Below are 142,215 nucleotides of genomic sequence, written 5' to 3' on the forward strand. Positions count from 1 at the left end.
TCCTATCTGGACATTAAGTATTGCTGTCTCCCTATGGGACGTTGGCATTTTCAGTTCAACCAAGATTTTTTGAGGCCATACCATGTGAAATTTTCTGCTAGGGATACAGAGATTAATAGGGCTTGGCACTTGTCCTCAAGGGCTTATAGTGTGTGTGTGTGTGTGTGTGTGTGTTTGTGTGTGTGACTATGAGTGATCAGGGACAAAAACTTACCAGAAATCTATCATAGACTGGGCATTTTCTATACTCCAGGCACTACTCAAAATTCTTTTTAACCTCATCTAGTTCTTCCTACAACCACGTAAGGTTGGTGTTAGTCTTGTTTCATGCTTGAGTGACTTTCCCGGGGTTACGAAGCTTATAAGAAAAGGATCACAGGAGAATTTCACAACGAAGTGATATGGGGGCTCAAAGGAGGGCATATCATGTTTGAATAAGAAGGTATCGAAAGCTTCATGGTGGAGGGTGTTTTGTACGACCTTGACATCCGGGCAGAATTTTGAAAGGCAAAGATCGTGGGTGTGGGAAGTATTCTCTGGAGTGAGAAGAATATGGGCAGAAGCCCAGGGTGTTCATGGAAGAGCACAGTGTGCTTGGGCTGGAGTGTTGGGATGTACAGATCGATAAGACTGGAAAGATAGGACTTTTGGGGGGAGGCCATTTTTTGAGGGGTTTCTGTAATGTAGAGTTAATGGCTGAGTAGGATTTGTGGTGTGCTCCCAGCTGTGTTTAGGCAGATGACTGTCAGGATTAATACTGGAGAAGGGGAACACAGGAACAGTGAGACCGGTGAGGGCTGCACAAATTTCAGGAAAGGTAATGAGATCTTAACTAGGGCAGCTGCGTTGGGAGCAAAGAGCATTATGTCTTTTAAGATGAGCGTCATGTGGGTTATTTTGTTTCAGGATTCCTAAAGACGAAGTTGCGCCTGTTGTCACCAAGTAAACCCATACTGTAAATACTTGGATTGAAACTATGGTCCCACTCAGCTCTCAAAATTATATCTCTAATACGCTTCAGCCGCTATGTGCTAATGCTTAAGTCAATGCATGCTGATGCTTTTGGGGGCCGGGGGGCAGAACTGATGGATGAGAAGGGGACAAGAGTCAAAGTTGGATCAAACTGCCACCCAAACGTAAGCTGAGCGCAGTGTGGCAGAGAGGTTAGGTGCATAAGCGGGCAGCCAGAGAGACGAGTTCAAGTGCTAGCTCTGGTCCTGGCTGGCTGTGTGACTGTGGAAAGGTGAGTCAGTCTTCGGTTCCCCTCTTGTAATGGGATTAATAATGCCACCACCTCAACATTTATTTAATATAACATTCGATTTCCACCTCTCCCACGAGACCCACTTCTTTAATCCCATAACTACCTGAGAAGGTAGACACATAGAGTGTCTGATACTTGTTTGCTTTTTTCGTTATTATATATTACTATTATTTTAATATTATTAAGATGATAACATCCAAAACTCCAAGAAGGGTAAGGACTATTTATGTAAACTAGCTTCATAAAAGGCTAAATATAGTTCCCATTCATTAAACTGTGGTTTAAAAATAGTATTTGGTGATGACATTTAAAACACAGAGATTGGCAGCTCGGGGCAGGATACAAACTTCCCAGGAGCAAATGTCTACCAGTAAAAGAAGGGGTTGGAACCACTGATCACAGACTGAGTAGAAAGTGCTTGGAGATATGGATTACCAGATGAAGAAAACAGGGGTGGCGGAGGGGAGGTTGTTGGAAGGGAATGGGGGAAGAGGCTGCCACTCACTTCAGTAAGGATGAAGGATGAACACACTCCTGGTACCTAGCACACTCCTGATACCGTCCTTTCTGCTCTCCGCCATGATGCAGCCAAACTCTCCCCGCCATGGTGGAAGGAAGTTTCAGACGTCCCAGTCTGAAAATGAGGAAAATCGGGAAGGATGTGAGTACTTAACTTAGAACAGCACCCAAGTCAAGTCTCTGGGGCCCCTACTTTTCAATCTTGGACAAGATGTTGGGCAGAATTTATCTGAACAAACCTTGTTTTGGGGAGCAGGTAAGGTTTTATTACCCTTATTTTACTGAAGATGTAGCTGGACCCAAGATGAAGGGGTCACGTGATTTGCCCAACAGCTAGTAAAACCTTACACCTTCTGACTTCTAAAGCAAGACTCTTGTCTTGAACTCTCTAAAGCTACTTGAACACTTAAGTGAAAAGATCAGCCCGAGTTTTCTCAGGGGTGTGTGAGTCAACTTCCCAAGTATTTCACATTGACATACGCCTTTTTTCTTTTGGGCTCTGGATTTATCAGAAGTCATTTTAAACACAGACGTAGCAGGTGGTTAGGGTTAAGGGAAGGGGGATATGAGACCCCTCCCTCCCCCAGGGGTAACGCAACTTCCTGCCTCCCCACCCCCTTCTGGAGGAGGGCACTGCATGCAGCAATGCTCTGGACTCCAGCGACATTGTTTTCTGAAAGTTCAATAGCTTGTAACTTTGTTAAATACTCACTAATTCTTGTGTATTTCTTTTTGCTAGATACTCTATGGCAAACTCATTAGGAGCTTATTAACTAGGACTGTTGGAGATGAGCTAAAGCTAGTTAAGAAAAATGAGTTTGTGGAGCTTAAATCAATGCCGGAAGTATCCTCATCCAGGCTAATGGGAACTTGATAAATGCCACAGAGCCATTGGCACGTGTCAGCAATCAGAAGCAGTCAAACCAGTCCTGGTTTTAATAATTCAGTCCAAAAAGGGCACACGTCAGTCAGTCAAGGATGGCATGTGCAGAAGGAGGATGTATGAGTCAAAGAGTAATCTCATCAGGAATCCAATAAATTTGCCGGATTTTGGAGGGGAAGCAAAGTGGTGTTGAAGCCAGGACGACAGGGCGTCTGTGCATATGTTGAAGGAGTCCTTGCTAAATGTTAAAGAAGTAGATTCATTAGTGATAACTTCAATATGACTGTGGCTTCCTTATAGGATAGGAACGGTGAGTTTGGATTCACAGAGAAAGGAGAGAAGAATGCTTTCCACTTGCCGAGCTCTTCAATTGTTCCTTACTTGCCCATCTTATTTGACTCTTGCAATAATCCTAGAAGATAGTCTGACATTTCAGTCTAGGGTGACTTAGTGTGTCCCTTGGGGGCAGGACAATGAATGGGCTAAGTAACTGGGCAATCTTGGAAGATGACTTCCAGGCTTCAGTTTTGATGCTATAACTTTGGATCCAAGAACCAAGGGAATGAGAGGACTTTTCCTCGGGCTCAGACTCCACATGGTTTAATAAGGAGAAGCTCGTAGTCCTAGACCACCCCCTTTATAAAGATCAGCGGCTTCCCTTTTACCTGAAGGGATCATTCCTTCTCTTTAGGCTGATTGGTGGCTTTGCAGAACCTCAAAGGCAAAAGTTGTGAGGCTAACGCATTTTAAGAAACATATATTTAAGTTTACATATAGTATAACTGGGTGTGTGTGTGTGTGTGTGTGTGTGTGATCTCTTTCAGGTTTGCTTGCCAGATTGCAGAGTTTCCATATCATTCTGCAGATCAATAGACTCCCGAAGGCAACCTACCAGATAAAATAACTGCTAGAGGAAAAACGTCACATGTGTGGTGAGGAACGTTACTGAAGCCCAGAGCGACAGGAGGTGCTGGATGATAACAACACACGGTAGATGTCCTGTGTGTGTGCGTTCTCCTAAACAAGAGAAGGAACGGCGTGTTGCAAGGAATCCTGAGACGTATTTACTCTTGGGTATGTACATTCTTGAATGTTTCCTTCCATTTCCTTCCCCTGTTCCCTCAAATGCTGACGATTCCCAAATGTGTAAGTTCCCACCTGCAGCCCGAGTCTGGCTTCTAACTCTACCGTGTATATCCACCAGCTTTGTCTCTCAGTTTACAGTCTTCCAGGCATGTCACATTTCACCATACAAAACCGAGCCTCTGATTTGGAACCCTCCTACCCCGCCAAAAAACATCAAACTTTCTCTGAAGCCTCCCCCTGTTTGGATTAATAGCAATTTTATTTACTCACTTGCTTAGGCCAAAACTTTTAGCTTCATACTTGACTTCTCCTTCTCTCCTGTCTCACATCTGATCCGTCAGCAAATCCTGTAGACCTGATCTTCAAAATATATTTGGAATCTTTAAAAAAAAAATCTATAAACGTACAGAGATGATTTCAATAGCTACAGGAAATGCATTTAATAATACTTACCATAATTTTTGAATAAAAAAAACCTCTGGTTAAATTGAGAATAAAAAAGACTTTCTTGAACGGAATAAAGGGTGTAAAAACCATAAACCTAAACTGAGAAATAACAGAAGCATTCCCTTTAAAATCAGGAACAAAACAAGGGTGACTATGAACACCACTTCTATTCAGCATTATACTGGGGTCCTCCACAATGCCATAAGAAAAAAAAAAAAAGAATACTAGCATACTGTTTTGCCCTTTTTCCTTTTTTAAGGATACACACACACACACACACACACACACACACACACACACACACACATATATTTGGTAGAAAGAGAGAGCACAAGTAGGGGGAGCAGCAGGCAGAGGGAAAAGGAGGCTCCCCGTGGGAACTCAATCCTAGGACTCTGGGGATCATGACCTGAGCCAGAAGACAGAGGTTCAAGGACTGAGCCACCCAGCCTCCCCTTTGGCCCCTTCTTTGAACATGCAAATGTCTTTCCACCTAAGCTGTTTGCTTATGCAATTCTCTTCTCCTGAAGTGTTGTTCTCCTGTAGGATGTGATCAATCAGTATTTGTGAAATGAATGAACAGATGGAGACTGTGAACTCCATGTAAGGCAGGGTTTTTGTCTGTTTCCTTCACTGCTGTCTCCCCAGCTCTCAGAAGAGCATATATAGGAGCAGACCCAGCTACATAATTGCAAAATGAAATCCTGGGGCTCCCTGTTAAAAGAATTCTTAAGATTTTCAAGATAGTGAGTCAAGTGTTAAACTAAGCATGGGGTTCTTGGCATAGTACCATCGGCAGCTATGCCCATGAAGCCAGCCCTACATAGAAATGACCCACCAGGCACTCAAAACTAATGGCTGAAGAAATAAATGATCTCGCTTGATCATCTCAACGTCTCATAAGGCAATGGGGACAAACGAAGCTTAAGGACTAGCTGAAGTATACAGTCTGTGCCCTTCCTTGGCCAAATGCAACTGGAAGGCAGGGCCCAGGAGCCTGTTGATGGAGTCCATCAGGTCAGCCTCTGGGGCCGCAGACCAGGGTGCAGAGGAGCAGAGTGTGGGCGTGGAATGAGGGCAGCCAGGAACAGTGGCATACCCACTCATCATGCTTTCCTCTTGACTTGTGTCTCCGTCAGGCAGTGGAGTTGTATGATAGACCCAGAACCTGGCCCCAGGGCAGATGCATAAACAGTAGGTCTCCAAAAAATAATTGGTTACTATATGAGCAAATGAATTACCAAGGAAAGCAATTAATATAGAGAAGATGTAGTCAAAGTCATTTTAGGTGAAGGGATAGCAGCGTAGTGAATTTGGGGAGTCTGCCTGAGATTCCCTTTCTCTGCCCCTCCCCCTGCTCATATGTACATGCACTCACTCTCTCTCTCTCTCTCTCTCTTTCACACACACGCACACACATAAATAAATCAATAAATCTTAAAAAAATATCAAAGCCTTGTTTAGAGAGAAGTATAGGAATACAGTCTAGTTCGTGGTGTGTTATTTAATATATATTTGTTAGGTGAATTTGTTATTTTTAGCCATTACATTTATGGGTCTGTATTGTAGACCCAAAATTAAAATCCCTTTAACAGCAGGGAGAATCCTAGCGGTCTGAACTGAGGAGCGGTTCTAAATTAAATCCCATAAACAAATAAGAAGGTTGGAACCAGTGCCTCTGAACCCATCACCAGGAATGGCAGCTCAGGGATACAATTCTGGGGTGGCCTGAGCTATAAATGTATCTTAGGGGTGTCTAAGGGAGTCATTAAAGACAACAAGTAATTAAAAGGAAAGCCACAGAGGTGGGAAAGTCAAACACAAGCTCGTAGGATTATGTGCCACTCAAAAATACAAACTCAGAGCTGTCCAGGCCAGTTTGGCCAAAATTTCCCACCTTCATTATGTCACCTCTTCTGGGTAACTCAACTGTTCCAAATTCAAGAAATGGCTCTTACTCACCTCTAGGTTATAGGACGCTTTAGAAGTTTAAATATTTGTCTCAAACTCACATACATCTGTTTCAATTATTTAAATATCCTTTTCGTGTACTCCCCTATGAACACTTGTACTATAATTATAAAGCACATATACTTTGTTTCTATTTACTATCATATCATAAGCACATTGCGGCATCTCTACTCTTCATGTGTCTTTTTTTTTTTTTCTCCTTTTCTTTTTTTCTTTTTTTTTTTTTTCATGTGTCTTTTTAAAGTTGTTGTGGAAGATTCCCTGAGGTTGCTAGACTTTGTCAGTGGTCAGTGGCTGGACATTTTGTATGGAAAGTTTTTCCCCTCCTGTGACTGCCTTAGCACAAAATATCATTATGGAAACAGCTTTTTTCCTCTTTTGAATTATTGGCTTGGGAAGAAGTTCCCAAGATGGGATTTCATGACTCAAAGGCGTAGCACTGTGACCGCCGCTCTTGCTGGCCGCTGGGGGGACAACCAACTCCCTAAGAAGATCTGCCCCCCAAACTCAGTGTCTTTCTTCAGTCTTCACCAATACACACTATGTGTTTAGTGGGACCGTCTCCCCCACTGATCCCAGGCTCTCCCGCCATGTTCAAGGTCCTGAAACTTACACCTGCTTCTATGTTTTGATCTCAGCGTTCCTACCCACCCTTCCCGAACCCCCTTCTTCTTCCTCCTCGCTGCTGAGGAAACAGCTGTCCTCCTTCTTCTACCTCTGTTCTCCTCCTCACGTCGTACAACTAGTCTTTGTCGTGCAAATCAGCACAGCCCTGTGTTCTAATCACTTCACAAGAACTGGTTTTGTTCTCCTCAGTTTCAAGATTTTCAGCTACTTAGGACTGTAGGTTACACGTTTCCATCCCCTGATTGTTCCTATCGGCACTGTCACTCCCACTTATGAAACTCAAATACTTGATCCTCTGTAAGCAGTTTTTATTTCTAAGCTATTTCTTCCAACAGTCCTTTGAGTATTTTTTCAAAACCTTGTGTTAGACTTTTAAAAATTTTTTTATTTTTTTCAACATTTATTTATTGACTTTAGGGACAGCAGGGGCAGGGGTGTAGAGGAAGAGAGAATCCTGAAGCAGACTCCCAGACTCAGGGCTCGATCCCTTGACCCGAGTGGAAATCAAGAGTGTGCTTGACTGGCTGAGCCACCTCAGTCAAAACCCGTTTTTGTTTTTTGAAATGCTGGTGCGTGGTGGGGAAGGAGAGAGATTGGGGGTGGGGCTTCCTTGTTTTGAAGGAGATGGAATACACGGAAGTCAGTCATAAAAACAGAAAAACATCAAGGAGCCTATAAATAGAAGGAAATTTAAATCAAACATGGAACATGATGTTGGGGGAATATTAGCAATTACCGATTGCACAACTACTGTGACATAGCACCCAAAACCCCAGTTGGTTTAAAATCCTAACCATACATTTAGCTCAGTTGTGTGGGTCAGCGATTTAGGCTTGTGGTTTGGGGTCCTGACTAGGCTCGGTTACAGGTCTGGGGGTCCACTGGCTGTTGGCCTGGGTGAGTTCGTCCTCCCCGTGTCCCTGGGCCTCTCCAATATATTCTCGTATTAAAGAAAAGAAGTACGAGTGGGGCGCCTGGCTGGCTCAGCCGGAGGAGCATGTGACTATTGATCTCAGGGTTGTGAGTTCAAGCCCCGCGTTGGGTGTAGAGATTACGAAAAATGAAATGTAAAGAAAACTTAAAAAAAAATTTTTGAAGAAGAGTCAGAGAACAAGCCTATGTATCAGCACTGTCTACATCAGTACCTATCTGAGCTGTGGAGTTTGACCGAAGTGTGAACAGGTGTGGGCGCGAGGAGGTCAAGACCACACCTGAGGAATAAGGAAGCCCACCGAGGCAGGTCAGGACAGGTACCAGTTCAGAATCTCGGGCCAGCTGCTACTCTGGGGGTGGAAGGAATTGAGAAGCAGGAAAAACTGGGGTCCACAGTCAAACTGGAGAGGTATCAACAGAGGGGAGAAGACTGATTCAGGTGGCTATGACCTTGACCAGGGGAGCAAGCCGATGTGCTGGAACTGAGGAGGGCTGGCAGGGAGGGGGCGGGGCACGTAGGGACCTAGGAGTGCTGCTCAGCCCCCTAGTCCCTGGGCAAGGCAGGTGTCCATCTCCTGCCGTGTTTGTGGTTTCAAGTGAAGGCAGAAAGGCAAGTAGGTCATTTTATATCTTGTTCCCCCTTCTGGGATGACTGGACAGACTTAAAGTTTTCTCTGCCCTCCCCACCCCCACCCCCAAGCCCCTCCAGCTTCCCTCCTATCTGAACGTGGGCCAGAAAGAAGGACTTCAATTGTATTAAGCACAGTGTGATGACTGATCTGTGTTCTCTGCTGTCAGAAACCAAATCAGAGTCAAATCAGATCACTGAGGAACAGAAAAACTCATTTAAGTCCTAAAGTTTGCCAGGCGTTTCCATCAGTTTCCATAGGGAGAGGAAGTGGTACTCAGTGAAGCTGGGGGTGGGATAAGGCTTCACAGGAAGGATTCATAACAGAACTTAAAGTGAGGATGGAATCCTGAGATGACTTCTTCCTGCCCCACACGAGGCTCACAGGCAATACTAATGTGTTCGGTCCCCAAGGGGACCTGGGGTGGGTGTCCCCATCATAGGAGACTTGAGAGAAGTCAGCGCACACTGTGGTGTAACTTTGGGAGCATAGCTCAGAGTTGGATGATCCCGTTGTGACAATCCTGGTGTCTGGAATCAAACCATTAGAGATTTTCTGCTCTGAGGCTTGAAGCTTGTCAGTCTTCCAGAAACTCAGACTGAGTAAATGCCCTGGACAGTAAAATCCCTCTCGCCATCACCAGCAAGGGGGCTTGAATAGCCAAACCAGGAGGTAGTGGGACAAAGCCTATCTGGGAGGAGGAGGAGGAGCTAAGGGTCAACTCAAGATGAACCAGATCAGCTTAATCCAGTGCAGGGATGGCTCCAATTCAGATACTGCCAGAATTCTTTCCTTCTAAAGTTTTGGGTGCTTTGGGCAATAAGAAAAGCGATCTAGGTTGTTACAGCCTCTAGGAGATTGAAGTTCATGCTCTAGACTTAGATGTTTTGTGGGAAGACATCCCTTCTTTTCTTTGCTAATTGTGGACTTTATGCATGATTTTCTTTCATCTCTATTTAAAAATATAAGCTCCATGCAGTAAGAATCATGCATATTTTATTGACACTGTAACCCTGGCATGGAGTAGAAAGTAAATATGTGAGCGAGGTAGATGAACCATGGTGATTTTCAATCCCTGACACCTCCAAGGGAAACAAGTTCCACCACCTGGCTACCTGCCGTGTAAAGTAGCACTTCCTTTGCTTTGTTCTTAAAAAAGAAATTCGTACTTTAGGTTCAGAAAGATAGGTGATGAGACCGTAACTGGTTTTCAGTTTCTCCCTTTCCTGTTTGGTTTGTCCAAAGCAGAGAAATTCTTTTATCAGATGCAAGTTTACTTAGAACCATAATATGTGGAGCATATATACACCAGGCTGCCTGCGTTCATAGCGGACCAGACCTCCTCTTCCGTTACTCCATAAGGCGCTCAGAAGGTATCAGAATGCCTGGACCTCCCAACTCCAGCACTGTCTATAGGATGTCTAGTTCACAAACACCTGGGAGTTCCTAAAGCACAGGGTGCACATTCTCCTAGAGCCCACAGGGTGCATCAGGGTCACTCTTGGTGTCACATGTTCTGTGGGTTTGGACAAATGTGTAATGACGTGTATCTGCCATTACAACATCCTCCTTAATCATCTCATTGTTCCAAAAATCCCCTGTGCCCCAACTATTCATCCCTTCCTCTCTCTTCCATGGCACCCTTTGGAATCTTTTCATTGTCTTCCTAGTTCTGCGTTTTCCAGGGTGTCACATGATTGGAGTTACGCAGTATGCAGCCTTTTCAGAGGGACTTCTTCCACTCAGTAATATGCATTTAAGGTTCCTCAATGTCTTTTCAGGCTTGATAGTCCATTTGTTTTTAGTAATGAAGTACATTCCATTTTCTGGATGGGCCATAGCTTGTTATTTATTCATTCGCCCTCTGAAGGACATCACGGGTGCTTCCAAGTTTGGGCAATGATGAATAAAGCTGCTCTAAATATATGTGTGCAGGATTTTGTGTGGACACAAGCTTTCAGTTCATTTAGGTAAATATCAAGGAACATGATTGATAGACTGTATGGTAAGAATGTTTAGTTTTCTAAGAAACTGCCAGGCTATCTTCCAAAGTGGCTGCAGCATTTTGCATTCCCACCAGCAGTGAAGGACAGCTCCTGTGGTTCCGCATGCTTGTCAGCATTTGCTGATGCCGGCATTTTGGGTTTTGCTTGCTCTAGAGATGTGTAGTGGTGTCTCACTGTCATTTTAATTTGTAGTTTCCAAATAACAGAATGTTGAACATCTTTTCACACGCTTATTTGCCATCTGTATTTCTTCTTTGGTGACGTGACTTTTCGGGTCTTTTGCCCATTTTTTAATTGATTTATTTTCTTATTGTTGAGTTTTAAGAGTATATTTTGCTAACAGTCCTTTTATCAGATACGTTTTTTGCAAATATTTTCTCCCAGGCTGTGGCTTGACTTTTCATGCTCTTGACATTATCTTTTGCAGAGCAGAAGTCATATATTTTAACGTTGCCTCTACTCTGTCAAAAGTTGGCTGACTACATTTGTATGGGTCTATTTCTGGACTGTTCATCCACCTATTCTATTCCCTTGGTTTATGTGTCCATTTTTTGACCAATACCACACTACCTTAATTACTGTAGCTTTACGGTGAGTCTTGAAGTCAGGTAGTATGAGTCTTCCCACTCTGTTCTTTTTGGATATCATGTTGGCTCTCCTGGGTCTTTTGCCTCCCTATATAAATTGAGTCAATTTGTAATATTCACAAAATAAGTTGCTTTACTTTGATTGGGGTAGCACTGAATCTGTAGATCAAGTTGGGAATAGGACACCTTGACAATATTATGTCTTCTTATCCATGAACATGGAATACATTTCCACTGATTTAGTTATTCTTTGATTTCATTTGTCCTGAAAATTTTCTTCTCCTAAAATTGTCAGCTGGGAAAATCCACATCTCTAAGTAGATAGGCTGTTGGCTCACTGTGACTTTAATTTATTCCCTGTGCTTTGCTTTCAGCTTGTGGTCCTGTAGGTTATAGTAGTCTCTAAGGAGAGGAATCAGCAGGTAGTAAGAACCAACCAACTTCTCTGCAAGGGAGGGAAGAGCAGTGGACACTATCAGGAAGTTGTCTGTTGTAGACTCTGAAGCTCACTATCTCTCCCAGTTAGCAAGGACTTTGGAAGCAAACGGATCTGAGCTCCAATTCCAGTTCACCTATTTACTAGCTTGCCTGTGGTGGGTTACCTTCTCCAAGCTTCTGGTTTCTCTGTATACTGGAGAAAATGTCTATTTTGCAGGATTTCTGTGAATATTAAATAAGGTTGCATACACAAATGATTCACACATAGTAGGCATCCAGTAAATGGCACCTATTCTTGATGCTCTCTCCCTTCCCTCCTCTGAATGACCAAGAAGCATGTGCCTTTCCCAGTTTTCCTCAGGTGCTCAGTCCTTGACCTTGGCAGGGAAAAGGGGTGTTACCATTCCAGAGTCATCCATCCACAGGGTATGGTGCAAGTTTGCAAAGCCTCCATGCATTGAGGTACAGAGTACACTTTCAAAGCTTCATGTTGGACCTTTAGTTTAAGATTCTCTTAGTCTCTTCCTCCTTCACCTTGTAAGGAGCTAACGAGCTCTTGCAATACTTTAGCTGCTCTTTTCTGCCATCTAGGTTCTGTGAAATCATTTCATGTTATCAGACTGTCTCTTATAATAGGTCTCTTCTGGTACAAAGGTCCTTATTTATACATTCTCAGAGAATCTATCCTTACCCATTAATATGTACATACCACGAGGTTCTTTACACCTGCTGTTTTCCTTTTCCTTCATCCTCCTGCATCCTGAAGTCTTTCCCTTTACTTTGCCTATCATCTGGCTTGTTTTCTCATGCATTTTTCTTAGATGGGGTCCAGAGGTGGAATGCTCTCTTAGTTTGAGTGTCTCACTCAATAGCTTTCTTTTATCCCAATAGAAAACAGTATCTTAGAGGATACTTGGGGGGCAGCCTCTTTCTCAAAAGTCTGTAGATGCTCTTACTGTCTTCTACTTCAACCTACCTACTCATCACTAGAGATCTTGTTAAGATGCAGATTCTAATGCAGAAGGACAGGAGAGCGGGGCCTGAGATTCTGCACTTCTAGGAAGCTCCCAGTTGACGTAACTGCTGCCCGTCAGCAGACTATAATCTCAGTAGCAACGGTCCAGCTTACCGTGGAGCAGATGAGAAGTTGGAGGCAAGTCAGAGTCCCTTCTTCATGGCTAACTTGTTTTTTTTCCAGGAAGTTTGCAAATTTCCTTCCTGATTATAATTTAAGAACTTTATTAGGATATGCTCATAAATGTGTCTTTTGTGTCATCAATCTAAGATTCAACGAGCTCTTTAAATCATAGATTCAAATGTTTCTTCAACTTGAACCTTTTTCTTCTACTATTGCAGTCAGTACTCAGCTATTTATAGATTCTGTATTTGTGAATTTTCTGAAATGCTACAATTTATATCTAACCTCAGAATCCATACTTGTGGAGCTTTTGTGGTCGCTCACAGATGTGTACATTGTGGCCCCCAAATGTCACCTGATGTGCATGTTTCCAGCTGAGGTTAGGCAGGGCTATGCTCTGCCCTCTTACTTCAGCTCTCACACTGTAAACACATGTCCTTTTGGCTTTTTTTTGGGGGGGGGGTGCTTGTGTTGATAATTTCTGTTTAAAATGGTCCCCAAGTGTAACGTCAAAGTTCTGTCTAGAGTTCTTAAATGCAAGAGCACTGTGATCGACCTTAAAGAGAAAATACCTGTGTTAAAGTTTTGTTTGGGAATGACCTGTAGTGCTGTTGGTCATGAATCCAATGATAGGGGCTCAAGAATAGATATAAAATGAAGTTTCCTCAAACAGAAACACACACAACACAGGGTTATCCATGGATCAGTTGAGGAGAATGGTGTGACCAGAAGCTGGCAGGAACCTAACCACATATTTCCCTCGGGAGCAATGGTTCAGTGTTTGTTGATTCAGTGTCCTCAGCAACTTTATCAAACATAAATACTACAAATAATGAGAATCTATGGTGTTTTAAAATTTTTGGTTTTCTTCTCTATCTCTGGAGTATAATACCATTTGATCATTATGTATACTTGTCTTTACCTATTGCTGGATTTGATTAGCTAATATTTTGTTGAGGATTTTGTCTCCATGTTCACGAGGGATATTATTATGAATATTAGCTAATATTTTGTTGAGGATTTTGTCTCCATGTTCACGAGGGATATTATTATGAATATTAGCTAATATTTTGTTGAGGATTTTGTCTCCATGTTCACGAGGGATATTATATATATTATTATTATTATTTATAATATTATAAATAATATTTCATATTATTATGAAAAGTTTTTTTTAAAGATTTTTTTGAGAGAGAGAGAGAGAACGCAGGAGCAGAGGTTGGGGCAGAGGGAGAAGGAGAGAAGCAGACTCTGTACTGAGCCTGGAGCCCAATGCAGGGCTCAATCTCATGACCCTGAGATCATGACACGAGCCAAAATAAAAAGTTGGACACTCAACCCACTGAGCCACCCAGGTGCCCCTGAAAAGTGTTTTTTTTTTTTTCCTTGTGATATCTTTGTCTGGTTTTGTTATCAAGGTAATAATTGTCTCATAAAATGACCATTTTAAGTACAAATTTCATTTCATTGATAAATATAAGACTGGTTACATTATCTGTTTCTTGTTGAGTGAGCTCAGAGTGATTGATACACGTTTTCCCAAAATATAATTTTCTCTTGAAAGCTCCGTTTTTATCCTTGGCAACAAACATTGTTAGTTGTTTTCCCTGCAATGAGAAAACACCTACCATATGCCGATGTTGGAATAACCAACCACAGTTGATCAGAACCATTGTTTGTCAGTTGTTCTTTTGAATAAAAATAGCGCTCAGTGGAAAGGTGACTTGTTCAGCCTGCAATTCGAACAGCTGTACAAGTGCTTTTCCTGGAAATAACCAGCGTGTTATGGTATACAGCAGGGAGTGCTTCCCATTTCATCACACGGACATGTGGGGGGCAGCAGGGAAAAGGAGGGCTGGAGGTGAAAGCGTTGAGACTTCATCTATGATCTTATCAAAGACAGTCTCAGAGGAGACTGTTAGTCTTGTGCTGTCATCCAATGTCTGAAACCCATGTTACATGGTTGTCTGGTCTTCTAGTTGCTTAAGGCAGGAGGGTAGATGTGGTGCCTCATGTTCCTTCATGATAGGTTTCTCCTCTTCTGGAAATCTTCTTCACCAAAAATTAAGCCTCCTGGAGCTATCTTTCTGGCCTCTTCTCTTTCCCTCTGATTTTCTTCTTTTCTTTTCCCTTTGTACTTTGGCACATTTCCCCAGCTCTCCTTGCTCTCTGGAGGCTGGCTGCTGGAGAGGGGCATGACTTCTGCTTTGTCAGCTCATTGGGATTCACACCCTGTTGCTGGAAGTCACATAACGGCAGGAATGCCGATACTATTTCACACTAGATTTGTATCTTTTTTATTGAGGTATAATTGGCAAGTACAATTGGACATAGTTAAAGTGGATGATTTGCTATAAATTGTGAAATAATCATCACAATCAAGCTAATTAATGTATCACCTCAAGTTATTATTATTATTTTTGGTGGTGCTGGTGGGGAGAATGCACAATCTACCCTCTTAGTGAATTTTTTTGGAGAGACAGTGAGCACACATGCACAAAAGCAGGGAGGGGCAGAGGGAGGACACAGTCTTAAGCACGCTCCTGCCCAGCACGTGGAGCCCGATGAGGGGCTTGATCTCACAACGCTGAGATCATGACCTGACCCAAAATCAGGAGTCAGATGCTTAACACACTGAGCTACCCAGGCACTCCTACTCTCTTAGTGAATTTTAAGATGTATTCATCTCGTACAATGGAAATTTGTATTCTTTGACTATGTCTCTCTATCCCATCACCCCTGGCTGCTGGAGCCACCAATATACTCTCTGCTACGAAGAGTTCAACCAGTTCAGATTCCACATCTAAGTGGGATTGTGCAGTATTTGGTTTTGGCTTATTTCACTTAACGTACTGTTCCCTGGATTTATCCGTATTGTCCCAAATGACAGGATCACCTTTTTTAAGGCTGAAGATCAATGATACCTTTTTTCTGGACATGGCCACACAGATCTTAACCCTCTGGGAAAATCAAGACTTACGTAGGATTGGGGTCAGAAGTAATTATTCCTTCTGTGTGGGTGGAGAGAATGAGGCTCTGAGGAAGGAAGCCCCTGCCTAGCATTCCTCAAGAGACCAGAGGCAGAAATCCGGAGGGACATCTATATTGTCAAGGTGATTATCGACCATCTGTTGAACTCTCACCCAGTGCTGGGCATGGAGATAAATATTTTACACATGTTAGTGATTTTCATGCAGCTGGGTTTTCTGGTTACTAACACATTTGCCCTGTGACACAGGTACAATGTTTCTCCCCGCTTCTACATGAAGAAGCGGTGTCTTTCCCTGAGATCACCTAGGCAGGAAGTGGAGGAATTGGGATTTGAATTCAGGTCTGTCTTTGAAATCCTTGACGGCATTTGATTTGGACCAGAATGGGAGTTGTTTCTCTTCTCTGCTGCCCCTGAACGGACTCAATGGGTGGCTTCCTCATTTAGAAAAATCCTTTAGGGACACCTGGGTGGCTCAGTTGGTTAAGCATCTGCCTTCAGTTCAGGTCATAATCCCAGGGGCGTGGGATCAAACCCCATATTGGTCTCCCCGATCAGTGGGGAGCCTGCTTCTCCCTCTTCTTGTGTGAGAATAAATAAATAAATCTTTAAAAGAAAATTCTTCCTATTCTTTCAGTGTATGAGGTCAAGGGCACCAGCTCTTTATCTTCTATACATTCTTTCCAACATAATAGCCCAGCTATTATTATTATTTTTAATTACTTTCCCATTTAATGATTAATTAAAGAGACTGGTGGGTTGCATGGTGTTACCAGGTGATGGATTCTGTGCTTGCTTTTGCTCAACCTTCCCTGCCCCTTGTCCTTTACATTAGCTGATTCACAGGCTGTCTCCTTATTACCATGAAATCTGGGGGCAGAACAATCCTATTTCTGGTTGCCATTAGCATTTCTCTTTTGAAGACCTTTTGAGTGATGGGTGTGGCCTACTCAAAACTTCTCTTAGGGATTCATGGCCCCTGCCAAAGGAGTTTTCGAGCATAGTCTAAGAAAGAGAAGAGATGTGGATTATCTGAACCAGAGCTTAACCCTTAAATCACTTTTGTAAGATTGGAATGGAGCCTGTGGGAAAACGCCTGAAGGAGCAGCTATGTACATCAGGCACCCAGCGAGGGGCTGCTGCACCGGCTTGTGGGCAGGAGTTCTTTCTAGTACAGTGGGATTGGTCAAACCTGGATGCCCTCCAGAGCCCAGATCAGTAGCTCTTAGCCAGGAGTCATCCTTCTGACCATCTGAGGATCTCCTAGGCTCCACCTCCACAATAAAGTCTGAGAGTCCTGATACGTATATTTTGACAAAGCTCCCCTGGTGACTCTGAGGCTTACCTCAGCACCCGCCCCAACTGCCCAGAGGAGCAGGCCTTGCGGTCTACGGTCATTTACTACTGATGTCAAAGATTCAGAGTTTATTAAAGAACTCGTGCAAAATGCATAGCATCGCATGTAGAGCTGTAGCTGAATAACATTACTGGTAGTGGATCAGGACCCAGCTCCTAGGACACAGACGGGAAGTGGGGCAGGAATGCAGGGGATCAGACCATCAAGGCAAAGACAGCAAGAGTCGGAGCCAGGCATCCCAGTGGAGACCCTGGACTTCAGATTTGTAAGGTTGGAACAATCCGGAAAGGTAGAGATAGGTTCACAAGGGATGCAAACGGCCAAGATCCTTGAACACCGGAGTCTACCCAATGCCAACCCCTCTCCCTGTTCTGCGTATGCAGTCTTACTAGTTCCCCACTGGGTTCTGATATTATTTTCCCAGAAACTTCAGGATCCAGACATCACAGGATATCAACTCACTTTGTTAGTAGCATGGCAGATTTTCAATGTCCAGGGTCACCAGCACTTAAATGACTTTCCTGTCTGGGACCCAACGCACCATTTCTGGCAACTCTGCACGGGGAGAGAAGATGAAGGAGGAGTCCAGGAAAGGAGGTCACAAGGAACTCAAGAGTGGGCACATGAGGACCTCGCCATGACTAATAACATGACTCTCTTGCCTGGCAGAGTAAAATCTTTCACTTAGCACTAGGTGACTCCACCACTAAGGAACCTAATTGCTTGGCTTGCCAACCTACACAAGATTCACCACTGATGTTCAGAAAATGAGATTACCTGAAGCCACCTTCCCAGCTTGGGACAGCCCAAGACGTCAACGGCCTTGGACGCTATGAAGAAGGGGGCTGTCGACCCTTGGGTTGGCTTCCCTTCCCTCCCCAGCTCTGGTACTGGCCCCACCTGTGGGCTGAGACAGGAGCTGATGCAAGCATCCTTCCCTCCCAGGACCCGAGGCTGACATTTTTGGTCAAAGTGATCCTCTTTTCTAGAAGAGTGACATGTACTCATTGGCTTAAAAGTGAAAGTGAAAATTTGGAGATTTAGCTTCGGTAGATTTTACCATCTGGCCCCTCAGGGTGACTGTGCCCAGTTTTACTTCTGCCACTTGGGTATAAAAGTGTAAGTTCCACACTCAGTATCAAGAACTGACATTTTTGCCAGGCTGCTGTGTGTGAAACAAAATTTCATTTTGCATTAATCCGCACTTCACCAATACAAACAAAGTTGATCAACTTTTCCTATGTTGATTGGGACATTTTTTTTTTAAAGATTTTATTTATTTATTTGACAGAGTGATCACAAGTAGGCAGAGAGGCAGGCAGAGAGACAGAGAGAGAGGAGGAAGCAGTCTCCCTGCTGAGCAGAGAGCCTGGTGCCCCTGATTGGGACATTTTTGTTTCCACTTCTTCAAATTGCTGACACATATCTTTTGCCCATTTCCCCCTACTTTTTATAGTCTTTTTGTATTGATTTTTTGAATTCTTTATCTTTTATGGCTTTAAGTCCTTTGCCAGACTATTTTTTATGACTTCAAGTCCTTTGCAATGTTTCTCCTGGTTTGTCCCATTTTAAAGTGCAACTAGAAAATGGGAGTTTTAAACTCTGATGCGGTCAAATTTACCAGTCTTTCTCCTTTTGCTTTTTTTGTGCCTTGGTTAGGAGAACCTCCATCCTCCTAAAGGTATTTCCTACATTTTCTTGTCATACTTTAAAAATATTGCCCTTTTTTTTTGAGGTTGTCCTTTTTAGTGATGTTGTGAGGTAGGGATTTGACTTAATTCCTCCCTCAGATGTCTAGCCCCTGGGGTCATGGCAGGCACGGACTAGAGCCCCTCCCCCAGCCCCTGCCACTGACTGAAATGGCATCTTCCCTAGGTACTAAATCCCACATGTACTTTATTCTGTTCCGTTGATCTGTTTGCTGATTACTGTTCTAATAACACGCCGTCTTAATCACTATAGCTCTAGAGCATTTGAAACCCTAGAGCTACTTCCACATGTTGTCTCGGAACTTTCTTGGCTCTTTCTGTATTTCGGAATCCCTCTCTGTTCCAAGGACTGTCCATCCTCTGCCTGTTTCCCATTTCCCAGTTCAATCTGACACCCTTCCCCTAGTCTTATCTTTGTCACCTACTTTTCTCCTTTTCCTCGACTTCCTTTGGGGAGGTGGATAGAAATCCTGAACGGCAGTCAGGAAGGCTCTGTCGGAATGCATGCTCTCATGAGCATGAGCTTGCTGTGTGACCTTGGGCAAGTCATCTTTCCCCTCTGAGTTTTAGTTTTTTCCCCTCATAAAATGAAGGAGTGGAGGAGACGAACGAACCCCGACTTCCCTTCTAACTTCTGCTGTTTCATACAACAGCTCAGTGACCCATGTCAGTCGCTCTGCTAATCAACGTGTGGGTCATAGTAAAACAATCCTTTCTTCCCGCCCCCGCCTTCACCTGCACCCCTCCTCGCCGCCCCACTCAGGGATGTGATGACTGCGTGTGGCGTAATACGCTCGAACCTGGTATTTTCAGACTGGTCTCCTCCGCAGAGCAAAGAAAGGGAACCTGGTGGCTGCCATGGAGAGGTTTAGCTGTTTAAACAGGTTAATCTTCTGGCTCTGCTTTCAGAGTCCTGCTAGACGACACGGAGGGCCTGCCTGTCCACTATGCTCCTTGGGTAGGATTAGCGGACAACCTGCTGCCCGGGTGCCCACACCTGTTGGCCACGAGGGCTCCATCTTCAACCCTGCAAATGGCCAGAGTGTATTTGCCCTGCTCTGCTGTGTATTTGTTTTTCTAACTGTTAATGGTCGAGTCTAATGAGGCAATAGAAGTCCTTCTGGGCAATTACACTCAGTGAAGCAATCAGATCAGGCTGCCTGAGTTCTCATATGCCTGGAGGGACAGGCTGGTGGGCAACCCTGCTCATGTGACCTTTCTAAGGGCCTGAGGGAGATTTCAAAGCAATACAGACACATGTCACCAGGTTTAGAGAGGAAGGGCGTGCGGCGCCTTCGGCTCGGGTCACGGTCCTGGGGTGTGGGATTGAGCCCCCGCATCGGGCACTCTCTCAAATAAATAAAATCTTAAAAAAGAAGGGGGGAAGGGTGTGGACAGTTTAGCTTGATGATTTGCTCTCTAGATCTAGAAACTTTGGGTATGGCAGGATGGTTCACAGGTGTGCTCTTTTGAAATTACCCTGGGAAACAAGAAGCCACCTCACCCAGGTTTGCCCACCCTGCTCGTGGGGGTGGAGGGAGTGACTTGGAGTCAGCGACTGTAGATGCAGGAAGACCAAGGCCCAGCCCCCTTGCCTCCGTGTGGGACAACTCCCAGACCATCCCCCACCTAGAGCTCTCGGTGGGTGAGCTGCCGCCAGCACTAACAACACTCGGCTGGTCTTAAGGGTTAACTTGCTTCAAGGGGACCGTCCTTGATCTGTAACAGAACTAATTTACTTGGAGATTTGCAGACCTTCAGCCTTGGAAAATTCTGGTCCTTCTTCTCTCAGACCACAGAGGCCAGCAAATAAATATGAACCCACCTTGGCTTTCTGATTAGCCCAGAAGTTTTAAGCAAAATTGTTTTTAAGACACTTTACTGACCTCCTTTTGTACAACCTCTGGGTGCCAAGGAAGCAGACCTTCTTGTTTCCGTAATACTGCCCTTCAGGTCACCTTCTGCCTCAGCCCAGCCTGGCCTTCCTCAGTCCCTTACAGGTATGTCTCTTATGACATTTGCCCCAGACCTGCCTGTGGCTCTGGTCTCCAATGTGCCAGGCCCCCAGCCAGATGTGAAAACACACCTTCTCCCTGGGAAGGGGGGCGCTCTGACACAGGGCACTCTTGCAGTGCCCATCAAATGGGTGGATGCAGACGAGGTGTGGCTGGGAAGGCGAAGCTCAGAATTCCGTTCTGCTCTCCAGCTGACCTTCACGTTCTCCCACATCTCAGGCTTATCAAAGCCAGACAGGAAAAACAGGTGAAGACTTCATTTTAAGGCAGTAACTGAGGGAGTGGGAGAGGGCTTGGGGGAGCGTGATGTTAGTATTATACAACTCTTACCATATTGCCTGGCACGGTTGTGGTCTTTTCAGCAAAAGGACTTCAGGCCCGACAGCTGGGTGACGGGCCCTAGTCACCAGTGGATGGGGACCGGAAGTGCTGTCGATGCTCTTAGGTCTTTGCCGATTCTCCCTTAGGGTCCCATCTTAGATCTAGAAGTCGGTAACCAGACCCTGGACCACGCAGTCGTTCAGAGCCGTTCTTAGCTGAGCTGTCTATGATGTCTCCGGCCCCTTCCTGCTCGAGCTCTGCTGACACCAGGCCCTCACCTCCTGGCTCAGGTCCGTGGGCTCTCGCACACCTGCCCTGGGCTTTGTGCCCAGCCTTTCTTCCCTTGACCTTGAAGCCATTGTGAAGGGCTGCTTTTGTCCTTCAGGAACCCACTCTGCAGTGAGCTTCTGACAGCCCCAGGGACAGAACCTAGGCCTGTCCGGTCTTCTGGAGGGACCCCTGAGAGCCACCAGTGCCCTCCAGTAAGGAATAATCATTACCCGGCTGGTCCACAGTCAGGAGCATGTGATTTTCCAAAGATTTTATTTTTCCATTAGCAATTCCCGGCTCTTTGCAAGTAGACTCATTGTAACTCTGGGACTTGAAGGTCTCAGAGAGACAATAAAAGCAAAGTTGACACTGGAGTGCTATTTATATTAGGATGCTCTGAAACTTAAAGACCTACGACATCGTACAACTTAAACTCTTACTGTACTTCTGACTGCGGCCCCATCTCAGGCTTCGTCCCATCCCCGAATCTCATCGATTCTTTACTTTCTTGAGCGAGGGCGAAGCCATGGGCCGTTACCATCGTGAGAATTTAAAGGCCAGAAAATAAAGTAAATGCATAGGATCGCAAAAGAAACAAACGGTAGTGAAATGCAGGGCGTTGGTTTCTTCCTGCGCTGTAAGAAGTCACTACAGACATGGGGCCTTGAAGTAACACAAGTCTGTTACAGTTTTGGAGATCAGAGATCCAAACTGGGTCAGCAGGGCTGCGTTGCTGGAGTTTCAGGGAGAGTCTGTTTCCTCGCCTTTCTCAGTTTCCGGAGGACGCCCACGTTCCTTGGCTCTTGCCTCTTCCTCCAACTGGAAGGAAGGCCAGCAGGTGCTTCACTCCGGCTCCGACCGCCCGCCTCCCTCTCACAGGAAGCTTTGTGATTATTTCGGACTCACCTGAAGAACCCGGGACACTCTTCCCTGCTCCAGATCGTTGACTTGCTCACATCCTCAGACTTCTTTTCCCATGTAAGGAATGTATTCCAGGTTTCTGGAATTAGGATGTGGACATCCTTGGGAGAATATTCTTCGGGCTACCACACAGTTAACCCTGAATTTTATTCTAGAGTAATACCCAAGCCCCTTTAACAATGCAGCAATAAGGGGCACCTGGGTGGCTCAGTGGGTTAAGCCTCTGCTTTTGGCTCGGGCATGGTCTCAGAGTCCTAGGATCAAGCCCCGAATGGGGCTCTCTGCTCAGCAGGGAGCCTGCTTCCTCCTCTCTCTCTGCCTACTTGTGATCTCTGTCTTTCAAATAAATAGATAAAATCTTAAAAACAAAAACAAAAACAATGCACCAATAAATAGCAAGGTCTAGGGGCAGGTTTAGTGAGGACTGGGACTTCAAAGGGGTGGCGAAGGTGGACGACATGGGGAACATATAACAACGGAGAGAGGGTAGGAAAGTGTTGACTCTGTTCGTGAGTCATAGGGCTTGTGAAAGCGACTGTGGTTTGTTTCCTACAGTTATAATGGAAAGAAAGGGGAGCTGCAGGGAAAGCTTAGTGAATGCAACGATGTCGTTGACTCCCTTTTCAGTTCATGGACACTCTGGACTCTGTCCGTACGTGCTCTGCTGGCCCCAGATCAGGAAACTGCTCCAGCAGGCGTCCAGAGGTGAAGTGAGCCTGCTGCATCGGGGCGTGTCAGGGACGGGTGACGCCCATCAGCACAGAGGGAGCGGAGCTGTCCAGAAATCGGGGACGTTTCTAGATCGCACGTGAACTTGGCTGCTTCCAGGAGCCCTTGTCAGAACAGCCTGTTCCACGTGGCACATGGTGTGTTTTCAGTGAGTCCCGCCGGTGGTTATTATCGTGTGGGGGGAGAAGGTCAGGAGAGCAAGGGGAGAGGGAGGAGGGGTGAAGCAGGTCGTCCCCACCAAAGCGAGGCTAAGCCAGGCCCGGCCCTGACGCGGGTCTCGGGTCCGGGGAGAGCACTGTCTGGTTTGGGTGCTCCCGTGTCTCCTCCGCTTCCCGTCCTGTGAGCATCACCCAGAGCCAGAGCCAGAGGTGGGGATTTCGTCCCTGTCACATCATGAAGGCCGTGAAGGAGTGGGGTGAGTCCAGATGACGATGTCCTCTGAGTGTGGACCATCCTGGGGCAGCGGCTCCCACCAAAAACACCAGCCTCGCGTCCAGATCGAGGAAGGTCACGGGAGTGAAAACAAAATGTCGTTCTTGGGGAAAAATGCACTCCGATGGCGCCGGGGCTTCTCTTCTGCCTCTGGAAGCCGGAGACCCCACTGGAGTCAGGCCCCGGTAGATGGTCTCCCGCACGTCCCCGCTCTCTTCCGCGGCTGACACGCGGAGCCTCACGGGGCAGTGTCTGTGCGGGCGTGTCCACCCTTGTGCTGGCCTTAGCGTGCTGCTCTGTGGGGTCGTGAGTGCCACCGTGCTCTCTAACGGCTCGGCTCTTACGGTTCTCCTGATGACCTCGTACGGACACTGAGTGCTAACGGGTGTCCTTGCCCTTTCGGCTCCAGCTCTCCTCGGGGGAGGAAGGGGAGAGGAAAAAGTGTCGCTGTCCAGTGTCGTGGTCGCCGAAGTTGGGAGGTACTTCCCGGTTGACTGAATCTCACCGATAGCTACTTAGAGAAGAGAGGGGACGCTCACGGACAGCCTCACCGAGGAGCGGAGAGGTCCCATGCTTAGGGACGCTCTTACTTCCAAGTTCTAGAGAGACGTTTGTGTGTTCAGGTATTTTTTTAATGTGTTAATAGCCTGTCCCTCATTTCCCCTTGGTGAATCATATTTCCCCTGGTGAGCAATGGAGAAGGGATTTCATTTACTTTATTTCAAAGATCTTCCCCGGAGACTGGGACTGTGGAATGTTTAGTGGCTCAGAAATTAATCTGAGGTGTAAATCAGCACAGTGGGTGGGGGTGGGGGGGTGAAGAGGGGAGCACCTGGGGGGCTAAGTCAGTTAAGCATCTGCCTTAGGCTTAGGTCATGATCCTGGGGTCCTGGGATTGAACCCCATGTCTTCGGGTTCTCTGCTTAGCGGGGATTCTTCTTCTCCCTCTCCCCCTGCCCTTTCTCTGCCTGTGCTCTCTCTCAAATAAATAAAAAATCTTAGGAAAGGAATTAGCACAGTTGGAAGGTAACGGAACAAGCTTCCCGTACAGCCAGCCTGGGTAGGAGAAAAGGAAGCCATCTTTACGATGCACATGGACTGTTCCCCACCCTGGACTTCTCTTCCATCATCCCGTCAATTTTCCTCAGTTCTGTTCCTCCATGCTGAAATGCCAGCGTTCCGATAAGCGACTCCCCGTGGTCTCTGACTTGCAGGAAGTTGGATTGTTCTTCAGTTGAGCCTTGTCATCATCTTGTGTGTTCGGGTTGCGCACTTCGAAGGCTGCCCTTCGTGGCTGGCTGGAGTTGGAAAGCCTTGCGCGAGACAGGCTCCCTGATCCCCACCTTTGTGACTTTGCTGCGTGTGGTGCCTTTTAGCTGGGGGCGGCCAAAGGTGGGAGACTGGGGTCCTGCAAGCTGGTTCCCTCTGCCGGCCCCCGGCTGTGTGACCGGGCGCAACACGCCTGGCATTTCAGTGTCCTTAAGTGTGAAATACGCTAGCTGATGGGAATTTGGGATAAGTCTCTAGGTTTTGTCAAACTCTAGGTAGGTCTCTGTGGTCCCAGCCCCGGGCTGGTGCAATGCCAAAGCCACACACTAGAGGGAAGCATTGACTCAAATGTGCTGAGAAGCGCGCGGGATCCTGTCTCGGAAGTTGAGCTTGCTGGGTTTCCGCAAATACTGGTTTTGAGATCATGGTAGAGTGGACTCAGGACCTACCAGTTCAGAGCAGTCAGGTTGTTAACTGTCGTCATTGGTGTAGGCGGGAATGCTCCGTGAGCGTTCTGCAGACGTGCAGGTGAGCGGGAGGGAACCCATCCAGCCCACCTGGGAGGGCAGCGCCCTTCTCTACCCTCCTTTGGCGGGACCACTTCCCTTCCACCCATCTGAAAGCCTTCTGACTGAAGAAAACTCTTCTTACCCTGTCCTGAGTGGGATCAATAACAGATGGGGAGACTCTACAAGACAAACTTGACTGTTTAAAATGATTACTTGCCAACACTTCAGCGTTGTTTACTTCAGGCTGAAATATTTCAGTTTGCCCAACTCTTTTCTTCCTCATGGGGTTCTCTGTGAATTCTGCCCGGGGCTGGTGAACTAGGACGTGCTAATAGGCGAGGCTTGTTCTGACAATGAATCCGAGATGGGCAAGGCTGGATGAACATTTTACCAAGCAACGCTCAAAGCTGGTTGCATCCCTCCGAGCAGCTGACTCTTAGGGAAAGACTCTTCTCTTTACTTGTGGGATACAAAGAGCCCTGCGTGTGTCCAGATCCATGCTGGAGGCTGGGGATGTCACTGTCGGGAGGCCGTAGCCCCTGCCCTCCTAGATCTCACTGTCTGGGAGAATGCAGGTGCAGACAGGCCAACAATCACAGGGTCGTACGACAAGTACTACAGGTAAGGGTGAGCATAGCTAGCTAAGGACACATGAAGGGGCTCCCTACCTAGTTGGGGATTGTCCTAGTTAGCTTCTGGGAGCAGATAACACTGAAGCATGTGGAGGACGGGTGAAGACTGGCAGGCTGCGCAGAGGAAGCCTTCTGAGGAAGAGGTCGGAGAATGGCATATGCAGGGAACTGTAAGTGGTTCAGGAAGGTAGAATATAGAGCACAAGGGGAGGAAGGGCGAGGCATGGGGCTCATGAGGCCCATCATAAAGAGGCTGCGTCCTAAGGAGGAGGTAGTTCCTCTTGAGGGCCATCGTGCGAGAAGTCGTGAGGGACAAACGGGAATGTCTTCTTTGGGAAGGACAGCTCAGCTGCTCTGTAGGTATAGACTGGGGAGGGTACGCCCCTAGCTGGAAAGCTTCTGCCCTTGGATACAGAGGTGTCCACGTGGTTGGGCACATTTTGTTGAGAAAACCATCCCTTCTCCTGAGTTACCTGGGCCCCTTTGTAGAAAACCAATGGAATGTCCTAGCGCCCATCTCTCCTGGCCTCCATGCTGCTCCTGTAGTCTGTATGTCTATCTTTTCCTTATAGCACACCGTCTCGACTTCCCTTTATAGGAAGTCTTTTTTTTTTTTTAATTATTTTTTAAAGATTTTATTTATTTATTTGACAGAGAGAGAGAGAGAGAGAGAGAGAGATCACAAGCAGGCAGAGAGGCAGGCAGAGAGAGAAATGGAAGCAGGCTCCCTGCTGAGAAGAGAGCCCGATGCGGGGCTCGATCCCAGGACCCTGAGACCAGGACCAGAGCTGAAGGCAGGGGCTTAACCCACCAAGCCACCCAGGCGCCCCTATAGGAAGTCTTGATAGAAGGGAGTGGGAGTCCTCCAAACTGGTCCTTTTTCTACTGTTGCTACTGTAACTCTTTCGCTTATCCACATAAATTTGAGGGTCGGGTTGTGGATTTCTAGAAAAAAAAAAGTGCCGATAATTTTTAGCAGGATTGTGTTGAATCTAGAGAAATATTTTGGGAAGAATTGACCTCTTAGGAATATGAAGTCTTCCAGTCCATGCACACAGTATTTATCCTCATTTACTTAGGTTCATAATTTCCCTTGTCAATATTCTATATATTTTAGCATATAAATCTTACACATATTTCTAAATTTGTCCCTAAATATCGTGTTTCCTACATAACAGTAAATGAGACTGCTTAAAAATATATCAATTTTTGTTTTATTTTTTAGCATATAAAAATACCGTCAACCTTTTGGATAGTAACTTTGTATTCTGTGTCCTTCTGAACTCACATATTAGTTCTACTAGTTTACAGATTGTTTTTGGAATATCCACTATGGATAATCATGCTATCTGCGCATAGAGACGGTGTTATCTGTTTGATGCAGATAGTTTATAAAAAGATTTTGCTTTTTATCCAGTCTGAGTGTCAATGCCTTTTGAATGGAGTGTTTAAACCATGTATATCTAACATAATTGTCCATGGGCTTGGAGTTTAAGTCACCGTCTTGCTATTTGTTTTCTATTTGTTTTATCTGTTCTTTGCTCCTTTTTTTTTCTCCTGTTCTGCTTTCTTTTGTATCAACACTCCATTAGTTATATCGAGCTTCATTATTGTCTGATTAGTTTACACCTTTTTTTTTTTTTTTTTTTGGTGGTTCCTCCAGAATTTAAGATCCTACTCTTCTAGAGTCTGTGCTGAATTCCACGGGTGTTCAACAAAGATTCCCTACTCTGCTGGTTAGAACCCAAACATACCCTTGCTCGGTGCCATCTTGGAATTATTCAGCCCTTTGCTACCCACTGTATTTGAGTGCTTTTGTGGAATTTCACATCTCAGCATTTGGTCAGACAGCCGAGGGGCCTCCTATGAAGTCTTTGTTTAAAAAATTCTGTTGTCTGCTAGTCTCTATGCTTTTTTTCCCCCTAAGTTATTTTCCTCCTTTTTTTTTTCTTCCTGTCTTTCATGCTATAGCATTTCCTCTAAGGACTGGTAATCCACCCTATGGGGTGGTGGGCAGGGCTCTATCCCAGTGTAAATGGGGACCCTCAGGAGTAGTAACAGTGAGACTTCTCTCCAGGTCAGCTCCCTTTGCAGAGAAAGATCTTTCGTCCTCCCCGCGGGGGTCACTCTCGGATGGCCCAAACAATGAAGTCCTCCACGGCGGAGGGAGGCCACCAGTGTCTGAGAAGGCACTTGAGACCGTGCATTTTAAACCCTCGGCTTCCCCTCTGTTTGTTAGTTGGCCCTTGGACTCATTTCCTGTTTCTGGTGTACAGTGACCAGGAAGACGGTTTCACCCACCGGCGGAGAAGTAGACTCTAACAAAGAAGGTTCCCAGGGTGGATTCTGCCCGTTAGAAGCCCTCGCAGGTGATTTGGAAGGCAGAAGCTACTGTCCAATGGCTTTGGCTCGTGTGCTGGGAGGTAAAGTCACAGGTGGCAGGCTGCAGCCTCTGGCTTCCAAGGCGACCACAGGCCGTTGTGACGCGGAGGCTGCATCTGGGGGACCTCCTTGCAGCCGTTCTGCGCTTGAGGACCGACTCACTGGTGGGTGTGGCGGCTCTGGTGTCTGAGGCCCTGCTGCCGGTGGCAGTGGGTTCCCCACCCCTGGGTGGCACAGCTGCGGAGCTGTGTTCCTAGACTCCAGAGTTGCCAAGTCCGCCTCCCGAAGGCCGGCTCTCTGACTGGGGTCCCCCCCGGCGAGCATCCGTTCTTGGAGCCATTTCTGCAGATCATGTCGAGATCCCACTTTCCGGCCCTGCTGGTGCTTTTCTGAGCACCCTATTGTTTGCATCATTTCTGCCCAGAATGCACACAACAGTTTCCATGTCTGGCTCGGAACTTGGCTAGGATGGAATTTGAGCTCACGGGTGAGGCAGGGTTCTGAGGCTGCAGAGACACGGACACACTTGAGAGTGTGTGTGCTGAGCTGTCTGTCCCCTGATTCCCTTCCCTCTGCTGCACAGGAAGAAAATATAAGTTGAGTCTCCTTTCCAGGCTTTAAAATGAACAAAAGTAAGACCCAAATACTTGGGGTTAAAAAAGCCTCCCTAGTTTATACCAGTGTCCACTGCTTACTTACTCTGCTGATGACGCGGTGGGCAGCCTTGCACATCTTATGTGTGTTTACGTAACACGGACACCCTGTGTGCCTGTGTGTACCCAACACGTGCATACGAAGCCCGTATGTCTCTATAGAGCCATGCTGCATAGACACATTACTCCGAGTGTGCCCTTCCCACGTGTGCCTATCGCATTCATTTCACAGCTCCCCTGTATGGTTTGAACTGCGATTTACTTAAACGGCACTTCACTGATACGTTTGTATTCATTTTTTTGTGACTGTTTTTACACACAATGCAGTGAAGCATATCTTTGCTTCTCTTTGGACATGTGTAGGTATTTCTGCAAGACGGATCTTAGAGAAGCGAGATTGCTTGGTCAAAGGAAAGGAGCACTGTGAACTTCAGTTCCTGTCACATTGCCCTTAAAGGCACTGATCACAACTTGGTCCTTCCAACAACGGCCAGAGACGTCTGTGCAATGTGCTCAACTTCCACGTGTTGTCCTAGATATTGTCTCTGTAGATACTCCTGTGTTCCTTAGTCAGGCTTTCTCAGTATGGTGTCTTTCCAAAACTCCAGTCTAAGTTACTGGGACAAATTCTCGCTACCTCTCTTTCCTGTTTCATTTACTCTACTTTAATCCTTGTTCATTCTTCCCTTTTTCTTCTCCTGTCTCTAAATTTGTGTTGTGATCCTTTCTGACCACCCCCCCTTTTGTTGTTTGTTTTTCTTTTTGTGTTCATTGGCTTGCTGGGCAGTTAGCTTTTTTTTTTTTTTTTTTTTTGCCTGTGATTTTGTTTTGTTAGGGAATTTGGCCCTAACGAATTTTGGCCTAGGGCCTAGGGAATTTTGGCCCTTTCTGTTTTAGAAAGTTTCTCCTTTTCCCCTAACACGTGGCCAATCTGATCAGGTGATGCCAGAACATCCAGGCACACAGGCCCCGGGCTTCTCCGGCCCACTCACCCATTTCCAGGATTCCTGGCTACAGCACGGAAGGAGCCCCAGGGACTCCCCCAACCTCCTGAGGGAACCTAGAGTCTGGCCAAGGGCTGAGCGTCCAAAGCCAGCAGGGCAGGGGCTGGGCATCCTGGGCGAGTGGGTCCTTCACGCTGTGGGCCTTGTTCTTTTCCTCCACTGCAGTGAGACGTCCCCCCGTGTGTGTCTGGGGGAGAAATTTAAGGCTCGGTGCAAGTGACCCCAGTCCAGGTTCCCGGGACTAAACAGCTTCTCAAATTCAGTCTTTATCAGGGCTCTGCTTTGGACAGCCCGGTACTCGCCCAGATGGACAGAGTCGTATCTAATGACGAGGGAACAGAAGGCAAGCTGAGGCCAAAGCGCAGCTGACACCCCACAAAGGACCCCCTTAAGGTGCGATACATATGACGTCCCTCGGCTGACCTGACTGCACAAGAACATAGGCCAGGGAAAAACAAATGGTCAGCTGATACAGATCCCAGTCCTGTAGGGCATGAAACTCCACTATGGTTTGTCACTGTCTTCATGACTGACAAGAGAAACACAACCTTACTAATAGTCAGACCTCCCGGAACCTATAGACTCAATTTCCTGGAGCCCTAATGTCACCTTTGCCTTCAAAGGACAGAAAACCCTACATAATCAGTCACCCCACGCAACCCCAGTGCAGCCCTTTCTGCTTATGGGTCCTGTCCCCATGCTTTAATCAATACATCTTTTTGCACGGGAAACGTCTCCAGAATTCTTTCATGACCGTTGTGCTCAACGATCCCACATCATATAATATCCTCAGTTACACTGTTAAATAACAAAATTCAACCAAGTAAATTCAAACATCCAATCGGCTTTATTACCGGATTCGTAAATCGGGCAGCACCCCAGCCAGCCCATAGAGACTGGCACATAACGGAAGGTTTTTATAGAAGGAGGCTGAGGGAAAGAAAGTGATCGGCCAAAGAAAAGGATTGGTCCGGGTGAGGCCCCTTCCAGGAGGAGAAGGAGGAGAAGCGATCCTAGCACGCGGATGACTCCACCCCACAAAGACGACCTAGGGTGGCGGACTCACTGCCTCAGACAGAAAAATCCCCGAGAGACCTGTTAAAAGTCCCTGAGGGAGCCCCTTGTTGGGGGACTGCTCATAGGTTCTGTATGAAGGCCCAGTCTGGGAACCCATCTACATGACACCGTTTTGGACCTGTGGTTTGTTTTCATTTCTGTTTTTAACAACGCGATACATTTTTTCAGATTTTTTCATTCCCCAACTCTGAATGAGCCCTAAAACTGAGAAAGCCCAGCCACCGGAGGCCAATCTGGGCTTAAAGGTGCTCTTGAAGCTGGCGTGAATGTGACGTACTTTGGGATGATGGTAATTACAGTTAACACTTATCCACGTTGTTGTAGCACGGATAACATGTCTGGAGGGTCTCTGATGACGTCTCCCCGAAGTACACCGCTTTGGCATAAGGATTGCTTTGAGCTGAGAAGCGGGCACAAGAGACGCTCTCTGCCAGGCCAGCCCCACCAGGAAGGACAGCAGGTTAATCACCGGAGACACTTCCAGACCCTCATCAGCCTGGAGACTGGGGGAGTGAACACAACAGCCCCACCGACTAGCGTTTACCTCCCCAGAGGTTCCCCTATATTTCCCTCCCTCCCTTGTCTCTGTCTTGTCCCTTCTTTATGAAATGTAATGTTCCTCTGCTAAAATGCTTTCTGAGCTTGAGTTCTAACCAACATTCCGGTAACTCATTCCTGAGTTCCGCCAGGTGGACGATGCCCCAGAGAATTTACAAGGGTGAAGAGAAAAAGTTACAACAATCCCCCCACCCATGACACACACATTCTGTCCATGTTAGCAAGCATCGCCACTATTTTTAAAGCATTTCGATTATGGCTGAATATTCGGCTCTTCTAAATACTCATGCTCTGTGGTTAGAAGATGACCAGGAGGCGTCTAGTCATTAGGACTGAGAGCGATGTGACACACCCTGTATTAATCTATCTAGCAAACATTTTCCGGGTTCCTGGTCCGTGCCTTGCACTGAGCTCAGCAGTAAGGATCAAATCTCAAATGGTGAACGAGTGCTCACATGGGTATGAAATCTGCCTCACGTGAGGCACGGGCTGTGAACGGCAAAGCTAGCGCCCAAGTCTGTACTCACAGTTACTGTCCACAGCACAGGATCTCCACCACGGGCCTAAGCGTATCGATGGCTCCGGGAATGGTCATGGGCGAAGAGGCAGGACAGTGTCGTGGACAAGTGCATTGTTTTTTAATCCAGAAGGTAACAAAAACACAGCCTTCTATGTCTACCACACAAAACCATCTCAAGGATCTTGCAGGCACTGATGCGTCCTCGAACATGCCTGCTTTACGAATCAGGGAGCCGAATCAGGGACTCGAGACCAGGTCACACAGGTAGGAGGTGACAGAGCCGGGATGTGCCCCCGGGCCATGTGGCTCACTAGCTTCTGGTTCCGGGAAAGGTAGCCCTTCACATTTCTGTTCTGCCCTGCTTATGCCACTGAAAAGCAGGGGCAGCTAAAAGGAAGCCGACCGTGTGGGACCAGCCCTGCGGACTCACCTGTGGGCACAGACAACAAATTAGGAAATGAAGCAGAGAAAAAGGCTCCTTTCTCCAGCTCGGGGACTAGGAATGGACGGCACCCAGAAAATTGTTTGGCAGTTTCTTGACAAATTAAACATATATTTATCAGAGAGGAATTCCGTCCTTATGTGTGGGAGGCATCTACCAAAACAAATGAAAACTTACGTTTAAGACAGAGTTGGACGCAAACGTGCATCACGGAATGGTTATTTATAACAGCCCCAAAGTAGAAGCGATCCAAACACTGTTAACGGGTGGACGGAGAAACACAGTGTGGTTCCCACTATCATGGGACACTTCTCAATGTCGATGAATGAATCTCACAAATATTTTGGTGAGTGAAAGAAGCCCAACATAAAAGGCTACGTATTTATATACTATTTGTGGGAGAGGCCAACCTCGGCAAGCAGGAGGGAGGTTAGAGGTTGTGTTGCGTTGAGCTGGGGTATGGGAGAGAGACTTGCCTTCCAGCGGGCACAGGGGGATTTTTGGTGATGGAAGGGTTCAGAAACAGGATAGTGGTGATGATTGCAAAACTCTATATATTTACCGAAGCTCCTTGGAAATACATTTAGAATGGATGAATTTCATGATGCGTAAATTATAGCTCAATAAAGCTGCTGGAAATATCAAATAGAGCTATTGGTACTATTATTCCTGTCATTCCAGGATTGAGCTAAGCTTCCTGTGGCGGGAAAATCCGGAACGACGATGGTCCTAAGTATAAGCACCTGCCTTGCAGACCCTACTCTTGGGTCTGGGGCAAGAGACTTGCTCTCCTTACGAGGGTGTCTCGTGGTTACTCTTTCTTGGACGCTGGGGGCCTCCTCTCTTTTCTCATCTCATGCATTGTAACAAGGCCTGGGAAAGAAGAGAGCTCAAGGGTGCTGAAATCCCAGCTTGCATTTTGGTATTAAAGGGGCAACTCCCCCGTCTGAAGTCTGAGTGTCTTCATTTTGTGGCTTATGCTCCAGAAACCAGCACAAACTCCACGACGTGGGCTCTTAGGAGAACTGTGCTGAAGAAGGTGGGATCTTAGACCTGTCCCCCACTCTGCTCTGTAAGTCCCCCACTCTGGCTGGTGGGCTCGTGAGAAGAGAGACACCAGAGCTCGCTTTCTGGTGTCATACAAGGATGACATGTGAGGACAAATGAGTTCTTTTTATATTTTGGATATTAACCCTGTATCGAATTTGTCAATGGTTTCCTCTATCGTGCGGGGAAGCTTTTAGTCCAGTGTGGTCCCACTTGTTTATTTATTTATTTATTTTTTGTGGCTTGTGCTCTGGATGTCATATCCATAAGGCAACTGCCAAGACCAAGGTCAAGAAAGCTTTTTCCTTATGTTTTCTTCTAGGAGTTTTATGGTTTCAAGCCATACATTTAAGTCTTTAATCCGTTTTGAGTTAATTTTTGTGAGCATTGTGGGTCCAGTTTAAATATTTTTTTGGCTTCTGGTATCCAGTTTTCCCAGAACAATTTATCAGAGACTGTCTTTTCTCCATTGAGAATTCTTGGGTCCCTTGTCGAATTTAGTTGTCTATATATGTGTGGGTTTATTTCTGGGCTCTCGAGTCCTTTCCATTGGTCTATGTGTTTGTTTTTATTCCAGTACCATACTGTTTGGATTATTATTACTTGGTAATATAGTTTGAAATCAGGAAGTGCAATGTCTCCAGCTTTGTTCTTTCTCCTCAAGATTGCTTTGGGTTTTTTGTTTTTTTTGAGAGGGGGTTGTTTGTTTTTGTTCTTATGGGTCCATACAAATTTTACAATTGTTTTTTCTATTTCTTTAAGAAATACCATTGTAATCTTGATAGAGATTGCCTAGAATCTACTTTGGTAGATTGGTACTTTGGGTGCTATGGACATTTTACCAATAGTAATTCCTCCAATCCATGAACACAGGATATGTTTGCCTTTATTTGTATCTCATTCAATTTTTTTTAAATCAATGTCTTATGGTTTTCTGAGTACAGATCTTTCACCTCCTTGAGTAAATTATTTCATAAATATAAGATTGTTTTTGATGCTGTTGTAAATGTGATTATTTATTCATTTTTGGGATAATTTATTTTTAATGTATAGAAATGCAACTGATTTTGCACATTCGTGTTTGTATCTTCAACTGTACTGAATTTGTTGATTACTTCTAACAGTTTTTTGGAGTCTTTATGATTTTTCATATAAGATCATGTCATTTGCAAACAGAGACAATTTTACTTCCTTTTTTTCTGATTTAGATGCCTTTAATTTCTTTTTTCTTGCCCAATAGCTCTGGCTAGGATTTCCAGGACTATATTGAATAAGAGTGGTGAGAGTAGTACCCTGTCTTTTTCCTGATCTCAGAGGAAAAGCTTTTGACTTTTCGCCATTGAGTATGATGTGAGCTGTGGGCTTGTCATATATGGCCCTTTTATGTTGAGATATGTTCCCCCTATACCTAATTCATTGAGAAATTTTATCATGAATGGATGCTGAATTTCATCACATGCTTTTTCTGCATTTAGTAAAATGGTCATGTGATTTTTATCTTTCATCTACTAACATGATGTATCACATTTATTAGTTTATGTATATCAAGCCAATCTTGCCTCCCAGGGATGAATCTCTCTTGATCATGGAGTATCCCTTTAATGAGTTGTGAATTTGGTTTGCTGATATATCCTTGTGAATTTTTGCGTCCATGTTCATCAGAGACACTGACCTATAGTTTTCTTTCCTTATTGTGTCCTTATGTGGCTTTAGTATCAGGGTCATGCTGGCCTCATAAAATGAGTTTGGGGGTGTCCTTTTCAGTTTTCCGGAAGAGTTTGAGAAGAACTGGTGTAAATTCGTCTTTACATGTTTGATGGAATTTGCCTATGAAGTCATCTGTTCTGGAGCTTTTGTCGGGAGGTTTTTGATTTTTATCCTCATTATTCATTATTCATCTGATCAGGTTTTCTATTTCTTCATGACTCGGCCTCAGTAGCTTGCACTTTTCCAGGAAATTGTCTGTTTCTTCCAGATTGTCCAGTGTGTTGATGTGGAGTTGTTCATAATGGTCTCTTACGATCCTTTATATTTCTGTGGTATCCGTTGTAATGTCTTCTTTTTCATTTATAATTTTACTTAAGTAGGTTCTCTTTTTTATTGGTTAGTTTATTTAAAGTTTTGTCAATTTTGTTAACATTACTCTTAAAGGGCTGCAACCCCGTCTCTTTGAAATGAAAATATCAGAGCAGACAGGTTTCTGTCTCTCTGGGCACCTTGCTCCGAGCTATAATTGCCTGTTGTCATAGAGCTTTCATTTTTCCTTTAGAAAAAGTCAATGAATTAGCCCAGATGGTTGTCCCAGTTACTACACAAATTTAGAATTGAACTATACAATAATGCATTGCAAATGGTGGTATTAACCCTCTTGCCTGAGGACAAGCTATCATTTATCTTGAAGATATATCTGCTTGCTTATATAAAAGGATGAGATTTCTTTCTATTTTTGTAATCTCATTAGCAGATTACCTGTGAAGTTCACTGCATTCCGGTTTATCCAATAATAAAATTCAATAATAATATTCATCTAATAATCCAATAAATCCAATAATAAAACCATTTGCTCTCTTTTCTGCATGCATGGAGAGGAGTTTTCTGTGTTGGCAGGAGATTTTGCTTTTAATTTTTCCCTGAACATTACTGAAGAGAATCTTGACAGTCCGTGTCCCAAAGAAGGTTAAGGAAGATTGCCATATGATGTAACCACAGGCCCATCATTTCTACCTTCAGTGTACATAATAAATGACACAGAGCTACCTTCCTCTTCCAGAGTCCACACTGGGGACTATCCAGTAATGCCCAGGGACATGGACACGTCGAACCCCTTTGTTCTCTTTCCTACCCTCATCTGAGTGAGCAATGCCAGCGTTGGCTCCCAGAACCATCTGGAGAGTTGAGAAACCTCTCCTTCCTATAGAAGGCTAAAGGCAATGCATGGCATATCTCATTAGTACGGGGCATTGCATTCTGTAGGAAACCCAAGAGGAGTTGAGACTTTGACCTGCCTCTATATTTGGTTTCAGGAATTTCTGCTTTGCTGCTCTCAGAAATACCACCACACCCATCTTCCAAAAATCCTGCTGACTCACAGTGACCAGAGACTTTTGATGGTATGTTAGAACCTCTGAAAACACAAACCTAGCCTGTCTGTGCTCACTCGGAGCCACACAGGTTCTCTCTTTCAATACCAGCTTTTTGGAAAGAAGCTCCTAAAATGAGGACCATTCTTTTTTAAGTCATTCTGGTTTTTTTGTTTTGTTTTGTTTTTGCAGTTGCTTTATAATGGTTCTGAGGCTGGTGTCCACTTTTCCAGGAGATAGGAAGTGGGTGACTGTCCAAGGATCTCTGGGTACACTTGAGTTTTTAGGGCTTATGGTTTAGTATGTTTGCATTTGGCACAGGGACCAGAGAAGGTACAGGAAAAGCATAAATGGCAGTTCTAGAAGTACTCTGGAAATGGCACAGGGAAGGGGTGAATCCCCTGCAGATACTTGGATAATTGAGGGCCGGAGCTGGGGAAACCCTCATTTCTCCCATCCCCCGGTATGCACGGCTGCACAGAGGCAAAGACCTAGAGCCACAGTGGAGAGCAGACTGGAAATGATTTGTGTGTAGAATATGTGTGTGAGCAAGTTAAGAGTTGTGTTGAGCAAAATCCTCCCTCAAGAAAATATATCTGTACAATCTTTTTCTTTTAATTGTAAGATTTCTCAGGGCCTGTAGTTGCAAATGCACTGTGGTCCTGTAAAGGGATATCCACATCTCATTTTCATCCTTGGGGCTAGGTTAGTTATCCACTGAACCCTCATAGCAAGCAGCCTCCTCCAGTGAACAAACACACTTGTTCCTGCGCACGTTGGGCTGTGCTGGCCCTTGGCCGCCATGACGGACTAACGCATGCTTGCATTGAACAGAAACTCTCCTCCATCATAAGCACTAGATCATGAAGGTCTCTTGGGAAATAGGCAGAGTAAAGAAGAAATACATTTCGTGGTAAAACAAACCTCTTGTTGACTCCAGAGAAGGCTGTTTCTCTCAGCACATCTTTTAACTTCCTCAGGCCCAGCACTTTCCTATGACTTCCAGAAAGCTATCCAACTGTGTGTTGTTCACTAATCCCAACTCTGCCTTTTCCTGAGGGACTGAGTCAAAGAGAGGACCACTCCTTCCCGCCCCTTCCCCTGAGGCTTTCCCACACAGCTCGGTTTCATGTGGGCTGTGTGGGTCTCCCTTCTGGACATTGGCAGCTCCTGCCCTGTACCGTTGAGTCACGCATCCGAGCCTTGCCCTCCAGTGGGGAATAAGACAATTTGCTTTCTTCGTTTCTTATTTCCCTCTCTCGGTTTTTTCTTCCAGTATCCATCTCTCTGAGTTTTGAGAGAGACGCAGGCATCCCCTGTTTGGTGTGTGATGGTTTCTTTTTCACCTGGCAGGAACATGATGGTTTACCATCAAGGAAAAAGTTCTCCGCTTTATCAGGTCTCAAGATGTCTGGATTCAGTAGTGGGGGTTTTTCCATCTAAGGTGAGCCCTCTGCTCCCTGGGCCACCACATCTCCTTTGTCAGGTGTCTGCTCCTCACGCTGGCTTGTGTCTGTCGTCCAAAGAACCCAGGACTCCCAGCTCATCCCAGTCCCCCGAACCTTCATGCCCGGGCTCTGTCCCACCTACTTCTTGAGCACAGCTTGCTCTCACCACACTTTGGAAGGCCTCCTAGTCTTCCCTCCATCCATTGTCACAAAATTCTAAATCCTGGACTCTGTCCACAAGCCCATTCCTTCCCTTTCCCTCTAGTCCAAACATGGTTACTCCTCGTGGAGGCTGCAGCCCTCTTCAAGGGAGGCCGCCGGCCCCACCCATCTCCCCTGCAAGCGTGGAGGTGGGGGTGGAGGCCTTCTGGAGGAGCCACGTCTCAGGCTACCTCTCGTGGTCATGGTCCCTTGGCCTCCCCCCTTGTGATCACTTGCTCTCATTCCTTGAAGATCAACTCCTGGTTCTGGCTCATTCTGTAGTCCTGGTTCTCTCATCAGTCCTGGCGTTTTCAGCATCCGCAGGGGCACTGCCTCTGCCCTCTGATGTCTTGTCCCCTCACCTTCCTTGTTATAATGTAGGTTCTTCACCCCTTACACAACAGGCCTCAACCCCAGCTTCATGTCTCTCTACTTTCCCAGTTAAATTCCTTCATAGCTCTTTCTCCATTCACTGCCTCCGATTCCCATTCTCTTACCCCACGGGGGTTTCATCCTCATCATCCCACTAAAACTGTTTTACTCAGGTCCCCAGTGACTGCCATGATGCAAAATTTAATAGTTAAATGTCCAGTCCTTGACTGGTGTAACCTACTAGCAGCATCTGTCACAGTTGGTAGCCTACCCGTCTTAAATTATTTTTTATAATTAGGATCAATTAGTGAACAGTGACGAGAGAAAATTCAAACTCTCGTGACTTGCGTGACATTTTTGGATGCAGTTCCTGCAAGAGATGCCTGCAGGGACCTGAAAGAAAGACATGGAAGTCTCTGGACTGATTCCAGTTTCATCTTTTCTAATCCCTGAAGTCTGTAAGCCCAGCCGCACCTATCTTATTGTTGCTGGTAGCAGTAAAGAACACCAGAGCCTTGTCTCTTGGGTCTCCATCAGGAAAATGGAGGAGAGAGAGAGCCTGATTAGCTGGGACTGTTCATGGTGATGGACCTCAACCCGAGTCGTTCTGTGAAACTGAATGATGGGCACGTCATGCCGATGCTCGGGTTTGACCCTCTTGCTTCTCATGATGTAGGTAGAACCCAGGGGACTGGAGGGTTCACCACAAACAGCCCTGGAAGGGTGGTCAGCTGACATGCACCCCATGCCTCATGCACTCCAGGTGATTTGGATCTTCATGTCATGATCTCTACCTTTGCACTAAGTGGGATGGCCAGCTGTTGATTCTGGGGAGTCAGAGGTGATCATTTTGAGGATGGATGACGATGATGATGATGATGATGATGGTTTTGGTGACTATAATGCATATTGAATGCTTACTGGGTATTTTAAGTGCTTTCCATGCATTATTATTTGTTTTTAACTCCTCAACAACTCTCCTGAATAAGTGCTATTATTTTTCTTATCTCTCACCTGTTTAAAATCGGAGCTGGGGCTGCTCCCTCTGCCCTCACCTGCCTCCTCGGTCAGAGTCACTCTAATCTTGGTTAGAAGCTCCTGATGGGCCACGGGTGCAGGGGGACGGGATGACGTGACTGCCTCCTGGCAGCTTTGCTGTAGGTTCTTGGCGCAGGACGTATCTGCCAGAGAATTTCTATCACCGAAATCTTCGTCCTAGGAGAACCCACTCTTATTTCAAGGAGTAGGTTAATACCTGAACTATCACTAGCTAACGGCTCTCAGACAAGCCCGGTTTGTTGGAATGACATAATCATCTCTTGTCCCCACCATTATAGCTTCAGTTGAGGGTGTTTTCTGATTTATATCCGACCTACTGTTGTTAAAGACTGAAAAGTGCTGCAGAGGATAAAAGGAACACCTGCCTGTGCTTTGTATGGTGGAAAAGGTACGGAGTGAGCTGGGGACTTCCACCCTGAGCGGAGTTCTTTTTCTGAATGTGACACCCTAAGCCCCATCACTAGCGTCCCGTGGGTCACAGCAGAAGAAGTGTGTTCCAGCATCTGTGCATGCAACGTCTTTCACTGAGGCAAGCGTCTTTTCTGGGACACGTGCAAACTGAGTATCTCAGATTTAGTTATTAAGACATTTACTCCTTGAAATTTGAGGTGGGAATTATAAACATCGTGCTGACTGGCTGGAGGCAATGCCTGCTTGGAGAGTGGAGGACAGCAGCTCCTCAGAGGAGCAGCTCTTGGGCTGCTGCTTCCCATAGTTTTTTCTGGATCTGGCCCCAGTGTCTTGTCCTTTTCACTTTCACAGAAATTCTGATGCTGACCGAGGGGCAGCCTCACCTAGCCCCCTGTTTGTGAAGCCAGTGTGTTGACTTTATTTGAGGCTGAGATGAACATTAGAATAAATAAACGAGTATTTGGCACGGTGGGCAGAAAGGACTAATATACCTTTTGATCTCATGAGTGAGGCTCTCGAGGAAGTACAGGTGGAATATGTCATTATTAATGAATCAATCAATTAACCAAGTCAACAGTCATGATTAAGCTTCTACTTGGTGTTAAAGTCTATCCCAGTGGAGGTGGGAGTTTGCACAGAAGATAGATCCACGTCCGTGGGGCTCTGACAGCCAGAGGCAGATACCTGATGCACAGGTGAACAGCCACATAACATGGCTCAGTGTGAGATCGCTAAGTGCCAGGAGAAGTTGAGAGGTTCAGAAGGAGGGAGGCCAGTGGGAGCTGGGATGTGCTGGGAAGGCTTCCAGGAGGAGGTGAGCTGAGCTTAAGTGAAGGTTGAAGTCAGATTCAAGCAATCTAATGGGCAGTGTGATGTCTCCATTCGAGTAGAAGAGGTTGGCTTCTGCCTCCTTCCCTTTCACGGAAGACTCCCTGCCACTCGAGGGCCAGCCACACGTCCCCCTTGTCTATGTGACAGTGGGTGTGGACTTCGGGCAGAAGGCTTCTGTGTTTTCCTGTGGGAACAAGGGAATTAATTTAAAGGCTCTTTTTAAAAAGTTGGAATGATATATCAAAATTATTCATGATGTTGTTGTTAAAAAAATCTGTGTGTATGTCTTTACAACAAGGACAAAACCAAGACTTCCACCGGGGACCTTCTGGAAGATACAGTATCTTCAGAGAACCAAAGGATTCTGTGGTCAGGAGCTCATTGTTGCATATCCTTCACTATAAAGTGGGTTCCTTGGTCAAGGCAGTAGTGCATGAGATCCTGTAATGACAAACGAAACTCTCTGTGAGCTCTTACATCGTGATGCTGGCCACAGAACTGTGAAAGGGACATACATAGAAACTCATCTATAGAACGTCATAGTCTCAAAGATGAATTGCTTGCTTCCCTTCCCACTTAGATGGGGCATTTAATACAATCAACTTGCCACTCAGGGGCTGACTTGCCTCCGTGAGGAATGGTACCTTACCAAAACTCAGTGTCAGTCTCTGCTGCTGCTGACAGGTCACCCATTTACAAACAGTGGGATCTAAAAGAGCTCTGGTAAGAAGTAGCCTGTGCAGTCCACCAACATGTAGACTTAATACCTTCCAACATGGTGAATAATCCTTTTAATGTACTGTTGGATCCTATTGGCTAGTATTTTGGTGAGAATTTTTGCATCTGTGTTCATCAAGGATATTGATCTGTAATTCTCTTTTTTGATGGGATCCTTGCTGGGTTTTGGGATCAAGGTGATGCTGGCCTCATAAAATGAGTTTGGAAGTTTTCCTTCCATTTCTATTTTTTGGAACAGCTTCAGGAGAATAGGAATTGATTATTCTTTAAATGTTTGGTAGAATTCCCCTGGGAAGCCATCTGGCCTTGGGCTTTTGTTTGTTTGGAGATTTTTGATGACCGGTTCAATCTCCTTACTGGTTATGGGTCTGTTCAGGTTTTCTATTTCTTCCTGGTTCAGTCGTGGTAGTTTATGTGTCTCTAGGAATGCATCCATTTCTTCCAGATTATCAAATTTATTGGCGTAGAGTTGCTCATAATATGTTCTTATAATTGTTTGTATTTCTTTGGTGTTGGTTGTGATCTCTCCTGTTTCCACTCATGATTTTATTTATTTCGGTCCTTTCTCTTTTCTTTTTGATAAGTCTGGCCAGGGGTTTATCAATATTATTAATTCTTTCAAAGAACCAGCTCCTAGTTTTGTTGATTTGTTCTATTGTTTTTTTTTGGTTTCTATTTCATTGATTTCTGCTCTGATCTTTATGATTTCTCTTCTCCTGCTGGGTTTAGGCTTTCTTTGTTGTTCTTTCTCCAGCTCCTTTAGGTGTAGGGTTAGGTTGTGTATTTGAGACCTTTCTTGTTTCTTGAGAAAGACTTGTATCACTATATATTTTCCTCTCAGGACTGCCTTTGCTGTGTCCCACAGATTTTGAACCATTGTGTTTTCATTATCATTTGTTTCCATGATTTTTTTCAATTTTTCTTTAATTTCCTGGTTGACCCATTCATTCTTTGGAAGGATGCTGTTTAGTCTCCATGTATTTGGGTTCTTTCCAAATTTCCTCTTGTGATTGAGCTCTAGCTTCAAAGCATTGTGGTCTGAAAATATGCAGGGAATGATCCCAATCTTTTGATACTGGTTGGGACCTGATTTATGACCCAGGATGTGATCTATTCTGGAGAATGTTCCATGTGCACTAGAGAAGAATGTGTATTCTGTTGCTTTGGGATGGAATGTTCTGAATATATCTGTGATGTCCATCTGGTCCAGTGTGTCATTTAAGGCCTTTATTTCCTTGTTGGTCTTTTGCTTGGATGATCTGTCCATTTCAGTGAGGGGAGTGTTAAAGTCCCCTACTATTATTGTATTATTGTCGATGTGTTTCTTTGATTTTGTTATTCATTGGTTTATATAGTTGGCTGCTCCCATGTTAGGGGCATAGATATTCAAAATTGTTAGATCTTCTTGTTGGGCAGACCCTTTGAGTATGATATGGTGTCCTTCCTCATCTCTTATTATAGTCTTTGGCTTAAAATCTAATTGATCTAAGAATTGCCACCCCAGCCTTCTTTTGATGTCCATTAGCATGGTACATTGTTTTCCACCCCCTCACTTTAAATCTGGAGGTGTCTTCGGATCTAAAATGAGTTTCTTGTAGGCAGCGTATTGATGGGTTTTGTTTTTTTATCCCTTCTGATACCCTGTGTCTTTTGATTGGGGCATTTAGCCCATTTACATTCAGGGTAACTATTGAGACATATGAATTTAGTGCCATTGTATTGCCTATAAGGTGACTGTTCCTGTATATTGTCTCTGTTCCTTTCTGATCTACTACTTTTAGGGTCTCTCTTTGCTTAGAGGACCCCTTTCAATATTTCCTGTAGAGCTGGTTTGGTGTTTGCAAATTCTTTCAGTTTTTGTTTGTCCTGGAAGCTTTTTATTTCTCCTTCTATTTTCAATGAGAGCCTAGCTGGATATAGTGTTCTTGTGCATGTTTTTCTCGTTTAATGCTCTGACTATATCATGCCAGTTCTTTCTGACCTGCCAGGTCTCTGTGGATAAGTCTGCTGCCAATCTAATATTTTTAACCATTGTATTTTACAGACTTCTTGTCCCAGGCTGCTTTCAGGATTTTCTCTTTGTCGCTGAGACTTGTAAGTTTTACTACTAGATGACAGGGTGTTGACCTATTCTTATTGATTTTGAGGGGTGTTCTCTGCACCTTTTGGATTTTGATGCTTGTTTCCCTTGCCATATTAGGGAAGTTCTCTACAATAATTCTCTCCAATATACCATCTGCTCCCCTCTCTCTTTCTTCTTCTTCTGGAATCCCAATTATTCTAATGTTGTGTTGTCTTATGGTGTCACTTATCTCTCAAATTCTCCCCTCGTGGTCCAGTATTTGTTTGTCTCTCTTTTGCTCAGCTTCTTTATTCTCTGTCATTTGGTCTTCTATATCACTAATTCTTCTGCCTCATTTATCCTAACAGTAAGAGCCTCCATTTTTTATTGCACCTCATTAATAGCTTCTTTTATTTCAACTTGGTTAGATTTTAGTTCTTTTATTTCTCCAGAAAGGGCTTTTATTTCTCCAGAGAGGGTTTCTCTAATATCTTCCATGCCTTCTTCGAGCCCAGATAGAACCTTGAGAATTGTCATTCTGAACTCTAGATCTGACATATTACCAATGTCCATATTGATTAGGTCCCTAGCCTTCGGTACTGCTTCTTGTTCTTTTTTTTTTTTGTGGTGAGTTTTTCCACCTTGTCATTTTGTCCAGATAAGAATATATGAAGGAGCAAATAAAATACTAAAAGGGTGGCAAAGACCCCAGGAAAATGTGCTTTAACCAAATCAGAAGAGACCCCAAATCGTGGGGGGAAAAAGGGGGATAAAAAGAAGTTCAGGAAAAAAAATTTTTTAAAAAGAAAACAAATAAAGAAAAAATATAAAAAAGGAAAAATATATATATATAGACTGGTGACTAGAACAGGGTCATCCACTTAATTTTGGGAGTATTTTGGTCTCTTAGAAGAAACTACCTCCCAAAATCTTAAAGAATGAAAAACATATATAAGGGTAAACACAATGAAGGGATGGTATATGACTATAAAGATGAAAAAAATTTTTTTTTAATTTCTAAAAAAGGAGTTGATAAGGTAAGTTGGTTGGGCAAATAAAGAAAAAGAAAGTGGAGAGAATTTGCTCAGGCTGGAGACTAGAACAAGCCTGGTACTAGATTTGGGGTGTATTTTGATTTATTGGAAGAAGTTGTACCCCAAAATTTTTAGAAGAAAAAACCCTATGTGTATACAAAAAATAAAGTTAGATACAATGAAGGATAATCTATGACTATAATAATGAAGTTTCAAAAAAGATTTTTTTTATGAAAGGTATTGTTAAGATAAACTGGTTAAAAAATTTTAAAAGAGGAAAGGATAAAAGTTAAAAAAAATTAGCAGAAGAAAAGAAAGTAAGATTAAAAAAAATTAACTTTGCAAGACTAAAGAATCATGGGGAGAAAGCTATGAATTCCATGCTTTGCTTTCTCCTCTGGAATTCCACTGTTCTCCTTGGTAAGTGAACTTGGTCTTGGCTGGATTTCTTGTTGATCTTCTGGGGGAGGGGCCTGTTGTACTGATTCTCAAGTGTCTTTGTCCGAGGTGGAATTGCACCACCCTTACCAGGAGCTGGGCTAAGTAATCTGCTCGGGTTCGCTTTCAGGAGCTTTTGTTCCCTGAACGCTCTCTGTAGCGTTCTGAAGGATGGAAGTGAAAATGGTGGCCTCCCAATCCCAGGCACAGGGGAGCCGAGAGCTCGGGGCCCCACTCCTCAGTGCGCCTTCAGAGAAAAGTGCTCAGTCACTCCTGTCTCTCTGGCCCCCTGCTGCGCTCCGAGCTCACCAAGCCTGTGACCAAGCATCTCTGTCTCTGGCACACAGCTCCGCATGGAGTCTCCAAAACCCCACAGATCCCTGTACTCTTCAGGGGGTGTCTCCCCGGATCTTGTGGGGACCCCACTCACAGAGCAGTAGCCTGTGCCACGGATTATGGTTCAAGGTAACCCCGAGTTGAGAGCTCACCCCTCAGCTCTGTCTCTGTAGCCGGCTTCCCTGCTCTAATACCTGCGAGCTCTGTGACACTCAGACACCCCCGATCCTTCTGTGACCCCGCAGGACCTGGGGCCACGCTGTCCCCGCATGGGCTTCACCCCAGTTTAGCCTCTGGAGCGATGTCCCTCAGTGGAGCAGACTTTTAAAAGTCCTGATTTTTCAAGAGGTGTCAATTATGTAAATGAGATGGTAATAAAGGTAATAATGGTTAAAAAAAAAAAAAAAGTCCTGATTTTGTGCTCTGTTGCTCTGCCACTTGCCGGGAGCCAGCTCCTCCCCCCGCGGTCTATCTTCCCGTCGCTCCAGATTCACTTCTCCGCCGGTCCTACCTTTCAGAAAGTGGTCGATTTTCTGTTTCTAGAATTGCTCTTCTTCTCTTTGATCTCCTGTTGGATTTGTAGGTGTTCGCAATGGTTTGATAACTATCTAGGTGATCACCTGCTACCTGATGTCGTCTCAGTCTGCTCCTTCTCCGCCATCTTGACTCCTCCCCTCAACACACCTTCTTTACCTGATTACTGAGAGCCTCTCCTCAGGCAGAGCTGTGGGTGCTTCCGGTTGGAAGACTTTGGGTGAGTGCGCATGGATGGGTTTAGTGCAAGCTCACAGAATAACAACTGCATCTCAGTGAGGGGCATCATGCAGTATATTTCTCCTTTAATTCTCTCTCAATCTCCCTGAAAATCACCCATTATTTCTCCTGTAATCCAACTGGTATACGGATTGATTTGTGTTTTTTTGTCAGATTTACCGAGGTGAAATTCACAAAAGTGTAAGATACTTAAACTGCATGGCATGATTATTTAATATATGTGTATATGGGAGAATATTCATCCCATCAAGTCTAACACATTCCTCTCTTCACGTATGTATACCCTCCCTTTCTTCACTGGTCAGAAAGCTTATCTTCTATCCTCTTAACAAATTTCAGTTCTGCGGGGCAGTGTTATCAACATAGGTTACCAGGATATACATGAGTTCCTCAGACCTTGTTTTATAGCTGAAAGTTGGCACCATTTTACTAATGTCTTCCCATATCCCCAACCCCGGGCCCCTGGCAACCACTTTTCTACTTTCTGTTTCTAGGAAATGGAATTTTTTTTTCAGACCCCGCATATAAGTGACACCATGCAGTGTTTGTCTTTGTCAGTCTGCCTTATCTCACTTAGCATAAATGCCCTCAGGGTTCATCCACGTCATTGCAAATGACAGGATTTCTTTCTTCAAAGCTGAGTCATATTCCATTGTGTGTGTGTGTGTGTGTGTGTGTGTAAAGAAATATACATATAAAAATGTAATATATATATGTATATATATGTGTATATATATATATGTATGTATATATATATATATAAATTGGATGGATGGAGAATGGCTATAATGGCCTCATTTTTTATTCTAAGCCAAAAATACATGCGGTCCCTTTTATCCTGTCTTTGTCTTCTGTAACTATATCTATGTACATCTATATCCTTTGAAGTTTTCTCTAATATCAGAAGTTTTCCTGTTAGTTACTCCCATACAACGAATTCTTTACTGAACGAGACTTGATGTTCTGTGGTCCCTGGTGAAGCCCATTTCACTAACTCCTCTGAGATGAGAGGTCTGTGCCCCCCGAGTATAGCTTTGTTACCAAAGCTTGCATCACTCCCGAGGGGAGCAGGGGACATGCAGAACACGCTGGCCAACATGCCATTAAGGAAATGCGTTGTTTCTCTCTGCATCAGGTCATTACCAGCCCTCCTAATTCATATTTTATAGGTTTCTAAGAGCAAGGCTGGTGAGGCCACCGAAGTGGGGATTGACGTAGGTTTCTGTCGCTTCGATGCAGCACATGTCTGTCAAAATGAGGAGGAGGTCAGCAAGGCCATTCGAGAGAACATTGCTGATGGCACTGTGAAGAGAGAGGACACATTCTGCACCACCAAGATGCTGTGGGCCAGTGACAGGGAGTCGCTGCTAGATATGTTATCTTGCAAAACACAAAAAAACACCTTTGGTCTTGGTTTGAATAATTTATGTACCTTCTCACGTTGTAAGGACCCACTGTAGAAAAGCAGAGAAGGAAAAAGACTTGCTGAGCTCGAAGCAGGTGAGAGGCAGGAGAGCAGACCGCATTCACACGTGAAATGTGATTGGTGACACATACGGTCTTTATTCATTGCGTGGCTCGGTTGAGCCACCACAGGTGGGGCCACTCCTTTTACTCTTCAGCAGATTCTGTCAGGATGAATCCACATGTGGTTAACCTGGAATTCACAGAAGAGAGTCTGGCTCAGAAATACACTCTTCAAGTCAGCATTGAATTTCCCAAAATCTGTAAAATGTTCTTAGGTGGAAAAAGGTGCTTCCAATGTTGAGACAACAGGGGTCTCTCCAGAATGATCCTATGAGTGTCTCATCAGGGACACCCTGCTTCTGGAAAGTGGCAGAACTGTTTCCAGGAAGATTCTGTTCCCTTTGCCTGGCACTTCCTGACTCTCCCTTCAGAGGTGACTTTTCTGATCTGTGAGATGTTGGGCTGCTCTCCCTGGCCCATCCAAGTTCATTCAGTTTTCCTACCATCACTTGAATACAGCTCCGTGCCCCTGAGGGACCCCAGTCACACCAACTGTTGAATTTAGTCCCAGTCTTTCTTGCTTCTAGACCACTCCAGTGGCTTGTTATTCGCTTCTCAATCTTGTAACTGAGATGCTTAATTTTGGTCCCCAAATATGTGATACCACTTCTTTTGGTCACTGATGCTTTTGGAATTGTTCCGATCAGCCCTGGAAAGATCACTGAAGGTCCTTCAGCTGGACTACATGGATCTCTTCATTATCCATTTGCCAATCGCTACAAAGGTCAGCTTCTGCTTTTCCTCATTATGCCCACCCCTGCTGCCGCACCTCATTACCTCCTTCCCGCTAGCTTGTCTGGGTTCTGACTGAGAGGTAGGCTTGGGTGTGGTGCACAGAATTGCTTCATAACTTGACTCTCCTTGACACTTCTGTCATCTCACCACTGAGATTTTTTTTAATCCTCATCCCATTACCTGCAGAATGCTTGAAATTTAATGATCTCTTTGTCTCCACCTCAAAATGTCGAGGACGGTACCCTACCTGTCTGTGTGATGTGCTGCTGTCTGTGGTGCCTTAGTGATTAGCGTCCTCAGGAATGTTGAGTTATAACTGACTGCAGAGATATCATGGGAAACCCCCACCTCTGTAGGGGAGGGTCACTTTCATGTGGACCTCTTAGCCCAATCATGATGAGCTACCTTGGGATGGTCCACACTGCACCCCTGGGTTGCTTTGGGCTTTGCTGATCCAACCTCTCATCAGAGGATGTCCACTATGTCTGGCAACCTCACCATCTCTGACTTAGTTTATCATAAACTGAAGCTTAAACACATTAGTAAAGGGGGTTCTTATCATCTAAACTAGCGTGTCCTTGTGAAATCAATTCCAACAATAAGAGAACCGATTCTTGGGGTGCCTGGGTGGCTCAGTTGGTTAAGCGACTGCCTTTGACTCACGTCATGATCCTGGAGTCCCAGGATCGAGTCCTGCATCGGGCTCCCTGCTTGGCAGGGAGTCTGCTTCTCCCTCTGACCCTTTCCCTTCTCATACTCTCTCTCTCTCAAATAAATAAATAAAATCTTTTAAAAAAAAGAGAGAACTGATTCTTGGCAGGGTTTAGGGGTGTGTGTGAATAGGAGGGGGGGTATTTAGTTACAGTCTCCAGATGATTCTTGTTCTTCTCTGCCCCCCATTTTTTCTCCACGACACACAACACACACTCGCATGCACAAATTCACACATACACTTTGATCACTAATCACAGCTTTTTAAAGGTCATGTGACCCAGCTGCTTAGGCACCAGAAATGTCATTCTTTTAAAAAACCTTCTTCCTCCTTCTCTCTCCTCTCTGTCTTCCAGCCTGGGGAGGAGATTATGCCCAACGATGCCAATGGGAAGGTTATTTTAGAGTCGGTGGACCTGTGTGACATGTGGGCATTAAGTATGAGCACTAGACCTGAGAGGCGCTGTGCGGCAAGGTAGGGGCTGCTGGGTGGGGGGTCAGGAGATGTGGGTTCTGGCTCCATCAATGGTCTGCCCTCAGACAGGTGGCTGAGCCTCGACGTACTTCATTGTTCTCATCTGTACAGCAAGGGAGTTGACCAGGATGGCCTTTTAGGTCTATTTTAAATCTAATTTCTGTGGTTCTAAGTGGGGGTTTCTTTGCTCCGTGGATCAGCTTGAGTCAGCAGCAAGCTCAAAAGGAGGTGGAGCTCTATCTGGGACCAGTAAATGCACCCACAGAGGGAGGGAAGGGCTGCTCTCTGACTTAGCAAAAGGGTGGGCTGTAGGAGCGAAGCCTGCCCTTATGTATCCCATTCCATACTTTTTTTTTTTTTTTTTTTTTTTACCATTTAGGGAAAGAGGAAGCAGAAGGACCTTCCCTTGGTGGAAAACCTGAGAGTTGCTCTTTGCCCCAGACTCTGGTACCACCTGTTAAAGAACTATTATGGGCCTAATAGCAAAACAGGTGCCATGGAAGAGAGTGGGGAGGGGAAGGGGAACTTAGAAGGTTTCCAGTGTCTATTTGTTGTCCTGGTTGTGCACGTTAATGGACTCAAGGAAGTAAAATGTGTACACAGCAATAAAGACTCATAGGAAATAATATATATAAATAGTAAAACTGGTTCAGTCAAATCGTGATATATGTTAAAAACAGATTTCCTGTTTTTGAAAAGTTCAATGTCAAATGCAAGGGCCAAAGTACACTAAGGATTTGCCTCACATTTCCCTACACTCCAGGCCATGGAGAAGTGTAAAGATGAAGGTTTAACCAAGTCCATTGGAGTGTCCAGTTTCAATCACAAGCAGCTGGAAATGATCCTGAACAAACCAGGGCTCAAGTACAACCCTGTCTGCAATCAGGTGAGCCCACAGCCCACCGGAGACCACCTTGCTTCCTGCCCTTCACACCTGCTTCCTTAATGTAGGGGACCCAAATTTCTGGCTTGTGTCCACTGCAGAAGGGATTGTTCCTTTTATTGCAAGAGGAAATGCCAAAGGAGGAGCAGGTTGAGGGGAGTGGGTAGGGAGGGTATGATTTCCTCTGAGACGTCCGAGTGGGAGATGCTGAATTTGGCAAACGGCAGTGCTGATTTGGAGCTCAGGAAGTCGGTCAGGGCTGGAGGTGAAGATTTTGGAGTCCTTGCTTTATGAGTGGTGATTAAACTCACAGAAATGGATTAGCATTTCTGGGAACAAATTTCCAGTTTATTCTGGGATAGGATGAACTGGAGAGGACAGAAAAGCCAACAGTTAATTAAGGATCATGCAAAAATGCATTGGTTAGGAGACTGAATATGAGTTGCCAAGTAGGGAGAGAGAACATGGTAGAAGCCAAAGTGAAGGCTGAAAATGTTTGAGTGTGTCATGGGGCATGGGGGCGGGGGTGGTCTTGGTGAGGAGCTGCCAGTCCAAATAGGGATGAAAAAAGCCACTGGACTTCATGACGTGGACTGCTTGGGAAAGCCCACAGGAGCAGTGGCAGAGCAGTGAGAGAGGACCTGAGAGGAGAAGCAAAGAAGTGGAGAGTGAGGAAAGGAATAAGTCATAGGTAAAAGAAATAATTTTTAAAAAGAATGCCCAACACCCAAAAAAACAAATAATCTAGTCAAGAAATGGGCAGAAGACATGAACAAACATTTCTCCAAAGAAGACATCCCAATGGCCAACAGACACATGAAAAATGCTCAACATCACTTGCCAACAGGGAAATACAAACAAAACCATAATGAAATACCACCTACACCTGTCAGAATGGCTAAAATTAATAAGATAGGAAACAACAAATGTTGGCAAGGATGCAGAGAAAGGGGAACCTACTTATACTGTTGATGAGAATGCAACATTCCCGGAGTACAGCTGCTCTGGAGAACAGTATGGCAGTTCCTCAAAAAGTTAAAAATAGAACTACCCTATGACCCAGCAATTGCACTACTGCATATTTACCCAAAAGATACAGATGTAGTGATCCGAAGAGGCGCATGCGCCCCAATGTTCATAGCAGCAATGTCCACAATAGCCAAATTGTGGAAGGAGCTGAGATGTCCTTTGACAGATAAATGGATAAAGAAGATGTGGTATATATATAAAATGGAATACTACTCAGCCATCAGGAAGGTTGAATAGTTACCATTTACATTAATGTGAATAGAATTAGAGGGGATTATGCTGAGTGAAATAAGTCAACCAGAGAAAGACAATTATCATATGGTTTCACTTATAGCTGGAACATAAGAAATAGTGCAGGGGATCATAGCAGAAGGGAGGGAAGATTGGGAAGGAATCAGAGAGGAAGACAAACCATGAGAGACTCTTAACATGAGAGGGTTGCTGGAGGGGAGGTGGGTGGGGAGATGGGGTACCTGGGTGATGGGTGTTAAGGAGGGCATGTGATGTGATGAGCACTGGGTGTTATATGCAACTGGTGAATTACTGAACACTACATCTGAAACTAATAATGTACTGTATGTTGGCTAATTGAATTTAAAAAAATTCCATATACTGCCAATTTTCAAACACTATGATATTGTGAAGTTTTATAGCCCTTTTGTGAAAAAGCTTGAAAATGAGGCAAGAAACCATTCACATATTTATACTCTTCATCTTCAAGGAATCTATTTGCAGAAAATAATTAAAAAATGTGTTAAAATATGTCCTTCTGCCCTTCCTTCCTTCCCATTGTCTTCCTCCTCCTCCTTCTCTCTCTCTCAGTTTATTTGTGAAAGAAACTAAGACTTTTTTCGTTTAAATTTTTCTACGGAATTGGTTTTACTGACCGATCCCTGTGTTACAATTTGACATGTTGCTCTGTCTTTTGTGTTTCCCGTAAACTGGAGGTTAGGTCTAAAGCCATAATCATACACATGTCATCATGAATTCATGCGTGTTAACAGATTGGATGTTTTCCCACCCAGTGCAGTTGCTGTTCTCATCCATGAGCAAATGGGCACCATTTTGGTCAGCAGAAGCATCCTCCTTCTCTTTGTCTTCCCCATCTTCTTTACTCTCAGTACTATAAGATGTTCTAGGAGCCGTTTGTAGCTTTTGGTTCAGACCAGGAATCATCCAGCTTTCTAAGAAATCTTGGTTACTTTTAGTAGGAGATGGCACGTAGAGGCCACAACCTGAGCATAATGGTCTGACATCATTTTAAACACTAATTTAAAAAAAATAAGAAGTGGGGCACGTGGGTGGCTCAGTCAGCTCAGTCCATTCTTGATCTCAACTCAGTCTTGATCTCAGGGTTGTGAGTTTAAGCCCTGCATTGGGCTCCGCATGGGGTGAAGAATGCCATGTTCCTCCATAACAATATTAATATCACAGTTTACAATTGTGTTAGGATAAAAATAAATAGAATCCAGGCTGGACTCATTATGATGCAGTCATTATTAGTAGAATCCTTTTTTTCTCCTGATTTTGAAAAGAATTAAAGATGAACCATTTTCTCAGGCCCCCCAGAAGTAGAGTGGACAGTGGGAGCTGTGCCTTCTGTGTCTAACGAGGGAGTTCACAAGGCAGTTTAGAGATAAGGGGAAAAAGATTTTAGTTACAGAATAAGAATTTAGTTTTGAAAGAAATATCATAATACTGATTACTGAACAAGTATTCTCTTAAATTATAAATTAAGAGGACAGTAATCACATTTTGTAGGTATGATAATTTAGGTGTACATATTATCTCCTCAGTATACTGGGAGTTCCTTAATAGAGGGACCCTGTGCTGTCGAAGGAGCTCCTTATATGTTTGCTGAATGCATGCATAAAAAAATTTTAAAAGGCAGCAAAATCCTCCCTGTGACTGTTCTCACCATCTAGGGGTCGGTTCCACCTGGGGATGAAGTGACCACAATAGTTGAGCCCCAATACTTACCTCTCTTGTAACATGCAACCTAGAACAGGATCTGCGGCACTTTGGAGTTTGTACTGCACATGCGCGGGCACTGGGCACGCAGGGGAACTCTGCTCGGGGCTCGGGAGCTTCAGCGCACATGCGCGCTGGGGGACAAGGTGGGAGGGATGGGGGGAGATGTGGCTGCGGACTTGGAGATTTTAGCCCGGCCTTCCTGCCTACCCAAAGAAACCCTCTGGGAGCCTGGGAGGCAGAATTGATAAGTTCATGTCCCTCCATCTCTTTCAGTGCTGTCGATTATCCTCGTAACCCATTTTCTGGAGAATACTGACCATGACCTATCACCATTGACTCCACCAGAATTTCTCACTTCCAGGGCTCAGAGAGGACTTCTGTTCATGGAGGAGGTGATTAAAAGCAGTGCCTGTGGCTTCAGGCTGCTTGTCTGTCTTTCTTTCTTTTTCTCTTTCTCTCTCTCTCTTCCTTTCTTTTAAATGAAATAATAAAGACTTCAAAATAAGCATTTTTTTTCCAGGTAATTACAGAAAATTGGGGAAATAAAGACAAAGGATAGAGAATACAGATAACCTATAATTATCCCATTTAAAAACACTTAACTTTCAAAAAAGGAAAAAAAGAAATTTAACTTTTGATGCATTTTCCTTCATGATTTTCCTATACATGTATGTGTTTATTTACAAAATTGAAGTAATCCTCAACATACATACTGTATAAATTTTTTTAGTTAGCCTACGTCTTTTTCTAAGATATTAAAATATTATTTAAGAAGTTTCACTATTGTATTTGGCTTGTGGTAAGGCAATATATCTCAGTAATTTAATTTCTCAATAGTCTGCCTGTGTTTGGCATCGTGATAAGTTCTTGTGTATTTTTGCCTTTTATCTGTTTACTCATGCAGCACACCTTACTGGACATCCTTTATTTATTGTTTTATCCATAAATACATAGATGAGAATGAAATTAAAGTGAGAAATGTCTTGAGTTTGTAGTCTAGTGGAGGAAGAATTACTTGAGTGAAATAAGGCATATTTGGTTGTTAGAAATGGGTAAGCGGGAGATAATTCTGCAGTCTCTCACGTTTCTGTACTCCTCAGAAACAGAGGCACTGACTGCCCTTCATTCCATAGTATTTTCTTCAAGAAGTTCATACAGCAAATGGTCTTAGAATATAGAGGCTGTGAACCCCACCAGAGAAATGGAAGGCTGTTTACTGCCTAATAATACTAAGAAAATATTTTCCTCCAGAGAAAGGGCAGGGATGTTTAGTGCCTACTGTCCCTGATCCAGGTTCCCCAGACTCAAGATTTTTCTCCCATAATTCTACCCACTGTGTGTTTACATATCACCTGGTCCCCTTCACTTCATCTTGTGGAAATGGGGGCTCAGCACAACAAACGTTACCGTGGTAAAGATTTTTTGCAATATATACATCTATCAAATCCTCGTATTATAAACCTTATGCTTATACAATATTATATGTGAACCGTGTCTCAACAAAGCTGGAAAAGATGCTGTTATTTAGCTTATAGCTCTTACTGGGAGTAATAAGCTGTCCTTCTTCAACCAACATCCATGAAACCAGGGTAAGCTAATTTGTTAGCCTGCAAATCCATCCTTGACGGTTCTTGAGAGGGATTTGAAGAAGAATGAAGTAGGGAAGGAGAATTGTAGTGGTGGAGAGAGGGAGTGTTTGGTGCTACTACAATATGGTTAGAAAAGATTGGACTGAAGAGGGGACTCTAGAGCAAAAATTAAGGCAAGAGAGTGAGCTCTGTGGGAATGTGCGAGAGGATGCCTGGACATGAACCAGAAAATGCTAAGGCCAAAAAAAAGAGTGTTCCTGCAATATTTAAGTGATAGTAAATAGACTGGAATGTCGAGGAGGAAGAAGATCCTGTTTCAGGGCTCCATGGAAAAATTAAGATAAGAGGGAAGCCTGGGTGGCTTGGTTGGTTAAGTGTCTGCCTTCAGCTCAGGTCATGATCCCAGAGTCCTGGGATTGAGTCCTGCATTGGGATCCTTGCTTAGCAGGGGACAGACTTAGCCCTCTGCCTTACTCCCCCTGCTTGTGCTCTCACTCTGATAAATAAATAAATAAAATCTTTTTAAAAATTAAAAAACTAAGAAATAATGTTGGCTTAGACCATAACATGAACAGTAAATGGGATCAGAAGTTGTTAGAATATGGGTATATTTTATGGGTAGAGTCAACAAGGCTGTCTAACATATTAGACATATGGTGAAGAGAAAGAAGAGTCAAAGTTGACTCCAGACATTTTCAGTTAAGGAACTGGGCAGAAGGAGTTGCTATCTTCTCAAAGGAAGACGGTGTAGGAGCGGCAGATTTTTGTGGGAAGATGAGCTCAATTTTAGACATGTGTGTTTGAGATGTCCATTAGATATCCAAGTGAAGAAACGATGCAGACAGTTGGACAAGTCTACAGTTAAGGGAGAGATCTAGACCAAAAATATATATTTGGGATTCATCAAAATACATTTGCTGCTTAAAGCCATGGAAGGAGCTGGTCAGAGACTAGATCGCGTGAGTGGGTGTAAAGAGAAGCATCATGAGGGATCCCATTAAGAGGTGTGTAAGGAAAAAAGTGGAGGAGACAAGAAAGCAGGCTGAGAAGGATGGGCCAGTGAGGTAGGGGGAAAAGGAGGAGATTTTTCTGTTCTGGAAGCAAAGAAGGAACAGTTTTAAGAAGAGTCAGATGCTACTAAGAGTGTAGATAAGACAAGGACTGATAATGGACCACTGGATTTGGCAATTGACCTTATTCAAGGTCAAGAGCAGTTTTGTTTTGTTTTTTTCTTTTAAAGATTTTATTAATTTGTCTGAGAGAGCACTGATAGGAGGAGGGGCAGAGGGAGAGGGAGAAGCAGACTCCCCACTGAGCAGGGAGCCTGATGCTCATAGGAGCAATCTAGTAAAGAGTGAACATTGATGACCTAGGAGAGGAGCAGATCTGCTGGAATCATGTCCGTATCAGTTTCCTGTTGCTGCTATAACAAATCACCACAAACTCTGGACTTGAAACAACATAGATGTATTGTCTCACACTTCTGGAGTTCAGAAGTTCAAAATTGGGTTCAATGGGCTAAAATCAAAGTGTTGCTGTGGCTTCATTCCTTCTTGAGGTTGTAGGGGAGAATCCATTTCTTTGCCTTGTCCAGCTTCTCAAAGACACTATCTTCCCTTTCCTTGTGGGCTCTTCCTCCATTCTGCAACGCCAGCCTCATAGCATCTTTGAATCTCCTATTTATGCTCTGTACCCACGTCTGACGGCAACCCTGCCCCGTCCCACTGACATTCGGCCTCCCCAGATATTCCAGGAAAATACCCTCATCCCATGATCCTTAATCACATTTGAAAAGTTCCTTTTGCCACATGCGGTGGCATATGCACGGGCTGCAGGGATTGGGGCATGGACGTTTTTGAGGCCATTATTCAGTCTACTGCATTACCTCTGTGCTTAATTTGAGGCAACTAAGCCCTAATTGCCTAATCCTTCCAATAGAATAATTATACCATAAGGTTCCAAGTACTGAAGCTCTAGAATTTTGCCCCAATATCAAGTGGAAAGCCACATTAATAATAATAATAATAATAATAATAATAATAAACTTTCTCTTTTAAGGTTAGCATCATCTTGACCCCATTATCTTACCTATTTCTTGGCAACACTCCCTATGTTCTCTTAGTTTATAATTCCTCCCCAGGATGTGTTGACGTCATCCTCGTTCATGCAGATGATGCAAGCTTCTCACTTTTCTTGATGTTCTCAACTCAAGAGAGTCTCTCCTTGTACTGAGACCCCACTGGTCACTACCCCCATGATGACTGCTTTAACTATGGCATCTGTGAAGCCCTCACGCTGACGTGATCCACACCGGTCCCTTCTCTTACCCTGTGGTTTCCCCTCCACCTCCATCGATCAAGTTCTTATGACTCACAGGAGCAGCCCCTGAGTCCCTTCCCTTTCCATCCTTCGGCTCCCATAGGAGATTACATATTCAGATTAGGCTACAGGGATATACTAAGTTGAAATTTATCAGATGTCATGCATTCTTTCTACATTTCTGCCTTCTGGCTCGTTCATGTCTTCGTCTGTCCTTGTATCAACCATACAAGACAGGTCTGCCTACAGTCAAGACAGTTGCTCTGCTTTTATTTTATCTAAAGCTGAGACTCCAACCCCACCAGAGACTCTTAATCTTCTGCTCTGTAGTGAAGCCTCGGTGTCAGTACGTTGTGAAAACTCAGTACAGAGTTCCATGTGAGGCTAAGGTTGGAAACTGCTAGTCTAATGATCATGTTCTCAGTTTGCCTTCCTAAGACCCATTTTACCTTAAATGATTGAGTTAGGTCACTCTTGTTGATTCCAATTCCCTTGATACATAAAGGCTTTGGGAAGAGCACTGGCCAATGACAAATGAGAGGAACTGTGTTGGGGGGCTTTTAAGGACTTGTCATTTCTTTTTATTTTTTTAAACTGGTTTATTTTATTTTATTTTATTTTATTTATTATGCTCAGTTGGCCACTGTATAGTATATCATTAGTTCTGGATGTACTGTTCAGTGATTCATTAGTTGCTTATAACACCCAGTGCTCATCACTACACGTGTCCTCCTCAATACTCATCACCCCGTTACCCCCTTTCCCTTCCCCCCTTGTTCCCACTTCTTAAAACAGGTGGCCCCTCTCCTGCTGCTGGCTGGTCCTGTTGAGATGTGATGTCTGGATCTGCTGCCCTGCCCACACCCAGCTCAAGGATGATGCCGATGCCCAGAGAAGGGAAGAGATCAGAGAATATCAGACAAGACCTGGACCCCCATGGATGACACCCAGCGCTTGCCTTGCCTCTGGACTTCTTGTTACAGAGGTAACGCATTTCCGTGGGGTTTAAGCCGTGGGAGGAGGCTGGTTTTCTTGACCTGGTTGTATCCTAACCAAAACAGACATTGAAGTTAACAACTTTCTATTGACAACTTCCCTGCACGGTGCAGCAGTTTGGAATGTGCAAAAGTTGCTGAGTCATCCTTGGAGAGCTTGGACCCCAGGGGATTCGAAGTGTTTGACAATGGTATAGGGTGATATTAAACTAATTAATTATGCAGAAGATGCAGTGGTCCCCCCAAAAGCCTTGGATTTCTCCTTCACTTATCTTGAGGTTGCATTTGGGATGCATTTTCCTATGGAACCCACTGCATGACACAACAGTGAGTGAAGTGGATTTTACTTAAAATTCCATGGGTTCTGGATTTCATCAAACACCATACCTAACATTTCATAAAGTTTCTCTGTTTTTCCTCCCCAAATTCCCCGCAGGCCAATAGCAGGGCCTCACATCCTCTCTAGGCCCGACCTCTCTTTCTTCCCCTTCGGCACATACAGCTTCCCATTTTCCAGGGCGGTGTGGACCTGGCTTTCGGCCTGCACTCTCCTACCTTGTATCTTTGTCAAGTTCAACTGCAAACTTTTGTTTGCCCAGAATTCATTAAATAGAACAGGTCCCTTTGTAGGGACAAGTACTACTAGCCACATAATTTTATTTATTTTTTAAACTGTGTCAACCTACCCTTTGCTGGGCAAACATTTGCCGTTCTCTGTACACTGACAGTTCTCACCTAGGGAGTGAGTGAGGAGAAAATGAAAGCAATGATTTTTTTGTGGCAAACCTGCATTACTTATTTACGACTCGGAGGCCCCCTGTTCTCTCCTTCTTTCATTCCTGCGTTCCTACTTCCTCTCTTCTCCTTTCCTCATGCCCCTCTCTCAGCCCTCTCTTAGGGGACTAGGAAATGCTCAGGTCTCTTGACAATTCACCCATTCAGCCTGATTGTATAGAGCTGGGGAAAGTTGGAATCCACACCAATTCCTTTAACCCAGACTGGTCAAGCAAATGCCGATACAGATCAGCCAGTTTCTCCAGGGGGCCCTGGGAGCCTGAGGATTCTGACTGGTTGCCAGATAGGGGAATGTTCAGCCTGGGCCCCACCCTCCAAAACTACATGTGTTCGCTTTCGGTGGCTTGTGGTCCAGGACACTAAACTTACTTCTCTATCTTCATTAAAGCTGTAATCAGAAATTCTACCTATCCTATTCTTTTGGAAATTCTACCCAATACTATTCTATACTAATTCTTGCAGATAGTTCACTAATACTCATTATTTATAAGGCCATCCTAAAACCGCCTCCTGTTTAGTAATAAATGCAAAAACATCTGGAAAGCACTTAGCTTAACAGCACATTGTGACACTCAGAAGTTGGTAAATATTCTTGCTAATATTTTATTAATATAGACGTGAATGAAGACAACGATGAGGAAATAATGCAAAGAGAAAGAAAGAACGGTGATCAATCGGTAACTCCTATAAAAAAAGTAGATATTTCAATAATAAGTCATCATTTTTCTATCACATTTTATTCTGGGTCACTACTCTGTATAAAGATCTCCTTACTCTACAGTAAGCCGTTTGGATGTGGGACCTGACTCTTACGTGACATTCTTTCCATTTCTGGTATGTTGCCAATGGTGGGCAATGGATAAGTAATTAATGAATTTTAAAAATGGGAAATAAAGTTGCTGTGAGTAACACTTACCACTCTAAAGTAGGTATTAGTGCCGAGCAAGTGGCTGGACTTGTCCTATTCAAAACAAAGCAGAATCAGCCTCTTCTTCCGCTGAGTATTTGAAATAAAAAGGGACAGGCTCTCTGCCATCGCTCTGCTGGCAGATGTCGCTCAGGTGGGGGAATATAATTGAATATTTGACTCTGCATGTTCTCTGTATTCAGTTCTGGGCAGGCAATATGAGTTGAATAATTTCATTATTACTTTTTAAAAACCACATTTCTTATAAAGTCATGTTTGTGAAAAGAAGAAAGATTTCACAATCAGCCACGTAATGAAATTTTTAACTTTTACTTTTTTTTTTGAAACTTCATTTATTTATTCGAGAGAGAGAAAGAGAGTCGTTGAACCAGTAATACACGATGTTCGTTCCCGATTGGGTGCGGCTGACCCCTGTAACCCTCCACTCCTAATGAATATTAACACTGGAGCCTTTGACTTCTACCTTCACCCTGTGTGTGTGTGGCGAGCGGTGTGGGAACATCTCAGCTGTCGGTGAGCAGACACGCCAGCTCGGGGTCAGTCCATGCTGTGTAGTGCACACTCAGAGGGAAATCCAGAGGTCAGGAGGGGAGGGCACTAAGCCTTTGTCACTTTTGGTAAATATTAAAAAACTGTTTTCCCTAAAGACTCTTAGCAACTCCAGCCTCTGTCTTGTCTGTTTTGTTTCTTTCTAACTAATTAGAGCCGCAAACTGGTTTGCCCAGAGTTTGGGCTTGGGGTGCGGAAGAAGGGGTATGATGGCACAGTGTCCTAGATGTTCCTGGGGTGGGTAGTTTTCAGCCTCCAGGAAGCAGCAGCTGGCAGGTACTCAACAGTCAGTGTCCCCTGTGCCCTTCCAGCAACAGGGCGATGCATGGCATTCGGTCCAGACAGAGGCACGCTGAAAGGATGACAAGCAGCCCATGGGCTCCTTCCAGCAGTGCACAGAGCAGAGGGAATGAGGCACATCCCATGGCCCCAGCGACCCAGATATGGGAGGGGAACCCGCCCCAGAGGATGCGTAGGACTCGGGTGGACAGAAGGCTGAGGAAGGAGTTGAGCGCCCGTCTGTTGGGAAATGGTGGCAAACGCCTCTTTTGATATTTCTACCCTGCAGAAAAAGGGCAACTGTCCACAGTGTTTTACCAAAGAACCAGAGCAGGCAGTCGGGGCTTGACTGTCATGTGCATGTGGGTAACAGCAGTAACTTGCTAGGGTAGTTTGGCGCGAAGTCAAGGGAACCACTCACTCACGGGTCACGTTGTCCTTGCTAAGAACAAAAATGTAACTGAGTGCATTTTAGAGATCTAACTGGCTTTATTAAACTACTCATGCATCGGGCAGCGTCCCCTCTAGCAAATAGAAAGGAGCTCCAGCAAGCTGCAGAAAAGCGAGAGTTTTTCAATGTAGAGAGCGCACAGAGAAAAGGGAATTATTAGCAAAGAACCGATTGTTTTAGGCAAGGTTGCCGTCCTAACAGGAATGGAAGGGTCTAGTGACCAGGCAGTTCCCACGTTGATCAGTTAGAGATCACATTCCTGAGGGGTTGAAACTGCAGTTGGGTAGGGTAGTAAGTCTTGATTTACTGACTTGGGGCCTAACGCAAGTGACTCCATGATGCCCTGTGGATTTAGTACCGTGCCCATTAATTCCACATTTATCTAAATTTCTTAGGTCCAAAAAATATTAAGTTGATATACTTGATCCCTTTAAACATTTCAAACACTAAATCAGGCACACCTGCAAATACAAAACACAAACTATTCCTAAGCCATTAAATATTTTTGATAAAGGCAATATTTCTATGGCTAATACATTTAATAACTTTGGTTCTCCTAAATTTTAAAGCACCATTTGAAAATGTATGCATGCTAACTAGCACACTGCTTCCAACAAGTGTTCATTTTTAGGAACAGCTTTTACAAAAAAAATGTACATTTATTTTCTATGATTTTTAAGAATATGTTAACTTTAAGGAACATCTTTTACAAAAAATATACATTACTTTCTATAGTGTTTATTTTTAAAAGATTATTTATTTATTTATTTGGGGGGGGGGCAGGAGCCGGGGGGGGGTCGGGGGCAAAGGGAGATGGAGAAGCAGACTCCCTGCTGAGCAGGGATTCTCATTCTAGGACCCTGGGATCATGACCTGAGACGAAGGCAGATGCTTAATTGACTGAGCCACACTGGTGCTCTGTAATTTCTATAATATTTAAGAATATAGACTTAATCAGATCATCATAAGGAACCAGATTTTTATGCCAGATCACTTTGTTAAAACTTGGGACAGTCAGGGACAATGAAAGAACTTTGAGATGGATAGTCGTTCAAGACCCGGGTGTACTGTCTAGCGCCAGTACCTCATCTCCTGCTTCCTCTCGTAAACACATTTGTCTGTCATAACCACTGAGTTTTCTAAAGCCATGCTCTTTAGCTGGGACCTAACCAACAAGCTGTGCAACCCGCAGTATTTCCTACAATGACTCCTTTTAAAATTAGAGGACGCCATGTTTGTTCTCACATGTTAGTTTGCATGTGTAGGACTATGACATAACCTTGTGTGTCTTTAAAACAGAGCACATAATTATTGGAATCAAATTCTTTACATAGGCCGAGATTGATTCTCTCTTATTTTTTATAATGTCACATTGGGCTTTTTTCCTTTTTTTTTTAGTCAGTTTACTGAACTCAATCTTTAAAAGTTGCTCCCCTGGAAAGATCAGTGTATCCGAGGAAGGCAGCGAGGGAAACTCCCTAGGCCTGCTTCAGGCCGTAAAGAGATAAGGAGAAGATGCAAAAAGTTAAGAAACTACATTGTCTAATGAGTTCAGAACTGTGTACAGAGGGAGGCCAAATTTTAATAATATAGAAAAAGCTGGACTTCCGGTCTCCAGTCTCACTGGTTACAAACTTGGAAGTCATTACTCCCGTCCTCATAACAAGCAAAAAGGTAAACTAAAATTCCGCAGCTCTTAGATCCATCAGAAAATTGAAGTCACGGGACAAATGGAAGATCCCAAAATTGGAGAGACGGGTGGACATAGAGCATCATGACGCACCAGAAGCAGGAGAGTAACACAGGCAGGTGGACCGACATTAACGAATGTTAAAACTTACTATAAAAGCTCCAGCAATCAAGATGGTATGGTAGTGGTGAACATAGACAAGTCCATTAGTGGAACAAAGCAGACCCACAAAAATATAGTTAGCTGGTCTTTGAAAAAAGAGCAAAGATAATCCAATGAAGAAAGATTAATCTTTTCAACAAATCCACATGTAAAAAGTGAATCTAGACTCAGACCTTAGACGTTTCACAAAAATTAACTCAAAATGGATTGTAGACCTACTTGCAAAAGTAAAATTATATAACCCTAGAAGATAACAGGTGAAAATCTAGGTGACCTTGGGCACAGTGATAACTTTTTAGGCATAACACCAAGTGCACAATCCCTGTAAGAAAAAAAAAATCAATGTTAGCATTCATTAAAATAAAATTTAAAAAATATCTGCTCCGTGAAAGGCACCATAAAGAGAATGAGAAGACAAGCCACAGACTAGGAGAAAATATTTGTAAAACATTTATTTAATAAAAGATCGGTGTCCAAAATATGCAAAGCTCTTTAAAGCCTCAACAGTAAGAAAACAAACAACCCAGTTTTAAAATGGGCATAAGATCCGAACAGACACATTCCCAAAGGAGATGATATACAGATAAGTTTATGAAAAGTTGCTCAACATCATTTGTCTTTATAGAATTGCAAATTTTAAGAAAAATGAGCTACCATTACACACCTGTTAGAATGGCCCAAATCTAGAATGCTGACAACATGAAATGCTGATGAGGCTGGGGAACAACGGAACTCTCATTCCCTGCTGGTGGGAACACAAATGGTGTGGCCACTTTGGAAGACACTTTGGCTGTTTCCTATAAAACTAAATAGACTCTCACCATAGGATTCACCAATTGCACTCCTTGGCATTTACCCAAATCAGATGAAAACTTAAGCCCACACAGAAAACTTCACACAGATGCTTGTAGCAGCTTTTCCTAATTGCCAAAGTACGTAGAGAGGATCTGGATACATAATTACATTCATACCATAGAATCTTATTCAGCAATAAGAAGAAATGAAGTCTCAGGACGTAAAAGAACCATAAATGCATATTGCTGAGTAAAAAAAGGCCAGTCTTACGAGGCTGCAATGCTATATAATTCCAACTGTATGACACTCTGGAAAGGGCAAAACTTTTGAAACAGTAAAAGGATCAATAGTTTCCAGGGATTAGGAGGAAGAGAGAAAGGGGAGGCTGGATGGGTGAGCACAGGGGAGATTTAGGGCAGTAGGGCAGTGAAACTACTCAGAGTGATGTATACAGTGATGGTGGATACATGTCTTTATTCATTTTTCAGTATTCATAGAGCAGTTCAACCACAGAGTCGACCCTATGGCAAACTTCCGACCTTAGGTAATAATAGTGAATCAATATTGGCTCATCAATTGTAACAAATGTCCCACAGTCAGGCAAGACACTAATAATAGGGAAAACTTAGCTGGGGGCAGGGAGGAGCGGGGGAGAGGGAATTGGAACTCTCTGTACTTTATGTACATTTTTTTTCATAAATCCAAACCTATTCTAAAAAATATCATCTATTAATAAGAACAAAAAACCATACGGTCCAATTCCTAGTCCTTCTCACAACTTATGCCCATTAATTAAAAAAAAAACTTTGAGCATCTGGTAAGAGTGAGATATTGTGACTCTGTTATGACACAACTGTTAAAGGGTCTGATACCAGTCTAGCCTAGATGTCAGTGTTTTTGAGAGTTTCAAGGTCTGTGAAGGTGAACTCGAATGGGAAATGAGGCCATTTGAACTAGATTAGCAGGTTGCCAGACTTCATCCCACAAAGCCACGTGGAGTCATCTTGGGGGAAATGGTTTTTGAAGTTACTTGCATAGGGAAGTGACTGTTTCATTTCAGCCTAGTTTTCAGTCCCACAGAAGTAAAGAGCAGTTCTTTTCTGAGCCTCTAAGAAGGTTCCGAGATGAATGGCCCCTGGATCCAAGGCGGCGTGCAGAGAAGAACCCTGCAGTTCTAGAACGCAGCCCAGTGGGCAAGGCTCCTAGCTTGGCAGTAACTTTGCATTGCACCCTGTGGGACTGAAGATGTCAGAAAGGGTCCTTGGCCAGGAACACCCTATGGACGTTGCAGTTCCAAGCACAAAGGGGATGAGAAATCATGGAATCCTTTCCGAGATTCGGCTAAGACCCTATGAGTCAAAGGCCAGTGGGGTATGTCAATATTGGTCCACTAGGAAACAGTCTCAGGAGATCTGATATTGAGGAGAAAGAGTGTGATAATCCTGAATCCTAGTACGAGGCCTGGCACACAAGACTTATCACAGAATCTGGGGGCATGCAAGAACATGACCGTTTCTCACGTCAAAAATAACAGAGCAAACAAGATGATCTCTCACCATGAAAAAGGACCAGCAGGCCCCCAACCACACGAGAAGAAATAAAAATGGTGGAGGAACTTAAAAATAATTTGGTTTGGCATATTCAAAGAAATTAAGAAGGGACAAACACTTATGGAAGGAGAAGGAAAGTAAGTAAGAAAAGGCAGATGGGGGAAGACTTTCACGTGTTTGGATATGAGAAAACCCAGCACGCCTGGGTGGCTCAGTTGGGTAAGCACCTGCCTGGGGCTCAGGTCATGATCCCTGGGTCCTGGTCGCCTCTGGGCCCCCTGCTCAGTGGGGAGCCTGCTTCTCCTTCTCCCCTCCCCCTCGCTTGTGTGGCTCTGTCTCAAATGAATAAGTAAAAATCTTAAAAAAAGAACCACCTTCACTAGATGCGATCAACAGCTGTTAATTTTACTTAAATTAGTGACTGCTTTTAGAACCTACCTGATGTCTTTTTATCTGCCAAAGCCAATGACAAAGAGTCTATTTTGATGAGCTCCACGTAAAAGAGGTTAATCAGTGCAACTTTCCCAATAAAGATCCTTTTGCCTTGATCGCTTTTTTGGGGTCACAGGTATCCCCTGTTCTCAAAAGTCCACCTTGCACTGTTTCGCTTTTATGAAAGACCTACCTGAGTACCTGTTTTCGTTAACTGAAAGAGTTGAAGATTTTTTTAATTTTTTATTTTATTTTATTTTTTTGCTTGTTTGCTCTTGGGAGAAAAGGGGAAAGCACAAGAGTCTTGAACCTGGCTTTGCCGCCCGCTCGGGGAGGCGGCGCCCCTGTCGCCACCCAGCGCCGGCCGCGGGAACTGCACGCGGCGTCTGCATCCCCGCTGGAGCCCTGAGCTGGTCTGCGAGCCTCTGGTCTGGAGCTCCTGAGCCCTGAGCTGGGTCTGCGAGCCTCTAAGACCAGAGCTGGGTCTGCGAGCCTCTGGTCTCGAGCTCCGGTGCTTCTGCGCCTCCCTCGGCGAGATGTGCCCCGAGTCTCAGAAAGCCTGACACGGGTGGTATTTTTGCACGGGCGATGCTCGGAAATGGTGAAGCGGATTAGCCTACATTACTGGGAATCGCTTCTTCACTTTGGGCCATTAGGAAAGGTTGCGTAGGAAGGCTCCACGTTTGGATGGAGGGGGGACCTGTATTCGAATTTAATCCTTAAACCACATTTACCAACTTTACTGTTTCTATAACTGCTCTCAAGGTCAAGCCCATTTCTTCTCTGCATGGCTGCATGGGGGGGGGGCTCTTCCTTCTGCCTGACCCTCTTGGGGAGCCTTGCTTCTGCCGCACAGGCCACGCCAAATCAGGCCAATACAGATTTCACCAGATAAATCCAGTGATTCCAGCCCTTCGGCTGGCTCTCGGCGGCTCTCTTGTTCCGTCGGGAAGATAACGGCCCCCCCCATGCTCTTCTGGGCTTCCTCGTGGATCACTTTCATGTTCCTGAAGAACCAGAGAGAAACATCTGCATCTTCCCCCCATTTTCATTTTGAACGATGTCGAACTTACTAAAAGTTGGAAAGCGCGGCGGGGTGAGCGTGCCTGTGCTCTCCGCGGCCATTCACCGTGTGTTAATAGTTGGCCACATCGTTCTCTCTCCATTTTTGTTTCCCCTGTGGAGACTCTTAAAAATAAGTCAGAAACAGCACGCTTCCGTTCCGCCCGAATCTCCCAAGAGCGAGGCCGTTTTCCAGCGCAACCGCTGTTCCCCAGCCAGGCCGGGGACAGAGCGTTATCACCGGGGCCTGCAGCCCACACTCGGATGCCTGCAGCTGTCCTGGGAAGGTCCGCCTCCGTTCGGATCCCTATGAACTAGAAGGAAAGGTGGCAAGTGAAAATGGCCCATTCAAAAGGTAATAGGAAAACCTTGGACAAGGGCTGAGGAACTGAGAGAGTGAGAGGAGGGACCCCTGAAAGGTAATCCCACCGGGAACTCTGGGCTGCCTTAGGGAGCCCTTCCCAGCGGTGAGCAGCGGGAGGAACCCCACACCGGCGTCTACCTGTCGTTTGAGGTTGGCCCGTTGCGGTGGTGGCGGGACTTTAACGTCCTGGCTCTTCCTGCCCGCGGTCACAGGCTGCGGTGCCAGCGAGCAGAGAAAGCCCTCAGGCGGGGAAATGTGGACGTGGCAGCTGCAGGTCCGTCCAGCATCTGTGAGATGGTGACGCAGGTGGGGAGGGTCAGCGCGGCCGCCTCGGTCCTGGCAGAAGTTCCTCCACCCGGATACAGTGTTGCCATTGCATTTCTTTGTCACGTGTGTTTAGTTCATCAGGACGAGCTCCCTGCTTCTTGGTGTCTTTCATGGCCACGATATTCCCACTGCAGAAGAGGCCAGGCCACAGCCCCCTCTGGGATCTTGGTCCGTGGCACCCCCCTAAAGCTCCCACAGAGACCCCCCCAGCTCTTGCTGTCCATCCTACAATCCAGGCACAGCCGTCCGGATATAACTCTGCTGGCGCCATGGGGTCTGCGTAATAACCGGTATTTGTGGCCCTCCGAGGTTGGCGTGCCCGGGTCCCAGTGGTACCAGCACCATCCGTTGTTCTGACGTGCGTTCCCCTTCAAGGGCAGGCATCGCCAGAGAACTCCTAACTGGAGCCCTGACACCCCTCAATGTCACTTAGTGTTGTTAAACCTTCCAAGCCTCCGGGGTGGTGTGGTTCGTCCTCCTCTCCATCGGCCTCTTAGAGGAATGGACCCCATAGGAGTGGATGTTCTCTCCTGCAGTCCGGTCCCATCGTGGGCACTGCTGTCGGGACCCACAAAATGGAAGCCTGTGGAATTTCGTTTGCCACTAAAATGGGTCAAGATTCCTCCTTATCTTCCGGGACAAGGTACTGAGGCGCAATTATTAAAGATCTCCTAACTGGAAGTATTGCAACTCAAACAGTCTGTATGTGATAGCTCCCTACGCCCAGTGTTAAAGGTAGACAAAATTGAGTGGTGATGTATAGGTGACTGTCATAGCTTGAATGTTTCGTCCCATCCTATGTCCCGCCCCGGACACACAGCATACAGAGCTCACTGCAGCAGCTCCTCTCCTGGCATCCATCTGGCTAGCGTGTTTTTGTTGTTTTTTTTTTTTAAGATTTTATTCATTTATTTGATGGAGAGAGAGTGCAAGCAGGTGGAGGGGAAGCGGGCAGAGGGTGAGGGAAAAGCAGACTCCCTGCTGAGCAGAGAGCCTGATGTGGGACCCCATCCCGGGACCCCAAGACCATGACCTGAGCTGAAGGCAGACACTTGACCGACGGAGCCTCCCAGGTGCCCACGGCTAGCATGTTTCACTAGACACCCGCGTTCCCAGCTGCCCAGCCTGGCTTGCCCTTGTGGGGGAGGAAGGCTTTTCCCTTCCTCCTTCCTGGGTTCCTTGGCTACTCTAAAAATTAAATTGACCTAAGACGGGTTAACAGGAGGAAAACAAACTTAATTTCATACATACAGGAGCTCCTGGAAATATGGGACTCAAAGAAGTGATTGAAGTAGGCAGCTTTTATACCCTTAAGACAAGAAAACAGTAGATTTGTGAAGAATTAACAAGACAAAGAAGTCTGGGCTTGGGCTTTCAAATTACTGAAAAAGTCACCACACTGTTTCTACAACAGGCTCAGCCCTGAATTTCCTCTCCGGCAGGAAGGATGCCTTTTATCCTCCAGGGGCTGGGAGGGTACCCCTGACAAGTGGAATTTATTTCCTGCAGGGAATAGAGGAGGGACAGAGTGTTTTTACACAGGCCATTTCTCAAGTGACTTTAATCCAAAGTGACTTTGAGTTCAAAGTCACTTTGAAATCATTTTTATCATGAGGTATTAATCAATATACCAAAATGGCATATTTGGGGGTGGCCTGTCTCACACCCCATGACGCTCCCGTTTGAAGGCGCTCAGCTGACAGTCACCTGGTTTCCTGGGGGTGGGTCCCCGCGTGGCACGTGACCTCTGCCACAGGGCTGGAACATTTCAATAATACCGCGTTTTGGGATTATGTGGAAGGTATCTGGTGTGTGTGTGAGGCCTCACTATAGAACAGGCCTTCCAGGGGGAAGAGACCCTCCTCGTGGGCAGATCGACCCTGGCCCCGAGGCTCCTTGGTTGAATGGCTTTACCTTCAGGAAGGGCCAGACTGTAGGAGGGTGACTTCCCCATCTTAGTCCCTTGAGGGAGATGGGGGTACCCTCTCAGCTTGCCCACCCCCCACCCCTGGCTGGATGGGGAGTCCCTTGGGATAAGGGCGGTGGTCCTGTTTTGCAGAATGGAGCCAATGGAGAGCAGTGGGCTTCTGCTCCCTCCAGCACACCCTGACCTGGGGGGATGCAAGGGGCTCTGGGCAGTTGGGAGGGTTGGAGGTGGTCTGTTTGGCTCTTCCAAGATTGCCCGAGGAGAGGCCAACCCCAGGTCTCGGGTTTTACTTACCCAGGGCGAACGTTAACAGGCTGGCGACACGGTCTGGAAAGTGGAAAGAAGCGCCATTTTTATCGTGAAGGGAACTGCTTTGAGAAGCCACACTTGGCAGCTGTTGGTGGATTTTCTCCTCCCATTTGGGTGACCCATGTCCCAGCTCAGACCCAGCTGTGCACACTGGTGGCCCCACTGGCCAGCCACAGGTCCCAGAGTCACCAGTGGGGCCACCCAACCCTCTGCCTTGCGTCTGCTGTGGTCCTCTAGGCTCATGGGACTTCCAGCCGTAGTGGTCTCCCCCCGACATAACTGTGGGTAACTCTAAGGACCTATTTCATATTTTTATTTTAGCAAGAGGCTTCCATTGAGGTTAAACAATAACTTTGTTGTTTAACCCTTAAACTCTCCCTGCTCCCCTTCCCCCAGGGGACTTAAAAACAAGTCCCGGAAACCAGTTCCACGTAACAAAGCCCAGGTACAAGGGTGGGTCAGGCCAGGTGGAGACACCCAATCAGTGGGGGCACATACTGTCTCCTACCTACCAAGGTGATGGGCTAGTTTCCATGGCTACTGTGGGGTGAATTGTAATTCAGTTAGCCACCTGTGTGTGGCCAGGTCCAACCACATGACCTTTGCTCTATAAAAGTTAAGTCTGGAAAGCAGGGAGGGGTCGTCCTCTCTGTAGGGGCGTCCCCGACCGGTGTGTTTGACGGTCGGTCTGATTCTTGATGCTTGGCGTGAAATAAAGCTTTGCTTGACCTTCGCTTGTATCAGTCTCGCTCCTTTAATCACGGACCCATTATTGGGGTACCCATTTTGGGGGGGACCTAACATATGGGGGCTCGCTGGGATTAAATGATGAGAACTGAGCCAGCATCGGAATTTCTGGGTCTGAATCTGTCTGTCTGGTTGCGGAGCTCCAGGTAAGGCCCACCGGGGTGAAGCTGGACGCAGCCATGCTCCCCAGGGCTGGGGTGGATGCGGGGACGCCCCATCCCTCTTCTGGTAGATCGTCTAGGGGTCCGAGCCCCCCCAGGCGGTCATCTGGTTCTGTAGGGGGGCCGGGTAACCCCTGTCTGTAGGGGGCCGGGAAAACCCCCACCAGCGGGTGAGGGCCGCTGGGTCTGGTTCTGTTCTGTGGCTTGTCCTAGCGAGCGTCTGTGGCTCGTCCCGGTGAGCATCTGTAGGGGGGCCAGGACCCCCCGCCAGCGGCAGGCTCTGGGTGAGGGCCGCTGGGTCTGGTTCTGTTCTGTGGCTTATCTCGGCGAGTGTCTCTAGGGGACCAAGAAATCCATCCACACTGGCGAGTGTCTGTAGGGGGCTGAAAAAAAAACCCCACCCATGGCCGGCTCTGGGTAAGGGCCACTGGGTTTGCAGTTGTCTTTGTCTTGTCTCTTTGTAGTCTGTTACGGTGTTTGTTGTGTTTGAAGGAATGGGCCAAGCAGAGAGTAAGGGGACTCTGACTTTCATCTCTCTGTTCCTCCTAATAGATGTGGGGCTTCTCCCTCACTCATTTCGTGTGTTTAGGGCTATAACTGGAGCCAACTGGGGTTAGTCTAACTCGAGACAAAGACTTTAAGGAATATTCCCAAGCAGTTCCCGAAACAAACTTTGTTTTGGGGACATTACTTGCCTTCTCTGGCCCGCTGTGGACTGCCTAGCCCCTCCCCCCTTGCTAGCGGGAAAGCGTGGCGTCTGCTCCTCTCCTGGTGCTGATGAGCCTTAGGACTGGGAACCCTTTCTTTGCTTTCTGGTGGCATTTTGTTCTGTTCTTCACTGTCGGGAAACGAGAAGAGCATCCCCTGGACCTAACACCCCCCACTCCGGATCTTCCCACCCGGGTCTCAGGTAAACATTCGAAGTGGAGTGGGCCCAGGTGGAACGTAAATCAGTGTTTGAACTAAGTTAAAGTTTGTCGGGTTAATGAGGGTGAACATGTCTTTTGAGTTTTCAGTAGTAAATGTGAGACTTCAGAGTTTTTACTTAAAGTCAAATAAATTCATGTTAATTGTTAAAGCCTGTGTTAAATCTGTTACCAGAGAGATGACTAAACTGATGGTTAATTGTCTGTCTCAAAGTTTTAATGGGTAATTGTTAAAGTAGCTTTCAGAGTCTTTACTAACCTGACACTTTAAACCAAATGGGATAAAATGCTAGAGCGCTGGTTGCTGGAACTAGGTTTGTGCTTTTAAAATCTGTTGGTAAACATGTTTTGTGCTTAACTGATTGATAATTTTGCCATCTAAAGAATTCTGTTGTAACAGCTCACGATTGGTTTATATTTAATCTTCAGTAGAGGTTAAGGTATTTCTAAAAATACAAAATTCTGTTAAGTGTAATTAAGACTATGGGAATGAGAAAGGCAATTCTGTTTGTAAAAAGTAGGAGATATGTAAAAGAGGAAAGACCTGATGCCTGATCCTGTTTAAATAAGAAAGAGAGAAAAACAGCCCCGAGGCCACTGTCGGAGCTAGATCCATTCGTAAAGAATGGAAGGGGAGACTGATCACCTCCCATTAACCAGGGATACCCAAAGGGGAAGGTGTCCAACCCGTTTGAATCTGAAGAGTGCCGGACTGTGAATGTGTCTGTATGGCTTCACCGCTTCGGCTACGGAGTCTGAGTGGGCTGCACCCTGAGTCTCGCGGGGCGTCATATGGCATAACGGTCATCTAACCCATGGAGTAGCCTGGTCTGGGGTTTATACGGACAGACCTTAGCTAAGACGCTCCTAAGTTCCCGTGAGGGTCGTGAGCAGGACAGCATTTGAAAGATCCCTCTCCCTTTGTCTGCGGCATCATTCACGATGGGAGGGAAACCCAGAAAACTCATATCTTAAGACTGCACGCTTAGGGGCACCTGAGTGGCTCAGTGGGATAAGCCTCTGCCTTCAGCTCAGGTCATGATCTCAGGGTCCTGGGATCAAGCCCGGCATCAGGCTCTCTGCTCGGCAGGGAGCCTGCTTCCTCCCCCTCTCTGCCTGCTTCTCTGCCTACTTGTGATCTCTCTCTCTCTCTGTCAAATAAATTAAAAAAAAAAAAAAAAAAGACTGCACGCTTAAAAATAAAAAAAAGGGAAAGACACCGGTATAGAAAAGCTGGTTTTCTCTCGGTTTAAAAGTTTTCTTCGGTTAATTGAAATGTAAATGTTTTCTCTTTGCCTGCCCAGAGTTGTTTGTAGATGAGATCTCTTTGGCTCATAAGCCTTCCTTGATATGCTAAATTACGCAGGAAGTACTGCTAATCCAATGATAAACCTTGGGTTGCATTTGGGTTACATTTTGTAACTACTCTAGAGGTCCTATACATTTCCTAGAGTTTAATATTTTGATAAGGGTCATCACTTGATATTTAACTATATCTATTCTGAGTTTTTGTCACTTGTAATTGTTTTAATTCTCTTGTAAGATGAATTCCACCCTAAAGGAAATTCATATGGGAAGGCTTTCAGGACAAATACAGGTCTTTGATATGTTAAAATCCTGGGAACTGAAATAGGTAAAGATTTATAGAAGTAAAGGCTACATTCAGACTAAAGCAGAATTAGTAACTGAAAGGTTTTAATGTTGTGTCTCTTAATGTTTTAAACATTACTGGTTCTGTAATGTTTGCTCCTGTAGACTAGGGAAACTTTTTAAGTTACCTGTAACTTATAGAGATGTAAATGTATTCATTTGTAAACGAATCAAGGCATTCAACTTTTCTCTCTATCTGAACCCTCTGAAACCAAAAAGTCTCAGTAAGTATTCTTTCTTCCTTGGCAACCAGTCATTTGCATAAGTTCAATGAGAATCTGTTCTCCCTGTAACAGGACAACATTGGAAACTGGTTATTTTACCAAGGCTTTGACTGGAATGTCATATTTGAAAAGGCTCAGATATGACCAGACAGTTGAAAGGAACTAAGGTTGACCTCACGAAACTCGGAGCCGTAAAGCCCTTTGGAACTGCTGGCCTGACACCTTGCTTACAGAGTGAGCAAAGAATGCCAAGTGAGTAAAGAATGTCACTCTCTGGCAGGGACAGGACCTCAGGAAGAATTTGCCCAAGTCGACGGGTATTGCAGGCATGTGTGATGGCAAGTACGTGGCTTGGCTTCTGGCCCGGAGAGGCTACTAAAAGTTCAACCTAGAGATTCCTTAGAAGAAGTTCCAGCAAAGCAGATTCTAAAACATCTGTACGACCACTCACTGTTCCTGCTGAGCTTATGTAAATAATGAGGCCACGTTTGTTAAAACTGGACTTGTTTTTCAAATGACTTAGTCCTGATTTGGCTATGTCTGGAGATGAGGGTTATTTTAGAGAGAAAAATTATGTTCTAATAACATGCCTTTATGGGTGTTAAATTCTAAATTAGATTGTTATTAAATGTTTATTTACTTAAGCTAGACAGCTGAAGTAAACTTCAGAGAAGTTGCACGATAACTCGTGTGAACGATCTTGCCTTTGCCACTCAGTCAGCCCTAGACAAACAGCCTTACTGAGTGCCCCAGCACTGGCCGTCCCCGACGTCACCAAGCCCTTCCACTTGTATGTAGATGCAAAGGCAGGGGTGACTGAAAGAGTTTTGACTCAGATTCTGAGGCCTTGGCAAAGGCCAATAACCTATCTTAGCAAGAAACTAGATCTAGTAGCGGCTGGGTTCCCCCTTGCCTCCGCAGAATTGCTGCCACGGCCCTCCCGGTCAAGGATGCAGGTATATTTGCAGAAATGGACTAAATTAGACTATAAAGGGGATTGGGCTAAGACTAGAACAGGAAAGTTAATTCTTCCTCGAAAACTAGGAAGAAAATTAGTAAGCCAAATACATCAGGGCACTCATTTGGGGACACGCAAGCCTAAAGAGCTTATGGACAAGCAATTCCAGGTTTCAAAATTAGGGCGCATGACTCAAAATATGGTTGATAGATGTACTCAATGTCAGGTAGTAAATGCGAGAAGAACTAAAGTGGGAAGAGGGAAAAGAGATAGAGGTTTGGGTTACCTCTTGCGATCAGGTCAAACAATGATCAGGTCAAACAATGACCCTGCATTTGTGAGTTAAGTCTCACAGGTGTTGGCCAAAGCCTTAGGCACTAATGGGAAACTACCATTGTGCCTACGGGCCCCAGAGCTCAGGGCAAATAGAAAAAAATAAATCGGACTCTTAAAGAAACCTCGACAAAGTTAATTCTGGAGACTGGCAGTGGGTGGGTAGATCTCCTTCCCTGCGCCCTCCTCAGGGCAGGATGTACACCCTACTTAAATAAGGTGACCCTGATGAAGTTCTAGAACCTAGGTGAGGTTCGGTGGGCTGAGGTCTGGAGCCGATGACCAAGAAAGAATTCCTGAGACATCTTTGGCGCAAAATGGTGGTTTATCAAAGCACGGGGACAGGACCCGTGGGCAGGGAGAGCTGCTGCCCCGGGTTGTGAGGGATGGCAGGTTCTGTACCCTGCGGTTGGGGGAAGGTGAGGGAAAGGGAGGTTTCATCGGAGCTTTCATATGCTATAGGAGGCCTCCAAGGTGCTGGATCGGGATACCCCCGAGGTCTCCCAGCTTGATTAATGTTGTCTTTCAGCACGCCATTGACATCAAGATAGTTGGGAGATTCCTGTCTTGCAGGATTGTGATCTCGGCAAGTTAACTATTTGTTTCTCGTCTATGGCGGTCACGGGTGCCCGAGGACTGCCACACACATCACCGAGGGGAGCGGGTGGAGAGGGGGTGCAAGGTGCCTGCTTTTGCTTTGTTCTCAGCCAGCCTCCTGCTCCCTCATCAACCCCATTTAAAATACTGTTAGAGAGGCCCCCCCACCCCTCTGCCCTCGATTACAAGAGGTTGCTATAGCAAAAATGACTGACCAGTCTGTACTCCAGTCACTGCAGGCATTACGGTCTGTCTTAAAAAGAGCCCATGCAGGGATCCGGACTGCCCGCGCTGGGACAGAGGCGGAGATGAAGCCACATCCTTACCAACCCGGGGACTTGGTTTAAATACGCCGCCACCAAGTGGGAAACTTGGAGCCTTGCTGGAAGGGACCGTTTACTGTCATCCTGACCACCCCCACGGCAATAAAAATAAAAGGCATCAGGGCCTGGATTCATGCGGGTCACGTCAAACGAGCCAAGGACGAAAACGCCCCCCAGAGGTGGATGCCGACGGACCCCGCCAATCCTGGACTAAAACTAAGACTCAAAAGAAACAATGAGTTCATTAAACTCATTGTTGCCCCTGTTGTTAAGATATAGGTGGGAGGTATAAGCACGTGCAAAATAACAAAGGGGGGGGCTTAACCTACTGTTTCTGGGTAAATCACACTGGAGTCATTAAAACAGCCTAGCAGCCCTTAAAAGGGGGTATAAAACTGGCTGAAGAGTCAAAGATTTGACTAATCTCCAAAGAAAAGGGGGGAACGTAAGGACCTATTTTATATTTTTATTTTAGCAAGAGGCTTCCATTGAGGTTAAACAATAACTTTGTTGTTTAACCCTTAAGCTCTCCCTGCTCCCCTTCCCCCAGGGGACTTAAAAACAAGTCCCGGAAACCAGTTCCACGTAACAAAGCCCAGGTACAAGGGTGGGTCAGGCCATGTGGAGACATCCGATCAGGGGGCGCATACTGTCTCCTAGCTACCAAGGTGATGGGCTAGTTTCCATGGCTACTGTGGGGTGAATTGTAATTCAGTTAGCCACCTGTGTGTGGCCAGGCCCAACCACATGGCCTTTGCTCTATAAAAGTTAAGTCTGGAAAGCAGGGAGGGGTCGTCTTCTCTGTAGGGGCGTCCCCGACCGGTCTGTTTGACGGTCGGTCTGATTCTTGAAGCTTGGCGTGAAATAAAGCTTTGCTTGACCTTTGTTTTGTATCAGTCTTGCTCCTTTAATCACGGACCCATTATTGGGGGACCCATTTTTGGGGGTACCTAACAGCAACTGTCTTCTTTCTATGGTAAGTAGACACTGGAGACTGGAGACTTGGCGAGGACCTATTCCCCGATTCCCCACAGCCCGGCACCTTACTCCCGAAGGCACCTCAGTCGTATGGGTCCCCTCGCCCTCTCCGGCGCCCTGCCCTATGCTCTTACCTTGGGGGACACACACCCCAGGTCAACGCATGCCAGTGTGGACCCCACACCACAGATCTCAATCTACATTGCTAACGTTTGATGCCCCAGACGTTACAGACTGTGTTCAAGGTTCCCTTTGCACCTGGATGAGCCTGGGAATGAGAACATAGGATCTGGTGGACTTCTCAGCGGCTGCGGCTTTCAAGGTGCCAGTTAATGACCTCCGTAGAGGATTATAATTTATCCTTTCTGAGTAATATTCCAGTGTGCATACAGACCACATCTTTATCCTTTCGTCTGTTGAAGGGCGTCTTGGCTCTTCCCACAGTTTGGCGATTGTGGAGGAGATGATGCTGAGTGAAATAAGTCAAGCGGAGAGAGTCGATTATCATATGGTCTCACTTACTTGTGGAGCGTAAGGAATAACACCGAGGACATTAGGGGAAGGAAGGGAAAGATGAAGGGGGGAATCAGAGAGGGAGACGAACCATGAGAGACTGTGGACTCTGAGAAACAAACTGAGGGTTTGGGAAGGGAGGAGGTGGGGGGATGGGTTAGCCTGGTGGTGGGTATTAAGGAGGGCACGGATGGCAGGGAGCACTGGGTGTTCTACGCAAACAATGAATCATGAAGCACTGCATCAAAAACTGATGATGTACTACAGGGTGACTAACGTAACACGAGAAAAAAAGGAATGCTGTTTAAGTTATAATCAGGCAAATGGCCCCCTGAAATGCTGAATGGGTCTCTCCTGCCTCGGGCCCTGGTCCTGTTAAGTTCTAGACTGAGAGACCTTAAAAAACCCCACACTGACTTCAGCAAGCTGCCACAGGGCCCCCTGTTAATCTCCGAGGGAGACGTGAAAGGATTCCGTGTCTACCGAGATTTCCATTTCTCCGTTTACCTCCTCACACTCTTCTCCCTTCTGCTTCCTTTTCGCCATCATCCATCCTCCCACAGGATCCGTGATAGGACTGAAGTGGGTCACATCCTATGACCCAGGACAATAGAACCCCTTTGGGGCCCCCTGATGGCCCAGCTGTGGGACCCTCGGGAAGAGGCCATCTGCTTTCCCCACCCCAGGAACTTTGGCAGAACTTGGCAGGATAGAAAGGCCGCGTAATAAACCCTAATGCATCCTCTGAGCCCTTGCAGGAAGTAGGAACAGCTGCCCAGGGCCGACGGCAGGACCGGGGTGGCCCAGGAAGAGAGCAGATGACAGACGCCCCTGTGAATGCTAACCGTATCTGGAAATGACCAGGCAGAAGTTCCCGTGCCGTCTGTGGAGCCCCGAAACCCCACGCCGATCGTCCTCCTGGGATGTGCAGACAAAGAGCGGCCACAGGGTGACCGCCCCCGTTTTCCCTGGGACCAGCACAGCTCCTGGGAGAGTGGCCGCAAACTCAGCAAGAAACAGATTTCTCCAGCGTGGTATGCTGGAGCCACTGGTCACGTCTCCACTGGGTCTGGCCCTTGGGCTGGTCTGAAGCGCTCAGGCTCAAATCCCACCTGAGGAGGGTCTGGAGCTTCAGGACCATCGAACCTGCCCACGGACAACTGGATGTTTTGCAGTTGGAAATGCATGGCGTGCCTCCCCGGCGTCTGCAGAACTGCTTGCTGCTGTGTGTGGCCTGGGACAGCTCAGAGGGACCATCCCCCACACCACCCCCACCACCCCCCGAAAACACAGGACATGCGGCAGAAGACGGATGTGGCAGATGGCACCAGGTCCCTAGGCGGGTGGTGACTGCAGAGGAGCCCACAGCGCCTACAGTGGACCCGCCCGCACTCCTAATGACACGGGCTGGTACACGCCCAGGGCATCTGTCTGAGCAAACTGTGTGCTGTTTACCGACTGTCCTTGGTACATGGGCTCCGTGTACTGCAGCCTCCTACGTGCTCCCCGTAAAAAGCTGTGTTGTCAGACTCGGAAACAGCTCCACAAGCGGGTCAGACTTTTGCCACCCTGGAGATCTCCCCGATGCTTCCAAGTCCAGATCTCGAGCCCAACGATACCAGCAGGTACCAGCAATTTCCCCAGCAGACTTTACTCCTTCATGGCCCAAAGTTAAGAGCCCCGCCCCGCTGGCGCAGAGAGTGGCACGGGGAGGCTGTCCCAGGGGACGGTGTCACCCAGCCCCAGGCTCACCGCCGGAGAGCCCCGTTTCAGACGCTCCGTTCCCCTGGGACACCGCGGAGGGCCCCACGCGGGATGACAGCCACGTCATCCAAGTGACCAGGTGCCCCCAGAGCGCTGCCTCCCCCGCCAGACCCTGCCGCTGAGACTGAGCTGCCGTCACTGCCATTCCTTGGCCTTCTGAGGCTGCTCCCTCCAGGACCCTGCACAGCTGGGAGTCCTGCCCATCACCGCTGCGACCCCCCCAAAACCGAAGATGACTTTCTTTTCGTTTGAGTCAATAATTGCAAACCACTCCTGAAACAAAGGAGCTCCGGCATTGCTGCCCTGTGTAGCCTACGCGGCTTCCTGGGGAGGGCCCTCTCTCTGCACTCTGGAAAACCGGGACACTTTCCTTGGCCCCAAAGCACACCAGCACAAGCCCCCCAGGCAGACCCCTCTTTCTTACGCTGGAGGACACCCTTTCCAACCGGAGGTCTCCCTAACATGCCCCCCGTCTCCCAAGCATCAGAGAACTCCAAAACCCACTCTCTCCGGCACTGGAGGAGACCCGTGCTCGTGTGAGGGCTCCACTGACACGACCCCGTTACCTAAGAGTACCCATCCCTGCACGGGGCCGTCACTAGCACTCATACCCCTTCTGCACCCCAGAATACTCATCCCAGTACCAGGTCCTCACTGGCCCCCGCTCTCCGTCCCTCATGGGACAGAGCCAAGAGCCTCACCGAGGCGTCCAGTACTGTGCCCTCTCCCTCGTACCGCAGATAGGATCCATCACAGCACAGGGCTCCCGCTGGCCTCTCCACTGACTCTTTCTCCCGTCACCCCTCCCTGCAATCTTCACGGACACGCTCTCTCTCTCACACCAGCATACACCTGTCCAGATGCGAGCCCTCCACAGACACCCTCTCTCCTACCGCGGGGAACACCTGTCCCCGTTCCCCCGGGCACCGGGCACTGCTTGTACCCCAACCCCACCCCCTCCCGCTGCCGCTTGTCCCTGTGGCCACAGCAACACCAGCCATCAACACTCATACACAAGTCGCTCAGATCACAGTGAAAGCTTCAGACAAATGCTTCTGCTGGACTAGCTGCATTCATGCTTTTTACCGACTCCGCCCTGTACTCATTAGCCCACCGATGTCGTGATGGGGGATGGCACTTACGTGGGTGTGGACAGCCCCTGTTGAGGCCCACCTGCTCTCCTCCCATGGAGCTCTCTGTCCCATCCAGGCTCCCATTGATTGCTGCCATTTCCCCCAGAGGACTGTCCTCGCTGGACACAGTCTGTGTCTGTGGTCTCCCACCTACTGTCCTTCTCCATTCCTGACTCTATCATGGACTATCTTAACGTCACCCTCTCCCATAAATCACTGCAGAGACCAGCCAATTGGGTTGTCCTATGGAACTCGTGCCTCCCCTCGTCCTCCATGCCGCCATATTGTGACCCCCTTTCTCATGGATCCGCTGCCATTCCCCGGTTCCCTCATCACTCCAGGATCTCCACCCACATCCAGCCAGCATCCTTCTGCCAAGGCCAGGTGCAGGACTCATCCAGGGAGGAAGGATGGTTCACCCAGCGAAGGTAGATTCCTCAGGAAGGGGTGTTGCCTCTTCCAAAGAGGAGGGCATGGCAGCCAAAACTTGCCGAGACCAAAGGGCAAATGTCCGAGGCTTTAATCACTCGAATGACGGAGACAACCACCAGCCATTGGCCTCTTAAATCAAGGACAAGGCTCACTTGCTGAAATGATGTAGCTCTTGGCTTCCCACAGGCCGACCATGGAAATGTCTGGAAAATTGTCAGAACCTCCTGTTACATGTACAGGAATGATGTGGGCAGAGTCACCCTGTGAGGGACTTGCTGTCCCTAAAGCAAGTTTCACGTACTTTCCCTTCCTTCCGCGTCACTCTAGGCCCTGAACATTTCCCAGTGTGTCATGGATTTATTTTCATACTTGCCCAGGGGCCTCCCAGCTCTGCGATATGCGTCACGGGCTCGTAATTACCATCCTAGGAAGAGACCCGTGCTGTGATTTCCTTCCCTGCTGTGGTTGCATGGTGAGCAGATCTCACCCTATACCCTCCAGATGTCTTCTGTCACTAAGGTCTCGACTACCAAAATCTCCCTGGCGATCTCCACCCCATTCCCCAAGTGCACCTAATGGCCATGGGATGCTACAGTATAATGGGGCCAACTATGTAAACGTACTTTATTCTACTTTATCATTATTCTCTTAAAAGTAGTCTCTACGCCCAACGTGCGGCTTGAACTCATGGCCCTGAGATCAAGAGTTGCATGTTCCACCGACTGAACCCGCCAGGCAACCCAAACAGACTTTAAATTTTGGTAAGCTGACATTTTAACACCCACAAAATGGGAACTTGGTGCTTCTTGGTAAACCTTGGCCCATCCGGAAATGTCGAGGCACCAAATAGCTCCAGGCCACATGCCCTGCTGGTCACAGTGAACACGGTATCCTGTTCAGTGGAGCCAGCCAATCCCAAGCCTGCTTACCTTGCCTGACCCTTTCTGGAAAGCCGCAATATAAGCTCTTCATGTCCGTGGCTCTGCCCGTCATAGGGTTGCAACCCCAGAGCTCCTCCCGAGTGCCCCGAGTGGCAGGCTGTGCACCCCTCGGCCGCTGTGAGTATGAAATGACCTTTAAACTTTCCTTCTCTCTCTCTCCCCCTCTTGGCTTTCAGTTTCAGTCATTGCTGCTGGGCTCCTTTGCAAACGCAGTTTTCAGTACAAGCAGACGAGATCGCGCTCTTCTCGCTCCCACCCAGGATGGAGCGCACGAAGTGCTTTCATTTCTGCTCCTCGGATGGCTTCAAGCTGACATCTGGCTGACTCGGAGGAGCTTTTCCCTAACGGCTGCTGAATCAGAATGTCCTTTATCTCTGGGGACATTTGGCTCACTCTTCTGTGCCATCCGTCCTCTTCAACATGTTTGAAAACTGTTTGTCTTTTTCTGGCCAATGTCTAAGAGCTCTTTGAGGTTATATAGATAAGCTCCCTTTCATCCAGTTGATAAATATTTTCCTGTTAACTCTGGTGAAAGTGAACTTTGCCGTGCAAAGTTTTGATGTTTTTGTGTTCAACAACATTTATTTCTTCTTTCATAGCATTTGGTTTTCTGGTCTCCTTAACAAAGTCATCTCGCACACAAGACCGTGCCTTGGAGTTTCTTGTAAGTATTTTTCTTCTCCCTTTTTCTATTTTATATCGTTTATGTATCTAGAATTATTTATGTATATAGTATAAGAAGGAAATCCAGTCCTATTTTCTTCGAGGTGGATAGGCATTTTTTTCCAGTATCATGTGCTAAAGAATTCATTACCCTCCTCTGGATTATCCCCCCCCCATTAATCATATCTTAAATTCTCATATAAATAAAATTTAATTCTAAATTTTTTACTCTGTTCCATGAGAATTTTTGTGTAATCTTATACCAATACAATTATTATTTAATTTTATTTTTATTTCTTTAAAATCAACTCAATTAACACATACTGTATTATTAGTTTCAGAGGCAGAGGTCAGTGAGTCATCAGTCTTATACAATACCCGGTGCTCATCACATCACGTGCCCGCCTTCACGCCCATCCCCCAGTTGCCCCAACCCCCACCTCCCTTCCCCTCCAGCAACCCTCAGTTGGTTTCCTAGACTTAAGACTCTCTCATGGTTTGTCTCCTTCTCCGATTTCATCTGGTTTTATTTTTCCTTGCCGTCCTCTGTGTTCATCTGTTTCGTTTCTTAGATTCTGCATATGAGTGAAATCATATGATAATTGTCTTTCTCTGATTGACTTATTTCATAGCATAATACCCTCTAGTTCCATCCACATCGTTGCAAATGCCAAGATTTCATTCTTTTTGATGGATGAGCACCAATATGATTATTTAGGTAATCTTGGCTTTGTAATAAGCTCTGAGATCCGGTCAAGAATGTGTCCATCACATTCTGTGAATTTTCTTTTTATGAAAGTTCTCTCTGGCCTTAATTTTTTTAATATATATACCAGAAAAATTTGTATATGATTTTAAAAGTTAGAGTTCTTGGGGAATTTGAGTCATAATTGTTTGGGTATATGCATTATTTTATGAGAATTTATATTTTAATAAACTGTCCAAAAATTTCGCATAGCATACATTTTCACTTGTTCAGAAATTATTCTATGCTTTCAAAGACGCTTTATTTTTTTCTTCCGCAGAAGCTCCATTACTCTTGTTAGATTTGTTCCTAAGTATTCTGAAGTTGTTATGATTGGAATGCAGGCAGTATTTTGCTCATTTCCATTTTTTGGTGCTTTTGTGTAAGTTTTGTGTATTTGTCTTGTACCTAGTCAATGACAGAAGTCTCTAGTGTATTCTAGTATATTCTTTTTTGCATTATATTTGCATCCTTTAGGACAATTGTACTCTAGTTAGTGAATTCTAAAGTATGTCTATTTTCACGGTAAGACCCCTTTTTTAAAATTAGATTTCAGTTAAATGATTGTAGCATTTTATAGTACAGAAAATCGCCTCTGTTCTTGGAAAATTCACACTACTTCTTTTAAGATAATTTAACTTATGTGTACATTTCTAGTTTATTGATGTAATGTAACACAATTACATTATTGTGTAATTATTGATGTAATTTACACAATGTAACCTTGTGTAAATTTAAGGCCGTGTGATTATTCGATTTGCATATGTGTTGCAAGATGATTGCTGCGGTAAGGTTAATTACTACATGGGTAAGGTTAGTTACTACATCTACCACTTGGCGCAGTTACTTTTGGGGAGGGGTGGTGAGAACTTTTAACATTTTCTGTCTTGGCAATTTCCAAGGGTACAATACGGCCTGATTAACTGGAGTCACCACCCTGTTTTGATCTCCAGAACTTATTCATTTGACATAAGAAAGTTTGTGCCCTCTGACCACCCTTGCCCATTCTCCCCCACATAGCGCCCGCCTGGCAAGCATCAACCCACTCTCTGCCTCTGTGAGTTTGGCGTTCGTAAGAGTCTACATACTATATTGGAAATCAAGCTGAGGAAATCTTAAATATTTATGTGCTGCTTCCTTTTAAAAATCACAAGCCTATGACGTAGAAACATGAAGAGGACATTTTATGAAAAATAAAAATATTTTCCCAAGCAAAAGCCCATTAGGGATCAAGAGTGACATTGTATGATATTTTTTGAAAGTTGAATGAGTAGCCCAACAGAAGACAGCTGGAGTATCAAATCCGCTTCTGCATTCCATCTGGTACAACACCCCACACCACGTAAAGCTGTGGGAAACCCCATTGTAGACATATGAGATAATGAGGACAAAAAAGGACAAGTGCGTCTTGGTATCATGAAGATAGTCTTGTCCTTGTGCCTCAGAAAGGGACCGCAGGGGCCTCCGTGGGTCCTGTGACTCCGCTTTGTGAGCCACTGCTTTGAAGTTCACATGAAACCAGCTTTCCTTCGGTCCTTGGCCATCAGAGCTCTTCAGTATTTGAAATTAGCAGGTGTGTTATAGTGAATATAAGGGATATAAGAAAAGGAAAGAAAAGCGGTGGGAAATACTACACGGTGCTTGATGTCAATTACTGTGAGGATAAGATCAGTTGTGTTTCCACACTTCGGTAGTGAACTAGGCAAAAGGAAATTTTTGGACAGGTGCAGGGTTCTGTTGGGGATGACAAAGATGTGTTGCATAGAGTTAGTGCTGATGGTTGCAAAATGTTGTGAATCCATCTAATGGTACTGGGCCGTCAAAGTGATAATCATTGCTATGCAGATTTTATCACAGTGAAGACCTAATCGATAGAAAGGTAATTGTAGATATTATAAATGGCTGTTAATGATACGGAGCAGAGATCCACAAAGTGGCAGGGTTCACTGCCTGTGTGTGTATAGCCCACAAGCTAAAAATGACTTAGACATTTTTTTTAATGGCTGAAAAATCCAAAAGATGGATAATATTTCAAGATACTTGAAAATTGGGGCGCCTGGGTGGCTCAGTGGGTTAAAGCCTCTGCCTTCGGCTCGGGTCCTGGGATCGAGCCCCGCATCGGCCTCTCTGCTCTGCAGGGAGCCTGCTTCCTCCTCTCTCTCTGCCTGCCTCTCTGCCTACTTGTGATGTCTGTCAAATAAATAAATAAAATCTTAAAAAAAAAAAAAAAGATACTTGAAAATTATGTGACTTCCAACTTTTAGTATTCAGAAGTAAAACGTTTTGGAACCAAAAAATTAGCCTAAATGGTGGGATTTGGATGACACATTTATCTTTGGTTAGGACCCTGATATGGTTGCCCCTCCCCAATTGATTCAAATCCAAGCCACTGATCACCAAATAACCTCTTTTTTTATGGTAACCCCCTTATTTTCTACACACTTGGGAAAGTGCCTGAGCTTTTTGGCCTTCCTTATAGGTTTTAATATTTTTGCAACCTGGTGTCTCATGAATGGACCTGCCTTTTAGGGGTTCCGTTTACCAGTGTTATGACATCCATCGGAGGTAATCACCTCTCTTCCTCACTGTGAAGCTCTCTCTGTTCTTGAGCACCGGAGCACAGACCTGCCACTTGTACAGCTGAGTACAATGGTGGATCCATTGTTCCTGTGCTTGGCACACTTCCTGCCCACACGCCTGCCACCCTCTTTCCCACTTGGCGCCCTTTCAGAGCTGCTGCGCTTGTCTCCATGTCCTGTTTGCACAGATGGAGAAGATCAGAGCTCTGCTTTATCACCTGCCGTGGATATAAAGAAAAAACAGTCGCGTCCGTTTGCCTTCCCTCACTTATTAAAACCAGTGACAAATTCAACATATTTTATCTGTGTTCGTCCTACTTTAATATTTCAACCACCTTTTCCTAACCTTTATACTAATTTCCTCTTTTTCACTCTAATTGCGAACTCATGGCTTTTCATAGAACCAGTTTCTTCCAAATAACATTGTTAATGTTATTTTCATTGTCATAGTGTCACAGGTGGTCTGACAGGCTTCCTTCCTTGGATACCTTGTTTTATCAGCCTTGTTGCTCACGTGGTAAGCCTCGATTTCCGGTTCTCGATTGCCTCTCGATTGTTTCAGTTCTCTGCTGAATTTTCAGGATGCAAGATACAAATATCTACTCTCTCAGAAGGCAGATTTACTTTCAGAGGAAACAGAGCTAGCGAGTAAACTCTGGCCACTGGTATCACGCAGGGGAATTGGGGGTAGGTGGAGATGCTCCTGGATCCTGTTTGCCTCCCTTAGGAGACACAGGACCAGAAACAGTATCTTAAATAGAATTTTAGAAGTATGAGCTCGTCATGTTTCCAACTGAACATTTCTTACAGGGTGAGGTATTGTCAACCACTAGTATCTTATACTATATTGACAGTTACTTTATTAAAGCAGTTGGCTAAAGGAAATTTAAATAATAGGGAGAAATCAGGCAAATCGAAACTGAGGTTTGAGAGCTTTGAGAATCAGTACCCATAGGAATTTCAGGTCCTGAATCAAGGCAGCAGTCCGTATTACAGTCCAGAAAATAGCCACAAGTGTTTCGTAATTAAACAATCCCTGGTACGAACTATGCAACCCAAGGAGAAGGCGCCAGTTGCTGAGCTGGCTTTGGGCAAGCGCAAAGGTCTTGGAAGAATTTCTAGACTCAGCAAGCAGAGACGAAGCAGTTCTAGGTGGTGGGGCCAAGGCAAGAAGTCGGAGGGTGATGACAGAAGAGGTCTGAGCAGAGGAAGCCAGAAGGGGACAGGCTGAGAAAGCGTTTGGGGACTCCAAATGTGGTCAGGCTGGGCACCGGCTGGCAAGTTCATTGTGACCAATTAAATCTACAAACCTAGGGACTTTTAAAATAAATTTTAATCTGTTTCTTGTAGACCCAAATCACAATAAAATAAAAACTGTCACAGGAATCGTCAACATTCCGGAGTTTCATACCCCGTGTGTGCATTGTTTCCGCAGTGAAATCTTCACTCACTACGTTCACTTCACCATCTCTGTAGCTGATCTTTTTTTTTTTTTTAAGATTTTATTTATTTATTTGACAGAGATCACAAGTAGGCAGAGAGGCAGGCAGAGAGAGAGGGAGAAGCGGGCTCCCCGCTGAGCAGAGAGCCCGATGTGGGGCTCGATCCCAGGACCCTGGGATCATGACCTGAGCCGAAGGCAGAGGCTTTAACCCACTGAGCCACCCAGGCGCCCCTGATCTTTTTAGGGAATACACAATTTAAACAGGCTCATGACTTCATTTTTAATGAAGTCTTCATTTTTAATGTGTGTTTTCTTTCTTGCCCCACAGAGACGTAATTTTATTGAGGTATCATTGGCGTATACCGCTGCGTGTTTCAGATGTGCAGCGCGTTGAATTGATATTGGGATGGATTGCACAGATGGCCACAGTATGTGTAGTTAGCAAACATGTCATGCCCGTCTCCAATGTGTAAGCAAGGTGGACGGCGGAATAGACTTCCTGGGAGTCTAGTGCCTTTTGGAGAGGAGAGAGGAAGGAAATGCTTTAATGCACCCGATTTAGGCAGGAGAGGAGAGGAAAAGAGGAACAGAGTCGGAATCCAGAAATTAACTTGACAGCGTTAGTCAGCCTCTTGTACTTGTACTTGCATGGGTAGTGCATGCTAGAAAAGGAGGGTGACAGCCCAAGAGTCTGTTCAGAAATTTCTCGCTGAGGTATCACAATACTGCCACAGGGTCAAGGAGCTAGGGATTTTCACGCTCTGTTGATCAGTGTGTAAACACCGATGTGGCAAAGCCTTTTGAGAAACTGGCTTGGAAACATCAGATAAGGCTTCAAAATATATGTATTTAATAATTTTCCATAGCATCATAAAATCTGAATAAACATCAGTGTAATTTTTTTTTTCAAAACTACTGTTTAGGCGACCTGTGCATTTTGTCTTGTTAACATATCACGAAGCACATAATACCTGGGTTTCTATTGCTTATTTATTTATTTAGTTTTAAAGATTTTATTTATTTGAAAGAGAGAGTGAGCACAGCCGGGCGAGGGGCAGAGGAAGAGGGAGAAGCAGACTCCCTGCTGAGCAGGGCGCCCTACGCAGGGCTCGATCCCAGGCCCTTGGGATCACGAGCTGAGCTGAAGGCAGATGCTTAACGAACTGAGCCACTCAGGTGCCCCTCAATTGTTCTTTTATTTCATCAATTCAAACTTAGAAATGGAGGTAGGCCCAGGGTTAGAGCTTCATTAAATAGTTTAAGAACAAAATTGATCAGAGATTAATCATCCTAAGTCCATGTTAGAATAATACAAATGGATTGGGGTTATCAAATTCAACTCAAAATGGTTGAAAGGCTTAAAAGTAAGACCTAGGACGTTAAGACTCCGGAGGAAAACATAGGAGGAAATCTTAATGACATTGGTCAGGATTTCGTGACTAAGACACCAGAAGTACAAGCAATGAGACAAAAATAAACACTTGGGACTACATTAAATCAAAAAAACCTGTGTACAGCAAAGGAAACCATCAACAGAGAGAAAAGGCATTCTTTGGAATGGAAGTATTTGGAATTTGCAAACCATATATTTGATAAGAAGTTCATTTCCAAAATATATAAGGAACTCCCACAACCTGTTAGTAAAGGAAACTAATAACCAATTCAAAAACGGGCAAGGTCTCAAGTAGACATTTCTCCAAAGAAGATAGGCAAATAGCTAAGGGTTACATGAAAAGATGCTCCACATTGCGCTTCATCAGGAAAATGCAGATCAAAACCACAGCATCACTTCATACCGCCAGGATGGCTATTAACAAAAAACAATGGGCAACCAGTGTTGGAGAAGATGTGGAGAAATTGGAATTCTCAAGAAGTGGAATGTCAACGGTACAGCCATTTTGGAAAACACTTGGCAGATTCTCGGAACATTAAACCTGGGTTTGCTGTATGACTCGGTAGTTCCAAGAGAACTGGAAATGTATGTCCACACAAAAACATGTGCATGGATGTTTACTTAAGCATTATTCCTAGTAGGCAAAAAGCAGAAAAAAACCCCAAATGTTTGTCAACTGATGAATGGATAAAAAGCATGTGGTACATCTGTACTAAGGGATGTTAGTTAGCCATTAGCAGGAATGAAGTACATTGAAGTACGTGGATTGGCCTTGAAAACATTATGCTAAGTGAACACAAGTAGTCACAAAATGCCACATAGGGTATGAATGCATTTACATAAAATTTCCAGAATAGGCAGATCCAAAGAGACAGAAGGAGGTCTCCAGGGGTTGAAGGGAGAGAGAAATGGGGAGTTGTTTGTATGAGTATTGGGTCTTAGAAGGGGTGGGAACAAGTTCTAAAATGGTATATTGGTCACAACTCCATGAATGGACTAAAAACTGCTGACTTGGGTAATTTAAAGGGGTGGTTTTATGGTATGTGACTTATATCTCATGAAAGCTGTTTAAAAAGTAGCAATTTTATTATTTTCTTCCCTTGGCAGATTCCTTTTAATAAAAAACCAGAAGAGTGCAAAGAGATGAATCCAATGAAAGTTCGCTCTCTAAGGCTGAATGACGGACACCTCATGCCCGTGCTGGGACTTGGCACTTCTGCTCCTAGTAAGGTAGTCAAATGACATTGTAGATGGAGAGCAGCAGACGAGGGTCCTTACCAGAATCATAATTCAGGAAATGCACTAGGGCCTCATTTTCTCTATTGGTAAGCTGCTTCTTTCCAGGTTAGGTTATTTTGTGCATTAAGTCAGTGCTTTTAAAATTTTAATAGGCATAAAACACCCGAGGATCTTGTGAAACATGCAGATTGGGGGCTGCACCCACAAAGGTTCTGAATGAGTAGATCTGGGATAGAGCACAAAAATCCACATTTCTAACAAGCTACCCAGTGACTCCGATGCTACTTGTCCAAGGATCACAGTTGGAGTGGCACTCTATCAAGGGACATGGAAGTGTGTCCTCTGTCAGCAGTCGAGGAGTGGGCAAGGTTGTTTCTGTTCCTCTCACTTGCTGTCCTGTGTAGCCATTCTCAGTCTGTTGGAATCAATGAAACCTCGGAGGCAGGGACTTAGCAGCAAGCTTGCTTGTCATGAAGTTTCTCTGTAACGCCCAGGGTCCAAGAACTCTCTGTCCACCAGTGGTCATAGAATATCTAGAGAAATCTCAGCTGCTGAAGGACCTGGAGAGAGACAAGATTCATGTTAGAGAGCGTGTTGGTGGTCTGGAATGGAAATAGTCTCTTAGAGGCCAGGTTGTTAAGATTGTGCAAGTGGCCCTTGGAAATTCTCTCCCTGTTTGGAACACTGAACTCCATGCATGTCTCTTGTTTGAACATTGCAAATTTACAAGAGTGCATCGTCAGTGGTTCTTGGCGGAGGAGGTCATAATTATTTAGAAGAAAGTTGCAGGATTCATTCCCCAGCATGGGAGCCACATGGGACGTCATGCTGAGGACCCAGCAAGAACACTAGCACAGAGCGTTGCTTTTCCTCGGACTGGGCTCTTAAGTCTGTGTCATCGGGAGTTACGGATGAAAACATATCCCCGGGAGACCTTTTAAGTGAGGGAGAGGAGGATCAGAGAGAGGGGAAGTTCCAGATAACTTGAAAAGCCCAGCCCGGCAGTCCAGCAGAATAGTAGGCAGCTAAGAACAATAACCACGTTGTTTCCTGGCTATAGGCGAAGGTTTCATCTACAGACCGCCATAACAACAGACTCGATGATGAGATATTTTTGCATGAAAGAATAGTTTGCTTTCTTTTACATCTCCATCCTTCCTCCAAGGTTGTTTGAAGTGTTTTTCCAAGTTGCCATAGGTAAATCATTAATTTATTCTGTGTACAGTTACACTTTCATTGCGTTGAGAGATAATTTGCGTCTTAGACTCCTGAATTGCCATCAGTGTAATAATCTCTTACAGACTGAATTAACTTGGACTGTAATTCTATAGATTGGCTAAACCCACAGATCATGTAAATCCAGAGGCAGGGGGGTTAAAGCCAGTGACAAGTTGGGCCAGCTCATGGGCTCACGAGATCCGATGGTGAGCATCTTTTCCTAATGTTCGTAGCTTGAAGTTAGCCATGGTGGTAGGATTTACACCACAGAAACTAGCAAATGCCATAAATCAGGACTTCTTCTCTTCAGAGAGTCAGTTGTGAAACATTTGCCACCAAGGTTCTCAATACTTACCTCTGTCACCTCTAGCTCTCAGCCCTCAGCAAAACAATAGGTTCTGCGGAATACATCTGCTTATGGAACTGGCCATTCCGGAACCCAGTAGGTCCTTGTCTTTGTGGTCTTCCAGGTTCCGAAGAGTAAGGTAGAAGAGGCCGTCAAGATAGCAATCGATGTAGGCTACCGCCATATTGACTCGGCTTATTTGTATCAAAATGAGGAAGAGATCGGGAGGGCCATCCGGGAGAAGATTGCTGACGGCGCCGTGAAGAGAGAGGACATATTCTACACTACGAAGGTTCTGTGTATAGTTCCCTCGGTATCTGTGAATAATGACAAGGAAGGTCTCTTTTCTATGAAGTAGGAAAAGAGAACTGCCACAAGGATGAAATTAATGTTTGTAAAAGTACTTACGTATGTTGTTAACTTTTTTAAAAATATATTTCATTTATTTATTTGACAGAGAGATCACAAGTAGGCAGAGAGGCAGGCAGAGAGAGAGGAGAGAGGAAGAAGCAGGCTCCTCGCTGAGCAGAGAGTCCGATGAGGGGCTCGATCCCAGGACCCTGAGATCATGACCTGAGCTGAAGGCAGAGGCTTTAACCCACTGAGCCACCCAGGCGCCCCTGGTGTTAACTTTCTAACAAAAATTTATTTATTTTAGAGAGAGAGAGTGTGTACGTGCATGTCACAGGGGGAGGGGCAGAGGGAGAGAGAATCTCAAGCAGACTCCCTGCTGAGCACAGAGCCTGCTCGGGCCTCAATCTCATGACCTGAGATCTTAACCTGAACCAAAATCAAGACTTGGACATGAACAGTGACTCTTGGAACACTACATCAAAAACTAATGAAGTACTGTATGGTGACTAACATAACATAATAAGATAAGAAAAGAAAAAGAAGAAAAAAAACTTAGATGCTTAAGCAAGTGAGCCACCCAGGCGTCCATACACACACACACACACACACACACACACACACACACACATATATATACTTTTGAGCCATTTTTTCCTACTATTCCTCATATCCATGGATATCATATTTGAAACAAATAGAACTTATGTGCTTGATTCAGACTGGAAAGGGAATCCAAGAGGCATTATTCTAGTAGTGTTCATTGAGCTGATTACTGCTAGAAATAATTTTTTTTAAGATTTTATTTTATTTGAGGGGCGCCTGGGTGGCTCAGTGGGTTAAAGCCTCTGCCTTTGGCTCGGGTCACGGTCTCGGGGTCCTGGGATCGAGCCCCGCATCAAGCTGTCTGCTTGGTGGAGAGCCTGCTTCCTCCCTCTCTTTCCGCCTCTTTGCCTACATGTGATCTCTGTCTGTCAAATAAATAAATAAAATCTTTTTAAAAAAAAGGAAGAAAAATTTAAAAAAAATTTTATTTTATTTGAGAGAGAGAGAAAGAACAAGCGGGGTGAGGGTCAGAGGGAGAAGCAGATTCCCCACTGAGCAGGGAGCCCAATGTGAGACTCGATCCTGGGACTCTGGGATCATGACCTGAGCCAAAGGCAGATGATTAACAACTGAGCCACCCAGGCACCCTGGAACTAAACATTTATATGTGAGGTGAAGTAGTCCATGAAGAGAGAGTTGACGTCTACACAAGTGAATCCTAGGCAGGTCTGTGAACAGATATCTCTCCCTTTTCACTCCAGAAGATGAAGCGTTCTTTATGACCGTGATAGACATGGTATCACCATCTTACTCTCATCTGTTTGTCTCCTTTCCATTGGATCCTTTTGTTTCCTTGGCTTTAGCAAATTTGGTTGATTTTCCTTATGCTATTACTTCCTAAAATAAGCTGACTAAAGTGCCCTCTTTCCCCCAAATCCCTATAGGGTCCAATTATCTCTGGAACACTGGATCATTTAATATAGTCAAGGTGCAATTTTCTGAATCACAACTTCTTGAGGTTCTTGTTTAAAATGCAACTTCCCAGCTCAGTCTCCAGGTACTGTGATTTATTGTGTTTGAGGCAGGGCCCAGGGATGCGTTCTGTACAGGCAGACCAATTAATTCCTTTACGTTCTAGAGTTTGACACCCTCTGTGTAGGGCCATACTTGTCCATTTCCACCTCATTGTCTTCATTCCGTATGAAACAGAAGCTACAAGGATACAGAACATAGAAGCTTGGTGGGATGATTTGTCACTTCCCAATGACGGCATGTGGATCTGTGGTTGTTGTTTATTTGCCATTTGACCAATTCCTCCTAAAGGTTCTTTTCTTTTCTTTTCTTTTCTTTTTTTTTTTAGCTGAATCAAATAGTTTTATTTGGTTCCACTCAGGCTAGAATGAGGCAGCAAGCCCCAGATGACTCAGTCAACTAAGCCATAAAATACAACTTTTTTTTTTTTTGACATGGAGTTAAAAGATAGAGCATTTTTGTTATGGAAGTAGAGTTGAAATACAGTATTTATTAGTTCCAGGCATACAACAGAGTGTTTTGACAAGTCTCCGTTACACAACACTCACCAGAGAAGTGTAGTCCCCGTCTGTTACAACACTGTTGCAACATTATTGACCGTATATACTCTCCATTCTTCATTATCTACTTACTGTATGACTCGGAGTCCGTATTCCTTGGTCCCCCTTCACCCGTTTCACCCATCCCCTGCTTCCCCTCCCTTCTGGCAACTACCCACTACCATTTTCTCCTCTGTATTTATGAATCTGTTTCCGTTCATTTGTTCATTCGTTTTGCTTTTCAGATTTCACATATACATGAAATCATATGGCATTTTTCTTTTTCTGTCTGAGGTATTTCACTTAGCGTAATATCCTCTAGGTTCATCCATGTTGTCACAAATGGCAAGATTTCACTTTTTATAGACAATATTCCATTTTACATATATACCTATATATCACATTTTTTAAGTCCTTTCATCTATCAATGGACATTTGAATTGTTTCCGTATCTTGGTTGTTGTAAACAATGTTGCAATAAACATAGGGATGCATGTGTCTTTTTTGAAATACTGTTTTCATTTTCTTTGGGTTAATACCCCAAAGTGGAATTAGAGTAGTGGATCATATGGCATTTCTAGTTTTAGTTTTTTGAGGACACTCCCTCCATACTGCTTTCCACGGTAGCTGTGCCAGTTTGCACTCCCACCAGCAGTGCAGGAGGGTCCCCTTTCTCCGCATCCTCGCCAACACCTGTTGTTTCTCGTGTTTTTGATTTCAGCCCTTCTGACAGACGTGAGGTGGGATCTCGTTGTGGTTTTGATTTGGGTTTCCCTGATGTCTGATGGTGTTGAGCATCTTTTCATGTGCCTGTTGGCCATCTGCATGCCTTCTTTGGAAAAAAGTCCATTTGGGTCTTCTGCCATTTTTAATCAGATTATTTGTTCTTTTGGTGTTGAGTTGTATAAGTTCCTTATGTACTTTTGATATTAACCACTTATCAGCTATGTCATTTGCAAATATCTTTTCTCATTCTGTAGGTTGCTTTTTTGTTTTGTTCATTGTTTCCTTTGCTGTGCAGAAGCTATTTACTTTGGTGTAGTCCCAGTGGTTTACTTTTGCTTTTGTTTCTCTTGCCTTGGAAGACATATCCATGAGTATGCTGTTGAGGCCAACATCCAAGAGATTACTGCCTGTGTTTTCTTTTAGCCTTTTTATGGTTTCAGGTCTCCCATTTAGTCTTTAAGCATTTTGAGCTTATTTTTGTGTGTGGCATAAGAAAGTGGTTCAGTTTCATTCTTTCGCATGTGGCTGTCCACTGTTCCCAGCACGATTTGTTGAAGAGACTGTCTTTTTCCCATTGGATATTCTTTCCTGCTTTGTTGAAGATTGACCATATAGTGGTGGGTTCATTTTTGGGTTCTCTATTCTGTTCCATTGGTCTATGTGTCTGTGTTTGTGCCAGTACCATGCTGTATTGATCGCTACAGCTTAGTGTAACTTGAAGTCCAGAATTGTGATACTTCCAGTTCTGTTTCTCTTTCTCAAGATTGCTTTGGCTGTTTGGGGTCTTTTATGGTTCCACACATATTTTAGGATTGTTTGTTCTACTTCTGTGAAAAGTACTGTTGGTATTTTGAGCAGGATTGCATTGAATCTGTACAACTGCTTTGGGTAGTATGGACATTTTAACAATATTAATTCTCCCAATCTGCAACCATGGTTATGTCTTTATATTTCTTTGTGTCATCTTTCATTTCTTTCATCAAGGTCTTATAATTTTCAGAAACCAGGTCTTTTATCTCCTGGATTAAATTCATTCCTAGGAATTTTATTCTTTTTTGTGCAATTGTCAATAGGATTATTTTTCTTAATTTCTTTTTCTACTGCATCCTTATTGTATAGAAATGCAACAGATTTCTATATATTAATTTTATCTCCTGCCATTTTACTGAATTCTGAATTTATCAGTTCTAATAGTTTTTTTGGTGGAGTCTTTATATAATATCATGTCTGCATCGCAAATAGTGAGTTTTGTACTTTATTAATTTCTCCTAAAGACTCTTAAAAAAACCATCTCATACCACTTCTCTTCCAATGGCTGCAGGTGTGGGGAAACTTCTTCCGCCCAGAATTGGTTCGGACCAGCCTGGACACTTCGTTGAGGAAGCTTGGGTTGAGCTATGTGAATCTTTATCTCATTCATTTCCCAGTAGCTTTCAAGGTTAGCAAAAGCTATTTTACATTGATGATCAACATAACAACTAGTAGCTGAACACAACAGAGGATGTAGTTAGTAAAGATGGGGAGAAAAGATGCATAATACTTTGGGATTCCCTTCTTTTCTGCTATAATATTCCCTTTCAGCCCCAGAGTGAAAAGAGTTCACTGGTCTCCACGGCTTTGCTTCAATCCTGTGACTGCATTGGCTGTATTTTCAAGACCCCAAGTCCCTGAATCTCAGCCTCCGTCCTTTCCTGTCTGGGGAATGTCCCAGTGTGGAGACCAGTTGGTGTACGAGAGATTTAGAGAGTCTGGAACTCAGGCCTGGAGATGCGGATGAGTCACGCTCTTGTAAGGCCCCTCCAGGTGGAAAGCAGGGGTGGGAGCCTCCTGTCCCACAGGGTTGGGGGCCAAAGAGCTCCCAACTGGCACCACCCTCACTGCTCTCAAGGATGGGGCCTTGGGTATCTCGAGTTGTCCTTGACACAAACAATATTTATTAAACCCTTAGCGGTTAGAAACATACTTTCTAGGAAGGATACTTCCTCCAGGTACTTTCTTTCCCTTTACCCTAATCTTTCCATTTCTTTCAAGAAAGAGAATAGATTGTTGCATGAGCTTCAAGGTCTGTAGGCTCTAGATGGCTTGGATGAGGCCAAAGATAGCTTTATACGACCTCTCATTCTTTTCTGTGTCCCAGCCTGGGGAGGAATTTATCCCAAAGGACAAAGATGGAGAAATCATTTTCGACACAGTGGATCTCTGTGCCACATGGGAGGTGAGTACGGCCCCAAAGGTGCTACCTATGTCCCTGCATGCTGGGAGACAGAGGGTGGACAAGGAACTCGGGAGATGTGCGTCTCGTCCAATTCTGCTCCCAGGTAGCCTTGGGCGAGTCCCTGGATGTCCCTCTGCCTTGGCTTCACGTCTCCCCCATTTAATACCTCAGCAAGTACTTCATGAGTGCCCATGGTGTACTCCGTGCTGAGTATTTTTAAGTTCTCAGGCTGCATCAGTGAGCAAATCAAGATCTCCGGCCGCATGGGAAGGTGCTCTGGCACGGGGGAGGAATGGGAAGGGAGAGCTGGCTAAGGGGACCGAGAACGCCAGAGCCCACCCCCGTTTATCACGCTTCCCCAGCCGGTTACACAGGTCACTCCTCACACCCCTTCCTCCTCAGGCCATGGAGAAGTGTAAGGATTTAGGGCTGACCAAGTCCATCGGCGTGTCCAACTTCAACCGCAGGCGTCTGGAGAGGATCCTGAACAAGCCAGGGCTCAAGTACAAGCCAGTCTGTAACCAGGTGAGCCGGACTCATCCGCCCCCAACCTCTTCTCCCTCCTCAGCTTCCTCTTCCCTCCTTTCCGCGAGGTCCCCAGCAGCCTCCCCCTCTCCTGCAGAGAACAGAGCGCGTTGCAAGTTGTCGAGACAGGTCCCAAGGCCACATCACATCCAAGGGTCAGGTTGGAATGTAATGGACTAAGTGTTATGGTGGTTGGTCCTAGAAAATTAAAGCTAACCCACTACTGAGCTTTCTCAGCTCTGGTCGGTAAAGTTGGAGCACTCCCGTGTAAAGGAAAACGGGGGAATTCTTTGGAGTTCTGTGTCATGAGATAACCACCCAGACCCGATGGTACAAAATCAGCCCACCACAATGTGAATACGTGAACGCCATTGAACCGTCACTTAAAAATGGCCAAAATGGTAAACTTGTTTTTTTTTTAAATGGTAAATTTATGTTATGTGTATTTAACCACAAAAACACATTTACAAGTAAAACAAAAAAAAATTTAAGAAATCCCCTTGTCAAGATAAACCTGCTTTAATAAGCCACACAAACGACTTGCTCGTCTCAGAAAATAAGGTAAGAAGTCAGATGAGCAGGGAGGTGAGCGGCCGGCCGTCTGCCCTCGGCAGGGCACACACTCACCCCGTTGACATCATCTCCTTTAAAACCTCTCACAGGCAGGCTGACTGAGAGGGAGAGGCGGTTTATGTATTCAATACTTGGGAGGCTTATGTTTAGATGAAAAATACAAATGGGTGTTCTAAAAAGTTGTGTTCTGTGTTGCTTAAGAGGTTTAGCTCCACTTTGGGCATCATGAGTTTGGAGAAAGTAAAGAAACTGGTTTTGACCTGGGTAGTGGTGACAAATTAAGAAGCTGAGTGGTCGTGACCTCTGCAGTGACCCTGAGCTCTACGGGGCCAACAGAACGTGGCCAAGTGGAGGCCATTGGTTAGTGGGGAGTCTACACGGGCCCGAAGAGCTAGGGCAGAGTGTAGTTCCTTGTGACCTGCGAGGCGAACAGACCATAGTGGACAGTGGGTGAGGTCAGGTGGACCCGGGTCCTGGTTTGGCTTGCAGCCCTGCATACAATCCATCCTCCTTCCTCCCCATGCGTGGTGCTGACCGAGCCGCAAACACGTGCGGCCGTGACCCAGAGAGTTAATCTGGCCCAGCCAGCCATCTCATTCCGGATCTTTGCTCCCTCTGATCCGACCACCAGAGTCAGGGGAAAAGCAACGAGAAAGGTATGCAGTAGAAAGTGCTTCTGGCACACCTCTGGTCTGGGATTGGGCTTGTAAGAAGCGACAGGGTTGTCCTTTGCATCCGTACAATAATGAAAAAGCTGGACCAGTGGAGAACCAGCCACTCTTTCTCAATCCATCAGAGGATTATTGAGGTCACAGGGCAAGCTGTGGCCCCGAAAATTGGAGAGGTAGACAGACAGATGCAGAGAATTGCGGCTTCCCAGGAACATAGCCACTGCAAGGGTCCCTGTGGGGCAGGAAAGCGTCGAACAGAGCTGCTGACTTGCTGGAGGCTCGGAGTGGACGAGTCCCGGAGCTGAAGACTCCAGGGGGCTCACCTAGGGGACGGCTTTCATGGCTTGTACCCCCAGAAGCCCTACCAGGATTTCCCAGTGAACACTCATGCTTCTATCGGGGGAAGGGGAAGTGGCCAGCTTGAAAAACGGCCAGAACATTCTGTTTCTGTTCAGGCCCACCCCACAGTGGAAACTGCTGCCCTGCAGCCTAACCACCTGGGGTTTAACTCGAGCCTAATTGATCTGATGAGCTGATGGAAGGGAATCTAGCCGAGGCCAGCCCAAGAGTCCCCAGCTGAGCTGAGCTGGTCCCCAGCCCACCTGTCCCATGCCTGGGGCAATAGTCTTGGCCCACCTAGATCTGGGATAGAAAGCAGAGAAAAGGCGGTTAGCGTTCTGGGTAAAGGTTCTGGATTTCCTGCTCTCCAGGTGCCTGGAAGAAAGACAGAAGGTCAGATGGAAAGTCAGGTGACAGCACCACTGATCACCATTTACGGCACAGAACCCTCTCTACTAGCAGCGTGTGCGTGTCATGACACTAGTAACAGTTTCTGATGAATAACAACTAGCCATTTCTTTCCACGTGACGGCAAAGGGGCCAAAAGTCCCAAATACCTCTACACCCGGGACAAGACTGAACCTGGGGAAGGGAACAGGTGCGGTGATGCAGAGCAGGGCCGGCATTTGGAGGCTCCAAGGACCACGCAGAGACCTCGCAGTACGGGGTGGTGGGAAAGAGGGAAGCACTCTGGCTTGTGGAGCCAAAGACTGGCCTAATTGAAGATGACTCAGACGTGGGGGATGAGTGACTGGTTTCCGGGCGCGGCGGCTGTGAAGAGAAGAGGTCAGTGTGAGGCTGCGGATGACTAGGAAAGGCAGAGCTGCTGCTCTGTAGACACGAGCAGTGCGTGAGGGAGACCCAAGCCTGCCCTGTGCTCTCCAGTCGGAGAGACTGAGCCTGTCAGGCGACCGCTCACCCTAAGCTTGTCTTCCCTGAGCACCGAGCACGTTTCTCAGCGGTGCTCTGCTGTCTCTGGGCGGTAATCAGGGGTCAGCCTCAGGCCGCTCCACTGGTACCGCTGAGGGTGACGATCGTGTGCACAAAATGCACTTGCCACCACGTGGTGCAGCCCTGTCTGTTCCTCGCCCATCTGGTGGCTGTGGTCCTGTGGTTCAACCATTGTGCCTGGTGTTCTGCAGGTGGAGTGTCACCTTTACCTCAACCAGAGCAAACTCCGGGAGTTCTGCAAGTCCAAGGACATCATCCTGACTGCATACGCTACCTTGGGGACTGACTTGAGGAAGGAGTGGTAATGACCTCTGTGCACTTATTCTAACCACAGACGCCGTAGCTGCCGGAGTTGTTGCTCAGCCCTCGGGGGGAGGTTGACGGTAGATAGCAGGAGTAATCCGTTCTGGAAACCCTTTAACCAGCCTACATTGTCATGACTCAGTAACACTATTAGGCAATAAAATATTGCCAGTAAAATATTTTATTAGGCAATAAAATCACTGATGAGAATGTTCACACAATTCGAAAGCTCTGGCCTTCAAGAGTGACAAAGGGAGCCCATACCACGATTCTGGCGGTAGATAGTTGAGTGAGAGGAGGCACCTAACAACTTCTGTAAGTCTCAGTTTATCTCTTGAAGAGCAATGTAAGAATGCACCTTTTAGCCCTCGATAAACGAGATCATTCATTGAAAGCATTTTTGAAATTCTTCTAAAATAATTCTTAAAAAATCAGGGAGGTTATTGGGTCCTACTTTGGACAAACATTTTTATCCTCTTGACTTATCCAATATTTTACCACATTTCTTGGAAATGTTAAAAAAAGAAAAAAAAGGAAATAATACTTGAGAGTCCTTTTCTGTCTTCCTTTCTCTGGTCCTTGTCTAGATTTACCAAAAGAAGCGGGAACAGGGGTGGAGACAGCCCGAGGGTAACGAGGCAGATTTCAGAGGCGGAAGCACCCCTAGAGCAAGTGGCCACACAGCCCAGGCACACAGCTCCTCTGCTTCCCTTCCAGGGTGAACAGGAACTGCCCCATCCTCCTGAAGGATCCGGTGCTCAACGCCATCGCCGCAAAGCATGGGCGCACTCCCGCCCAGGTGGCCCTGCGTTTCCAGCTGCAGCGGGGCCTGGTGGCCTTGGTCAAGAGCTTCAACGAGAAGAGAATTCGGGAGAACTTCCAGGTATGCGGTAGGGCGTGGGCAGCCGGGGACTGATGGAGGCACCTCACTTCCCTGTGGTCTGGGTTATCGGTGGGGCACCCGAGCTCTGCTTGGACAAAGCTTAGCTCCGTGTGTCCTGTGTGCGTCCGAGGGCTGTACGTGACTGCTCTCTCCTGCTACAGGGAGGGAAGCTGGTGTTGGGAAAGGACTCCAGAGGGCCAGGTTTGGGTCCCGATCCCGTTTTTTTTTTTTTTTTTTTTTTAACCCCACAGCATGGCCTTGATTTCTTGAGCTGTGGAATGAAGGAGTTAGATGAGATGTGATTTGGGCTTGACCCTGTCTAGGATTCCTTTGCTCCAGCCACCCCACACCCGCCCAGCGCCCCCGAGGGGCCTGTGGGTTCAGTGGACACTGCCACACTCCTGCAGGGGAATGAAACCCAGGTTCATGACCATCCTCTCACAAAACCTGCATCCATCTCTAGATAAATATGTGTGTCTCCAGAGGGACAGGGGCAGCCATAGATGCAGGGAAAAGGAATCTGTCTTCTCACGTTTCTGACAGGTTTTCGATTTCCAGTTGACACCAGAGGACATGGAAAGTCTGGACGGCCTAAACAAAAACATTCGCTATTTTGGAGATGAGTAAGTAGCTCGGTGAGCTGTAGACACTGGGCAGCAGGGTGGTGACGGGACTCCATTGGTCCCAGTCCGCAGAGGGGGGCCTCATCTTTTAGGAAGTGGCTGGGAAACATTTTTCTTTCCGACCTTCGGACCCCGTGTTCCGTGTTCTCTCCCGTCCTCTGTCCAGGGGCTGGTGTTCCCTGCAGATACATTGGACTTCTGTCCTTCTCTCTGCTTTATTCAGTGGCCTTTCGGAAACCTGGGAAAATCCCATAGTCTGCCTCTGCCACCACCTTTTCCCTTCCCTGGGGATGATTCCTAGACGCATTCAAACATGCTCCCATCTTTAAAACCAAAACCAAAAATCTTCTCTTGTACTGGCTGCCTCCAGGCTTTCTCTTCCCATCCTCTACTGAACCTGCACAAAGCAGGCACCTGCTCTCCACTTCGCCAAAACTCTTTCATCATGGTCCACCATGACCTCCTCTCCTCATTCATCTTGTCTTAGCTGGGGGATCGCTCTTCCCTCCTAGAAACGTGCTCCTGGCTTTCCTTTCCCAGATCCTGTCTGTGTTCCCTTGGTCTCCCTAGCTGGTCCTTTTCGTGTTCTTTGCAGGCTCTTCTCCATCCACTTGACCTCTTAACTTTGGAGAGACTCAGTCCTTGGACCTCTTCTCTTTCCTGCCTGCGCGGACCTCGTCGGCGATTTCATCCAGTTTCACGCTTTAAACGCCGTCTAAATAAATCCACACTCCCCAAATTAGATCCAGCCCAGACCTATGAGGATTTGTGTATCTGTTTACTCGGCAGCACTTGGGTGTGGAATATGAACCTCAAACCCGCCGTGTCTACAATTGAGCACCTACGGCATGTGCAGACACCCCCCGCTGCACACCCACACACACGCTCAGCCCGAGGTCTTCCTGCTCAGGTAGCCGGCGGCCGTCTGCTCTGTCTCCCAGAGCCGGCACTTCCTCTCCACACCTGGAGGCCAGAGTGAACAGGCACTCCTCTTCTTGACATCTGGTAGCCTGCCTTCTCACTCAGAGTGAAAGCCAAGTTCCTTACGACACCTGCAGGGGCCTCGCTGTCTGCCTCCATGTCCTTCTGCTCTCGCCCTGCTGACACCAGTGCAGCCCCAAGGCCTGGCTGTTCTGCACAGACACCAGGCCCATCCCAGGGCCTTTGCACTGACTGTTCTCTCTGCCTAGAATGCTCTTCCTCCCCATGGCTGGATGCCACTCCTTCACCTCCTTCACGTCCTCCCTCAGGAGTCACCTCCATGGTGCTTTCTCTGTCACCTTACCTAGGAACGCAACTCGGCCCAGCAACGCCTTTGTCTCTACTCAACTTCGTTTTTCCTTTGGCATACATTCCTAATTAGCATCCCATGCCGTTTATTGATTTATGTTGTTGATTTCCCATTGACCTCCTTCAAAGTGTTAGATTCCTAGGGCAGGATTTAAACATCTACCGTCTCCCCCAGTCATTAATAAAAGCTTGTTGAATGAATAATACCATCAAATGACAGAGAGGGAAGTGGGGCGGAGAGTGGAGACATGGGCAGTATTCCCTGGCAATTAACACTGGTCATTTTAATCAGTAATTAATTGTTTAGTGACTTAGCACTTCTTATCTCAAAATTATTACTATATATATATATGGGGGGGGGTCTACCTCCCTTACTAAAATGAAAACCCCCTGATGAAGTATCTTATATCATAACCACTGTATCCACCCCACATCTAAAAAGTAATTTATCACCAAGTAAAGACGTAGATGAATTACTTCCGAGTGCCTGAAAGAAACTGAACCACAGTGACAGTCTTGTCACCCTCCTCGTCATTGCCTTGAAATATTTGTTAACTTGATAGATTAAACTAGGTTGTCGTGGTTTTAAAAGAGCCAGAATTCATTTCTGCCCTCTTGGGAGTTTAAAATAGCAACGCAAAGAGCTTATGTCCTTAGGTTGTAGACTAGTACAGTACCTGCAAAAAGGCGACATTTCGGTTTGTTTTTGTACCTGTGATCATGAGCATGTAAGTATATTCTCTATATTGTATTCCTTACAGTGTCAGGCAGTGGGACATGGTTATTGTAAAACTGGGTGCCTTTGTACCTATCCAAAAAGAAGGTTCCATTAATTTTCATACTTAAGCCAGTTTAAAAGAAACCTCTCTTTACCCAGGCTGGAAACATACTTGACTAAGTCTCTCCCTTTACCTTCTAGATTTGTTAATCATCCAGATTATCCATTCTTTGATGACAATTGACAGCAGTGTCTGGTTGTCCCGGAGTTCTTGGACTCTGGCTGATGATGGGCGAACAGCTCGCGGATGAGACAGTATCTGGTTTATCCCACGTTGCTTAGCCTGACAGGCTGAAATGTGGCTTGAGTCCCTGGGTCCGGAAATAAAAGTCTCTAAACCCTGTCTTTACCATCCCCCCAAAGCCAATGAAAATACATATCAAACAACCTAACCTTTTAATACCTTAGCTTTTTAGTTTATTTTGCTTTTTTCTGTGTCACTGAGGTTGAAATGTTAATCCTTTGATCATAGTCCCCTCCCAAAAAAAGCTAACCATTTAGTATACTTTCAAGCTTTTTACTTGTCCGTAAAAATCTTTTTTTTCTTTTGTTCTGTGAGTTTACCACATGATACAAATTTAGCAGACCTTTTAAAAGAATCTAAAACTTAATTAAAACGCAATACAAAGGGCACCTGGGTGTCTCAGTGGGTTAAGCCTCTGCCTTCAGCTCAGGTCATGATCCCAGTGTCCTGGGATCAAGGTCCACATCGGGCTCTCTGCTCAGCAGGGAGCCTGCTTCCTCCTCCCTCTCTCTCTGCCTGCCTCTCTGCCTACTTGTGATCTCTCTCTCTGTCAAATAAATAAATAAAATTAAAAAAAATTTTTTTAAAAATAAAACACAATACAAAAAGGCCATATTTTAATTAAAAATTACTCATAATACCAAGGACAAGATTATCAAACCCAGTGAAAAAGGACAAGCGACAGATCCCCTACACCAAGGAGACCAAAGTATGAAAATTATCTGAGAAAAATTTTAAAGCAGCCATCATGAAAATGTTTCAACAAGCAATGGCAAACACACTGGGAACAAATGAAAAGATAGAAAATTTCAATGAAGAAATAGAAGACATAAACAATCACAAAATGGAAATTTTAGAACTGAAAAAAACAATAAATGAAATAATCTCAAAGGATAGACTCGACAGCCATTAAGGTACAGAAGAAATAATTAGTGTAGTGGAAGGTAAAACAACATAAATCACCCAATGGGAACAAGAGAGAGAAAGTAACCAGGGGAAAAAAATGAACAGAGCCTCGTGGGCCCTGAGTAATAACAAAAAATTCTAACATTCGTGTCGTCACGCCGGGGGGGTGGGGAATGCAGAGATGTTGGTCAAAGGCACAACTTCTGTTATAAGTTCCATGGACCTAACATTCAGCAGGGTAATTAGAGTTAATAATACTGTATTGTAAAATTGGTATTTGCTTAAAGATTAGATCGTAAGTGTTCTCTCTCACACGCACACACAAATTGTTAACCATCTGGGGTGATGGGTGTATTAATTAACCTGATTATGGGAATCATTTCATAATGAACATGTTTGCCAAATCATTGTGTTGGAACATTTTAAATACATACAGTTTATCTGTCAACTATGTCTCAGTCCAGCTAGGGAAAAAGGAGGGAGTAAGAACAGAAAAGAGGGGAGTATGTTCTGTGTCTAGATTGGGGTGAAGTATTCCTGAACACACACAGGTGACACAAATCAGCATAAATCTGGGAAAGTCTGAATAAGATCAGTGGATTGCATCAATGTCAAAACCCTGGTTTTTGTGATTCTGTGATTCTGTGCTATCGTTTTTCAGGATGGTACCACGAGGGGAAACTGAGTAAAGAGTACATGGGATATTCTGTATTATTTCTTACACCTTACTGTGAATCTATAATTATCTCAAAATAAAAAAGCACTTGATAAAATAAGAAACCAGAAAATTGGTTCCCTCTCCTTTTGGAATCTTTCCTAACCCACAGTCAAAAGAATTTGGGTGAGGCTCTAGCCATAGGCCCTGCTACCAGTGCTTGAGTAATCCCAAGAATAATCCCGTCAGAGCACAACCCGGAGGAAGTGGAATTAAAAACAGAAGTGATTTAGCCCAGCCGGTGAACCCAGTGGCTCGATACACACCCCCTTCTCTGACCTTGAATGATGGGGATTTCAAGCCAGTCCTAGGACTTGGCATTGCTAGTTACCAAATGGTGGGATAATTCAGAATTTGGGGTGAGGAGTTCGAAGTCCAAATGAACCCCAGGGGAAGAACAATCCTTTCTGGAAATTGTTAAATTCAAATTTTAGCCGCCCTCCCATATTCAAATGATTAACCATAAATAGTTTTCTTTAGCAACACCCACTCTCCAACTTGACAATCCGGGTGGGGGGGCCTCTTTTTTCCTAAACTTCGATATCTAAAGGCTCAATTGCTATCAATTCATAGACACATTTTAAGGACTTTGAAATATAATCCCAACTTTCCACCAGGAGATCTTTATAAATTTAGAGTTCCCGTAAAAGTTACTGAAAGTGTAATTTTTCAAAAAACTTCACATACATCAGAGAGTCCAAATTTCAAAAATGGTATAATTGGCAAAAGGGACTGAGAAATGAGTGCCATGATTTATTGAGAGATTCCAAAGATGTGCTTTCTCCATTTGCATCAATGCCTTGTGAGGAATTCCCAGCCCCAGCTGCTTGCCATAAAGACCATGTTTCAAATGAAACCTAGTTTAGAATCAGAATTCCAAATTTCTATACCACAAAGTATTGAATCAAGATCGAATATATATATATATATATAAACATAGACCAACTGTTGCTTTGGAAAGAATTTGTTAGTAATCACAAGAAATTCGTGAGAACAGAGTTTGGACCATGATTAAAGTTCTTATTTTTCAATTTTTTTTTCATCTCTGGCTCAGTTTAAATTTTTTTTTTCTATTTTGAGGTGTATTTTATAATGTACGCAACGGATTAGTAAAGAGTGCATTTATGTAACACATAAAAAATATACACGTATTGGGGCTCAAGTTCAAAAACTGTTGGTAATAGTAGAAGTTCCCTCAAAAAAGACGGAGCCCGCTGTTCAGAGAGCCCAAGCCGCCCTTGTGCGCACGAGGCGGGGAAGCAACGGTGGCCTTTTTCACGAAGGCCGACCCCGCACGGGGACAGAGGCCCCGGCAGCCGTCCGAGCCGGTGTCCATCTCCGGTGGTCAGGGCAGGGCGGGGCCCCTCCAGACCCGAGCAGGCGCCACACCCTTGGGCGCCGCGCGTCCGGACCAGGTCGGGGCCGGGCCCCCGGGGAGAGGTCGGCTGTCCGGAGCCGGGTCCGCGAACAGGGCTCGGCTGCTTGGCCCCCTGGGGTCCCCTTCGCCTTCCGGGCTCGGGAGCGAAGCCCAGCCGCCTCCCCTGGGCTGGCCCCTGCGCTCCCGCTGGTCCGACGAGAGGAGGCCGCCCGGGCGCCAGCGTCCCCGGCCCAGGCGCTCCGTTTCCGGCCTCGAGCCCGGCTCCCCCGTCCCCCACCCCTGGACGACCCCCTAGTCCACAGGCGGAGCGGCGGCGCCCTCTGCCGTCAGAGCCGCGAAAGTGCCCGCGCCCTGCGCGGCCCCGCTTCGCAGTCCTCCTCCGTCGCAGGCGAGGCCTGGGGTCGCAGCCGGGGTCTCTGCGGCGGTGCTGGCCGACTCGTCCACAGGCCGCGCCCTCGTGCTGGGCGCAGTGCGAGAGCCCGGGGCCGCCCGCGCAGGCCCAAGCAGGCGCAGTGCTCATCGCGTGCCCCCGTCCCCGACCCCAGCTCTGCAGGGCCGAGTGGTTCTCATTCTCACCCTCACGGTACCTGCCGTGGTGTTGCTATTCCAGGTGGTCCTAGTGAAAAACCACTTACAAACGTGTAATCCTTTTTTTTTTTCTGCGGAATACAGTGATGGAACTTCCCGTACCGTGCGGTCCCTCAAGGCTTACCTGAGAACTGACGTTTGCGGGCACCCGAGTTTAGTGTGTAGGGGTGAGAAGAACAGCCCCCCCCCCCCCCCCGCCCCAAGAAGCAGTGCCTTTGTACGGCTGGAATTATGGCGGTAACGATTCATTGTAAGGTGTGGAAATCATTTACACTAGGCAGGAAGCTCGGATGATCTGTTAAAATTGTTTGTCAAAATACTAAGTGGACAGTTGCGTGAACTGTGTATCTAGTATATACATTCATGCCTTTTTAAAAAGTTACAGTTTTTGTGAAGCTTATGTCCATTTATTAGATGTGTATTACATGTATTACAGATATTTTTTAAGATCTGAGGGGGGGAGCGCATTCGCAGTGGGGGAGGGGCAGAGGGAGCACGAGAAGCGGACTCCTTGCTGAGCCCACAGCCCCACTTGGGGCTCAATCTCCCGACCCTGAGATCATCACCTGGGCTGAAACCAGGAGTCCCACGCTCCGCCTAGGCGCCCCTGTTACCTATTCTGTGTAATTTACCTACGTATGTCGTGGACATGGGCAGAGAGCAGAAGGACCCACCAGAAAGATGATTCTTCTTAGGTGTCGTTATTGTCGCTGTCTGTAACTGAGCTCTTTCTTCTCCATTTTCTTTGCAGTCTGAATCTGGTAGAATTACTTTGTTAAATAGAAAAATTCTGTAAATACTAATAAAAAGCCCTATTAGCCTTACACGTAACAGACAGAGGGAAAACATATGGGAATTAATTCAAGAAAACGACCCTTTTCAATCTAACATAATTTACAGCAGCTCAAAATAAAAAATGGTCCCAAGCTTGGTGCCCAAGTGCCACCTAGTGAGACAAGTCACACACTGCCCTGAATGAGCCTGTGTGGACACGTGCCCTCATGCCCTTCCTGACGGGGCCCCGGGACCAGCTGGACCCTGACTGCCTAAGGGGAATGGCCCACAAGTCCTCTCTGAGCTGGGGTTTCCATGGGTTTACGGTTTACCTGAATAAGAAAAAAAGCCTCTTTGTGAGGTTAAAGATCTGTACTCGAGGAACTACAGAACACTCCTAAAAGAAATTGAAGAAGACACAAAAAGATGGAAGACCATTCCATGCTCTTGGATGGGAAGAATAAACATCGTTAAAATGTCTATACTGCCCAGAGCAATCTATACTTTTAATGCCATTCCAATCAAAATTCCACCAGTATTTTTCAAAGAGCTGGAGCAAATAATACTAAAATTTGTATGGAATCAGAAGAGACCCCGAATTGCTAAGGAAATGTTGAAAAACAAAAATAAAACTGGTGGCATCAGGTTACCTGATTTCAAGCTTTACTACAAAGCTGTGATCACCAAGACAGCATGGTACTGGCATAAAAACAGACACATGGACCAGTGGAACAGAGTAGAGAGCCCAGATATGGACCCTCAACTCTATGGTCAAATAATCTTTGACAAAACAGGAAAAAATATCCAGTGGAAAAAAGACAGTCTCTTCAATAAATGGTGCTGGGAAAACTGGACAGCTATATGTAGAAGAATGAAACTTGACCATTCTCTTACACCGTACACAAAGATAAACTCGAAATGGATAAAAGACCTCAACGTGAGACAGGAATCCATCAGAATCCTCGAGGAGAACATAGGGAGTAACCTCTTTGATATCAGCCACAGCAACTTCTTTCAAGATATGTCTCCAAAGGCGAAGGAAACAAAGGCAAAGATGAACTTCTGGGACTTCATCAAGATAAAAAGCTTCTGCACAGCAAAAGAAACAGTCATCAAAACAAAGAGGCAACCCACGGAATGGGAGAAGATATTTGCAAATGACAGTACAGATAAAAGGTTGATATCCAGGATCTATAAAGAACTCCTCAAACTCAACACACACAAAACAGATAATCATATCAAAAAATGGGCAGAAGATATGAACAGACACTTCTCCAATGAAGACATACAAATGGCTACCAGACACATGAAAAAATGTTCATCATCACTAGCCATCAGGGAGATTCAAATCAAAACCACATTGAGATACCACCTTACACCAGTTAGAATGGCCAAAATTAGCAAGACAGGAAACAACGTGTGTTGGAGAGGATGTGGAGAAAGGGGAACCCTCTTACACTGTTGGTGGGAATGCAAACTGGTGCAGCCACTTTGGAGAACAGTGTGGAGATTCCTCAGGAAATTAAAAATAGATCTTCCCTATGACCCTGCAATTGCACTGCTGGGTATTTACCCCAAAGATACAGATGTAGTGAAAAGAAGGGCCATCTGTACCCCAATGTTTATAGCAGCAATGGCCACGGTCGCCAAACTGTGGAAAGAACCAAGATGCCCTTCAACGGACGAATGGATAAGGAAGATGTGGTCCATATACACTATGGAGTATTATGCCTCCATCAGAAAGGACGAATACCCAACTTTTGTAGCAACATGGACAGGACTGGAAGAGATTATGCTGAGTGAAATAAGTCAAACAGAGAAAGTCAAGTATCATATGGTTTCACTTATTGGTGGAGCATAACAAATAATATAGAGGACAAGGGTAGATGGAGAGAAGGGAGTTGAGGGAAATTGGAAGGGGAGGTGAACCATGAGAGACTATGGACTCTGAAAAACAACCTGAGGGTTTTGAAGGGGCGGGGTGGGAGGGTGGGGGAACCAGGTGGTGGGTATTAGGGAGGGCACAGATTGCATGGAGCACTGGGTGTGGTGAAAAAACAATGAATACTGTTACGCTGAAAATAAATAAAAAATTAAAAAAAAAAAAAAAGCAGCCTCTTTGTTGAACTGAGAAATCTCCCACTTTCAGCCAGGAGTTCCCTGGCTGTGTGAAGGTAAGGATTTTGGGGGATTGGCAGGGACAGAGGCGCACAGACGACGCGGGGCCGGCCCAGGGTTGGTGAGGGGGCTGAGTGACAGATAGAGAGACTCATCACGCGATGACCTCAACTCTTGTATTTGAGTATTTCCACCATACAATCTTTTCTTCGAGAGTACAGGCCATCTGGCTGGTCTCGTAAAAACCCCATCACACTGTGCTCAAAGGATTCTGAGGACGGAGGTTCTCCACGGACAGTAATTACGTTTGTCTCTGTCTCTGAGACCAGCTGAACCGTGTGACTTTCTCAGGGAGCTCAGCTTCTGTTCCAGGCGGGAATCCACCCGAATCAAACCCCATCCCTCCCCTCCCTGGCCGCCCCGTGCCGAGGCGGGCTGGGTCGGAGCTGGGGGTGTCTGTCCGGGCAGCAGGAGGAGAAAGGGGGAAGCCATGCTCAGTAGTTTATGTTGAAAGGATAGTCCTTGTGGTTCACAGCTCTGAGAAACAGGAAACAAATGAAAAATAGAGATGAGTACTCTTTCTAAGAGAAACATTCTAAAAGCTACATTCGTGTACTTTCAAGCTCCCCGATATATTAAATCCGTCTTTGGATTCACTCAGTGGCCCAGCCTCAAACAGGAGAGACTGGTGAGAAGGCTTCGCTAACCTCAAACGTATACAATCAACACCTCCTCAAGGACCAACCCCTCTCTACTGTGAGAGCCAGTAAAGGAGACGCACTCACATGGGGAGCCTGCACATTCGGAAGTTCCTGTCCAGGCCGAGGATGTCATTCATATCCTGCTCTGATAGTTCAAAGTCAAACACCTGCAGCCAAAACAGACATTCACAGCAAATTCAGTTTGGTGAACATTTCGCCGAGCACGCGTTACCTGCAGGGCGCCGGGCCAGGCCCGTCGGGGACACAGCGCTGCAGAGGAAACACGGCGTGTGGCACCTGCAATTTCCCCGGAGCGCCAGCCTTCGCACCCACACGTGGACTGTGAGCGGACGCCGGAGGCCGGCGGCCCAGGGCTGCGTGGGAGCCCCTGGAAAGATGGGCTGGGTGCTGTGTCCACCCCGTCGGAGTGAGGGACACCACGGGGTGGTTAAGAGGTACAGCAAAGCATCTTTCCCTCACTGCTCAAAAAAACCAAAAAACAAAAAACCAAAACCCAAATCCATTTGTGCCCCACACCCTACCCCCTAGGAGGGCACCGGGGCCCCGGGACCATTAAGCCTAACAGTAGCCGTAACACAGCATGATTTTTGTGTCCGTTCCTTCTCAAGCAGAATTCTAAGCTGCCCCCGGCACCCTGCCCACCCTTTTGCTCTTAACACACTTGAGGATTATGATCCACTCCTAAAATCGGAGCTTTTCTCCCAGGAGAGCCAACCCTGGCCGCTGCTGAGGAGCTGGGAGAGAAGGTGCAGTGCCCGAGGCCCCCCCACCCCCAGTCCAGCAGAAACCAGGGACTCGGAGGCCACAGTAGTACCGACTGGAGGGCGGGCTGGGGCCCAGGGGGGAGGCTGGGTTCAGTTCTGGAGGGCTCAGGGCAGCGCGGGGGCAGCGGTCCCGAGAGCTGGGGAGCAGGTGCCTGGCTAGGCAGGCAGCCCAGGGCGCCTCTGGGCGACACCTTGGGTGTTCGTCCTCTCTCTGTCCCCCATTTTGGCCAGCTGGCCAGCTCCTAGGCCGACGCGGTCACCCTCTCAGATTCCTTGTTCCGGCTGCGGCTTCATCCGCCCCTCTGTTATGTCAAAGCCACAGGGCACCTGTTTGTTGCGGGGGTCAGACCCCCAGCTAACTAAGCGATGACCCCAAACCCTCCGAGTAAAAGAAGAAATGCGCTTTCCTGGATATTCTCAAGAATCCGCTTTGGGGTGACTGATTTGGGGATCACGATCACATTCCTCTGGATCTGAAATCGGAGCAAAATCTACGGAAAAAAAAGTCCAACATCAGCCAAAGGGAAATCCCCGGGGGTCAGCCGGTTCCCGCACAGTTTACATCATATGGTACAACGACGTCCCAAAGCCAGGGGCAGCTGGAGCTTTTATTACAAGGTCTTCTTTTCCAGAGTCCTCCAGGAACCAAACCGGTGTTTTCTGGACGGTTCCTCCAATGCCCATGGAGAATTCCGTGAATTAATGAATTAATGAGAATTCACTGAGGCGCCCAGCCCTTAGACGTGCAGCATGAGCACGGAACACGGAGGCAAAGCCCCTCCCCGAGTGGGCAGGAGCACGGCCCTGTGCGCCGGGGAGCCGAGGCAGCTCGGGCAGGGGCAACTGGGCCAGTGTGAGCGAGCCCTTCTGCCACCCAGAGCCTGGCTCCCCGAGGAAGCGGCAGCAGCACCCCCAGCCCCAGCAGCCCCCTCCTACCTGGGCCGGAGACTTGTTGTACTTCTGGGCCACCCTCTGAATCACCGGGTCATTCATCAGGTCCACCCCCTCACTAGAGAGAGCGGGACCGGGAAGGGGGTTAGGGGGTCAAGCCTGTGTGCTTCTTGCTTCAAAACACACAACACTTCCTCCAGGATTTGCTTTCATCTGATCACGATTCCTGCTCACTGCAGGGACGAGCTCATCACCCAGATCCCACCGTCTAGCCACAACCATGGCTAACGCTCCCGTGGAGACAGCTGGACGCGCTGCTTTCAGTTACATCTGGTGTTTTCTCGAGAACGAGGTGACCGTGTCGGAGGGTCTGCCCACGCTCTGGTGTGTCGCTCTGACACTTTCTGCCAGGCCCGACCCAGCGCCCGCAGCTCTGTTCCTAAGTCACTGGTGTTGATGATGGTAATTTCAGAAAAGTCCAGCTCAAATACCAGAACAGGCCTGAGACTGGGAACATGTGCAAGCCCCATGCATAGATTGGCGCCAGGCCTCAGCGTGGTCCCGCAGGCACAGGCCCTAACCGCTCTGGAGAGACGTTTCTGCAGGGACCGTTCTTTACGCAGCTCCTAGATTCCGAGCACTGCTCTAAAAACAGTGCTCAGAGTCTCCCGAAGGAACTAAAGGGCTGATTACATTTGCTGCAGGCCCAGCACTCGGCTGGTTTCCCTCCCTGGGCGGCTCCCAGCACCCACTGCGGCCCCCCGACCCTACGCTCAGCTGCGCAACAGGACCTGGCCTTCCGGCAACTCTCTCGCAGCTACCAAGTTCCAACACCTGTGCCTGCTTCCCGTGCGATTACACAGGTACTCACAATCAAATACTTCCAGCCTTCCCCGGGCACCTGCTCTGTCCCAGGCACCCAGCCAGGGGCTGGCAGGAAGTCACAGATCACACACTGTCCCTGCACTGAAGCAGCGCTGACAAGTGGGAAAAGGAACTGATGACAGGACGGTATGATGAGGGCGATGGACAAAACCTGACTACGAGGCGTCTGGAGAGCTTCCTGGAGGAGGTGACGCTGTTAAACCATATATTAGAAATCAGAGTTAGCCAGATTTAAAAAAAAGAGAAAAAAAAGGATAACAGCAAGATCTCTAGGTAAAAACAGTGTGTTCAGAGGCACAGAGACTGGAAAGAACGCGCTCCATTCTGGGAGACCCACGTAGTTTCAAGGGGTCGGTGTGCACACTTCCTGCAGGAAGAAATGAGGCCAGAAACAGGCAGCAGCCGGCCCAGCTGGGACTCCTAGGCCATAGCAAGAACTGACGAGTTTTTAAGCAAGAAAGTGACCTGATCATTTTGAGACACTCCCTTTGGCTCCGTGTACGGTGTAGACAATGAACCGGAACCGGCCAAACACGGCCGGAGTGAAGAGGCTGCAGAATTACAGGGACCCCCCTTAGCCAAGGCAGCGACGGCGAAACAAGAGACCAAGAGACAGAGCCCGGGATCTCCGGCAGAAGGATCAGAGGATGCTGCCGATGGACTGGGAAGGCCGGATTTTCAGGTGTCTGGTCTGAGGGCTGCCAGAATGGGGGCTCGTCTGGGGAGGGATGGGAGGAGTCTCTGTTCTGCGGAGACGGGGATGTCTGTGAACCAGCCCGACGAGGAGGCCGAGCAGAGGAGCCTCATGCTAGACGGGCTCAGGAAGAGGCTGCACCAAACCCGCGCCGTCGTGTAGCCTGCGTCACATGGCGGGAGACATGCCGTCCGACCGACCGAACGTGGGTGGTGAGCGAATGTGGGTGGTGAGCGGAGGGTCTTGGGAAGCAGGGTGTGGGCGGGGCGCACAGAGACCACAGGCACCCTGCCCGGTGCGTCTCCTTCCCGCTGGAGCCCAGCCTCACCGCCACCGGCGCATCCTACCTGGAGCCGCCGAGGGGCCGGTACGCGGTCACGGACACGTCTCTGGACTGACAGAAATGGATCAGGTCCTTCTGGGTCAGATATGGGTGGCACTCAATCTACGAAGAGAGTCCCAGCTTACCAAGAAAATTCAGAGCAACAGCACTGTCAGGAAACAGGCCACGCATGACTGTCTTGGCTGTCACTGAGGAGCTGCGTGACCCGTCCTGAGGCTCAAGCGTCTACACAGCTGTGAAGTGACAAGCCCTTGAGAACAGGCAGAAGGGACACCTGCATTCCCTGGACGCTCAGATGGCCCCTGCTCGGTGAGGCCCCCCCTGTCCTCTACTTTCTGCCCTAGCCCGCGTCCCGGACATCTTCGATGTTGTACTCATTTGCCGTTGACTGTCTCCCGCCATGTGACGCAGGCTACACGACGGTTTGGTCAGACTGTGCTGCGTGCGCAGACATCTGCCAACACCCAGAAGGAGCTAGCCACACGGAACGGGCTTGTCGACACTTGTGAGGACAGCGAGCGGGGCTGGGGAGTCACGGGGCAAACACAGGCTCCTGGGGACGCCAACGGACGCGGCAAGAAACTGGAGGGCGGGATTCCTGTCTCCACATCCTCTGACTTTTCACATACGATCCCAGGTCCTCCGTGGGCTGGCAACAGATGCTTGTTTAGGGAGAATGAAGAGCTACCACAGTGCCTTGTGGGCTCTCTGAAAACCCTTCTGAGCCCACGTTCCTGGGGGGCTCAGAACCCTAATTAGGGGACATACCCTCCAGCCCCTCCGCACCCCACAGACGAGGCACCAGCCCTTCCCGGGATTTAAAGTGCCGCTGTGAACCCTCAGGGGACAGGTGCTATGACGCACTTGGACAGATCTAGGCTCGTGAGGTTGTAAAGCAGGGACACTGAGCGGTCCTCGCGAGGGGACAGCGGCTAGAAGAGCTTCCCGAAGGCAGCGGCTGTTCTGTTCCCTGCCCCAGGTGCGACCACCTGAGCTCACTCACCTGCAGAGACTCACGGAGTGACGCCCCTTCCGGGCTCCCTGTAATGCTTTAGCTAGGAAAGGTTTTTTTTTTTTTTTTTTTTAAAAATATTTTATTTATTTATTTATTTGACAGACAGATTACAAGTAGGCAAGAGAGGCAGGCAGGGAGAGAGAGGAGGAAGCAGGCTCTCCACTGAGCAAAAAGCCCAATGCGGGGCTTGATCCCAGGACCCTGAGATCATGACCTGAGCCGAAGGCAGAGGCTTAACCCACTGAGCCACCCAGGCGCCCTAGGAAGGGTTTTTTTTTTTAAATAAAAAAAAAGAATGTGATGCTCTATTTTCATGTCCCCAAACCGGAAACCACCCAAGGGCTCCTCAGTGCTAGAAGAGTCAGCGCCCATTACTGACGTAACGGACCAGCACGCAGAGAGCAGAACGAGGGACAGTCATACTGAACGTGCAGGCAGCCGACAGATACGAGGCTGAAGGAAGCCGGACACAAACGAGCACATGACGCGTCATGTTATCTGCACGTTCAAAGCTGCCCTCTGCGGAGGCTGGTCCACAGCGAAGAGCTTTCCCAGAGGCCCGCGCGGCCGGGAGCGGGACCCCTCATGGCCTCTGCCCAGCTCAGCCCTCGCCCTGCCTTGCGCCCGCCCCTCCTTCCGTCTCCAGTTCAGCCACGTGGAAGCGACAGCCGCAAAGCCGGCGCCGCCTGCCAAAGCCTCACCTGGTTAGTCACTGGCTTGAATCTCAAGCTGGGCTTGTTCAAAAGTCTCTCCAGCTGCTCGTGGTTGAAGTTGGACACCCCGATGGCTTTCACCAGCCCCATGACCACCAGGTCCTCCATGGCCTAAAGAGAACGGAGAGTCGCTCCGCACCCGAGAAGCCACGGCCTCACTCCTCTGCGGGTCGCGTGAGCCCGCCCGATGCCTCACAGGCCTTCCGCCCGCAGGGCCCACGCCACTTCCGTGGCCCCGGCTGGGGGAGCTTGGGCACATTTATAGGACCGCACTGAACTCCATGTTGTCGCTGCAAAGCAGGGACAAGCTTGTCCGTGTCACGGGACTGTTTTAAAGATTCCATCAAATAACACACGCGTGGCATTTAGCCCGGGGCTGGAGAGTGGTGCGCGCGCCACACGGCAGCTGTTACTACTCCTCGCACTCCCGATACCTGCTGGTAAGGTCTGGGGCAGGGACGTCTGTTGCTGCCCACTCCCCCCTCTGTTCCGATTAGATGCTTCCTAAGCACAGGCAGGAGCCGGCAGCTCCAGGAGGAGCGTGGCCCGGTGCGGACACACCGTCAGCACGAGTAGGATGCAGCCACGGGCAAGCACAACAGCTACGGCCCTGCGGCACCATCCAGAACCCGCTGGTGCTGCCCAGACAGCCCAGAGTTTAACCCACGGCTTTCCGGAGAAGCAGTGCCGCGGGACGGAAAGGGCTGCGGCCCCTGGACCCTGGCTCTCCCAGGCCGGGGCCCTCAGCTCTGTTAAGCCAACCCCCATTTAAGAGGAACGGGGCGGGGGGGGGCGTGGCCCAGCTGGTGTTGGTCCCCCTCGTTCTGCCTGGTACTTGTAGGCTCCCATGCCTGTCCCTGAGCTCAGTGTGACCTCGCCTGCTTCCCATGCCTCACCCCTGCCCTCCTCTACCCCACATGGGTGTGCACAGCGGGGGGCAGCAGGAACCTCGCCCCCCTTCCACACTGGCACCCCTCCCCTTGACTCCCGTGCTCAGGGCTTTGCTCAAGGCCTCTTCCTCCCTTCCTGTCTGGACTCCAGCCGCGGGCTGAGCTCGTGCCCCATCCTCCAGCTCCTCCCAGTGCCCCCCAAACCTCACCGTGCCGCCAGGCATCGCTCTGACAAAGCTCACGGACAAGCCATTGGCAGCTACAGGACAGCAGTGGTGATCACCACTGCAGGAGGGAGACACAGATTCTACCTTTTCTTTGTATCCTCTTCTGTATTTCTGTGATGACCACCTGCTGTTTCTAATAAACAACCAAGCAGACACTGAGACTCACAGGGAGGTCTCCCTAGTTATCCCCGTGTGCGTTCCTGGTGAACACAGCCAGCTCACGAGGGCCCGGCACCCTGCCCGGAGGCCCGCCAGTCCATGGCTCACCTCCCACGTGTCCAGGAAGTCGGTGTCACTGGGTATCACCATGCCGCTGGGGTCCAAGGGCATGTCTTCCATCCCGGGCTGTGAGGCAGAAGAGGGAGCTGATGGTGGCCCGCAGGGGCCTCGAGCCCAGGCCTCTGCTGAGCTGGGGGCCTCGCTCCCTGCACCCCCCGGCGGGTGTGAGCAGGAAGGAAGGTGCTGCTAGTGCCTTTCATACCTTGAAACCCATGGGCCAGTGTATGAGGTAGAGGTCCAAGTAATCCAGCTTCAAGGCTTTCAGACTCTCGGTGCACGCTGCTCTCACCAAGGACTTCTCGTGGCTGGTGCACCAGAGCTGCCGAGGGGAGGAGGAAAGCCAGGGTTAACACAACGTCTGCCCCTTGGTCCCACAATCCAGTACCAGGGAGACAGACACCATCCAAGGCCCTATGGCTATAAATACAACACGGCCGTGACGTTAGCCTCCGATGGTTCTGGGGATCCCTTGGGGAGAGACCCCCAAAACTGAGCTCTGCGGCCCGAGTCCTACTAAAGGGACACTGGCGGCCCCGTGAACTATATGATGGGGGGGCTGCCAGTTATCTGGACCCACTGGGACCAAAAGAAAACACAAGCCAAACCAAACCAAACTCAAAGCGTGTGGACAGAAAGGGGAGGAGGAAAACTCAGAAGAAAGTCTACATTGCGTTTCCCAAGTCAGTCTGCGCCACGCTGAAGGTCCCCGGGGACGAGGGCGTCATACTCCTGCAGTAAAGTCGGCAGGCGAGGGACCACCACCGGCCTGCAGGGACCTGGACACGTCCCTCCCCCTCCCCCCACCCGTGAGCACGAAATCCGTATTAACTGTGACGGGAGCCACTTGAAGGCTCCGACGCAGCAAAAGAAAACACAAGAAGTATAAGAGTGAGGACAGAAACACAGAAGAACATACCGTCAACACAGCGTACCGACAGAAAAGAAGAAAAACAAAAAGCCCTAAAAATACGTTGTCAGCAACAAGACTCTCCAGATGGTGAGTATATAAAGTGATTAAAAAAATATATATATATATATTTTTTTTTCTATGACTTTCCCTAACGTCAGGAGTAACGAGCACACCTGTCCTGCGGCTGTGATGCACTCAGGAGCGAATGTCCCCTGATGTCGGGGCTGGCCTGGGCAGACCTGGCACCGTCCCTTCCTGGCGTGGCAGGGGAGACTTCTGCTCCTCCACCAGGTGCAGGCCCGGCCCCTCCCTCACCCTCCCTTTGCTCCAGCTTTAGAAGCACCGATGAATTACAGAAATCATCGGAGTGCAACAGAAGAGCAAAGCCGCCACAGAAACAGAGGTGACTTGTGCAATTATGGACATCGGACCTGGGAACCACTCAGGCGATGATCAAATCTGAGTCCTGCTTTACACACAATGACACTGCGACCCTATGCCATCGGGTGACTGACCCAGTCTCTCGGTGCTCGTGAGAGACCGCTGGAATGAGGGCCTTTGGCTCCTGACCTCACGGTCTTAATGTTCCGCCTCAAAGTCAAAAGCAAAGGGGTTCTTGAACTCTGCTGAATGGGTCCTCCCTTAACCAGGCCCGCGCGCCTGTTTCCCTCCTCCACCGTCTCTCCCTGTCCAAGTCTGGGCCGCCCTCCTCTCCCACCCACCCTGCCCTCAATGTCCCCTGTCTTCTGCCTTCTGCTCAAACGCACGCTCCTTTCAGGAGCTGCAACTGGGTAGGACACGAGTCTCGCTGCTGGAGACGATCAGCTCCCTCCCCACTTAAAGTCCTTCCGCGGTGCTCCTTTGTGTACAGGAAAAAGAAGGCTCTCGAAAGGCAGCCAGGCCTCTGTGATCTGGCCTGTCCCCTGCCTCGTTTCTCAGCACTCCGCTGCCTACCATCCTCCGATCCAGGAACTCCAAGCTTCTTCTAGGTCCGTGTACCCAAGGCGCTGTCCCACGCCTGTGCCTCTGCGCAAGCCGTCCCCTCCGCTTGTCACCCTGCCCCAGACACCTTCATCCGCACCACTCCCAGCCTGTGTGTGAAGCTGAGGGAGTCTAGGCAGGTCGGGCTCCAGGACGAACTGAGCTGCCGGCTGCTGAGAGACCAGAAAACCCTCCCCACACTGGGTCAGCTGTCTTGCTAAGGGAGCCCCCGAGCCGTCGCCCTGCTCGCCCCGCGTGTGAAGTCCTACCTTACTGACGATAAACAGGTCCTCCCGTTTCACCACACCCTCCTTGATCTTGCACTGGATCCCCGCTCCGATCTCACTCTCATTGTGGTATAAGTAGGCGCAGTCGAAGTGCCGATATCCGGCGTCGATGGCCAATTTCACTGCCTCTGTCACTTCCCCTGGAGCCGCCTGCAGAGTGAACACGACAGAAGCAATCCGCCTGCACTCAGGACATCCCAATGTTTCACTCTAAAATGAAGACTCAAACAGTGCATACCTGAGGAAGGAGGTCACGGTATCGGTGAGCACTAAAATTAGGGACGGTGTCAGAGTCAGAAAGGATTTAGACACAATCTGAGTTGCAACTCCTTTATATTTGGGGAAAAGTCTATGGGTACTTTTAGTGCCTGCAAATAACGGGGCCAGATGCTGAGCTTCCTGAACGAACACAGTAATGAAGAAATGAAGAAGGAATCCTAAGAGTAACTGAGAGAGAAGCAGGTGTAGACTCACCCTCTACCCGACAAGACCAAAAGTCCAAGGGCAAAGGCGAACAGGTGCACACTCACAAGGAGAGTCTCCACCACCCACGAACCATCTCCCCAAACCCACAGGAACGGTGCGGATTCCATCAAGAATGTGGAGGCTCAGAAAACGCTCACTGTGAACGGGGCCGCTCAAGCAAGCGAAGGGGCGGGAACAGGGACGAAGCCCGGGAGGGCTCCCGACACGTCGTCGCACCGAGCCTTCCCAAAGGGCTTCGTGGTTCACAAAGCACCCGCTCACTTGACCTTCGCAGAACCCCCTGTGCTCTGTTGTGACAGTCCTCGCTTGACGAGCAGCACATTTGGAGGGGCCAAAAGCCAATGAAGCATCTGTCTCAAGTCAGGAAACGAACCCTCAAGAAATTAGAAGGGAAGAGAAAATTTGAAAACAAGAGCGAACATCCAGTAAAGACAGGACAGAGATCAACAAAGCCAGAGGCTAGTTCTTTGAAAAACCTTAATAAGGTGGAAAAGCTTCTGATGAGACTGATGGGACCAAGCTATTTTTTTTTACATGATCTGAATGAAAAACAGTCATACAGATTAAACAGAGACCCCAAGTCTCAGAAAGTATTATCAATAACTATAAGCTGACAATTTGGAAAGATGAAAAGAATGGCAAAAATCCTTAGAAAAACTTACTTGAGAAGAAGTAAAAGCTGACTTGTCCTATAATTATTTTTTAAATGAAGCAATTAGTTAAACACACACAAAACAGTTCTACAAAAGTTTTAAGGACAAAATCGTCCCAATTTAACACAGAATCTTACACAGAAGGGAAAAATAAAGAATACTCTCAATTCATCCTACTAAACCAGCATATCCCTGGCATCAAAAGCAGACAAAAATGTTAAAAAAACAGTCACACACTCGTCTCACTCATGAATAACCGTTGCAAAAATCCTAAGTAAAATAACAGCAAATTGGATGCAACAATATATTATGGAAAAAGAACATACCACATGCACACTGAGTTTATCTGAGAAAGCCAAGGATGGCTTGGTATTAGGAAATCCATGATAATTCACATCAACAGATTAAAAAAATAAATCATGTCAATCCATGTTAAGATTGAACACCCATTCCTGATTTAAAGTCTCAGTAAACTAGGGGGAAAGGAAACTCTTTAACTTGGTATAGAATACCCACATTTAAAACAACAACAATAATAGAAAAATCAAGAACAAAACCACCCCAAAAATCTAGAGGCAAACATCATCCTCAAACGTGTACATATCAGAAACACAACCTTTAAGATCAGGAACAAAACGGAAAAAGGAATTTGAGACTTAAGGGTCAGGAAAAAGGAAACGAAAGCAGCACTATTTGCAGATGGTATGATCATGTATGTAGAAAACCCAAACGAATCTATAGGCAAATGAAGAGAACAAGAGGACGATTTAGCGACGTGCCTGGACATGTGTAGAATGTGATTTTTTTTTTTTCTTCTCACTAGGCTCCACACCCAACGCGGGGGACTCCGACCCGAGGTCAAGAGTCCCACCCTCCACCTTCTCCCACTCCCAGTGCTCGTGCACCCAACGCGGGGCTCGAACCTCCGACCCCAGGTCAAGAGTCCCACCCTCCACCTTCTCCCACTCCCAGTGCTCGTGCACCCAACGCGGGGCTCGAACCTCCGACCCCAGGTCAAGAGTCCCACCCTCCACCCTCCCCCTCCCCGTCTGCTCGCGCTCCCTCCCCCTCCGGCCCCGCCAACCGCGCACAGAAACCCGCGGGAAGACCGGTCCAAGGCCGCGCACCGAGGCCCGCCGACCCCACAGAGGAACGCTTCGGCCCGGGAAGCACTTGCCGCAGGTTCGCCCCGCGCCGTGCGCGACCCGACGCCCACCCGAGCCCGGCGCAGGGGAGGCGCGGGGACGGCCGGCAGGGACGTGGGCGCAGGGCTGGACCCCGGGGCCGTCAGGGGTCAGGTTACAGCCGGGCCCCGGCAGAGCCGGAAAGGACGTGCGGGGAACGGCCTCAGCAGCCCTCGGACGCGCGGGGTCGCCGGCGCTCACCCCGGCCCGCCCCCCGCTCCCCTGCGGCTCCCGCGTCCCGGCCCGCGGCGGCCAAGCCCGCGCACAGGACGGCCCACGGTGCCTCGCCGCGGCCGCTGTCCCAGACCGCACTAGCCTCCGGGATGCAGGTCACCCGCCCCCGCGGCGCCCGCGGGCCGGTGGCCGCCGTCCCCCCGCCCCGACCCGGCCTGGCCACCGCCTGTGCTGTCCTCCGCCGACATTTGCTGGCGAGCGCTCGGGAGGGGGCAGGGCGGGCGGCAGGTGGCCCCGCGGGTCCCCTCCACGGCTGGGGCGTGGAGGGCACGAGGTCCACCTCACCTGCCAGGTGCCCAGGCCCAGCGCCGGGATCCGCGCCATGCCCCGCGCCATGCCCCGCACAGCGCCGCGGCCGCGGGAACACTACCGGCGCGCGCCGCCGCGGTCGCAGCTCCGAGCGGCCCCAGCCCGCGCGGTGGGCGGGGCCGGCGGGAAGCGGATCTGATTGGCTGGCGGCGCCCCTCGGCCAGGGGACACGCCCACACCCCGGGGCTCCCGAAAGTCCGGCGTCAGGGAGTGGCTGTGCGCAGGCGCACGACTCCGCGATCTCACGGCCGAAGGTCCTGGGCGCGCCGCGTCGGGAGGGGCGAGAAGCCCGGCTGGCGGGCTAGTGTTCCGAGGTCCCCGGGGCCGGCAGGGCTGGGCCATCCCGGGGTCGGGCGGGAGAGGACAGGTCTGGGGCTCTGTGTCCGCGCTCTGGGCGCCTGGAACCGGGGTACGCCCCTAGCACCCACCCCCATGGCGAGGGGGCTTCGTAATAGAGGGAAGGTCTCCCCCTCAGCAACTTGATGTGCTTGGGGCAGGGGCCCGGGGGTCCCACAGGCTCCCAGAAGTCTGTCGGCCTCGGTTCCCCACCGATGACACACCTGGCTAAGTCCAGTAAATGCTTTCCACTGCCTGGGGTCCCTGGGAGTGGACAGCGGCCTGGGGACGGAGGACCTGGGTAGTGCAGAATGTGGCAGAGCACCGGACTGCTTGCTCCTCCGGGGTCCAAGGAGGGACCGTCCTTGCTGGGGCCCCCGGGGCAAGTGGGCGGAATCATTGCCGGGGCTGGGGTGAGGAGACTTCGTGAGTGAACTAGAAACCCCAGGACACTGGTCGGAAACTGGGGGACATGGAGGATCCGAGGTCCTTCTCATCCCCCCTTGGAGCCCCCACGTCCTGCCCCTTTGTCCTCTGGGGCCTGGGTACCCCCTGCCTTGACCCCAAAGGCCTGTTTTAATTTCTGGTTTCCTGCGTGGGGCTGCAGCGCTGGCCCCGACCAGCTCACTGGCCAACGAAGCAACAGGAGCAGGGAGGGGACACCAGGGGTCATTCTGATCCAACAGTGACCTTTCACTAATGAACTTCTCCGAAGCGGGAGGGTGCTCTAAGACCCTCTCATTGACTCATTTGGCCACTGTGCCCCTGCAGCCATCCGGGTGACTGCTGAAAGGACCCACATGGCCCCTGCCCACCAGGAGCTCACTGCCCACAGTGGGAGATGGAAAAGGAGCAAATGCTATAGGGAAATGAAGCAGGGCGCTGGAGGTCCAGCCAGGAGGCCCTCGGTAGGCCTAAAATGCCACAAGACTGGCATTTATGCTGTGACCGGAAAGACAAGAGGAGCCAGCCCTGCACAAGTCTGGGGCGAGTGTGCTGGGGGGAAGCTCCCAGGCGGCTGGGACTCTGTTGGGTCAGGGTCCACTTCTGAGCTCATAACCAGTTTATTGGGGAGATTCAGTTTGGACCAAGATTTCAGGTCTTTTAAGTCAGCTGATCTGATCTCAGCCCCCATTTGGTTCTTAGCAATGGGAACCAGAGAGACACACGGAGGGACAGAGGGAAGGACGGAACACAGGAGAGAGCAAGCAGGACAGAAGTCATAACCTTTTGTAAATCATCTGTCAGTCATCTTGGAAGTGCTATCCCATCACTCCTCAGTGTCCTACGAGAGCCAGGAGCTGTAGGGGAACAGCCGGCTCTTCTGTGGCCAGCCACATATTCGGAAAATGTCACTAGTAGAAAGGCAGGCTGAAACTAGAAAGCAGTAAAGCATTCCTCAGAACCCAGCGCCGAAGAAAGGGTTAACCTGTCAAAGTCCCATCAGTGCCTACCTTTGCCTAGCAGTACTGATCCTAGGAATTTATCCAAAAGAAGTTCTTGCACAGTTTTTCAAAGATCTGTTTAGAAGAAGACTCATTACAGTGTCCATAGGCTATTCCTGGAGGGCCGTAGCCCGGCCCCCCCGCTCCCTCCAGGCACAGACCCCCTCCCTCTCAGTGAACACAGCACATCTAGGGCAGCTCAGCCGGGCACAGGGATGACCTTGGACATGCTCCATCCAGGGGAAGTTCCCAGGTGCAGCAGCGGGACCACTTGAGCGGCAGAGTATCAGGCTGGGGGCTTTAGAGTGGGAAAAAGTGCTCAAACCACATCTAAGTTTCCACCAGGAGTGGCCCCAACCCACATACCCAATACGCTTAGCTTCTACATGGGCCTCTGGTCAGTGGAAAGGAAGGAGGGAGCCCTCCTTTCCCTCAAGGCAGGGTCAGGTGGAGTCTGCTTGGTCTGAGGCTGTTGGGTGAGGCCAGGGTCAGCAGTGTGTCTGCCCAGACTTGGGAGTCTGCTGAGCAGAGAACATCAGTCCTCAAGAGGGGACATCAAAAGCACAAGTATAAAAAAATATATAAACTGGCTTCATAAAATTTAACATTTTGGATCAAAACATAGTATGAATAAAGAGAAAGACAACTTACCAAATGGTATAAAATACTTGCAAATAGTATTTCTAAAGATTTTATTTATTTATTTGACAGACAGAGATCACAAGTAGGCAGAGAGGCAGGCAGAGAGAGAGGAGGAAGCAGGCTCCCTGCAGAGCAGAGAGCCCGACGTGGGGCTCGATCCCAGGACCCTGGGATCATGACCCAAGCCGAAGGCAGAGGCTTTAACCCACTGAGCCACCCAGGCGCCCCGCAAATAGTATTTCTAATAAGGGACATTTGTAGATTAAACAACTCTTACACCTCTATAATAATATAAACATTCCACTTAAAAAGTGGGGGAAGGATCTGAATATGACAAATTCCCTAAAGAAAATACACAGGGGTGGCTGGGTGGTGAAGTCGGTTAAAACATCTGACTCTTAGTTTCAGCTCAGGTCTGATCGTGGAGTTGTGAGGTCGAGCCCCAGGTCAGGCTCCGAGCTCAGCAGGAGTCTGCTTGAAATTTTCTCTCTCCCTCTGCCTCCCCCGACTCCCCGCACTCGCTCTCAAATAAATAAAATAAATAAAATAAATAAATAAAATAAATAAATAAATAAATAAATAAAATAAATAAAATAAATAAATAAATAAATAAAATAAATAAAATAAATCCTTTAAAAAATGGCCATATAAAGAAGGTATACACATGAAAACTGCTAAACATAATTATTTTTTAGGGAAATGCAAATCAAAACCACAATGAGATACCTCTTCACATGCAAAAGGACTTCTATTATTAAAAAGACAGATATTGAAGTTCTGGTGAGGATACGGAGAAATTGCTGATTGAAATATAAAAGAGCAGTCCTTTGGAAAACAGGTAGTTCTCCAAAAAGGAAAACATAGAGTTACCACGAATCCAGCAACTGCACTCCAAGGTATGTACCCAAGAGAACCAAAAGCATGGTTTCGTGGACTCGTGGTAACTAAATCCAAAAGATCACAAGGATGATCATTGATGGGAACCCCAGCTGCTCTCCCAGGGCGGCGGTCTGGCCGCATGTATCAAACTTACAATTGTCATCACGTTTTGATTGAACAGCCCCAGCTCAGGCAATCTGTCCCACGGAAAGGCTTCTACACCTGACCTTCCTCAAGGGTTATGCCCTGCAATGTTCTTCACATGAGCAAAAAACTGGAAACCACCCAGCTGCCTTCATCAGTGTCTGGTGAAATGAATGATGACCATCCATGAGATAAAAGCAGTGCGGGGAGGGGGGGATCAGATGAGGAAGAAAGAGTGAAGAGTGAAGCTTCTGTCTGATGAATTGCGAAGATGGTGAGCCCCACAACCCCTCCAGCCCCACCCAGATTCATCTCGAGCTGCTGGACTGGCACACGGGGACAGCCTGCTAAACCTGGCAATGGGTCCCAGCTGAGATTGTGTCCAATGTGTCTGTGATCTGAGTGCCCTCATTTCAGCCCCGCTCCAATCAGCTCCATGCAAGCACTTTAGCCCTAAGACTCCAGAATACTGTCTTGCACACAGTAGGCACTTACACATGTACTGAATCAGGGTCATCCTCCCAACAGTCCTAGGAGGTGGCTGCTGTTATGTTACAGATGGCAAAAACCAGAGATACAAAGTCATCTTGGGTGAGCTGACGGACTCATTCATTCATCCATGCATCCACCCATGCATCCATGCATCCATCCATCCCTCCTTCCACCCATTCTCCTTCCAACCAACCAACCAACCATCCTTCCTTCCATTTATCCATCCTTCCAACCATCCATCCATCCATCCATCCAACCATCTATCCTTCTCTCCTTCCTTCCTTCCTTCCTTCCATCCATTCATCCTTCCTTCCATCCATCCATCCCTCCTTCCACCCATCCATCCCTCCCTCCATCCATCCATCCATCCGTCCATCCATCCATCCATCCATCCATCCAACCATCTATCCTTCCCTCCTTCCTTCCTTCCATCCATCCATCTATCCATCCATCCTTCTGTCCATCCATCTATCCATTCACTCTTCCGTCATGTATTCAGCACCCGTGTACTCCCCCTTCAGTGTGCAGGCAGGAACTCTCCTGACCTTCAGAGCTCACAGCTCAGCAGGTGGGATGACATCTGCCCCACAGCCAGGAAGGGGGGCAGCTGCAGAGCTGCACCTCTAGCACAAGCTCTTGCCCTGCTCTGGAGGGAGAGGAAGCTCTGCTAGCATCTGCTCCCAGCATCAGCCTAGAGTTAGAGCCACCTCTGGTCCTAGATCCAGACCCGAAGCATACCCATCACCAGTTCTTTCCCCAGTTCCGGTATCACTGCCAGAATCCAGGGTCAGCCACGGAACCAGAGTTGTTCTAGAAGCAGCCTCCCCAAGACCACCGGCGACAGAGCCAGCACCAGCGCTGGAGCCAGGTCCTGGGCTAGTTCCAGAGCCACCACCAGGTGCATCTCCAGAATCAGCCGTGGCGTCCCCTGCCGTGTGGAGCCCCCGTCTCCCGGGACCTGCCCTTGAGCACACCAGCGCCCGCGCTAGAGCAATCCTTTCCTCCCTCACGATGACAACTTGGATTTTAAATCTTCTTTTCGCAGCTTATTAGATGTTATGGTTTCAAATGTACACGCAGTGAAAATTTACCTTTTAGTCATTTTAAATCATCTAATTCAGTGGCATTAAGTAAATATTCAATATGCTGTGCACGCACCACCGCTATCTCTAGAATGTCTCTCAAGGCGAATCCTGCATATGTTAATGCAGACCCCCGGACCTCACCAGTCTCCCCACGCCCGCTTCCTGCTCTGGAACCGGGGGAACCCGGCGCTTTGCATGCAGAACGGGGAACACGCACCAGGAAGGGTCCCAGTGCCCACAACCGCCCCCCATCTCCTTTCTGTTTCTAGGCATTTCCTTCTCCCAGGCCGGCAGCCACCTCCTGAGCACAGCGGACCCTTCCTCTGTCCCACCGGAGCTGAAGATCCCCGACAACGTGAACCTGTGCTGCACCAAGAACCCTACTGCTAACTGTGCCTTTGTCCTAAGAGTCAGACTTCCACCAGAAGGGCAAAGACCAGGCATGGAGCTCAACCCTCCCTCACAGGAAGCAGAGGGGGCTCAAAATTGCCAAGGATTCCTTCTCACTGATCCCTAGTGCTGGCCAGGATGGGGCCTGGCAGCTCAGGTACCCAAGTACTCACAGACCGCAGCGTCCCAGACCAGGTGGCATCTTCTGCTCAGCCTCCAGCCCAGGCCACGCCCATAGTCCAGATCCGCCCCGAGGCTCACCTGCTGCCACCAGGAATGTCCGTCCTTCAACAGGCCGGCCTCCCCCCTTGTCCACCTCAGCCTCAGGTGTCTTCTGTTCTTTGGGAACCGGAAGACTGGCTGAGGTTTGCCCTGCTGCCCCTTGTCTGCATCCCCACAGGTCGTGAGTGCAGGTCACAGCCACGGCACCCACAGGCATGTCTCCCCACTCAGCCGCACGGGTGCCAGTGCAGAGCCCAGGACCAGTGGCAGCTCCCACTCGCAGTTCGTGGACCGGCTTGGGTGTGTCCTCTCCCTCCGCGGCGCGCTCTGCTGGTGTTCAGTGTGCGATCCGTCACCTCCTCCAATTCGGAAGGGGAGCGGATCAAGGAGGACGTTCTTCTGGAGTCCCCACTGGCCGGCACACGAAGCTCCTGCCTCGTCCCATTGCCTTAATGGATCTTCTCCCTCCCTGTCTCCCCCTTCCTGGTGCCAGCGTTCCTCACTCTGCACCCACCGAAAGAGCCAAGTTCCCCCGGCTCCTGAGCAAAGCTTCTGGAACCCCCCGGAGCTGGAAGGAGGCGCTGCTGCTTTTGCTGTCCCCACCCTTCTGGGAACCGACAATCCCGTCATGCCCAGGTCATCTGGCCCAGGCCAGCCTCCATCAGCCCTTCCTCCTCTCCGGCTTTAACACCCCCTCCCCAGGCTGTGCATGGATGGCAGCAACATGAACGGGAGCATTCTGGTGGGCTGGATGGGCCGGCCGAGCCCTGATCCCCTCGGACTTCTCTGAATGGCTCTTCTGAAGAGTAGCAAGCTTTGGCCTTTCCAGGAGGAAGCCACCAGTCCCCCACTGTACCTGGGAGGATGTGGAGGATGCCGCACCTGGGGCTATCACCAGCTCTAAAACCAAATGCAAAGAGAGAGCCAGGCCAAATACACAGCTAGAACCAATGTCAGGCTCAAGGTAAACGACTCCAGCAGCAGCTACCGCACGAGAGCCTGTGCCAGCACAGATGCCGGCTCAGACGCCAGCTCCGACAGCAGATAAGACACCAGCTCGGACATCAGCTCAGATGCCGGCTTGGACATCGGCTCAGACACCAGCTCGGACACCCACTCGGACACCAGCTCGGACGCTGGCTCTGACATCAGCTTGGACACCGGCTTGGACACCAGATAGGACACCAGATAAAGACACCAGCTCGGACATCAGCTCTGACAGCAGCGTGGATGCCAGCTCAAGGGCTCAAAACAGCCCCAGCATCAGCTCAAGCATGAGTTCTAATCCCAGCTCCCGAATGGGACCGCACACTCCCCCGGGCTCCTGTGCCCAAGGCCAGCATGGCTGCGTGTCAGCTACTGTCAGCGCCGGCCAGAGCCCGTGTCAGGTCAGAGCTGCTTGGCACCGGTCTCGGGGGAAGAGTCAGGTCCAGAACGCGCTCCAGTGTCAGTCCCACGCCAGAGCCGGGTCCAGAGCTAACGCCAGCGACAATGAGGGCTCTGGCTCCAGCACCAAAACTGGAAATAGCTCAAGTGCCACCAGCAGCAGCAACTCCAGAGACAGAGGCAGCACCTTTGCCAACCTTCGTGCCTCCCCCGGCATCAGCCCTCCGATTGTGATCCGCCCCAACTCTGTTACCGACAGAGCCCCTGGGAGTTTTGGAGCCAGGACCACCTGCAGACCAGCTCTCACGGCAGCACCCAACCCAGAGCAGCTCTGACACCCGCTCGGGAGCGAAGGCTCACGTGGACACCACAGCTATGGCCAGTGGAAGCAGCACTCCCCTCCCAGCAGGCCCATGCCCTGCAAAGCCGGCCTTCCCCGCAGCCGCAAGGGCCCCAGGGAGGACGTCCTGCACCCCGTCTCCGCAGTGTGGGTACTGGGGCTGTGCTCGGGGAGCACTCGGCCAACTCCTCCAGTCCTGCTGGGAGGAGAGCAGCAGCAGGGTCATCCCGCGGTCCTCTGGGGGCCTCCCTTCCCCCGGCGGGTGTTCCCTAATCTGCGCCCAGAGAGCCGAGAACCCCACTTCCTGAACCCCCGGGGCTGCCTCCCGGCATGGGTACCCTGAAGAGTCTGGGGCTTCTGCTGACCTTGCCATTTCCCACGGTCCCTGGAGTTGGGCTCCTTCCTGTCCCCCTAGGTCCACAGCATCAGTTAGGTCTCGAGCAGCACGTCCTCCCACAGTGCCCGCCGCTGCCCGCCGTGAGCACACTCACGGCTGCAGTCATGGCTCCTCAGGGCTCTGTCCTCTGCAGGGGGGCTGTGCTGCCCCGTCCTCCTCAGCCCTGCAGGAGGCCGGCAGCAACACGGACGGAAGCGCCCTCCTGGGTACGACCTCTCCTGAAGGCCGCTCTGGCTCAGGCTCTGGCGCGCAGCCCGTCTCGTCCCGCCGCAGCCCTGTGTGCAGGAGGACACTGCGGCAGACCTCATCTCTGGGTCCGTGCTTAGTGGCATGTCCACTAATCTCCCTCCAAATCTAAGACGCTGTGGCTCCGAGGTGGCCGGAATTGTCTTCTGCCCGCCCCATCCTCCCCCCACCGTGTCCCCGACTCTGTGAAGCACTCAGAGCCCTTTCCCATGTGTGCCCCTAACACCCCACCCCAGTCTCCCTAGAGCCCTCCTTACCCAGGGCCCCACGAAGCCCTTGCCCCGTGGAACCCCCGGCTGCAGTGACTGTCTCCGTGACCCCCATCCATGACAGACCCATGGCCAAAGCTGGGCTCAGAGGCCACCTGCTCAGTGGGGGGGGTGGGGTGGGAGAGGCTCCCGTGCACAGCACACCTGTGGGGTCCAAACGCCTGGGGCCAGGACTTGCGAAAGCCTCAGTTCTGCTGGGCTTGGTCACTTGAGGGACCACGAGCGCTGGTGTCCCTGCTCATCTATAATGGGGTAAACTCACTGAGTGCCCAGGAAGGACCCCTAATAACAGTAAGTACCCCCAACACTTGTGCACCTGTCCTTCCCCTCTGACCCCAGCGAGGGAGGGGCTGGACCAGTGTCCCCAGGGTCTGCCAGGAAGACAACGGGAGGAGGTGCAGAAGAGGCCGAAGGGGCCGCCTGACCTTCTCCCCGCCCGGATTCAGGTTTCCCTGACCCAGAGCTGCACAGAGCTGGCCCCGGGGGGTCGACTCTGGGGACCCGTCCTGCCAGGCAGGAGGTATTTCAGGACTCTGGCCTGCCGGGCTGGGCTGGGGCGGCCTGCGGGTGCTGGGGGTTGTGAGGTCTCCCTGCAGTGGCCCGTGGGGCGTGCAGTGGCTGCCAGGCGGGCCGTCATTGGTGCGTTGAATGCGCACGAGCGCGGCAAGGCGGGGTCTAACGCGCGGGTGTAATGCACCTACTGTCCCTGCTGCTGGTGGGCACAAGGCTCGGCCGCCACAGGGGGTCCCCTTCAGTCTGCACGTGGGCAGGAGGCCGTGCACACCCCACAGTGCAGCCCCCCAAGCCCATCCATGATCTGGGAGCCCACACCACGTCCACACTATCAAGGGGGAGGTCACGAAGTTCTGCGTCCAGCCCTCCTGAGACAATCGGGATCCTGAGGCCGAGAGAGGCAGGAACTGGCCCGGGGCACATCCGATGGCGAGTTTAGAGAAGTAGGGAGGGTTCTGGCCATCCAGGCCGGGGCTCAACCCTCCCGTGGGGTTTGCTTTGGAAATGAGAGCCCCTAAGATTTTGGGTGAACTCTGCTCACCTCCCCGGTGTGGGGGCCCTTTCCTCTGCGCTTGCCCGTGGGAGCACCCTCCTACCTATTCATCCGCATGCCTGCCATGGGGAGAACGTGGCTGGAACCTACGAGAAACCTAGCAGTGTCCCCGGGGGAATGGAGCACTGAGGTGGAACATGTAATCAAGAACATTTGGGCTATCGTGAGATTATTTTTATGATATACCTAACTTTTTAATTTTTAAAAATCGTTCCTAAATTGAAGCAACGTGGAAAGAGGTATTTTATAAATTGAAGTATAATTAACATACGGTGTTACATTAGCTTCAGGTGTACAACACGAGTCAACAATTCTATGCTACTCGGTATTCATCAGGATAAGAATAGTCCCCATTTGTCACCGAACTTTATTACAGTATGGTTGATTATATTGCCTATGCTACTTGTCATCTCTGTGACTCATTTTATAACTGGAAGTTTGTATTTATTTGAGAAGGCCAATGATGTAGAGCTAGCATGTATGGTTTTTTTTTTTTAAGATTTTATTTATTTGACAGAGATCACAAGTAGGCAGAGAGGCAGGCAGAGAGAGAGGGGAGGAAGCAGGCTCCCTGCTGAGCAGAGAGCCCGATGCGGGGCTCGATCCTAGGACCCTGGGATCATGACCTGAGCCAAAGGCAGAGGCTTAACCCACTGAGCCACCCAGGCGCCCCTAGACTTCATTTTAGAAATAACTGCTTTACTGTTGATTATTTAGAGAAAATTACAGAGAAAATTCAAATTTTAAATCACGTAGATACTTATTTAGAATGTTCACCTCAACTTGGGAAATGTCTTATAATTGTAGAAATGGGTTTATTTATTTAGGAAAAATAACCGTATGGTTAAAAAAAAAGTTACCTATTGGTTGAGCATAGGCCTAGTACAGCACCAATCACGGGGACCTGCAGGCGACTTCAGCTCGGCTCTCCTGCCCTCTGGTGGCCGTGCCTCAAAATGCAGACACGGTCGTACGCAGGTGAAGGGTTTGAAAGGTAGGACAGCGTAGGTGTGTGAACTGCACTCCCAGTGTTGCAGATGCGAGGAACCTGAGAAATTTTCTCATTCAGGTTCCACACTTTAATTTTGCCATGACATCACTGTGTCTCGATTACACACTCCCTTGAGATTCTTGATACAATACTGAATTGGGGCATCTCTTGACTATTTGACTTTGGCTTTATCCAAAGCTACAAACATTTTCTGTAAAATTTTTTACATCTATATTATAATCTTAGGCCTTATAAGTACCACATAAAGGGTGTTTTGCGAATAAAGAAACACTAGTAAATGTACTTATTCTGCATCTTAATATAAGCCCTTTGTATATTGTATTTTTTTATTCCTCATAACCGCGCCACACACCTTGTGAAGTATACACTGTACTCGTCAGAGTTAAGGAAAATAAAGCAACAAGGGGTGGGGGCTGACAGAATTTAGGAGGCCGTACAGCCTCGGCCTGAAAATCAACCTGACTTTAGATTGTGCTGTAACTTTGCTCCTTCTTTTTAAAATACATATATAGTTAATTAATTTTCAGTTGGTTGTAAATTATTTAATGAGAACAAGTTGGTAGTGTGTTTTAGTGTTTTAACATACTCAGTTGTTCAAAGCAACAGCTGTGTGTCGTGTTTTTTCATACATTGATGTGAGTCACCTAAAAGACCTAGCCTCCTCTATAAAGTTTAAGAACCAGGCTCCACGATTTTAGAGAAGGGTCGATTTTAGGAAGTCTTAAAACAGAGGTTTTTCATTTGTTAACTTTTTAAAATTTTTTAGGAATTTAAGGAGAAAACTAAGGCTTAGCATCCTCTTCCTGATAGATGACAAACAGGGGCTTGACGGCCCAGGTCAAGTGCATCCCGGGAGAGAGTTACAGTGTACAGATTGAGTGTATTTCTGATAAAAATGATTATTAACTTCAAAAAAGTTTTCTATGGCGATGGAACTTCAGAGTAAACTTTCTTAAGAGTCTCTTCTGTAAAATAACTTAATTAAAGAAAAATCCTTTGGGCGTGCCTCTGATAGTTGCAGGTCAGATCAGTTCTGATAACACTACTAGTCATCCACAGACAGGTCACCTGATCATGTTAGCCAGTAATAACTCTTCCTCCCTTGAATTTCTACATTTGGTTTATGCTGTTCATACAGCACTGACTTCACAAATAAAGAACAACAGAACAACCTGTAAGACCCAAAGAAAAGGAACTATCCTATTGGGATAGGATAGCACATAAATCTGTACATAATAGACGAGGTTAGCTGCTCATATATTAAGTGGAAACGTGTGACTCTCCATGGGATCAAAGTAATTGGAGTGAACTCTCAGGGAGGCATCTTGGAGACTTGGCCATAAATAGGAAAGCTTAAGTCTGGCTGGTTGTGCTATGTTCTGTGTGAAGAGAGTGTTAAAACAATCACGTAACTGGTTTCGTGTTAATTTAATAATTATAGCTATATGAAATACTGAAAACCCAATTATTCTAAGTCCTAACTCAAGCCATTCCCACCCCTATCGCCAGGAGATGGGTATTCTTGTCAACCGTACTTTTGTAACGAGTAAACGGAGATGCATACGAGTTCAGGAACTTTCAGGATTTCAACCTGGTAAATGATGGAGCAGGATCCATCCTGGGTCCCAGGTCAGGACACCGGCACACTGCTCGCTGCCTCATGTCAGACGGTCTACCCTCGGGATTACCTTCTCTAACGTGGACGGGCCTCAACCAAGGCCTGAACAGGACAAAAAGGCCGAAAGGAATTCTTCTTGCCTGACTGCCTTTGAGCTAGGACGTTGGTCTTCTCCTGCCTTGGGCTCAGACTGACCTACTACATTGGCTCTCCTGGGTCTCCAGGTTGTTGCTGACCGTTGATGTTGGGACTTCTTGGTCTCCATAATTGTGTGAGCCAATTCCCTACGATGGATACATATTACACATGCAGCCTATATTCACTTATACCTATATGCATATATGTAATTCCACAAACTTGCACACATAAATATATGTAATAATTTTATAATATGATTTTATGTATCTATCCTTTCTCTGGAGAACCCAGACTAATCCAGATTTTTGTTCTGAGAATGGGGATGGGGAGATAGCTATCTATCTATCTATCATCTATATCTATATCTATCTATCTCACCACAATGTGCTGTAAGCTCCCAAGAATGTGGGAATAATGTTCTTTCCACTGTATATTCACCTCCTGTTACAATTTCTGCTGCAGGGTAGGCCTCCCAAGACTACACATGTACCCACTGGAGAGAAGTGCTAAGTGAAAGAATACAGACATAAAACACACAGTTCCTGGGGCACCTGGGTGGCTCAGTTGGTTAAGTGTCTGCCTTTGGCTCAGCTCATGATCTCAGGGTCCATGGATGGAGACCAGAATCAGGCTCCAGGCCTGCTGAGCAGGGAGCTTGCTTCTCCTTCTGCCTCACCCCACTCCTGCTCTCTTTCTCGCAAATAAATAAAATCTTAAAAAGAACAAAACAAAACAAAACCCACAATTCCTGGCTTCAGGGGTCTCACACTTACCCTTAGGATAGCGTGAGAAATCTACATGGATAAAATCTAATTAGCTGGGTGACCTCCATATTAATCTTAAATGGGTATCGACCTAATACTGGGTTTCACAATGTTTGAACCCAAAGCTGATAAAACTGGAAAGGGAAGCAGATCCACAATCACAGCTGGAGATGTCAATATGCCGGTCGCCAACTGATAGAACGCGTAGACAGAAAACAACTCCATCCACCCCTGGGACACAGTCACCACGTGCAGAGCGTTGAACCCAAAGCAGAACGCACACTCTTTTCAGGAGCGCTCGCGACGTTCGCCAGGAGAAACCATATTCTGGGCCGCAATCTGGGTTTGGATGTCTTGAAAAGGGCAGAGGAAATCCTACAGCATTTGCATTCTTCTAGGTCAGGAAGCCTTTCCCCGCCTCGTTCAGGCGGAGAGAAACCAGAGAGGAGAAGGCTGCATCCACGGGTGACAGGTGGCAGGCAGATGTCTGCGATGCCATGTCCCTGAGCCAGATGCGTCAGGGAGTGTGGGGGAGACGCAGGGTGTGAGGCAGGGAGACCCGGGGTAACGACGGGGTCTGGGCTCCTCGTGGCGCCTGTGCGCGGCAGGAGAGCAGCACCTGCCCCCGGCACCTGCTCCCGGGACCTGCTCCCCGCACCTGCACCCCGCGCCTGCTCCCGGGACCTGCTCCCCGCACCTGCTCCCCGCGCCTGCTCCCGGGACCTGCTCCCCGCACCTGCTCCCCGCACCTGCTCCCGGGACCTGCTCCCCGCACCTGCTCCCCGCGCCTGCTCCCGGGACCTGCTCCCGGGACCTGCTCCCCGCGCCTGCTCCCCACGCCTGCCCCCGGCACCTGCTCCCGGCACCTGCTCCCCGCGCCTGCTCCCGGGACCTGCTCCCCGCACCTGCTCCCCGCACCTGCTCCCGGGACCTGCTCCCCGCACCTGCTCCCCGCACCTGCTCCCCGCGCCTGCCCCCGGCACCTGCTCCCGGCACCTGCCCCCGGCGCCTGCTCCCCGCGCCTGCTCCCGGCACCTGCTCCCGGGACCTGCTCCCCGCGCCTGCTCCCCGCGCCTGCTCCCCACGCCTGCCCCCGGCACCTGCTCCCGGCACCTGCTCCCCGCGCCTGCTCCCGGGACCTGCTCCCCGCACCTGCTCCCCGCACCTGCTCCCCGCGCCTGCCCCCGGCACCTGCTCCCGGCACCTGCTCCCGGCACCTGCTCCCGGCACCTGCTCCCCGCGCCTGCTCCCCGCGCCTGCTCCCCGCACCTGCTCCCGGCACCTGCTCCGGACACCTGCTCCCCTGCTTCCCGCACCCGCTCCCCTCGGCTTCCCGCGTAGGTAAGCGCCGGGACGACGATTCGGCTTACCACCACCAACAACTGTAAAAATAACAGGCCGTTTCCATTCGTCTCTTCCGCGAGAGGAACGCCGCCTCCCGCTCCTCTTGCTCAAGTCCCGCCCCTTCTTCCGCCCCTTCTACCCGCCCGCCAGCCGCCACGAATCTGCGGCCCCGGAGCCGCCGGCGCCGGCGCGCGGCGCTCCGAGGGGCGGAAGTCGGTCCCACGCGGAGCCGTAAAGCGCGCTCCCTTCCGGTTAACGACAGCCGCCGCGCCCGTCCGTGGCCGCCCTCCGAGAGCGCCTCCGCCGGACCCTCGGCGTTTCCGCACGTCTTCCCGCTCGGGCTCTTCGCTGGCGCCGCCCCCTTCGCCTTGGATCATGTTCAAGAAGTTTGACGAGAAAGAAAACGTGTCCAACTGCATCCAGTTGAAAACCTCCGTTATTAAGGGTATTAAGAACCAGTTGATCGAGCAGTTCCCGGGCATTGAGCCGTGGCTCAGCCAGATCCTGCCCAAGAAGGACCCGGTGAAGATCGTGCGCTGCCACGAGCACATAGAGATCCTGACGGTCAACGGGGAGCTGCTGTTCTTCAGGCAGCGCGAGGGGCCTTTCTACCCGACGCTGCGGCTGCTGCACAAGTACCCCTTCATCCTGCCGCACCAGCAGGTGGACAAGGGCGCCATCAAGTTTGTGCTCAGCGGGGCCAACATCATGTGCCCCGGCCTGACGTCCCCGGGCGCGCAGCTGTACCCCGCCGCGGTGGACACGGTGGTGGCCATCATGGCCGAGGGCAAGCAGCACGCGCTGTGCGTCGGCGTCATGCGGATGTCCGCCGAAGACATCGAGAAGGTCAACAAGGGCATCGGCATCGAGAACATCCACTACTTGAACGACGGGCTGTGGCACATGAAGACGTACAAGTGAGCGCCCGGGGGCGCCCCGGGCCGGAGCCGGGGGCGCGGGGCGGTGTCGGTGTCGGTGTCGGTGTCCGTGTCCGTGTCACGGCGTGAAGGGCCTTGCTCCGCGCCCGCGCAGATGCTCGGAGAAGCAAAACCCAAGTAAAGATTTGGAAGGAGCCGCGCTGTCTGTCTCTGTGTCCTTGCGTGCGTGCGAGTGCGGGTGCGCGCTGGCGGGGGGCGCCCGCGGGGAGGCCGTGCCCCCGCGTCCGCCACGTCGGTTCCAGCCCAGGCGCGGTGCCTGCGCTGGGAACGTGGACTTTCCAGAGCGAGGAGCCTGCGGTTGGGAGCCCAGAGGTGGGAGGAAGCAGATGCCCGAGCGGGTCCTGCGCAGCTCGGTTAACCGGCGCCGCAAGGACGAGCAGGAAATCGGCGCCGAGTGCCCCGCAGGCCTCGTCCCCTCCCCGCTTGCTGGCAGGACTCGGTCCATCCCACTGAGACAGAGTCATTTATGGGTGGTCGTGGGGCCCATGGCCCAGTGGGGTCTTCCTATTTAGGAATCCCCGGGAATCCGTAGGTGCTTCCTCCCGTGGGTTTGAGTCATTTATCTGGGCGGCCGTGGGACCTGTTAGGAGGGGCTGCTTGAAGATTGCGGGGGAAGGTGTGCAGGCGCTCGGAGATGCGTGGGGGAGAAAGTCTCGTGGGGCGGACGTTGGCGTGTGCGGTGTCGCTCTCGCTGCGCACGGACCTGCGCGCAGACATACGCGTGCAACCTCGATGAGCACGAGGTCTGAGCGTGGAAAGCAGCGGTGCCCTCGCCGACGTGACCTGATGATGATCAGCCGTGCAGACTCCAAATGATGGGACCCCTACCAAAGGACGTGGTGAAGTGACCTGAGCTAAAAGTTTCCTTATAAATCACTTCGTCTCGACTTGAGTTTTCTGAAATTTAAAGCCAAAGTTATGTCAGTATTTATAGAGTGGCGTCAGAGACGCCCAACTGAAAAATTGTGTAAAGGAGGGAAAACTGGTCAACTGAAGCCTCGTTGGTGACTTCGCCATGATCGGTTTCAGTGTAACTCATCAGTGCGAGATAAATTTCGGTAGATTTAGGGGTGAATGGAAAGTGAAAAGGTAAAATGCGGACATTTAGATTTCATGTTGTTGCTCACAGAAGTTTGGTTGTGATTAAAAGACACCAGGTAGACGCTAGAGGAAGCTTACAGTGAAGATACTTTGTTGTGGAGTCCAGATTATTTTACTGTTGTTATTTCTATTGTTGTGGGTTGTTAATGGGATGTGTAAGTGTGTCTGCTTACGGACGAGAAAGATGCACTAAGAGTGGGAATGTGCCACAGGGGTAGAATCAGTGGTCTAGAAAATAGGGAAGGAATGGCTCCAAAAGGAGAGAAGGGACCGACATGCCCTCATTTGGATTATGTCCTCACCACAGAGTTGTCCTGTAACAACTCAAACTCTCCTCATTAGAACACTTTTTTCCTCGAAGGATTAGGGCTTTTGCCCCGTTTAATTGTCTGCCCCAGTCAGCACCACCCTGGCCGTTGGTGGACACCGTGGAGGCCCTGGGAGCATCTCGTGATAATACTGGGAAGCAGCAGTGACTCTGAGGAACATGGACGGAGACACTCAAGGTAAGAACCCTACAGTTCTTTGACCGTGTCCCCACCAGCTCTCTCCACCAAAAGCTGAAAGAGGACCTTCTGCCTCTGTTTTAAGCCTTCCTTCAGGACTCCTCGTTCATGCATACGCATGCTATCCTTCCATTATTGGACGCGGATCCTTGTATGGGTGATACCAGTCCTACCGATCAACTCATGGTGGAAAGCCTGCGTCCACGTTGGAGAGGACGGAGGGCAAGAGTTCCAGGACCTTTCTGGAATTTCATACGGAATTTGGTGTTTATATTCAGAGAGACGTGTATTTGTTAAAGCATTCTCTACATTCATCACGTTTAAGGTGATCTGTGAGCCAGAAGGTTGTTAGGAACAATTAAGGTAGAAGAGGATTGTCTCTGCTTACTCTTGGCTAATACCAGTGTCTAATTCGATACAAGCGCCAGTCACATCTTACCTCACGAATCCACTCACTCCAGTGCTATTTCATCCAGAATAGTTCAACAAACATTATTGGGTACTTAGTGTGGGGCTAGACATGGGGCTAAGTAAGATGCAGAAATATAAAATACCACCCTGTTTTCCGGGAGCTTAGTCTTGGTAGGAAGGCCAGCATGTAGATGCATAATTTAATTTCAAATATCTGTGTATGTATATCCACCTGTATTTAGTAACTATGAATTACTTATAACATGGTATGAATGAGTGAGGGAAAGTTGTCTCTGCCTTGAAAAATCAAAGAGGATTTCTTAATCAGGCTGTCTGAGTAGAAATGTTAAAAAAAATGATTAAGGATGTTTTCACAATGAAAATGGTGAAAAAAATTCCAGGAAAAGAAATAGTGTGAGCCGTGCCGGAGAGTCACAGAAACTGAAGCAGCTCGGCTTTTGTAGGTCGTGATTTTCCAGGAAGAGAGGAGAAGAGATGAAACCGGAAGCTTCTAGGACAGACCCGCTTGTGACAGATGTCCTGGGGGACCTCCGGTGGCACTGCCCAGCAGGTGGACAGGTAGGAAGAGTCTGGAGAGCGGGCGGGGCCAGGACGTGGAGGCAGATTTGTGGGCCATTCGTGTGCAGATGGTGGTTAAAATGGTGAGAAGTAAACGCCTGTGAGTTTTAAAATGAGGAGGCTGGAGGTGGAATGTGTGAGTGGAGGAAGATCTATCCACACGGAGAACGAAGAGGACAAGAGTCGGTGGGGCTGTGACCCTGTGACCCACTGTCTAATTCCTGGGAAGAGTAAAGCAGTTTCCTTCAGCTCTAGAGGACTGAGTACCTAGAACTGATGACGTACCAAGTCTGGAAGAGTCCTAAGGAATTTTGAATGGGACTCATCGGGCCAGAAAGAGGCTTGTCCCTCTCCACATGCACAGTGCCTGCTGGTAGCAGGAAGGGGGAGACGTGCATTTCCCAGCCGCCATTCTTGGCCAATCCCACTGGACTTGGGTTGCCGTGTGGACAGTTAGTGTTCCTGCCTCTGGCCAGCCACCCTGGGAGTCTGTGGAACTTTAAGATTCAGGGAAGGACTTGTGTTGGGCAGGCCGTGCTCCCTGGCGCCGAGGACCTGGCAAGAAGGCAGGGCTCTGACCACGCAGAGTCACTTCCGTTGTTGTATCGGCAGGCGTTAACTGTGAGGGACGAGGTGACCCCTTCCTCTGGAGAGGGAGCAGCCTTGCTTCTGCCCGTAAAAGCCCCAGATGCAGCAAGTTCAGATGCCCCTTCAGCGTGACCCCCCACCCCCGTGTTTGCAGTCATCCCCTGTGGGGCATGAAGGTCATGGAAAGTCCGTGCAAACGATCGTGAAGTTCCGGCTGCTGCTTTTCTTGTGCCCTCTGCCCCCGTTCATGAAACAAGCTAGCTGGCTGGTTTGCACCTTGGGTAAAGTCGGAGACCCTGCACAGTGCTGACAGCTTGCGGGAGGAGGATGGGACGCTAACCGAGACTTGGGTTCTGGAAGAGAAAAAATGAGAAAAATGAGGCCCTCCACAAGGCCAGGCAAGAGAACTTGAGAAGACCCCTGAGGACCCTGTAACGAAGGCCCTTGTGCTCCTGGCGGCGGGGGAGAAGGGGAAGGCAGGGTGTTCCCCTCTCCCGTCTGTTCAGGGATGTGTCGAGGCCGAGCAGCAAGAGATGAGATTGAAACCAGCCTTTCCAACGGTACCTCGGTCACACTCTCCCGGATGAAAGAAGGGCGGGGTGCTGTCATTACCAAGGGCAGGCCCAGGACTCTAACTGAAAGGTGATGCGGTTTTGCGTTGATTGCAGAGTCAGGGGCTCTCCAGTGCTGAATTAAATGAGGTCCACAAGGGGACGGAGGGTTTTGGAGGGAAAAGGTGGTTTATGGGGCTGAACGGGCAGCTTCTGGAAACCCAAAGTAAATGTAAAACCCTCCTTCCTGTTCCTTGCTTCTTAAACTCTTCCCTGAGGCCCTCATGCCTCCTTCCCTCTCTCCTGCGCCAGCTGCTTTAGGAACAAAGCTGAATGAGTTAGCCCCTGATGCACAGGGGTTAAATCCGTGACCCCTGTTATCATTTTGGGGGTGGTTGTGGGGAGCAGCATCTGAATTCAGCTGATAAGGTCTCAGAAAAGTCACAAAGAAAGAATGGTAAGAACCAGCTCACTTAAGA

The 142,215-nt window shown here is 47.7% G+C and overlaps 4 protein-coding genes and 1 long non-coding RNA gene across 8 annotated transcripts; 3 read left to right on the forward strand and 2 right to left on the reverse strand.

Moving 5' to 3' along the window:
- Positions 1-39,044: 39,044 nt before the first annotated feature.
- On the forward strand, positions 39,045-68,126 carry LOC308347174 (aldo-keto reductase family 1 member C15-like; the record flags this gene model as incomplete). Its single annotated transcript, XM_080810301.1, has 9 exons — positions 39,045-39,137; positions 47,318-47,498; positions 48,302-48,399; positions 49,478-49,596; positions 50,038-50,182; positions 50,360-50,482; positions 67,294-67,433; positions 67,655-67,748; positions 68,079-68,126. 9 exons carry the CDS (start codon positions 39,045-39,047, stop codon positions 68,124-68,126), a joined length of 1,041 nt encoding a protein of 346 aa, XP_080666427.1.
- An 8,250-nt stretch (positions 68,127-76,376) lies between these two features.
- LOC308347931 lies at positions 76,377-82,136 on the reverse strand. The gene is made up of 2 exons (XR_013967296.1): positions 81,674-82,136; positions 76,377-77,371 (listed from the first exon to the last, which is right to left on the reverse strand). It is a non-coding gene; the product is annotated as an uncharacterized lncRNA (long non-coding RNA).
- Positions 81,697-104,763, forward strand: LOC308347929 (prostaglandin F synthase 1-like). Of its 3 annotated transcripts, none has more exons than XM_080811758.1 (11): positions 81,697-81,802; positions 82,285-82,349; positions 89,617-89,739; positions 91,437-91,604; positions 95,828-95,944; positions 96,644-96,721; positions 97,124-97,246; positions 99,972-100,081; positions 100,801-100,966; positions 101,510-101,589; positions 103,799-104,763. In XM_080811758.1, the coding sequence occupies exons 1-11, from the start codon at positions 81,715-81,717 to the stop codon at positions 103,839-103,841; spliced, it is 1,161 nt and encodes a 386-aa protein (XP_080667884.1). In that variant the 5' UTR covers positions 81,697-81,714; the 3' UTR covers positions 103,842-104,763. The 3 variants fall into 3 exon arrangements, with proteins under 3 accessions (XP_080667884.1, XP_080667885.1, XP_080667886.1); XM_080811759.1 differs by lacking the exon at positions 103,799-104,763 and adding an exon at positions 102,185-102,347; XM_080811760.1 differs by lacking the exon at positions 81,697-81,802 and having other exon boundaries at positions 82,098-82,349.
- Positions 104,764-110,542: 5,779 nt separating this feature from the next.
- AKR1E2 (aldo-keto reductase family 1 member E2) lies at positions 110,543-122,951 on the reverse strand. Of its 2 annotated transcripts, XM_080810122.1 has the most exons (10): positions 122,824-122,951; positions 119,964-120,131; positions 118,006-118,122; positions 117,792-117,869; positions 116,396-116,518; positions 114,684-114,781; positions 112,803-112,875; positions 112,273-112,357; positions 111,166-111,247; positions 110,543-110,917 (listed from the first exon to the last, which is right to left on the reverse strand). In XM_080810122.1, exons 1-10 carry the CDS (start codon positions 122,872-122,874, stop codon positions 110,875-110,877), a joined length of 918 nt encoding a protein of 305 aa, XP_080666248.1. In that variant the 5' UTR covers positions 122,875-122,951; the 3' UTR covers positions 110,543-110,874. The 2 variants fall into 2 exon arrangements, with proteins under 2 accessions (XP_080666248.1, XP_080666249.1); XM_080810123.1 differs by lacking the exon at positions 119,964-120,131 and having other exon boundaries at positions 122,824-122,916.
- Positions 122,952-137,322: 14,371 nt separating this feature from the next.
- LOC308348106 (malignant T-cell-amplified sequence 1-like) lies at positions 137,323-138,134 on the forward strand. The gene has a single exon (XM_080811955.1). The coding sequence runs from the start codon at positions 137,438-137,440 to the stop codon at positions 137,981-137,983; it is 546 nt and encodes a 181-aa protein (XP_080668081.1). The 5' UTR covers positions 137,323-137,437; the 3' UTR covers positions 137,984-138,134.
- The last annotated feature ends 4,081 nt before the right edge of the window (positions 138,135-142,215 follow it).

The sequence above is a fragment of the Martes martes genome, assembly GCF_963455335.1.
Source record: "Martes martes genome assembly, chromosome: 8".
Classification (NCBI taxonomy): Eukaryota; Metazoa; Chordata; class Mammalia; order Carnivora; family Mustelidae; genus Martes; species Martes martes.

Bases quoted from the DNA above. Each gene is read 5' to 3' on its own strand.
- LOC308347929 (XM_080811758.1), top strand. From the start codon at position 81,715: ATGTCCGTGGCTCTGCCCGTCATAGGGTTGCAACCCCAGAGCTCCTCC. The intron at 81,803-82,284 runs GTGAGTATGAAA...CTTCTTTCATAG, and splicing joins CTGTGCACCCCTCGGCCGCT to CATTTGGTTTTCTGGTCTCC. The intron at 97,247-99,971 runs GTGAGCCGGACT...GGTGTTCTGCAG, and splicing joins ACAAGCCAGTCTGTAACCAG to GTGGAGTGTCACCTTTACCT.
- AKR1E2 (XM_080810122.1), bottom strand. From the start codon at position 122,874: ATGGCGCGGGGCATGGCGCGGATCCCGGCGCTGGGCCTGGGCACCTGG. The intron at 118,123-119,963 runs GTAGGACTTCAC...TCCCCTCGGCAG, and splicing joins ACCTGTTTATCGTCAGTAAG to CTCTGGTGCACCAGCCACGA. The intron at 112,876-114,683 runs GTAGGATGCGCC...CGCTCTCTCTAG, and splicing joins CGGCCCCTCGGCGGCTCCAG to TGAGGGGGTGGACCTGATGA.
- LOC308348106 (XM_080811955.1), top strand. From the start codon at position 137,438: ATGTTCAAGAAGTTTGACGAGAAAGAAAACGTGTCCAACTGCATCCAG.